The 144,179-nt window shown below is 42.8% G+C and overlaps 2 protein-coding genes and 1 pseudogene across 4 annotated transcripts in view; 1 reads left to right on the plus strand and 2 right to left on the minus strand.

Moving 5' to 3' along the window:
* Nucleotides 1–1,665: 1,665 nt before the first annotated feature.
* Nucleotides 1,666–33,414, minus strand: LOC133419753 (NLR family CARD domain-containing protein 3-like; annotated as a pseudogene).
* On the plus strand, nt 33,242–104,494 carry tmem94 (transmembrane protein 94). Of its 3 annotated transcripts, XM_061708615.1 has the most exons (31): nt 33,242–33,458; nt 45,236–45,349; nt 46,412–46,539; nt 46,680–46,816; nt 49,530–49,735; nt 52,795–52,946; nt 53,054–53,156; nt 54,206–54,292; nt 55,177–55,293; nt 56,646–56,702; nt 67,236–67,340; nt 69,690–69,890; nt 71,808–72,023; nt 73,700–74,012; nt 75,024–75,197; nt 78,145–78,247; nt 78,347–78,555; nt 83,976–84,157; nt 85,411–85,543; nt 87,023–87,138; nt 88,832–88,931; nt 89,130–89,238; nt 89,845–90,031; nt 90,103–90,180; nt 91,537–91,622; nt 91,703–91,784; nt 93,862–94,019; nt 95,630–95,724; nt 97,215–97,308; nt 98,376–98,546; nt 103,861–104,494. In XM_061708615.1, exons 1-31 carry the CDS (start codon nt 33,435–33,437, stop codon nt 103,931–103,933), a joined length of 4,110 nt encoding a protein of 1,369 aa, XP_061564599.1. In that variant the 5' UTR covers nt 33,242–33,434; the 3' UTR covers nt 103,934–104,494. The 3 variants fall into 3 exon arrangements, with proteins under 3 accessions (XP_061564599.1, XP_061564598.1, XP_061564600.1); XM_061708614.1 differs by lacking the exon at nt 33,242–33,458 and having other exon boundaries at nt 44,961–45,349; XM_061708616.1 differs by lacking the exons at nt 33,242–33,458; nt 56,646–56,702 and having other exon boundaries at nt 44,961–45,349.
* A 13,620-nt stretch (nt 104,495–118,114) lies between these two features.
* Nucleotides 118,115–144,179, minus strand: part of fasn (fatty acid synthase) — a 52,410-nt gene continuing 26,345 nt past the window's right edge. Inside the window, 21 exon segments of the mRNA XM_061708975.1 lie at nt 118,115–118,855; nt 121,427–121,678; nt 121,776–121,874; nt 123,771–123,982; nt 124,157–124,384; nt 124,467–124,658; nt 126,079–126,473; nt 127,473–127,564; nt 128,222–128,373; nt 129,597–129,798; nt 129,921–130,144; nt 131,016–131,138; nt 131,310–131,429; nt 131,805–131,983; nt 133,521–133,671; nt 133,762–133,965; nt 135,594–135,748; nt 135,865–135,983; nt 137,072–137,236; nt 139,507–139,914; nt 141,719–142,032. Coding sequence (XP_061564959.1) covers nt 118,730–118,855; nt 121,427–121,678; nt 121,776–121,874; nt 123,771–123,982; nt 124,157–124,384; nt 124,467–124,658; nt 126,079–126,473; nt 127,473–127,564; nt 128,222–128,373; nt 129,597–129,798; nt 129,921–130,144; nt 131,016–131,138; nt 131,310–131,429; nt 131,805–131,983; nt 133,521–133,671; nt 133,762–133,965; nt 135,594–135,748; nt 135,865–135,983; nt 137,072–137,236; nt 139,507–139,914; nt 141,719–142,032 — 4,112 coding nt within the window. The 3' untranslated portion in view covers nt 118,115–118,729.

The raw sequence follows: 144,179 nt of genomic DNA on the forward strand, positions 1-144,179 counted from the left end.
GTATGTCGTCACCCCCCCCCCCCCCCCCCCCCCCAAAAAAAAAAATAAATCACTGGGTTTGTATGTGTATACTTATGTATGTGTATGCATATGTATGCATATATATATGTATATATATTAAATATAGTAATAATGCACATATATATGGCTTTGTTTTCTACCGTCATGGTATCAATCATTAATATATGTGCAGACAAGGTAAAAAAAAAAAAAAGGTAACGGAACGCGGCTGACTGGCATGCTGCAGTTGTGGTCAGCAGCGCTCAAAAAGAGGTGAAAACACAAAAGTGGTTTCAGAAATTTCTAATGAAAGATAACTGCACAAAGAGATGTGTTATTTTGTTATTTAAGCTTTAAAATTGTACGATTATGATCTGTTAACTGCAGGTCTGGATCTGGACCCTTGTGGTCAACAGAAGAACTGCAGGTCTGGATCTGGACCCTAGCGGTCAACAGAAGGACTGCAGGTCTGGATCTGGCTGTTTCCAACATTTATTTGGTCATAAACATGTTCCAGTCAAGTTGTATGGAGGCCGACACCAGCACTTGTTCCCCTTTTGCATCTATGGACAGTAGTTGGCATCGATGTTGATGGTTGATTTTTACGTACAAGATGGCAGCAACCAGAATTACATTTATCTAAGTGGCTTAAAGACAAACCAACACTCATGTGATTACCTCATAAACACTTTAATATTGATCAGTAATCCACAAAACTACCTCCCTGAGCTGCAATCTGCACTCTAGATGCTGAAACAGCTTTTGATGGAGGAAAACAGCTGATTATATTTGGTATCAACAGAAATATAGATTTGGTAGAAATGTGATCCAGTGGACGATGGACCATAAAATCTGTGGTTGCAATAAAAACATCTTATTTCCAAACAGTTTTTCTCGACTCACTGAATCATTAGGTGATAATATGACAGCTGAAAACAACGTTACAGATGACATCATGGAGGGTTGTCCAGTTCATTTTCTACAGTCTAGGAACCATAGAAGCATATTATTGTTGTTGATTTCTCCTTCTACTGACAAATCATCGTAATGCATTTAAAATCAACAAGGCCGACCCCCGGGACCCTGAACATGAAGAAGCAGTTCTAAATAATTGATGGATCATCTTATTCATCTTGGTGAGAGCTCACACACAAACAAACACTTTACCATGACAGAAACCTGACAGTCCAGTAGTGATGTCATGGCTGGAACAGGAAGTGGTGTGAATAAAGACCAGGATGAACCCTGGCTGCACAGCAACCTTGTGCTCAGATCTGTCAGAAGGTTGTAACTTCATCGTGGCTGATTGCAGCTCAGTGATTCCTCTCTGACATCACAATTCGTCACATGTGCAGTAAACTACCTGCAGCTGACATGAAGTGAATGATCTCAGCTGAACTGAGCTGCAGAGAAACAACATGCTGCTCTTCACTGTGAAGCTCTGACTGGAAACAGACAGAAGAACAACATGTGGATCCTGGAATAACGGCAGCTTCCACCTTTAAAGGACTGGAAGAGGAAGAAGTTTCCAAGGAATCATTCAGAACAGTTTCAGCAACGTGTGATTCAGGTGTTCTGATGGAAACAGAGACAGACATGTACAGACTCAACTATCTGTCCAAGAGAGAGAGCTTCTCTGACAGGAGGATACTCTTGAGACTGAACTCAACACAGAGACACTGAACAACCGGAATCAGACCAGAACCAGAAACCAGGATAGAGAGGTTCAGTGAATGTGGTGTTGAAGGTGTGGAGGTGGATCAGTCCGTCAGAGGAGACGCTGTGGAAGGACAGAGTTCCAGCAGGAACATCCACATACACTGCTACTCTGTCAGAGACTGAGGAAGAGGAGGTAAATGTTTGTCTCTTATTGTGCCAGACAGAGTACCGACCACCATCAGAACAGTTCAGACTCCAGGAATGATCGTTCCATCCAAACCAACAGTCATCAGATCCTCCTTTCCTGTTGATTCTTCTGTAACTCACTGATACAGAAACTCCTCCTCTCCTCTGTACCTCCCAGTAACAGCGACCCGTCAGAACTTCTCTACACAGCAGCTGAGGCCTGTAATCAAACCTGTCTGGATGATCAGGATATGACTGATCCTCCTTCACAAACATCATCTTCCTGTTATTGTCAGACAGTTTGATGTTGTTGTGGACTGTGTTTGTGTCGATGGTGAGTTGACAGGAATCTGATGGAGAGAACAAACAACCCAGCTGCAGTTATTATTGATCTGTCATCGATCATTGATGGACTCTTGAAATTTGTCAGTGTGAAGATGGTTGAATGTGTGAATGAAATAAAAACACACTTACACTTCCATGGACCTGGTGTCAACCATCGTTGTCCAGCAGGCTCCACCCTGAAAGGAGGAGGGGGGTCAGACCAGCACAGTCTCTCTCAGCAAACATGGACATTACATGGCTCTGACACACTGATGAAGGAACAGTCCAACACTTGGACAGATGCACTTGAATGCAGCATCTCTGAAGTCCTGTCCTGTGCTCGTCACATTGCAGCACAGTTTCAACACATTCTTTTCATCTGATTTTGTCTTTGCTGAATCACCAGCAGGAGGAGACCATGTCATGGATGAGTGAAGGTACAGCTGTAATTGTGCTGTGACAGGCCTGAAAACCACACTGCTGTGGTTCTGGGATGTTGACTGGGTCAAGAACGGCTCAGAGTTGTGAAGTACATCTATCAGCTCTGCTGCAGCCCCAGATGAGCTGCAGCAGCTCCATCTGCTCAAAGATCTCTTTTCAAAGCCAGAGAGCCACAAAGATGATGTCCACAACACCATGAAGAGTCCACCACACTGATGTCCTTCTGTCTTCATACCTGAGAGTGTCCAGTCTCCAGCGGGGATCCTCCAGTCCAGCAGACAAAAGTTTCCCTGCCGACTTTCCTGGATGGTTGTAGCTCAGGTCCAGCTCTCTCAGGTGGGAGGGGTTGGAGCTCAGAGATGAGACCAGAGAAGCACAGCCTTCCTCTGAGATCAGACAGAGTGACAGCCTGCAGACACACAACACAACACACATGCAGAGACTCTGAGAGAACTGCTCAGAGACGAAAGCTGAATCTGTCCTCATGTTCACCTGATGATGGCGCTGAAGGAAAAGTCAGAGGATCAGCAGAAACACTGGAATTCACCCTGAATCCAACAAATGTTGCTGAGACATTTCAGCCTGAACTAAACTTGTGGATGAACATCAACATACAAAGAGTCCCACTGCTGCTGAGGCTGACAGCATCCAGATGTGGAGACAGACGTGTGAAGAGCACCATGTGACCTCAACATGTGACATCACACTCCATGACTGACGTGTCTGTCCTCAACACTTTAGTGAGTTTTACAACCAGATAAGTCAGCTGTGTTTAAAGATCACTTTAATGAGCTTCATTTGAGCTGAATAAACATTTGACTTTCTGACTCTTTTCTTAACCAAACAGCGTTCGTCTTTCCAGGGACGTCATTTGGTCTGAAATGTTCTGAAGTCTCAAGAAATTATTGATCAGTCCAGCACCTTGTGGACATCCAGACACAGACTGAGTCAAGGTTAGAAGAACAGACACTTCTGCTGCTGAGGTCATCACCATTTGACAGTTATTGGTGCTCCAGTTTGATCATTTTATGGAAACTAATTCAATATTAAATAGTATACATTTCAAAGTCTGACATAAAAGTTTTATTGGAGAACTTTGATTGAAAAAGAAAAGATCAGATTAGAGAGGGGAGTTTAGAGATGTTCATATGTGGACGAACTTGTTGATACTCTAATTAAAGGAAGAAATCACTGAATCACTGAAATAACCTGAAACTGACTAAACTACAAACAGCCCCTCTCCTCGTTCATCATCCTCACACAGTCCTGACTGACTGTCTGTAGCGCTTCAATCTGATCTGGACCCAGTTACAGTTATTAAAACTCTCATCAACAATCCTCCAATGTCAACCACAGTTCTAACGGTCAACAGTTGAACACTTGGATTCTGACCTGAGAGACTCCAGGTGACAGTGTGGACTCTCCAGTCCAGGACACAGCTTCTTCAGTCCTGAATCCTGCAGGTGGTTGTTACTCAGGTCCAGTTCTGTCAGACTGGAGGACTGAGAGCTGAGAACTGAGGACAGATCTGCACAGATGTCCTCTGAGAGGTTACAACCACTCAACCTGCAGAAGAGATAAAAGATTATTTGTTTCTTCTTAGTTTTAGGCTCTCTCAGGAGCAGTTGATCAGCTGATCTGAGAGAGTGACTAGGTGAATAAGGGTGTAGAAGCTCGGAGGGGTACGGCGGGGCAAGACAATTCAAGGATTTAAAAACAAATAAAAGAACTTTGAAATTAATCCTAGACCAGGGGTCGGCAACCCGCGGCGCTAGAGCTGCATGCAGCTCTTTAGCGCCGCCCTAATGGCTCCCTGGAGCTTTTTCAAAAATGTTTGACCTTTTTTTTTCTTTTTCTTTTTTCTTCCTTTTATTCTTCTTTTTTTCCTTTTTTCTTCCTTTTTGCTTTACATTTTTAATCTCGACATTTCGACTTTTGTCTCAACATTTTGACTTTTTTCTCGACTTTTCGACATTTCGACTTTTTTCTCGAAGTGCATAATGAAAAAAATAAATCTTCCCCCAGTTATAGCTAATATAGAAACATGCAGCATGTGTTGCCTTCTTTCTAAGTCTTATACAAGACTTTTCATTTTTTGCGGCTCCAGACATATTTGTTTTTTGTGTTTTTGGTCCAATATGGCTCTTTCAAGGAAATGTGCTCATATTTACGTGTGCCAGGCGGGCTGCAGCATTCTGAACCATCTGGAGACGGGAGCTGGAGGAAGCACTAACCCCTAAATAAAGGGTATTGCAATAGTCCAGCCGAGTGGTGACAAAGGCATGGATTACTATTTCGAGCTGTTGTTTTGAAAGAATTGGCTTTATTTTAGCCAGCTGCTGTAAATGATAAAAACTTGATTTGACAACCGCCCTCATCTGGCTGTCAAGCTTGAGAGCAGCATCCACTTTGACCCCTAGGTTTGTGATGGTTGGTTTTACATGCTGGGCCAAGGAGCCCAGATCTGGAAGGGGTGTTCCAGCGGCGCCACCATGCTTCCTAAGTATGGAGCCAAGCGGGAGCAAATACAAGGAGAACAAGAGAGGGCCGAGGACCGAGCCCTGCGGAACCCCACATGAGAGAGGGCGGAGGAGGACACAGAGTCGCCAAGGCTGACACAGAAAGTTCGGTCTGCCAAGTACGACCTGAAACATTCCAGTGCTACTCCCCTGATGCTCATCCACTGCTCCAAGCGAGAAATTAAAACTTTATGGTCCACTGTGTCGAATGCAGCAGTTAAGTCTAAAAGCACAAGAATAACACAGTCACCGGAATCTGTGGCTAAAAAGATATCATTAAAAACTCTTAAAAGGGCTGACTCGGTGCTCTGCAGATATTTAAAACCGGATTGGAATACCTCAAGAATATTGTAGTCTTTCAAAAAGGCCATTAATTGACTGTAAACTATCTTCTCGAGGATTTTTGAGATAAAAGGTAGTTTGGAGATCGGCCTGAAATTGGCAAGAGCTGTAGGATCTAGCCCAGATTTTTTTAATCAGGGGTTGTACAACTGCATGTTTAAAATGTACAGGGGCCACACCTGAGGACAGACTATTATTAATAACTGCAAGAACAGAGGTTTCATCATTGGGGAAACGTCTTTAAATAGTTGAGGAGGGACAGCATCATTTGGAGAGCCAGAGGACTTCAACTGACCAACAATCACCTGTAAACCGGACAGATTCACAAGCTCAAACCGGTGAAAGACAGCAGAGCAGGTGACAGAGATTGAGGGGTCATGAAGAGTGGGTGGGATGAGAGCCCTAGCAGAAGAGACCTTATCAATAATAAAGTGAAGACATTTTTCACAAGCAGCAGGGGAGGCCTCTATACTGACAGTCTGCTGAGCATTAAGAGCTGAATCAATGGTTTTAAACAAAACACGTGGTTTGTGACAGTTTGAAAGAATAATATCTTGGTCTTAGTGAGGACCCGGGTCTCTTGGTCTCAGTGAGGACTCGGGTCTCATGGTCTCAGTGAGAACTCGGGTCTCCTGGTCTCAGTGAGGAGTCGGGTCTCCTGGTCTCAGTGAGGACTCGGCAGCAGGGTTCTGGACTGACTGCAGGTCATGGGATGATCTCTGTTGTGAATGTCTTCATCACGTCACTGAGTCTCCTGTCATTTCAGATCCTGCCCCCCTCATCATCCAGGTAATTATCTCATTCCACTCACCTGAGATTCCCCCCATCTCCACCCCTGATTTTCATTGTCATCAGTCCTCCTTCAGATACCAGCCCAGATCCACATGTCTTCTGCCAGATTGTCTAGTGTTTTTGCCAAGCTCTCCAGCATTTCCCAGCCTACTGATACTGCCTGCTTGATATCAAGCCTGTTTGCCCGTTTTTGGACCAGAAAACTTTATTTAAATTCTTAAAGTCAGATTTTATTAACTATTCAAGCAACAACAACACAGAAAGATGTCGTTAGTTGCTACACCCATCTCACTCATGGTGCACCAGCAGCCAGAGAATCACCTAGGAAAACTGTCGCAACTGAGAGACCAAACAATAAAAAACTTTAAAAAACAGCAAAACCACACAAAACCAGTTAGTGAAGGAAACCTCCAAAGGAATATGGTATCCCATGAGTCCCTGCACCATTCCAGCTGACAGACACCTCCTTGGACAGCTGCCACTACAATAATATGTGGATTGTATCGGGAGTTGCACAATTAAAGCAGTTGAGATTAATAACCAAACATTTCTCATAGCAAACAAGGAGATTAAGTAGCCAAACATGTTAAATTAGATGTTAGATGATATCCTTGCTGGAAGCCATGTTGAACTGACTGAAATGCACATGCATATTGTGGCTTCAAAGGCTTACTGTGATTGGCTTATGAGTATATTGTCCCCCATGTGGGGTGCGTTCTTATGATTGGCTGAAACAAGGAAGATATCTGATTGGTTGCACCCATTGTGATTCTGATGAGACCCCAGAGAAACTGCTGTTACCGTAAAGGTCAGCAGCTAACAGGGATCTAACAAAACAACCAAACAAACAGTTCTAACGGTCAACAGTTGAACACTTGGTGGATTCTGACCTGAGAGACTCCAGGTGACAGTGTGGACTCTCCAGTCCAGGACACAGCTTCTTCAGTCCTGAATCCTGCAGGTCGTTGTTACTCAGGTCCAGTTCTGTCAGACTGGAGGACTGAGAGCTGAGAACTGAGGACAGATCTGTACAGATGTCCTCTGAGAGGTTACAACCACTCAACCTGCAGAGTAGATTAAAGAGAAATTATCATGTAATTTAAACATTGATTATTTAATTCAACAAATGAATGAATCATAGAATTTAAATGAATACTGATCAATTCAACTATTAATCAATAAGTGTTTCTGCACCACAGTCTTGATCAAAGCTACATTTCTTTTCTCTGCATGTAATGTTTCCTGAGATGAATCATTGAGAACTGGTCCCACATGAACCTGAACTTAGTTGAACAGTGAATTTAACTGGTTTCCTCTAAGAACACAACATGTGATTGTAACTCAAACAGATGTGTCCATGTTCGTCCTTACACAACTTTCTTGGAGGCTTTGACCACTGGCAGCAGCCTCCGTAGAACCTTATCTGAAGCTGAGTATTCCTTCAGGTCAAACACCTCCAGATCTTCTGATGACAGTAAGATGAAGACCAGAGCCGACCACTGAGCAGGAGACAGTTCACCTCTGGAGAGACGTCCTGACCTCAGGGACCGTTGGACCTCCTCCACCAGAGAACCATCGTTCAGTTCATTCAGACAGTGGAACAGGTTGATGCTTCTCTCTGCAGACAGATCCTCACTGATCTTCTTCTTGATGTATTTAACTGTTTCCTGATTGTTCTGTGAACTTCTTTGTTTTGGTTCCAGCAGACCTCGTAGGAGAGTCTGATTGGTCTCCAGTTTGAGACCTAGGAGGAAGCGGAGGAACAAGTCCAGGTGTCCGTTTGGACTCTGTAAGGCCTTGTCCACAGCACTCTGATAGAGGTCAGTCACTGCTCTTGTTTTAAACCACCAGAAGGTGTTTCTTTGTTCCTCCAGCAGGTTGACTCCGGACTTGATGAAGGTCAGATGGACATGAAGAGCAGCCAGAAACTCCTGGACACTCAGATGGATGAAGCAGAAGACCTGGTCCTGGTACAGGCTGCTCTCCTCTCTAAAGATCTGGGTGAACACTCCTGAGTACACTGAAGCCTCTCTGACATCGATGCCACACTCTCTCAGGTCTGGTTCATAGAAGATCAGGTTTCCTTTCTGCAGCTGCTCAAAAGCCAGTTTTCCCAGAGACTCCACCATCTTCCTGCTCTCTGGACTCCAGTGTGGATCCGTCTCAGCTCCTCCATCGTACTTGACCTTCTTCATTTTGGCCTGGACCACCAGGAAGTGGATGTACATCTCAGTCAGGGTCTTGGGCAGCTCCCCTCCCTCTCTGGATTCCAGGACTTTCTCCAGGACCGTAGCAGTGATCCAGCAGAAGACTGGGATGTGGCACATGATGTGGAGGCTCTGTGATGTCTTGATGTGGAAGATGATCCTGCTGGTCTGCTCCTCTTCTCTGAACCTCTTCCTGAAGTATTCCTCCTTCTGTGGGTTAGTGAACCCTCTGACCTCTGTCACCATGGAGACACACTCAGGGGGGATCTGATTGGCTGCTGCGGGTCGTGTGGTGATCCAGAGACGAGCAGAAGGAAGCAGGTTCCCCCTGATGAGGTTTGTCAGCAGCACATCCACTGAGGTGGACTCTGTAACATCAGTCAGGATCTCATTGTTGTGGAAGTCCAGAGGAAGTCGACTCTCATCCAGACCGTCAAAGATGAACACGACCTGGAACTCTTTAAAGTTGCACATTTCTCTGCTTTCAGTGAAGAAGTGATGAACAAATTCCACCAAGCTGAACTTTCTCTCTTTCAGCACATTCAGCTCTCTGAAGGTGAATGGAAGCAGTAACTGGATGTCCTGGTTGGTTCTGCCTTCAGCCCAGTCCAGAGTGAACTTCTGTGTTAGGACTGTTTTCCCGATGCCGGCCACTCCCTTCGTCATCACTGTTCTGATTGGTTCATCTCTTCCAGGTGGGAGTTTAAAGATGTCTTCCTGTCTGATGGTTGTTTCTGCTCCGTTTGGTTTCCTGGAAGCTGCTTCAATCTGTCTGACTTCATGTTCATCGTTGACCTCTCCAGTCCCTCCCTCTGTGATGTAGAGCTCTGTGTAGATCTGCTTCAGAAGGGTTGAGTTTCCTGCTTTAACAATCCCCTCAGACACACACTGGTACTTCTTCTTCAGCTTAGACCTCAGCCGCTTTTTACAAACTGCAGCAAAATTACCTTAATAAAAGTGGAAAAAAGAAACCAGTAGGTGTTTTATAAAGATCAACTTAATTCTCCTAAACAATCAGGATGTGAACTGACAACGCATTCTGGGTAATTTATCCAGCAACTTAAATGTTCAGAGAAATCCTCTTACTGTTCTGCAGACGCTCAGCCAGCTCCTCCTGCTTCATTCTCCTCAGGAAGTTCACTGTGATCTTCACAAACGCCTCTCTGCTGCTCCTCATCTGCTCTTCATCCTCACCCTGCAACAGATGCTCTAGGGATTCTGGGTAATCTGGACTCAGACCCCTCTGGATCTTCTGCAGCTCGTTCATCACAAATAGGACAATGTTGTCCTCCAGCAGCTGGAACAGAAGACCACATGTAGGACACAATCAGACTGAAACCACGGAGACAAACATCAGACCCATGTTGGACAGACTGACAGTCCACTGGTCTCCAGAGACCAGCATGGAGACAAACATCAGACCCATGTTGGACAGACTGACAGTCCACTGGTCTCCAGAGACCAGCATGGAGACAAACATCAGACCCATGTTGGACAGACTGACAGTCCACTGGTCTCCAGAGACCAGCATGGAGACAAACATCAACAGAACAGGTGGAGAAGCAGTTGTTGTTCATGTACAGACCAGAAATATGGAGTCCAGCTGTGTCTGATGATGCTGGACAGACGGACCGCTGGGAGGCTCTGAGCTCTGCTGGTCCACTCTGTGGAGGAACCAGGAAGAATTAGCTCACATCATGTCTGTCCTCACAGAGACAAACACCAGCTGAAGGTCCATGAAGTCCTGTTTGGATGAGGACAGTCCATCAGAGGACTGGCTGTGGTGCTGAAGGTTTACTAGTCCTGCTGATCCACTGAGAACGTACATGTGACCTCAGTGAAAAGTTACAACAAGATCAGGAACATGGACAATTGATGGAGACATGAAGCAGCTGATGAACTCTGGACCATCATCAGGATCAGTACTCTGGAAGGTGAGACCTCCAGATGTGTCAACCAGAGGAAAAAGCTCCTGACAGGAGATGCAGATCTATGAGGAGGAAGCTCAGATCACCATCAGGTGATGGAGGACCACAGGGGTCCAGGACTACATGATCTACCCAGGAAGAAACATGTGGACATTTCCCAACATGAGGACTGATTTTAATACATTTAATGTGTTTAAACACATCTTACCTCTCTGAAGAAGACTGTTGGTCTCCTTTAAAGTCAATAAACTCGTCCTTTGAGTTGTCGCTCTTCAAGGACAAACAGCTGGGTTCATGTTCAAGGGAGTCTCTTTTCTGAAGGATCCTGATAAAAGACAAAAGTTAAAATGTACATATTCTATTTATATGAAAAAAAAGAAGTTATACAGATAAAAAATAACTAGTCTATTTAAAAGACATTAAATGTCTATCATTGGCAGCGTTTGGATACACTCACCTCTTTACAGCAGAACGTTGGTCTCCTTTGAAGTTAATAAAATCGTCCTTTGACTGGTCGCTCTTCAAGGACGCACAGCTGGGTCCAGGTCCAGGTCCAGATCCAGATCCAGGTCCAGATCCAGGTCCACGTCCGGGTCCGGGTCCGGGTCCAGGTCCAGGTTTATTCCTGTAATAATGAGGTTTGGTGATGTGAGTCTTGGGCTCTGACATGCAGAAGAGTCAGGGACAGTTAGAGATGCTCATCTCACCTCTGAGCTTTGCTCCGACTCTCATGTTCCCCACACAGAGAGGGAGGGACTCCCTCCTCTCTGTCCTCACACTGGTCCATTCTGCTGAATTCACGTCAACATCAGCTCACACCTTCATCTGCAGAGAAACACACATCACTGGTGTTGGACAGAGATCAGCTGATCCTGCACTGGTTTGCTCCTCTCTTTAGTGTTTATGTCACTTGAATGCCGTCAGAAACCAGTGGGAGGTGGAGGAAGTCACTGATACAGCCGTATCTGCTGATCTGAGCCGCTCTGAAGATTTCTCTCATCGCCTTTTCTCATTTTCTCTGTCTAAGATTAAAAACATTAAATACTGTGACTAACAGAGTTTTACTGCAGAAACAGGAAGTTGAAAATCTTGAACAAGCAGAAAGAGACTCGGCCTCTACGTGAGTCTGGTTCCTGTAAATGTGAAGAAGCTCAGAGGTGAAACTGTCCTGCAGGGACACGTGTCCTCCTCCTTCAAGCAGCAAACAACTTCCTCCAGGAACCACGCTTTATTTTGAAAGGCTCCACAGGAAACAGCAGTCTGACTTTAATACTGCAGACGACAGCTTCATTCCAGGAAATAAAAACACCAAAGTTTGATCGATGAAGAAAACTAATCATCGGCTGATCATCACAGTGTTGCTGATCAATAATAAAATAAAAATGTTGTTAACAATCATGTAGACTTGTCTTCAGAAACAAGAATGATCAAATTCTGCAGGTAAATCAGAAGTGAGAACGAGTTCCTACCTTCACCTGTTTGAGCCAAAAGACAAAGTTCAGGAGTGACGGTTAGAGGCGGAGAGGGGGGTGGAGCGAAAACTCCTTTAACACGACAATACACAACAATATACAACAATATACAACAATATACAAGAAAGACAGAACTGGTAAAAACTATTCCTAAAAGTAAAACTAGAAAACTAATGTGGAGGAACTTTTTCATGTCTTATTCGGCTTTAGTGGGGTGTGATTTTATTAATTTTAACTTCAGTAATGTGTTACTTGAATTGTTTTATTCATCTTGTATTTTTATTTATTTATTTAATGTCCAAGGTTACAAGTAACTTTTGTTCTTTCTTAACGGACCAAAACACATTCCCACAGAGAACCACACCGAATGTCTGAAAAAAAGGTCTGGTGTAGAACTTGATCAAGGAAACACTCCTTAATTTAATTTCCCCCCTCAGCTGAAAACATTACCTTTGCCTTCCTCCTCACCTGCTGGGACCCACTTTATATTCAAAACATGTGCAATATCTGTCTACCTCATACACATCCTACCTGCTTTTTTGTACTGTTTTTCCTTTCTTTCCCGTACTGCACTACTTTTTATTTTTCATTTCAATGTATATACTGTTTATATTTCGTTATTATATATGCATGTGTGTGTTGAGTGTACTGCTGCTGCACAAATTGAATTTCCCCATTGAGGGAGAAATAAAAGGCAATCTTATCTTATCTTAAAACCTGTATAAGGAATAAACATCTTGTTTCCTGGTACAAAAGGGCAGCTCCCCCATAAAACCAGAGTCCTCATTCAGCAAATGATCGGATCCTTTTTTTCCACCACACTAATGACATTGTTCAAACAAAAATAACAGAAATATAAATGTGTTTTGAAAGTATGGAGTTGGACAGGAGGGATTCGTGGCCAGCCCTTCTTGGGACAAAATTGAAAAATGCAAAACAGCAGATTTGTTAATTGTGGCTAATTACTATGATGTTGAGGTGCCTTACAGTGCCCGGAAAGCAGAGCTAAGTCATACTTTGTGTGTGGACAAAGGTGTGCTACCCTCACTGGCGGTGTCTGCGGGTGAGGCGGAGGAAGGTGCACAGGTGGGGGAGGTGAAGGGTGTGGTGCTAATGGTGTGGATGAACCGGCCTTTGATCCCTCTATCAGTATGTCCACCCAGAAGCTCCATTTAGTCCTCTGGATAAAGGAGGTGGAAACGAAAAATAAAGAGCTTGAAGTGCAGGCGATGCATCATCGTCTCAGAGCTCTTGAGCTTGAGAGAGGAGCCCCTACTGCCTTCGCCCCAGTGTCAAAGCTGGGTCTATGCTTCTGCTGGGTTTGATATGAGTAAGCACATAGCATTAGTCCCTCCGTTTCAGGAGTGTGACGTCAACTCTTATTTCAGCGCTTTCGAGCGCATAGCTGCTGCGTTAAAATGGCCCATGGAGTTCTGGTCACTTTTTTTGCAGTGTAAACTTGTACGGAAAGCCCTAGAGGTTTGTGCAAGTTTGACGACCGAGCCGAGTCTGGACTACATGACTTTAAAAAAACTATTTCGAGCTCATGAACTTGTTCCTGAAGCTTATCTACAGAAATTTCAAAATAGTGATAAAACTGCCAACAAGACCTATGTGGAATTTGTGTCATACAAACCCCAGATCAGAAACGAAAATCTAGAGTATGTCATGTAAATATGCTCAAACGCTACTTTTCCCGGGAGAGTGCCCCTCTGACACCTCCTGCTGCGCCGGTGATATTCAATTCAATTCAATTCAATTTTATTTAGCGTCTAATACAACAGATGTTGTCTCTAGACGCTTTCCAGGCTTGATATCAGTGTGTTCCGCTCCTCCTCCATATCATCCCTCTCATAAGGGGTTAACAGAAAAAAAGTGGTTCAATGACCGTCGCTTGTTTGAGAAATTTAGAAGTTCTGACTGATTTGGAGTCTTTCTTGGCTCATTTGTCCGATTCTGCTCGTGCACATATCATGCATTTGATGGAGGATAACTTGTTACTGTTTTCTGATCATCCCCGTCAAACTTCTGTTTTGTTTCATGATATTGATGTGGAGGGCCATAAACCCATTAAGCAGCTTGCATATGGGGTTAATCCAACCAAAAGAACTGTGATGCAGCAAGAGGTGAACTATCTTATGGAACATGGGTTGGCCATTCCCAGTACCAGTGCGTGGAGTTCTCCATTTGTGTTGGTCCTAAAATCTGACAATACCCCACGTTTCTGTAATGAAAAAAATCAACTCTACCACAAAACCCAATTTTTTTCCTCTTCTTAGGATGGAGGACTCAGCCAAATTTGTAACCAAGCTGGACCTGTTAAAAGGTTACTGGCAAGTTCCCTTAAAGCAGCACAATGTAACTTTCAGCTTTTGTTGAGTTTGGCGGCTCCTTTGGACAAAAGCGGTATAGCTTTACCAGTAGCGTGGAAGGGTTCGTACCATCCACCTCGAAGTTACATAGTGCCAGTGAAGGCGATACAGACCCCCTCAGACCATGACAGAGGTGTCATTAAAGCTGTTGTAAGTTGATGTATCATCACAATGACTCTGGAAATATTATATTAAGGTGGAAAAGTTACATTGTGCTGCTTTAAAACCGCGGGCCTCAGAAATATCTGCTTTTGTTGCACCCAATACTTTCCTACAGTTAAGCCATTTGGTTTGCGCAACGCTCCCGCCACCTTCCAGCGCCTTATGCATAACATCCTAGCTGGAGTGAGAAATTGTGAAGCATATTTAGAGGATGTGGTTTCCTACTCCTCCACTTGGTCTGATCATTTAGAAACTCTGTCACTCATTTTCAGCCATCTCAGCGAAGCCTCCCTCACTTGAAACTTAGCAAAGTGTGAATTTGGTAAAGGCGCCGTAACCTATCTAGGTAAGCAGGTTCGGACATCAGCAGGTGTGTCCAGTAGCAGCAAAAGTGCAGGCAATTATTGATTTCCCAGCCCCAGAGTCAAAAAAGACATTACATCGTTTTCTCGGGATGTGCGTGATTCTGTAGAAATTTCTCTGATGTGGTTGCTCCCCTCACTGGACTTGTTAGTCCTTTAAGAAGTTTTGTTTGGTCCCCTGCTTGCCAAGCCGCCTTTGAATCCGCTAAAGCTTTGTTGTGTAGTACAGCCGTTTTAGCTGCGCCCAGCTTCACTCGCCCTTTCAAGCTAGAGGTAGATGCTAGCTCGTGTGGTGCAGGTGCCGTTCTTCTGCAGGAGGATGAGCAGGGCATTGATCATCCTATCTGCTACTTCTCCAAAAAGTTTAACCGGCACAATTAAACTATAATACTATGGAGAATGAAGCTCTTGCCCTGCTGCTCGCCCTGCAGAACTTTGAGGTATATATCGGGTCCAACTCACAACCTGTCCAAGTCTTTACTGACCACAACTCGAATACACAACTCTAGCCGGAGGCTCATGCGTTGGTCTCTCCTTCTACAGGATTTAAACCTGTAGATTTCTCATAAGAAAGGTGTAGAAAACGTAATTGCAGATGCTTTGTCAAGGAATTTGTAAATTTCACTTGAATTAAACATTATAGGGGGATGTTTAATTCTTGGGAAAGAGGGTGTTACGACTGTGGTCATATTTATGTTAATATGTTTGTGTTTTTCACAGCGGTCATCTGTAACAGGTGTGTCTATTCACTTTTGATTATATGTAAATATGTGTGTGCAAGGACCAGGAGGTGATTGGGGGATTGGCTTCCAGCTCGGCCGGTGATTGGCTTTTACACGGTTTATAAAGGGCCTGGATGACGTCACCCCGGGCAGAAGAGGCATTCCCATCTCCCTCCTCTCCCAACCGGCCACATTTCAGCTCCCGCTCGTAGTAGTAATCAGATTATCTTTCCTTAGAGCTAATTACCAAATAGCCAAACAAACTTCAACTTCATTTGGAGGGATAAACACCATTATATCAGGAAAGGAGACCCGGTTAAGCCCTTAGATGAAGGAGGTTTAAATGTAATTGATTATGAGGCTATGAACGGGATGATAAAACTAAAATGGTTACGGGGGGCGCATGAATTGCCAGTGATTGCCCGGCGGCGGCAACGTGGCGGGACACCTGGGGCGGACGGGGAGACCTGGGGCTCGCTCTCGAGAAGGAGACGAGACTCCCGGGGGAGCTGCACCGCAGAGGCGGGCCGGAAGACCGGAGGAACCGCCCGACTGAGCGGGAGCCGACGCGTCCCGGCGATCACGGAGGTCGGCTGCCGCTCGGTCGGCGGGCTCCGTCGTTTACTGCTGAAGGATTGTAGATGCGTGGGCTGTCGTGTCTGCTGGACTGGACTGTTGTTCGGGCTTTCGCAAAAGCATCGGAAAGTGACTCAGCTGCAGCGCGGCCAGAGAGCTGCGGGCTCGTGCCCGTCACAGCGCTGATCAGGTCTCCCGGTCTGATTGATCAGTTCTCCCGGTCAGTGGTGTAAAGTAACGAAGTACAAGTACTTCGTTATTGTACTTAAGTAAGATTTTTGAGAATTTGTACTTTTATTGATACTTTCATTTTTCTGTACTTTTACTTTTACTTCGTTACATTTTCAAGTAAAAAATCGTACTTTTAATCCGCTATATTTAAAATTGGACACGTCGTTACTCGCTACAAATTAAAGAACAGCACAGCGGGGTCTGATTTATGGTTCCGCGTTACACCGGCGCAGGGCTACGGCGTAGGGTACGCGGCGACGCACACCCTACGCCGTAGCCTACGGCGTAAGGTGTGCGTCGATTTAACACGGAACCATGAGGCGGACGGGAGGGAAGGGGGGCCAGTGAATATACCGAGAAGGAGCCGCAGCTCCCGGGAGAGTTGCGCTGCAGAGGCGGGCCGGAAGGCCGGAGGAACCGCCGTCGCGTCGAGTACCGAGGAGGACTGAAGCCTGAATTATGGTTCCGCGTTAAATCGACGCAGAGCCTCGCCGTAGGGTACGGGCCCTGCGTTGGTGTAACGCGTAACCATAAATCAGCCTTGAGCGGCAGCCGACGCGTGTCCATGCGCACCATTCTTTGATTCCACCCCTTCTAAGGTGGTTTTGGCATTTAAACATTCAAAAGTCTCATCCTTTATCAGCTGGGGTTGCTTAATGTTGTCACTGCATACTACAGGCTGGGGGTGGACCTGTCAGCGGGGCCAATGGGGTACAGCAGCAGTCAAGGGCGAAACTTTAGTTTCAGAGGTGGGGGGGACACAAGTAGGAATGGCAAATTTGTGCGTGTAGCTGTAGCGTGGATGTGCAGTGTGGCTTTGTAAGACTATGTGTGTGTGAATGCGAACAATCAAACAATTTGAATATGCATTTACTTTTTTAGACACTTTTTAACTTTTTTTTTGCCCATTTTGGGAAAATGCTGGATCTGCATTCTTGGCCAGGCTTGATTTTTCATTTTCAAAAGCTTGGGCACAGAAAAAACATAGGATTCCATTGACTCCTTGTTTATAATGGAGCCAAGGAAATTCACAGCACCACTTCTCTTGAAATCTTAAGGTTTTGTTGCTGAGATGCTGTTCTACAATCACTTTTGGGCTAACATGGTTGGGTTCCTGCCTGCCTGCACTTCTTCACTTGCGCCTGTCTCCACATATTTCTCCTATGAAATATGAAAATAGATCATGTTCATTCCTTCCTTTCCTTATAAACAAAGTGTGTCTTGATGATTCGCAATTACAGGCTGAGCCTACCGTTAGTTTTTAAACTGTAAAAAGTGGGGGGGACAAAAACATGATTTTGAAAAGTGGGGGGGACATGTCCCCCGTGTCCCCAGTGGAAATTGCGCCGATGGCAGCAGTGATGAGCAAAGGGAGAAATTAAAAAGGGGTAATGGAGACAAACGCTAAAGGGGTCAGAATAATATCACCATTATTCAGAGTTGTAAGCAAATTCTTGGATTCTTTGCAATCCTTTTGAAAATAATTTTGTACTTTGAATTTTGTACTTTGTACTTTGTACTTTGTACTTAAGTACATTTTACACCATGTACTTTTGGTACTTTATTATATTTAAGTTGAGGTACTTTTATACTTTTACTTAAGTAATGTTCTTAATGGGTACTTTTTACTTTTACTTAAGTAATTTTCAAGCAGAAAATTTGTACTTTTACTTAAGTACAATATTTTTGTACTTTTTCCACCTCTGCTCCCGGTCTCAGCAGATCAGGCTTGGATGAAGCCCGACACGCTGAGGTCTGACAACTGATTAATGTAATAGCTTAAATAAAGTACAATCAAACTAAGTTTTGCTCCCGCTCTATTTTTAAATATGCACACTTGTATGCTTGTCTGTGTGTGTGTTGACGGCGCCTTTTCAGTCGGTGCGCTGTGTATGTGTTTTAAATCCAAGGCCAAGGACACTTTGGTTTACACAGGAGAAACTAGGGTTTGAACTTATTATTATTATTATTATTATTATTATTATTATTATTATTATTATTAATGTGATTACAGACAGAAACATTTTTACTTTGAGTTTCAGCTGCTTCCCTCCAGATTTAGAAATTGTAAAATTAAACATTTTAAGAACCATTTTGCTCCAGCTGCTATTACACTCATGAACAAACCAACATCTGCACATTTATTTATTAAGCTTGTTTTATTATTATTTAAATTTGTATTTTAAATTGCTTTTTACTCACTACATTATTTGAATTTGCAGTACTTTTTTAACGTCTGTGTGCTTCCGTCACGTTAAAAAAATACTGAAAAATACAAATGTTACAACTTCTATATCTATATCTCTATATCTATAGAGATATTTTATGGTGAAACAACTGGCAGGATGTTCAGGTTGATATAAATATATATATATATATATATATATATATATATATATATATATATATATATATATATTTTATATACTAATTGGAGTTAGTTAGATTATTTACAGGAATTACATGGGATGAGAAAGGAGGAAGGAGAAAGACTCATGGCTAAGAAAAAAAGGAGCAGCAAAACAAAAACAATCATATTCTATGAAATAATAAATAGAAATGTTGTCTTTGATTCTTGCTTGATTTCCAAATGTTAGTGTTTGTGTGTGAATGGACCAATGACGGACATTAGCTCAAAACACTTCTAGAAGCTTTTGAAGGTCCATTTAATTAGTTTACTGGTAAATTTGCCACCTCCAATATGTCAATAAAATAGATAAATAAATAAACATATAAATATACATATTACATATAAACTAATTTACCACATCCAACATGGCTGACGCGGTGACGTATCACAGCAACGGCCTCCAGCTCAATGAGGCGTCTACGTTTATATGTCTATGGAGGTGAGGGTCCATTCTGCCATCTGGTGGTGAAATGTAGTAACTGCACAAAGTGTCAAGTTAGAAGAATTACACTACAAAATTACTTCCGGTTATTTCTTTCAAAATAAAAACAAAAACAAGATCACGACGTTAACGAGTCTTTTTCTAGAGGAATTAATGCAAAAACAATCTTCATCTTTCCCCGGACATTAATTAATGTAATTGTAGTCTGTAATCATTGAATACTTCTGTAATGAAGATGAATTACACACGATAATGTGGTTAAATGGAACAAACGTGTAGTTTCTAGTGTCACCACAAGAGGGCAGTCTGTTCTCATCATCACACCAGTCATCAAACTGTCTGTAGAAAAATAAATAAAAGCTACTAGATGGTTCCTGTTTTGTTTTATTTCATCTTATTTGTAATGTTATTATTACTGCTGCCTCGGTTTGAACAAGGTTGCAGAAAATATAACTGGATAACAGTCTACTAAGGGGCAGTGTGTATTATGGTTACTTTACTTTACTATTTTATTATGTTATTTTACTTATTTCATTATTGTTACTCAGTCCACTTATTAGCTGCACATAGACCTGAATCTGCTTTTCGTTTATCCTGTAAATGGGTGTAATGTCTCTCTGAGGCCATGGTCGAACGCTGCAAGATCAAACCAGAGGACCCTGTTGACTTTTTGGTCATTTTAACACAAACTCTCTAAAATAGGAATCACTTAGAACAGCAGATCTCTTTGTTTATTCTGTTTTGTTTTCACAGGCTGAATATATTTTACAGACCAACCAAGAAGAAGAATGAATCATAACGGAGCATGTGATTCAACCCACAAACTGTGTTTAAGATTATATGAGAACATGCTGTGATGAAAAAGACGTTTTATTTAGCAATAATTTAAGCAACTTTTGTTTTATCAAGTCACGGCAGACATTTGTTTAATATTCAAATTAGCAATACAGTCATCAGATGTAAATGTTACATCATTCACGCCAAAAAAAACATCTGTAAACAGAAATTATTATTTGTTTTTTAGAAATGTAAAGTGACCTTGAGTATTAAAAAAACATAGAAAAATTCTGCTGAACATTTAAAAAAAAAAAAAGAAAACTCTCTGTGCACAATGTGTAAATTATTATTAAATTTCTGTGGCCAGTGATCATGCTCTTTAAGAGGATGGTTGATGGTTCAAATCCACATGAACCAAGAACAGAGGAAGGCCGGTAGTAAAGAAAACAAGCAGAAGGATGGTGGGCAAAAATCCAAAAACTAGATCTAAACAGACACCAATAAACGGTAAAAGACGGTAAAAGTTATGACAAACTAAATTTAGAAGGAAAAAAAGCCCAAGGAATGAATGAAGAATGAATACATGAAGCTGACGGAATCACAAGCCATTTCACTTCAAAGTACAAAGTAAAGTAAAGGCAAAAGTGGATCCTGAAAACACTGCTTCTTGTATACAATGAGTCAAACTTATTGATTGGCAACACGAGCGGAAGAATACACTTTTATGTGGGTGAAAAAAAATCACATAATGACTTATTCTTTTTATTGACCACAATTTATAAACAAGAAAAACACATTTTATACAAGCTGCTTGTAGAGGAAATACAATATAAGAACATAGAACATTTTGGGAGGTATCATGAACAAGAGAAATATATAGAAGACTTATAATATACACAAAAAATAAGGTAGACAATTAAAAATTTAATTAAAAGTTAATAACAAAAAACAGTAAGGCATTTTAAAGCAAATAGCATCGACATTTCAGAAAGAGACTTAAAATAAAAGATACTTTGATATATTGGTTAATAATTTTTTTGCAGAGTTATTTGACTTACTATTTTATTTAAGCCGCTCCGCTGTTTTTCTCAAATTCAGAGAGCAAAGAAGAAAGCGTCCAACTACTGTGCAGTTTTGTTGGGTTTTGTTGGGTTCCTGCCCACATGGGTTTTGATGGCAATGAGAAAGCAGACAATATTGCTAAAAGAGCATTGAAATTGAGTAGTGAGGTAATTGTGGAAATTTAATTTGGTAAAGGTGAAGCAAAATCATGAATTAGAAAGGCAGTGAGGGATTCATGGCAGAAGGTGTGGGACAACGGTGTAAAAGGGAGACATTTTTATAACATACAGAAGTCAATTAACGTGAAGGTTTTCAAAGGAAAGTGTAGGAGAGAGGAAGTAATCATGTCTAGATTAAGATTAGGTCATACTAGTTTAAAATCAACTCTGTATTTTAGGCCTGTGTTGAAAAAATCGATTCTCCGATTTTAAATCGATTCTCATATTATTTCCTAAAAATGTATTCATATGTCTAAAGATCGATTTAAAAAATAAATAAATAAATAAATAAATGTTCATCACTACATTACAACTTTTGGTACTTTTTTGTTTATGCCCAAAAAAGGAATATTTTGTTGAACAGGAGAATAACTGGTGCCATGTTTTAGCCTTTAAATATGTTTAAAGGTATGAAAACATTAAAGTTTTCAGTTATAATTGCATAAATTGTCTATATTTCTTTGCTTATCTCTTGTCTTGGGGTTACATTTGTTAAAAACCAAATTCTCATAAATGGGGAAAAATTAAAACCGATTTCATGCGTCTCTGTTTCCTCCCTGGATCTGTTTGGTAATTCTGACCCACATGATGTTTCTGTTTCAGTTCTATCAGCATTCTGGGAGCTGATTGGTCCTTACAGCATCATTAGCTGCAATACTTGCTGTTTAATCTCAGTATAATACTAGTAGTAATATGTTGCATAACTAGACAGTCATATAATTCATGCAACAGCTGAAAAAACAGTTTTATTAACAGTAACCCAAATCAATATCGGATCGAATCGAATCGGATCGTGATAATCGATTCTGAATCTTAAGAATCGGAATCGAATCGATTCTTGATATTTGAATCGATCCCCAGCCCTACTTAATAGCAAAGTCCGTGTCTGATAAATGTGATGAGTGTGATGTCACAGAGAATGTAGAGCATGTGCTTCTTAAATGTGGCAAGTATGAGGTAGAAAGGAACGCTTTAAGAGACAGGATTACAAGCTGGGACGGGAATGGAGTTTAGTTGGTTATTAGGGAGGAGTGAGGTGATGAGGGATTGTTATAAGGAAATCCTTGTCTTTCTCAAAGATGCAGGGATAGACAATAGGATATAAATGTGGTTATCTTACTTTACTTAGTTATCCCCCCCCTCCTTAGTTATGTCACCATGAAATAATCCCCCAAACAGATTTCAATAAACAAAAATAAAATATTCAATTTTTCTGTAATTCATCACTGTATATTAATATCAAAGAAACAATCATCAAAAATGAACCTGTCAAAAATCATTTCTAACTATTGCATCCCTTACTCCACGTCCAGTCAGTCCCTCATTCTGACAGAACGCCAGAGGTTGGTCTGGTTCTTCACCAGCTCAGAGGTTGGTCTGGTTCTCCACCAGGTCAGAGGTTGGTCTGGTTCTCCACCAGCTCAGGTGTTGGTCTGGTTCTTCAACCGGCTCAGAGGTTGGTCTGGTTCTTCACCGGCTCAGGTGCATCACAAACGTCATCACAGAGAGGGACATTGCGCCTGCTAGCGATGTTGTGCAAGACAATACACTTAAAGTGACCCCATGTTGGCTCTTCTACCTGTTGTTCTTTACATAGCTGGTAGGCCACATTGTTATATGTTGTCCCATTTAGAGCACTGGTAATCTTGAAAACTGTGTATCTGGATCAGGGTGATCCAATCCAATGTTGCTTTGAAAAACCGGCATGAAACTAAGACGGATTACCTGATCCTGGATAGAATAAAATGGGATTTCCAAATCCGGATCACTTTGATCCAGATTACATTTTTTGAACAACTGGCCTGTGATGTAATAATTATCCTGATGTTACACACTCCATGACTCCATGACTCCATGACTTATTGTGTGGAGGTTTGGGGTAACACCTATAAAACAAAAATAAACCCTATTTTCCTGTTACAGAAAAGAGCGTTAAGGATAATTAATAGATCTGACTATTATAAACCAACAAATAATCTCTTTATTAAATATAATACTTTAAAATTCCATGATATAGTAGAGCAGAATTTAATTGCCTTTAAAGCCCAGCAGAAACTGCTTCCAAACTACATTCAGGATTTGTTCCAGATAAAAGAAACCAGCTATGATCTGAGGGGAAAACTCATGTTTGAGACGACGACAGCAAGAACTAATATTAAAAAGAGATGAACATCAATTAAGGCTAGATAAATTTGGAATAGTTGTAATAAGAACCTAAAAAAGTGTAGTTCTATCTTCAAGTTTAAGGAAATGTTTAAAGAAAATACTGTAAATAAATATAAAACACTATGAATATAGAGTACATACTATCGGGAACATTCTAGAATGTGAAATGTCAATTTTGTGTTTTGTCTTAGTTATTTTTGTCTTTTTATGTATTGTTTGTTTCAACGGAGTAAAGCTGATGTCTACGACAGAGTATTAGGGCCAAACTAAGACAAAAAAAAAATTGGAAATTACGAGAATAAAGTCGTAAAATTACGAGAATAAAGTCATAGCCTAATGTTGCGAGAATAAAGTCGTAATATTACGAGAATAAAGTCATAATATTACGAGAATAAAGTCGTAAAATTACAAGATTAAAGTCATATTGTTGTGAGAATAAAGTCGTAATATTACGACTTTATTCTCGTAACATTAGGCTATGACTTTATTCTCGTAATTTTACGACATTATTCTCGTAATTTCCAATTTTTTTGTCTTAGTTTGGCCTAATACTCCGTCGTAGATGTCTCATATTTAAGCTGATCATAAGAAAAAAGGGTAGGCACTATAAACTACGGCTTCAGCTACACCTTTTCGGCAAAAGAAATGTTTTTTTTTTTTTTACCTTTTCATCTTGTTTTGTAAAAAGTGTTTTTTTTTTAACAAACGTTATTCAACATTTCAAAAGTACAAAATTCCTTTGAGGAAACATTAGTTTGCAACTGAAACACAAGTTCACAACACACAAGCGAATATGTAAATCTATACATTTTTTTCCAAGATAATCTTCTAGATTAAATAGAAATAAAATAAATAAATAATCACAAAATAAAATAATCACAGGGGTTGACATTCCAACAAAAGTGTTTAAGTGTAGCAAAATTTGTAAATTAAAGAGCAAGAGACTTTAACATGGTTTCATATAAATCATGTAGAGACTGATTTTCTTTTGAAAGTACCTTTATAGATGTTATATAATTTTTTATTTCATTTTTAAAGCATACTATGGAGGGTTTGCTGTTTTTCCATTTATTTTTATGTATATGATATTTACCCAAAATGAGAATTATGTTCACCATCTTGGATTCCTTCTTTGGCAGACCATCATATAAATTATGACCTGAAACTTGCTGAACAAACAGTTGTTGATCCCAATCTTTAACTTTAATAAGTGTTCAATTGTTTCGCTTTCTGTTTTACAAAATACACAAGGATCTACATCAAAATTGAACCTTCTCCTTAGGGTTTCAGCAGCAGGATAAATATTGTTTATTATTTTAAACTGAATTTCTTTTGCTTTGGGTGAAATTGGCCATTGAAGATAACTGCTGTATGTCTTTGTTAACGTTACTTCATTATCTGTTACCTTCATTTTTGTTGATTTTTTGATATCATTGAATAGCTTTTCTTTAAACACATTTCCAAGTATTTTGTTATTACACTTTCTTTCACCAAATTTCAATTCACCGACTTTTAAATCAGGCAGTTTGACAATCACATTTGAGTATGTAAGAATATTTTCTATGTATTTCAAGGGAAGTGGAATAGTACGACGGAGTATTAGGGCCAAACTAAAACAAAAAAAAATTGGAAATTACAAGAATAAAGTCATAATATAATGAGAATAAAGTCGTAAAATTACGAGAATAAAGTCATAATGTTGCGAGAATAAAGTCGTAATAGAATAAAGTCGTAATATTATGAGAATAAAATCGTAATATTACGAGAATAAAGTCGTAACATTACGAGAATAAAGTCGTAATATTACGAGAATAAAGTCGTAACATTACGAGAATAAAATCGTAATACTACAAGAATAAAGTGGTAATCATTTATGAGAATAAAGTTGTAATATTACAAGAATAAAGTGGTAATTTATGATAACTCTAACAGGAAGAGTGTGTTAAAATGTTGAATATTGAGCATCTTGTGAAGTTATATTTATATATTTATAATAAATTTATTTTTTTTTTTAATTTTATTAATAATATTACGACTTTATTCTCGTAATATTACAACTTTATTCTCAAAATATTACGACTTTATTCTCAAAATATTACGACTTTATTCTTGCAACATTATGACTTTATTCTCGTAATTTTACGACTTTATTCTCATATTATTATGACTTTATTTTCGTAATTTCCTTTTTTTTTCTTAGTTTGGCCCTAATACTCCGTGGTAGAATAGCTCTACAGATTTGATTGAAAATTAAAAAGTGTGTACAAGCCGAAATAAAGATTCAAAACAAACAAACTCCGGTGCAGTACAGCAGGTGGCGGTATAACCTAGTAACGTCGGTTGTGATCCGCCGTTAAACCTAGAGAAGAAGAAGAAGACAGCGTCCAATCAGATTGTCCCTGTCAGTGAGGCCACGCCCCCAACATGGCTGCTGCTGGACCCTGAAGACGCGGGACCGTCAGGACCGAGAGCTGCTGCCCAAACACAGACCCCACACCCGGACCGGAGCTCGCGGCTTAGACGGAGGAACCGAGACCCGGACCGGGAAACCCGAGCCTGGAACCCGAGCCTGGAACCGGGACCTCGGCCCGAGCAGGAGAAGGTGAGGCTGATCCTGGTTCCTGTTCTCACCATTCTGCTGCTTTGACATGAAAATCCTCCTGATGTTTTTATACCTTAGTACAGCTACAGTTTCACTGTTTTACTCCCTAAACCACGTCCTTGTCTCTTACCAGGCCGTTATTGTAGATAAGAATGTTCTTAACGACCTGCCTGGTTAAATAAAGGCCAGTGACTGAATGAATATCAAATAAAGCCATAGAATTGTTGTTTTTTTTTCTCTTTATCGTATAATGTTCACAAAGTGTAATGCAATTCATGTCATGGGTAGTTTATTTTGAAGGAGCAAATACGCAACATCCCGTAGCGACCTGAAGCAGGTCATGATCGGTCCTAGGATTGTGATTATTTTGCAAATTGTAAGTATATTATAAATGTAATAGTAAATATATTCTAAATTACTGTAGGCTATGAGTGTATATATATAGTATACAGTGTTGGGGTAGTTACTCAAAAAAGTAATCCATTACATATTACTAGTTACTTTTAAAAAAAGTAATCCCTTACACTACTTAGTTACTGGTTGCTGAAAGTAACTAGTTACATTACCACTTACATTACTTTTGGATTACTCCGCAATATCACCTGAGCTACACCAATGAACAACACATACAGGACTGTCTCAGAATATTAGAATATTGTGATTTTCTGTAATGCAAATACAAAAACAAAAATGTCATACATTCTGGATTCATTACAAATCAACTGAAATATTGCAAGCCTTTTATTATTTTAATATTGCTGATTATGGTTTACAGTTTAAGAAAACTCAAATATCCTATCTCAAAAAATTAGAATATTCTGGGAATCTTAATCTTAAAATGTAAGCCGTAATGAGCTATATTAAAATAATAAAAGGCTTGCAATATTTCAGTTGATTTGTAATGAATCCAGAATGTAGGACAATTTTGTTTTTTTTAATTGCATAACAGAAAATAAAGAACTTTATCACAATATTCTAATTTTCTGAGACAGTCCTGTAGTTGGAACCTTATTACTGCAGTGCCCAGATCAGCACCAGAAGTCCCGTAAAATCCCGTAAGATCACGTTAAAGGCTGATTTATGGTTCTACGTTACACCAACGCAGAACTTACGGTGTAGGGTACGCGGCCACGTGCACCGTACGGTGTGCGTCGCCGCGTACCCTACGCCGTAGGCTCTGCGTCGATTTAACGCGGAACCATAAATCAGCCTTAAGTCAGACAAGTGTTGCGCAACGCGTGAAGACGCATGAAAGGCAAGTTTGATTTTCTTTTCTGTTCTCCCATTCTACATGTAGCTGAAAAGCTTAAAGTAACTAAAGTAACGTAATTTTTCTTTGTTTTAGAGTAACTATAACGGGATTACCCAAATTACAACTGTAACGCGTTACATTACTGCGTTACTGGCAAATGTAATCTCGTTACCCAACACTGAGTATAGTAGTATAGGTATTTTCTTGTATAGGTATATTAGGTTATATAGTATATTTATATTACTATAAATAGTGGTATAGGTATATTATAAATTATAAAGTCGTTGCAAACTATTTTTTTCAAAAGTGGATACAGATCTGGTGATAGTTGCAAATATTGTTACTTAAGATGTGGATGGTTTTTGGTTGGTTACTTAATCTTTTATTTTTGTTTCAATTTATTATTTCAGGAATTCTAGTGAATGTTTTTCACCCTTTTTGAGTTGTATTATTGCTCTTTTGTATGTCTGTGTGGAGTGCCGGGCCACTCTCCTCTTGGCCTCCATCTTCAGATCACACCACTTCTTATTTTTTTCTGCCACAGATCTGTCCGTGGCACTCACGGAGTTTAGCGCAGCAACGACGTGCTGCCACTCACTCGCTTTCTTTTTGTTAGTGATGCCACTACTGTGACCACCAAATAATGTGGTTTTCCTGCCTCCACCTCATCCACAACATCTCCATCTCGGTCTCCATGAAATTTAGTGGCACGGTGGCTCGACACGTCTCATTCATTCTGACGCGCAGCAGAAACAGACTGTAGGTGGCGCTGCACATGCTCAGCAGGCTCATATATATGCAAATACAGTCATCATGTAGTTTGCATGACCATTCAACGTAGAAAGTGGGCGTGTAGAGGGCGGGATATGAGGCGAATTCACGTGCGCAACCTTCCAGCTGGACTGTGATTTATAAAGAGAACATTGCGTGCAGATGTGCGTGCACACGTTTTTTTTGTGCGCACGCCATTTTCGGCTTTTGAGCACACGTACACTTTAGGTATGACTCCTACGCACTCTTTTATAAATGAGGCCCCAGGTCCAGACCACATCCAGGCAGTAATCATTAACTCTCCTAACAGAGAACTTGTCGAGTCATTTATTTACATTAAACACCTCCCAGATGACTGAACGATGACTCAGCACTGGCCCCGCTCTGACCCGGCTCCTCCCTCTCTTCTTCTGTCTTCCGCCTTATTTCTAACTAGTCTAACTAGTTCTACCTTAATGACTTTTATCAACAGTTAAGAGACTGTCTTATCTTTTTAAATCATAAAGAATGATACATAAAGTACTTTAAAGGTTCTAGATCACAAATTAAAATGATGGTGAGGAAAAATATCCCAGACAGGTTTTCATAGATTTAAAATCAGTTTTCAGAAATAAAAATTACGGTTACATGATGTTTTTTAATTCGGAATTAAACTATTTTCCTTCGAGTTTACATGGAAATAGTCATTCTGAATTGAGGTTTACATGGAAAACACGTTTGATGGTCTTTCTCCAATTCCTCTCCAGGTCTGGGGGTTGGGAAGGTTCTGATTGGATAGGGGGGGGACCGGAAGTTAAACTACCGGAAGAAAAACTAACTTAGCCGCTACAACTTTGAAAAGCTCACAATTTTGATGTTTCCTGTTTCCATCTGTTCTTTTAATTATTTCCAGATCCTCCAAGCTATTTATTAAATAAATGTTCTCTGCTCTTGACCAGCGTTTACTGCGTGCTGCCATCTTGAAACTTTGTTTGGAAAACCAGCCCAGCGCGGAATATAAGATCATGGAGACAGACGGGGGAGGGAACGAGCAGAAAGAAAGACCGGAATTAATTTAAAGTGGAATGAGTGTTTACATGATCGCGGAATTATTCTATTTGGATATAAAATCGGAATAAACCAGCCACTTAAGTTTAATTCGGAATGGCCATTTTTTAATTCGGAATTAAGTATTTACATGGTAATTTTTACTCATTTTAAATCAGATTTAGATCAGAGTTAGTCCGTAAACACTGAGAGACACAAACTCCTGATTCCAAGCTTTTAAGTTCTCCGGTGCCGATCGGTCCAAACTCTATGAGACATTTATGCAGAAAAACATAACTAATTGGATTTATATTTTTTTATTTGACATTCCAGTCAGATTTTCCAGGAATGTTTGGATATATAATATAACTTAGTTTTTACTAAAGTTATTCCTTATTAGGGCCCGAGCACCTTCAGTGCGAAGGCCCTATTGTATCTGTAGGAATTTTTTTTTTTTTTTTTTTTCTTTCGTTCTTCTGACGAAAGGAGGGCCTTTTTGCCCCCCTAAACGTGCCCAAAAAGTCACCAAATTTTGCATGCAAGTCAGGCCTGGCGAAAAATTTGATATTTAATGGTTTACATTAATGGGCGTGGCCTAACGGCTCAACAGCGCCCCCTAGAATACTTTTCTCTGCCATAACTTTTGAATGGTTTGACATAGGAAGTTGTGGGTGGTGTCATGGGACTCTGTAATGAGTCCTTAAGCTTAGTCGTGTCATTTTGGCGAAATTTATGCCATTCCTTCGAAAGTTAATTCAGCCCGAACCGTAACGTGCCCCCAAGTGTGTTATACATCAAAATGTGCGTCTCCATCCTGCGACAACACGCATTACTTTTCTCTTTCAAAAGCGTTACCGTGGCGGCGCTAGACGCCAAAAAGCGCACCCACCCTTCATCTGATTGGTTCGACAGAAAAAACTTTGTGCCTCAAGCCCCAGAATACGGTGTGACGTACATTAACGAAAATCGGTACACACCTGTATCATGTCGCAACTAAAAGAAAAGTCTCTTGGCGCCATGGCCGAAACCTAACAGGAAGTCGGCCATTTTGAACATTCTGAATTAATCGCGTAATTTTGGAGCAATATATGCCATTCCTTCGAGAATCAATTCAGCCCGAACCGTATCGTGAACCCAGATGTGTTATACATCAAAATGTGCGTCTCCATCCTTCGACTACACGCATTACTTTTCTCTTTCAAAAGTGTTACCGTGGCGACGCTAGACGCCAACAAGCGCACCCCCCCTTCATCTGATTGGTCCATATTTGATAGTTCCCCAAAAGGCACCAAATTTGGCATGCAAGCCAGGCCTGGCGATAAATTTGATATTTCATGGTTTGCATTAATGGGCGTGGCAAAATGGCTCAACAGCGCCCCCCGGAAAACTTTGTGCCTCAAGCCCCACAATACGGTTTGACGTACATGCACGAAAATCGCTACACACCTGTATCATGGCACAACTTAAAGAAAAGTCTCTTGGAGCCATGGCCGAAACCGAACAGGATGTCGGCCATTTTGAATAAATTGTGTCATTTTGGCGAAATTTATGCCATTCCTTCGGCAGTTAATTCAGCCCGAACCGTAACGTGCACCCAGGTGTGTTATACATCAAAATGTGCTTCTCCATCCTGCGACACCACGCATTACTTTTCTCTTTCAAAAGTGTTACCGTGGCGACGCTAGACGCCAAAAGGCGCGCCCCCCCTTCATGTGATTGGTCCATATTTGATAGTTCTCCAAATGTCACCAAATTTTGCATGCAAGACAGACTTGGCGATAAATTTGATATTTCATGGTTTGCATTAATGGGCGTGGCCTAACGGCTCAACAGCGCCCCCTAGAATACTTTTTTCTGCTATAACATTTTAATTGTTTGACATAGGAAGTCGTGGGTGGTGTCATGGGACTCTGTAATGAGTCCTTAAGCTTCGTTGGCCTTAATTAGCCCCGCCCCTTCTTCTGATTGGTTGTCCCTTTTTTCTGCTATAACTTTTGAATGGTTTGACATAGGAAGTCGTGGGTGGTGTCATTTCTGATATGCTTATGGGGGCGGTGGCCGTGAGTGCGAGGGCCCGTTCATCGCTGCTTGCAGCTTTAATTTGGTGTTAAAGTTTTAAAAAGAAATGTTTGATTTTGTACGGCCAACAACCAGTCGTGACTGGAAGGAGGAGGAGTGGTATCAGAACCTCTCCACCGGTTCCTAACGGCCCAGTTCCTGAGCCCGCTCCACTAAGACCAGGGCTGCGTCTGAAATCCCATACTTCCACCCATATGAGAACGGCCTTGACCCTCCTTATTTATCAGAGCTTTTAACGGTGCGTGAGCATGGCTGAGCTCTGAGATCTTCCAACCAACGGAAGTGCCCAGGTCAAAGCGGAAGCTCTGGGATGGCCCAGCCTTTTCAGTTGCTACACGTTCTGGAATAATGATCTCTGACCTGGGCCTTTTTAAATCTACACTGAAAACGTATTTATTCAGGGTGGCTTTTAATACCCAGTAGTGTGGCGACACTTTTTTATACTTTGGTCTTGATGTTTTATATGTTCTTTTATATGTTTTATTCTTGTTTTATTCTGCAAGCACTTTTTGTCTTGATTGTATGTTTATTCTGTAAAGCACTTTGGTTCACCTGTAGGTCAATGTAAGGTAGGGGTGTAACAATATATCGTGCCACGAAATTTCGCGATTCAAAAACATCATGATACGTGTCGTGGAGGTGACAAACTGTATCGCGATATTGGGTTATTAATATTAATCTATTTTGTTGACTAGTAACGCGCATCCGACCACGCCTCGACCCGCGGACCAAAATCTAACTCCGCTCAGAAGAAACTAGTACCGTTTTACGTCCCGATCACGGGGCTCCTGGGGGGTTTTGAGTTCTGAACTTTTACTTCTGTAAGGCTGGTGTAGAGTTAAGCCTTACCTTATTAAATTAAACCTTTTTGGGGTGGTGAGTAGGATAAACACGGGGAAACTTCTGCTGAGTTCCAGTGTACTTTAATGTCCCTCAACAGTGTAGGATTTTAGATCATCAACACAGCACCTAGTGCCGTACTGTGGCGTATCACTCCGCCCAATCTAAAACAGACTAATCACTACAGATAAACTGACTAGTGTCATTATAGTCCCTGATTTACATCAGAATAGAAAGAATAGATTTATAAAATAATGAACCCTGAATTACCAAAATAACCTTCTTAACAAAAATAAATCTCCTCTTACACTTTATTTATTTAATTTTAGTTAGGAAAAGAAAAAATTCAAATCATACATGAGAGAAACTATTCAGTTTGTGGCTAAATATTTGTACTTGTATGAAACTGAAGATGCATAATGCAAACCTGACAATTACTTTTAGTTCAGTTTGTGGAAAATGGTTGGCCTGGCTTTCTCTTTAAAACTTAAACAGTTATAAAGCATTACAAACTGTAACAATAGGGCAAACGTACAGTATTGTTTTGTATTTTGTGTCTTTCAAATAAAAGACCATTTTTTCCAAATGTTCCTCATTCAAGGTTGTTAAAAAAAATACTACTATAATATCGTATCGTATCGTTATCGTGACCTCAATATCGTGTATCGTACAGTTTCGTGAGATTAGTGTATCGTTACACCCCTAATGTATCGTAAGGTGCTATATAAATAAAGTACATTTACATTACATTTACATAATGGGTAACAAAAACAGTATGTGAGATTTTTTAGTGCGCCCGAAACATTAGTACGTACACAATAGTATGTACTATCCATACTCATTCTGGAGAAATGTATTAGTATGGATTGATGGACACTAGCTAAGCAGAAACTTCCCACAATGCAATGCAGCAGTGTTTGGTTGCTAAGTGCTGGGCAGATATGTATATGTCATAAGTATAATATTAAGTATAATATAATATTCGTATATAATAATAATACTGCTGCTGTGACAGGAGTTGTTACCATGGTAACCCCCTCCCAACGGCAGGAAGTGCGGTGTGTCTCTGAGTAGTACGTCCTAATAATGCACACTACTGATATTTACTCAAAAGTGGGCCGAACTAAAGTATACTTTCTGAGTATATACTGTTTAGAGTGGCATTTCGGACGCACCACAAGAGAATAGTGGGGATTGGGGGGGTTTGGGGCAGCAGACTGCTGACTCGGGAGTCCAGCGGGGGCTTTGTTCTCTAACCCTAACCCACTTGGCTGAATACAAACGCTGCTGTCCGCAGGCCCGTGAGGACCCCCCCTCCCTCCGGTCCCGGTACGGCCCCGGTGCGGTTCCACGCTGGCAGAGGGCTTTCCTGGACGGGGAGGATCCGCTGGACTCGCCGGTCTCGGGGCCTCGGCGGCGGAGCGACCGGACTGAGGCGGCGCTGGGCGGGTTGGGCCTGCGAGGACCGGAGCATGTGGACGGCCTCCGGTTGCCATGGAGACACTGGATAAGAAACAGGTGAGCCTGGTAGAGGGCAGTTTCCTCGTTTCCTGCGTGATTTACGGATGTTTCAGTGCAACGGAGGAAGTTTCACACAAACACTTCTGTTTTTTCTTTTTTTTGTTGCTTCTAATTTGTTTGATTTTGAAAAAAAACACTAAATATGTTTAGAAAGTATCTTTTGATTCTTTATTTTTCTGACCCTTCTCCTTTTTCCTGACTGTAGGTTGACTATTTATTTGACCTATAATGATTCCTATAATTAGAATTATAGGAATTATTATTATTATTATTATTATTATTATTATTATTATTACAGAGCGGCTGCGGGTCCTTAAAAAGTCTAAAAATCAATTTTAACTAAAATAAGGCCTTTAAATTTCTTAATGTGTCTTAAATCTCAATCCAAGGGTTTTAATTTTAGAGGGAATGTATCCAGTCATCATTAAAAAGTTTATTTCATCGTTTTGAGGAGAATCTCCTGCGGAGGTTCTAAATCTGTGTTGCTATGTTGGGCAAGTTTCAGCCTAAAGAAATATATATTTGGGCTACTTTTCCTGGTTTTTACTAAATATTTAAGATAAATTATTAATTAAAAAGTTTCCATTATGGCAGAGAAAAGTAGAAATAAACAATAAACTCAATGATATTTGATTTGCTTTAATCTACTCAATTCAATTGTAGTCTTTGTTTGGAGCCTGAACTTTTTTTGGCTATTTAGTGGTGTTGTGAAGCTTGAAATCTATTCAGCGTTTAATAATTGACGGGTTTAGCACAGAGAATGTATGATTTGGGTTGGTTTTTCATTATTTCGGCGGGTTTACCACCACGTCTGGGCTGGAACCTGTCAGATCTGGCAGTGACAAGATCTGACTTTTGGTCTTAAATTTGGTTTGAAAATGGTATTAAAAAGGCTTAAATTTACCTCGGTCAAACCTGTAGACACCCTGTAGTATTATTATTATTATTATTATTATAATGCCACTACTTGGCATGCCCATAATAAACATCACAGATACAATAGGGTCCTCGCACCTTTGATGCTCAGGCCCTAATAAAAATACTGGTATATAAAATAACAGACTGATATTTACAGACGGATATTTACCTATTGCACGTTGCAGTGAATGATATTGCACATTATATTCTAGTATGTATTAGGGCTGTTCGATTTTGCCCAAAAATAAAATCTCGATTTTTTTTTTTCTCTCAAAATCCGATTTTCGATTACGATTACGATTATTTTGTGAATTGACAAAAGGCAAAGAAATGATTTCAAATATGCTGTTTTTTTATTGAACATTTGCCCCATTGGGCTTTTTTTTTTTTTTTGTAACTTATTTTTTATTCAAATTTTCTTTCAACAATTACAGTGTCAGGGTAAATCAAACATGCATAGTTAAGCACTCATCCTTATATCAGTGTCCTTGTTCAGTAACAATGGTGGTGTCCTCTTCTCGTCTTCTGTAATCAGTCCATTTTTCACATTTATCCTCAAATTGTGCCTCTTGTAGTCTCAGTTTATGTGTAATTTTCTCCATTAAAAAAATCTCTTCCACAGTGCACATCTACTGCTCCTCAGTCGGAGGGTCCACTTTGTACCACATTCTGGTAATTGTTTTTTTACTAGCTGACAGCAATACTTTGACAAGGTACTCATCTTCTTTCTGTATCGTATCTTGTGTTAAGTTCCCCAAGTAAAGTAGCTTACATGATTTTGGTATCTCATACCCTATTATCTTTTGTAAACCCCTCCATATTTTGTCCCAGTATCCCTTCAACTTTTGACAGGACCAGAATATATGTGTATGATCAGCATCCATGTGCCCACATGCTCTCCAGCATGGCTGCTGAGTAGACACCACCCCTTTCCTAATCTTTGGGGTAATAAAAAATCTGGCCATATTCTTCCAGTTAAACTCTCTCCAGATCCTGGAGCTAGTGGACGTGCACTGTGTTTTACAGATATTAAACCACTCTTCCTCTGTTATTTGTTCTTCCAATTCCTTTTCCCATTTTTCTTTGATATAAAAGGAAGAATACTTTCTACATGACATCAAACTTTTATAAAGGGCTGAGATTACTCTGCATTTTTTACCTTCATAAGCTCTCTGAAATACCTCAACAACCTCACTTTCAGTGTCAGTTTTTATCTCTTTCTCATAATAATCCTTTATTTGCAGGTAGCGATATCGTTCATGTTCGTCTAGTCCAAATCTATCCTTCAACTTCTCAAAACTCTGCAGCTTACCCCGTTCAACCATTGTACATATTGCTGTGATCCCTCTGTTTGCCCATTGTTTGAACCCTTTATCATTTGTCCCAGGTATAAACCTATCATCAAATGCGAACCAACTCAATTTCTTTATCTCTTTCTCCAGTTTATACCTTTCAACGACGGTATTCCATATTTCAATTGTATTTTTAGTTATTACATTCAAATGGTTACCTATTTTCCCCAATAGGCCTTTATATGCTATCAAGTTTCGTACTTCAACGCCCGCCTGTTCTATCTCAATAGTTTTCCATCTTGAAAAATACTCATTGTTACACCAGTATATCAAAGGTCTGATTTGTGCGGCATAGAAATACTCCTGAAGGTTCGGTAGGGCCATTCCTCCCTTATCTTTAGGGAGCTGCAGAGTTTTGTACCTGGTCCTAGGTTTCTTTCCTCCCCATATAAACCTTGATATCCACCTGTCCCATTCAGTAAACTGCTTTGGTGGGATCTTTACTGGAAGAGATTGAAATAAGTATAAGAGTCTTGGTAGAACATTTATCTTAATTATTTCTATCCTCGAGCTGAAGTCTAGAAAAATAGCAGACCATCTCTCCAAGTCTCTCCGAATATCTTGATTTATTTTAGTGTAATTTGCTTCATATAGCTTGTCTATTCCTTTTGTAACACTTACTCCCAAGTATTTGATCGATTTGGCATTCCAATCGAGTTTATATGTATCCTTTATCTCTTGGGCCGGGGAATAGTTTATTGACAAGATCTGTGTCTTTGTTACATTAATTTTATAACCTGAATATTTTCCGTAATTCTCCAATAGCCTAATTAATTTTGGGAAACTTTCGTTAGGTTGCTTTAAAAAAATCCGCAAATAATCCTATCTTATGTTCCTCCCTTCCTATTTTCACCCCTTTGATTTCTTCCTCCTGTCTAATCATTTGGGCTAATGGTTCGATAAATAATGCAAATAGACTTGGAGAGAGGCTGCACCCCTGTCTTGTTCCCCTTTCCAAAGTGAAACGTTTTGTCAAACTGCCATTTATTCTGATCCTTGCCATAGGTTCCTGGTATAACGACTTAATACAATTCACAGATTCCTCATTAAATCCAAATTTTCCTAATACATTATATAAAAATACCCAACTCACACTATCAAAAGCCTTCTCGGCATCTATGCTTACCAAAACTGCACTTTCCCCCTTGCTCTGTATATATTCTATAACATGTAAACTTCTTCTTATGTTATCTTGTGTTTGCCTTTCTTTAACAAAACCAGTCTGGTCTTCATCAACCAAATCCTGCATAAATGTCTCTAATCTTTTGGCTATAATTGAGGTGTAAAGTTTATAATCCACATTTAGAAGCGATATGGGTCTGTAGTTACAGCAATATTCTTTGTCTTTGCCTTCCTTTGGAATAATGGAAATAATGGTTTCCTTCCATGAGGGGGGGATCCTGCCTGATCTGAGACTATAATTAAATGAGTCCTGGAGTAGTGGGATTAACTCTTCCTTGAATGTTTTGTAAAAGGAAGCTCCCATTCCATCAGCTCCTGGAGACTTCCCAGATTTTGCCCGGCTAATTGCCTCTTTAATCTCTTCTATTGTAATTTCTGAAGTCAATATTGCATTCTGGTTTGTGCCAATCGCTGGCAAATCCAAGTTGTCTAGCATCTCTGTCAGGTGTTCTTCATCTATAGAAGTGGGTTGTGAATATAAGTTACAATAATATTTCTCAAACACCTTTTCTATTTCTTCTGGTTCACATAGAGTTTTATTGGTCGCAGGATCTTTTATTTTATGTATATTAGTTATTGCTTGTTGTTTCCTAATGCGTCTAGCCATAACTTTTGTGGCTTTAGATCCTCCCTCATAGTAGGTTTGTTTCATAAACCTTGCTTTCCTTTCCACCTCTTCCAACAATATATCATCTATTTTTTTCCTCACATTTTTAATCTGATTCAGTATGTCTGAGTCTTTTGACCGTTTATGTTGCTGTTCCAGTTCTTTTAGTTTTTCAATTTGTTTCTGATATGTCCCCAGTTTAACCTTCTTTAAAAATGCTGTGTAAGAAATCAGCCTCCCTCTAATCACAGCCTTCAGGGCATCCCATAAGATTGTTGGGTCAACTTCCCCATTGTCGTTTTCCTCTCGGTATGTAATTATTTCCCCTCTTATTTCTTTGACTAGTCTTTTATTATTGAGTATGCCTTCGTTGAGTCTCCATATTGTATTTTTCCTCCTGTCTTCCATATGAATTTTCAGATAAACTGCACTGTGATCTGACACATCAGCCACTCCTATTTTACATTCCCTCACTTTGTGTATATCTCCTTTACCCATTAAAAAATAATCAATTCTGGAGTACATAGCGTGTGGAGCTGAATAATGGGTATAATCCCGATCAAGTGGATGAAGTTCTCTCCAAACATCCAGTATATCTGGCGCCCCCCCCCCCCCCCACCTCTGGTCATCCCGCTGCTGCTTCCACCTGCCTGCTGTGTGCTGTCGACGTCCCTGACTCCCCCAGTCTGGCCTTCGGCAGGAGGGTCCCCCCTTATGAGCCTGGTCCTGCTCAAGGTTTCTTCCCTCCTAAAGGGGAGTTTTTCCTTGCCCCTGTTTGGCTTAAGGCTTTTCTCCCACTAAGGGAGTTTTTACCTGCCATTGTTTATATAATAATTGCTCGGGGGTTTATGTTTATGTTTATGTTTATGTTTATGTTCATGTTCTGGATCTCTGGAAAGCGTCTAGAGACAACATCTGTTGTATTAGACGCTATATAAATAAAATTGAATTGAATTGAATTGAATATCCATTTCCGACATAATTGTACTCATGTACCTATTAATTTGTTGTTTGTTTCTCTTCGTACTTGTAGTGTCCAACCCATAATTCAATACCACATTGAAATCCCCACCACACACTAATGTCCCCTCTGTTTCTAAATTTATAAGATCAAAAACTTTTTCATAAAATACTTTCCCACTTTCTGGAGGAGCATACACATTGAGCAGTGTCACCAATTGATTCTCTAATTTCCCTTTGACCATAATATATCTTCCCTTGTCACTGATTTCTTTAATCAGTTCAAAGTTTACCATGTTGGAGATCAGTATCATCACACCCCTTTTGTGACTATGCCCAAAGGAACTGGAGAATGAATTCCTGTAACCCAATTTTTTAAACTTTACATGTTCCTCCTGCGATAGGTGAGTTTCTTGGAGGAAAATAACCTGCATTTTCTCTCTCCTAAATTTAGATAAAATTGTATTTCTTTTTTTGATATTGTTCAAGCCGTTAACGTTCAGTGACACCATCATTACATCATTATGTTGCATCGTTCGTTTCCCTTGAAATAGTGCCTAATCCCGCCACTGTATTGTTGTCAACCAACCTTTTTTCATGAACAAAGTATGAACGAACATAAAAACTGAACTCCCCCGCAAAAAAGGACCTCATTCCCCATGGGTCCTGTCTCCCTGTTGGTGGGAGTGGGGGGTAACTTTTCCTGAACAGAAGCCCCCCCCTAGTGGTTAGGGATGGACCTACAATAGGCCTTCCCATACTACCAGATAAGTCCAACAGTCACTAACTTGACAGCTCCCTTCGTCGATTCCCGTGTAAACTTAAACATTAGAGAAGTTTCATTTATTTGAGGAGGGAGGGTGGTCTTAAAAATCCCCATTTCAAGTCTTCCTTAATGGTACCCTTTCTATTGTAATAAAAATTAAAAAAAAAAAAAAAAACTCCAGTTTGCCCATCAGAACAGAAAAAGTAAAAAAAAAAGTAAAAAAAAAAAAACACAAGGGTGGATGGGGCACCGTTATCTGTACACTGTTTGGATTAATTTACTCACCCAGCCAGCGTGTGTTCTTCAACTTAAAAAAAAAACAAAAAACAAAAACAGGAGGCATTTAACTCGTCCGTGGTACCTGGAAACCCCCTCCCTCTCTCTCTCTATCCATTTTCATCATCCCCTCATCATCTTCTAAATCCTTGCAGCTTTCCTCTCGCTCTCTCCGCTGCGTCCTGACCGGCATCCTCGGGTGCGCCGGGTCCTTGGTTTGTCGCCTGCCTTTCTCCGACGCGTTGCCATGGCGAAGCTCTCTGGATCCGCTCCTCCAGCGAGGGCCCGCTGACGCGCTGCTCACCCGTCTCCAGCCCTCTTTTCCGCATATCCCGCGCTGCGTCTTCAGCGCTGTTGTAGATCTTGGGCCCGTCCGACCAGTGAATCCTTATCCTACTCAGAGGTGTCTGGAAGCGTATTTTTTTGTCTTTCAGAGTCTTTTTAATTTCGGAGTAGGATTTACGTTTTTTCAACACCTCGGTGGGGTAGTCGTGATCAAAAAATATCTGCCTCCCCTCAATTAATATTTTCTCTTTCCAGGCTTTAGTAAGAATGCTCTCTTTGGTCTCATATTTGAGAAAATTGACCACAATGGACCTCGGTGACGCGCCCGGTGGTGGCTTTTTTCCGAGACTCCTGTGCGCGCGTTGAATATGGAGCTCGGTCCCCGCCGGTAAGGCGAGCTCCCGGCGGAGGAGCTCCTCCACCAGTTCTTTCACAGACTTGTTGTCCCGTTCAGCCACATTATAAATCCTCAAATTACAGCGTCTGCCGTGTCCCTCCACTTCCGTCAACTTATCTTGAAGTTTTGTTTGCTGTTTCAATAAAGTGAGGATGGCTTCCTTCGCCTCGATGTTCCACTCCTCCAACTGCGCCACCCGCTCCTGCGCCGCAGTGATATCCTTCCTCTGCTCTTGTATTTCTGCGACATTTTGTGCCAATTTTCGGTTAGTTTCATCCTTAAATCCGGCAAACTCTCGCCTCACCTCCTCTTTAAATTCTTCTTTGAATTCCGAGAGGTCTTTTTTCATCTCCCTTTTTAAGTCACGTATCTCTCTCGTAATATCAGCAAGTCCCTCGAGTACCGTGTGGGCCTGTGGGTTGTCGTCATTTTCCCCGCTTGCCGCTTCGTCTTCACAATCGTGTCCTTGGTCTTCGGACAATGCTTTTTTCCTCAAACTTCTCTGTCCTCGTCCCCCGCTCATTGTGCATCAGTTTGTAATTCGTGTTCTCGATATTTTCGTAGTTTGGGGGAAATTATTGTCTAATCGACTCAGGAGCTCTGCTCTATGCTGCCATCTTGCTCCGCGCCCGGAAGTCCCTCTGCCCCATTGGGCTTTAAGTGCAAACTTTGCTCTTATTAATCCAAAAATGAATGAATAAAGTGCAAAACTCTGTAAAATAAGTTGAAAAAAAGTTTTAAAAAATATAAAGTTTTATCTCTGAAAAAAAAAATCAGCACTTGCAAACATACAGTAAGTTATATTTCCAACTAAATAAAACAAGACATTTTCTAATTAAACTAAACTGGGTCTTTGCATGCTAAATAATAATGCAACCCATGAAGGAGGTAGAGGTGTGTAATGTCAGTCATTATATTTGCTGTTCACATTTGCAAGTTTTTTGCAAGGAACACGAGCCGGTCTACCGGTGGCATGTTCCAACGCCCCCTCCTACACTAAAGAGCCTCTCCCATGGGGCACTTGTCGCAGGTATTGAGAGGTATTTCCATCAATCATTAATATGTGTGCAGACAAGGTTAAAAAAAAAAAAAAAAAAGGTGAAAAATCGATTTTGATTTTCACGTTTTAACATCGTTCTAATTACATAATCGCGATTACGATTTAAAATCGATTAATCGAACAGCCCTAGTATGTATATTTATTGTCAAGTTGTTATGTGGTCTACTGGGAGCAGTGCTGGTTGTGTAGTCTCACAGCTGCAGGGAGGAAGGACCTTCTGTAGCTCCTTCTCACATTTAGGTCTGTCGCTGAATGAGCTCCCCAGCGCTCTGATGGGGTGGGAGTCCTTCTCCATCATGGATGACAGCTTAGCCATCGTCCTCCTCTCTCCCACTTAACCCCCCCAAACTGGAGCAAACTGGACCTCGGTCCAGTAAATGGTCAAATGTTCCTAAATGGAGGTTTCTCCAGTGTTCTGGTTTTCTCTCATGAATCCAAACGGGTCTGAGCTCCAGAACAGGAGGTCATGGACTCTTTTTAAATAGTGAATGTTAGTTTTTAACAAGGCATATCAGATTGTTTGGAAAACTGGAAAGGTTTCCCAGAAGAATTCCCCGCAGGAGTTTCTGGGAAGGACCGGATGTTTCCGTCCCGGTTCAACCCGGATCACGTTCATCTCTGTGGTTTCTCCTTCACATTTCTGTCCTCCGTCAAGGTCGACACGTGCTCGTGTCTCGTAGTGCACGTGGAGACGTTTCCGTCGGTGATGGTTAACTCTGCAGAGAGGACAGGAAGTGGCGGCTCCAGGGGTCAGAGGTCACCGAGTGGTTTAATGTTTGTTTAGTTTGGGAAGAATGTGGATCAGAACCGTCAGTCGGGCTTCTGACGCCAGAGCAACGTACTGGTTGGACCAGATCCAGACCTGCAGGTCAGATCCAGTCCTGCAGGTCCTCTACAGACCACTAGGGTCCAGATCCAGACCTGCAGGTCCTCTACAGACCACTAGGGTCCAGATCCAGACCTGCAGGTCCTCTACAGACCACTAGGGTCCAGATCCAGACCTGCAGGTCCTCTACAGACCACTAGGGTCCAGATCCAGACCTGCAGGTCCAGATCCAGACCTGCAGGTCCAGATCCAGACCTGCAGGTCCTCTACAGACCACCAGGGTCCAGATCCAGACCTGCAGGTCCTTTTTTTCCTTTTTTTTCTTCTTTTTTCCACTTTTTTCCTTTTTGTCCTCTTTTTTCTATTTTTTTCCTCTTTTTTTCTATTTTTTTCCTCTTTTTTTCTATTTTCTTTCTCTTTTTTTCCTATTTTGTCCTCTTTTGTCCTTTTTTTCCTTTTTTCCTTTTTTTTCTTCTTTTTTTCCTCTTTTTTCTCTTTTTTTCCTCTTTTTTTCTATTTTTTTCCTCTTTTTCTCGACATTTCTACAGACCACTAGGGTCCAGATCCAGACCTGCAGGTCCTCTACAGACCACTTCCCATTTCCCCTTTTTTTTCTATTTTTTTTTCCTATTTTGTCCTCTTTTTTTCCTCTTTTTTCCTTTTTTCCCTTTTTTCCTCTTTTCTTCTCTTTTTTTTCTTTTTTCCTCTTTTTTTTCTTTTTTCCTCTTTTTTTTCTTTTTTTTCTTTTTTCCTCTTTTTTTTCTTTTTTCCTCTTTTTTTTCTTTTTTCCTCTTTTTTTTCTTTTTTCCTCTTTTTTTTCTTTTTTTTCCTCTTTTTTTCTATTTCTTTCCTCTTTTTTCCTTTTTTCCCCTTTTTTTCCTTATTTCTTCTCTTTTTTCCTCTTTTTTCTTTTTCTTTTTTTTCTCTTTTTTTCCTATTTTTTTCCTTCTTTTTTCCCATTTTTTTCCTCTTTTTTCCTTTTTTCCCTTTTTTTCCTCTTTTCTTCTCTTTTTTTTCTTTTTTCCTCTTTTTTTTCTTTTTTCCTCTTTTTTTTCTTTTTTCCTCTTTTTTTTCTTTTTTTTCTTTTTTCCTCTTTTTTTTCTTTTTTCCTCTTTTTTTTCTTTTTTCCTCTTTTTTTTCTTTTTTTTCCTCTTTTTTTCTATTTCTTTCCTCTTTTTTCCTTTTTTCCCCTTTTTTTCCTTATTTCTTCTCTTTTTTCCTCTTTTTTCTTTTTCTTTTTTTTCTCTTTTTTTCCTATTTTTTTCCTTCTTTTTTCCCATTTTTTTCCTCTTTTTTTCTCTTTTTTTTTCTCTTTTTTCCTTTTTTTTCTTCTTTCCAGATCCAGACCTGCAGGTCCTCTACAGACCACTAGGGTCCAGATCCAGACCTGCAGGTCCTCTACAGACCACTAGGGTCCAGATCCAGACCTGCAGGTCCTCTACAGACCACTAGGGTCCAGATCCAGACCTGCAGGTCCTCTACAGACCACTAGGGTCCAGATCCAGACCTGCAGGTCCTCTACAGACCACTAGGGTCCAGATCCAGACCTGCAGGTCCAGATCCAGACATGCAGGTCCTCTACAGACCACTAGGGTCCAGATCCAGACCTGCAGGTCCTCTACAGACCACTAGGGTCCAGATCCAGACCTGCAGGTCCTCTACAGACCACTAGGGTCCAGATCCAGACCTGCAGGTCCAGATCCAGACCTGCAGGTCCTCTACAGACCACCAGGGTCCAGATCCAGACCTGCAGGTCCTCTACAGACCACTAGGGTCCAGATCCAGACCTGCAGGTCCTTTACAGACCACCAGGATCCAGGATTCGGTCTTCTTTGTGGTTCTGGGTCTCTGAAAAAGCCCCAAGAGACCATTTGTTTAGTAACACACTTCCTCCCGGCCGGTTGTCTTGGTAACGGAGGATATTTATATCCGGAGAGCGGAGGACGGCAGTCCAGAAACCTCATATTTGGTCATGTTTCTGCGCGCTGGCGCTGGTGGGCGTGTCTTAGGGAGGACGGGGGCGGAGCTTGATGATTGACATGGGAGCGGACACTCCCGCATCCATCCCCACGTGAGGTCCAGTCCTCCGTGTCTCTGTTGCCATGGCGACGGGACTGGCAGCAACAGGTCCGGTTAAAACCTGTCTTTGGGTCAAGGGAGGGTGAAGGGAGAAAAGATGGAATGAAGGAAAAGATGGAAGGAAAGAAGTAATAAAGGAGAAAAGAAGGAAGGAAGTCGGAAAGGGAGGAAGGAAGGGAGAAAAGATGGAAGAAAGGAGAAAAGAAGGAAAGAAGGAAGGATGGGAGAAAAGATGGAAGGAAGGAAGGAAGGAAGGAAGGAAGGAAGGAAAGAAAGAAGTAAGAAAGGAGAAAAGAAGGAAGGAAGGAAGGAAGGAAGGGAGAAAAGATGGAATGAAGGAAAGAAGGAAGGAAAGAAAGAAGTAAGAAAGGAGAAAAGAAGGAAGGAAGGAAGGATGGGAGAAAAGATGGAAGGAAGGGAGAAAGGAAGGAAGTAGGAAAGGGAGTAAGGAAGGGAGACAAGATGGAAGGAAGGAAAGAAGGGAGAAAAGAAGGAGGGACGTAGGGAAGGGAGTAAGGAAGGGAGAAAAGATGGAAAGAAGGAAGTAAGGAGAAAAGAAGGAAAGATGGAAGGAAAGAAGTAAGTAAGGAAGAAAGGAGAAAAGAAGGAAGGAAGTAGGAAAGGGAGTAAGGAAGGGAGAAAAGATGAAAGGAAGGAAAGAAGGGAGGGAAGAGGGAAGGAATGGGGAAAATAAGGAAAGAAGGTAATAAAGGGACAAATGACGAAAGGGAGGTAGGAAGAAAAAGGAGTAAAGGAGGGTAAAAAGGAGGAAAAGAAGAAGAAGAGCAGCAGGAAAGAAGGATAGAAGAATTGGGTCATTTTGACCCAAAGACGGCACAAGGGTTAAGGTCGGTAACCAGTAACAGAGTGGGTGGACGGGGGGAGGACGAGGTCCACCGGTGTGCTCGCTGGGCCGTAGTGGACGGGGCCAACGGACAGGAACCAGGATGTGGACGTGGGGGCCGGGCCGGGCCGGGCCTCGGGAACCTGCTCAAGGGTCATGATGAAGTAGCTCTGCTGTGAGGCGGTGGACATGTTCCCCTCTGACGGCGGCGTGTCTGTGCAGGAGGACGACGGGGTGGGACTGACCACCGCCCAGGCGCTGCTGAAGCTCAGGGACCAGCTCGGCGTCCTGCTGGACCAGCACCAGAGGACTGCACGCCGCAAGGCCTCCGCACAGGTACCAGCACGGAAACACACCAGAGCTAGCACTGAAACCTCTGCAGAGAGAACCACAGGGCCGGCCCGGACCAGGAAAGACCGGGGTCCGCTCATCTTCAGCGTTTAAATGGTCAAACTTATGTCAATCAGTAATAGCCAAGGGTACCGGATCCAGATCAGTGACAACATTTTGCAATTTTGCAATTTAGCAATAACCCGGTTGTACACGGCCATGTAAACACCAATAACCCCTTTGAATAACCCGAATTTGCTCATATTCTGGTTTTTAAAAACCTGAATATGACCCCTGGGTTACTCCTTTTAAAACCTGAATATTGGGTCATGTAAACACCAAACGGAATATCCCCATCAAACGGAACAGGAATTAGTTTTCTGCACATGTTCTGTTCACAAGGAATCCTGGTCTTTTGAGTCCAGGAAGTTCTTCTAAACACGGAGAAACGCAAGACCAGGAGGAAATCCACGAAGTAGCAACCTTTTTTTTTTTTTTTTTTTTTTTTTTTTTTAACAATTATTATAGAAGGTTTCAAATTGCGGAGATCAGCAACGCCTCGCACGTCGCTCTGTAGCGTCTTTTTCTCCTAAAGCCCCCGGTGCAGGTGTGTTTTTTCGAGAGAAGAACATAGTTATGGGTCGTTGTTGTCGCTCTTTTTTCTTCTGGGCAAAAAGATTCTTAGAAACCGACATGCTACCATGGATTATATCTGAGAACTGTAATGAACAATTCATCAAAGGTCCCGTTCTTGAGCTGCTGCTGAAGCTCATTGGCCGTTCTCAGCTTGTTGCTAAGCGACCAACGTTATTGACACAGGAAGTGAAGAAGCGGGGAGACTGTTTAGCCAATCAGAATGCAGAACACGATGCACGATGCAAATCCATACAGTACCTGCTGAAATGAAGGCTAGAGGGGCAAAAAAAGTTACTTTTCATAGTAAAATTAATTACTTTTTTCTAAGTAACTGAGTTACTAACTGAGTTACTTTTTAATGAAGTAACTAGTTACTATTTTTCAGTAACTAGCACAACACTGTACACCTCTGACATCACTGTGTTTCAACAGGAGCGGTGGGCAAGCAGCTTCGTTCACCATGGCAACCGCCACTCCTGTCTCCACTGGCCGGGAGCCGCCCTCACGCTGCTGGTGGTGCTGGGACTCCTCTGTTGCCATGGCAGCCAGCCAGTGGGCAGGTAGGAGTACCCGGGTATCATGTCCGGAGAGCCGTTCCAGGAACCGTCGTGGGGATCGGTAGCTCAGGACGTTCAGGGTGACCGGTCCTCCCGGCGGTGGTGCGTCTCCTCTCACGTGGCGTCGGTGTTTCCCTCCACAGCTCGGGGATCGAGTTGTTGAACGCCGCCGCTCTGCTGCTCCTCTTCGTGCTCAACCTGCTGCTGGTCGGCCGGCAGGAGAGGCTGAAGAGGACGGAGATGGTGAGCCGCCTCCGAGGCATCATCACCCAGCTGAGCGGTGAGTGGCGTGCAGGACCTGCGACACCACAGGTGTCAAACTGAATCCCAGAAGAGCCGGTGTCTGCATGTTTTAGATGTTTCACTGCTTTAACACACCTGATTCTAATTAATCATCGTCACCAGTTTGTCATCAAAGTCTGGATAGTTCTGTTGATGACACAGTCACTTGTATCATGGTGCAATGAAGCAGGAAAACATCTAAAACCTGCAGGGACACCGGCCCTCGAGGACCAGGAGTCCGACACCCCTGTGCTCCACGGTGGCTTCCTACCAGGGCGGCCGATGGTTGACACCAACATCAGCTGATCTGGTCCCGAGGTGTCTGGGACCAAACCATAAACTCTGGTACCCTTTTCCACCAAACCGGTTCCAGTGCTGGAACCGGTTTGGTGGATAAAGGGGTATGTTTCATCAGAAGTTAAATGTTTGTAGAGCTTCAGGCTTTAGTGTCCTGAAGACTGAGGTTTGGTGAACTGCTCTGTTACACCTTCGTAGCATAGCAACAAACATTGATGCTGTGATTCTGGACGTTTCCTGAGGGTTGCATGCATGAACTGAGCAGGAGTGGCCCTAGCACTGAACCCTGCGGGACACCGTAGTGGAACCTCGTCCGGGAGGTGTGAACCATAACCCCCCCCCCCCCCCCCCCCCCCCCAGGGCTGGGCGATATGGACCAAAAGTCATATCTCGATATTTTCTAGCTAAATGGCGATACTCGATATATATCGATATTTTTTCTGTGCCATAATTGGGGTTTCCCCCAAAGCATTACAGCATAGCATCTCTGTTAGCATCTCTGTTAGCATCTCTGTTAGCATCTCTGTTAGCATCTCTGTTAGCTTCATTTTTTTATGAGGCAAACCCTTAAAAAAACTGTCAGTTTTAATACAAAGCCTCGTGCCAAATGTCACACAGGTTCCTTTATTAACAGAGGTCTGCACAATATCAAAATGTATAAAACAAATGAAATAAAAATAAACTGCCTGCATATATAGAATAAAAATGCTTTGAATAAAATAAAACAAATATCCCTTTCCTGCATAACAATTACATTAAAATACACTGTGCAATTAATACAATGTAGACAGTAACAGGCAGACTTTTCCACTGAGGTTGACAGTTGTGCAAATAACAAAACATTTGTGCAAATCTCAAATAAAACATTCAAGTCAATTTGTCACAAAATAAGCTATATCAAAATCATTAAAAAAAAAAATTGAAATCAATATAAACGATATTGTCTCGTACCATATCGCGTTTGAAAATATATCGATATATATTAAAATCTCGATATATCGCCCCCCCGCCAGATATTAACCAGGGGTGAATTACTTTGTTCCTTTTAGTAGAATCAATATTATTAATTGTTTAACACAGAAAAAAGCAGGTTTGCTGAAGATTTGCAAGAATAATAATTGTACATTTCTTACTTTTGTTTTTTTCTTGTGATCGTTGACCTCCAAAACTGAAATCACTACTAAAACACCATTGAGTGCACATATTCATTTTTACAGAAGCGTATTCCATTCACTTGGGGAAAAAAAGCTTTGTTTTTTACTATAATTTTTTGTTTTTCGCAGTATTAAATTTTTTTTGGCCCTGCTTCCTGTTTTTCAAGGTAATTTTTTCTCCCCATACGCCGCCGAGGGCTATTCCGTCTCCTCAGCTGCTCAACGTGCAGATCCAGTATCTTCAGCAGTCTCCTGTTCGTCTCTCGGCCACCACAAAGTCTGAATCCATTTCATCTGCATCGTCTTGTATCCATCCATCTATGAGGCGTAAAGACAGAATCTCAGAGTCTTAAACCAGACCAAAGTAAAACCTGATTAAACTAAACAAGTCAGTCATGCTTGCTTCCATTAAATCAAGATCTCAATAAAGGAATGAATGTGACACCGAAAAACTGGGTGGAGAAAATTACCCCAAAAAATATAAAATAATTATAGCGAAAAAGAGAGCTTTTTATTTTTTCCAAGTGTTGCAACACTTGCACTCTTCCGTACACTTTTCCCCCCGGTGGTCCTGGAAGCACTGACTGCGTTTCCATGCATCAATAACTCTTTTAAAACCCGAATATTGGCAATAACCCGAATTTGCACGGCCATGTAAACACCAATAACCCCTTTGAATAACCTGAATTTCCTCATATTTGCCCTGGGTTACTCCTTTTCTAACCTGAATATTGGGTCATGTAAACACCAAACAGAATATCCCCATCAAACGGAACAGGAATCTGTTTTCTGCACATGCTCTGTTCACAAGGAATCCTGGTCTTTTGAGTCCAGGAAGTTCTTCTAAACACGGAGAAACCAAGACCAGGAGGAGACTAATCACTTCATAAATGTAATGAAGGATATAAACATTTTGGCATTTGTAGACGGTAGAAAGTACCGGGTTAGCGAGAAGAAGATGGAAGGTGAACGAAAAGTTGCGCGAAGCAGCATTTGTTTTGAATTTGGATACAGGAAGGAGAAGCAGAAATGACGGGAATTGCGTCATGACGTTCTCCGTGCGTCGCTGGTTTGATCCAGATATCCCAAATGATTAATTACCATGTAAACAGAATATTCCGAATGTCTTAGTAACCGGAATATTAGCAATAACCCGAATTTTGACTGCATGTAAACGTAGTCAGTGACTTCCCTCTCCAGCGTCCTGAAACCCAAGGACGTAGTTACCTGACCCGGTGCCGTCTCTCCCCTCTGGTCCAGACTACCTGTCGGGCTGCGTGGACGAGGTGCCCTGGCCCCCGTCCCTCTACCCCGACCTGTACACCCCCGTGTCCCCGTCCTGGGCGCTGCACTGGACCTACCGGGACGGTCTGCTGGTCAACCTGCCCGTCAGCCTGCTGGTGGAGGGAGACATCATCGCGCTGAGACCGGGACAGGAGGCCTTCGTGTCCCTCAGGGGCATCAAGGTGAGAGGACGGGGTCCTGAGGTTAACGTTAGCTGGTTTCAGTAAACTCCTCATGTTAGTCTAGTTAACGTTAGCTGGTTTCAGTAAACGTCTTATGTTAGTCTAGTTAACGTTAGCTGGTTTCAGTAAACTCCTCATGTTAGTCTAGTTAACGTTAGCTGGTTTCAGTAAACGTCTTATGTTAGTCTAGTTAACGTTAGCTGGTTTCAGTAAACGTCTTATGTTAGCAAGTTAACGTTAGCTGGTTTCAGTAAACGTATAATGGTAGTCTAGTTAACGTTAGCTGGTTTCAGTAAACTCCTCATGTTAATCTAGTTAACGTTAGCTGGTTTCAGTAAACTCCTCATGTTAGTCTAGTTAACGTTAGCTGGTTTCAGTAAACGTCTTATGTTAGTCTAGTTAACGTTAGCTGGTTTCAGTAAACGTCTTATGTTAGCAAGTTAACGTTAGCTGGTTTCAGTAAACGTATAATGGTAGTCTAGTTAACGTTAGCTGGTTTCAGTAAACTCCTCATGTTAGTCTAGTTAACGTTAGTTGGTTTCAGTAAACGTCTTATGTTAGTCTAGTTAACGTTAGTTGGTTTCAGTAAACGTATAATGGTAGTCTAGTTAACGTTAGTTGGTTTCAGTAAACGTATAATGGTAGTCTAGTTAACGTTAGTATGTTTCAGTAAACGTATAATGTTAGTCTAGTTAACGTTAGTTGGTTTCAGTAAACGTATAATGGTAGTCTAGTTAACGTTAGTTGGTTTCAGTAAACGTCTTATGTTAGTCTAGTTAACGTTAGCTGGTTTCAGTAAACTCCTCATGTTAGTCTAGTTAACGTTAGCTGGTTTCAGTAAACGTCTTATGTTAGTCTAGTTAACGTTAGCTGGTTTCAGTAAACTCCTCATGTTAGTCTAGTTAACGTTAGCTGGTTTCAGTAAACGTCTTATGTTAGTCTAGTTAACGTTAGCTGGTTTCAGTAAACTCCTCATGTTAGTCTAGTTAACGTTAGCTGGTTTCAGTAAACGTCTTATGTTAGTCTAGTTAACGTTAGCTGGTTTCAGTAAACTCCTCATGTTAGTCTAGTTAACGTTAGCTGGTTTCAGTAAACGTATAATGGTAGTCTAGTTAACGTTAGCTGGTTTCAGTAAACGTATAATGGTAGTCTAGTTAACGTTAGCTGGTTTCAGTAAACGTCTTATGTTAGTCTAGTTAACGTTAGCCGGTTTCAGTAAACTCCTCATGTTAGTCTAGTTAACGTTAGCTGGTTTCAGTAAACGTATAATGGTAGTCTAGTTAACGTTAGTTGGTTTCAGTAAACGTCTTATGTTAGTCTAGTTAACGTTAGCTGGTTTCAGTAAACTCCTCATGTTAGTCTAGTTAACGTTAGCTGGTTTCAGTAAACTCCTCATGTTAGTCTGGTTAACGTTAGCTGGTTTCAGTAAACGTCTTATGTTAGTCTAGTTAACGTTAGCTGGTTTCAGTAAACGTATAATGGTAGTCTAGTTAACGTTAGCTGGTTTCAGTAAACTCCTCATGTTAGTCTAGTTAACGTTAGTTGGTTTCAGTAAACGTATAATGGTAGTCTAGTTAACGTTAGTATGTTTCAGTAAACGTATAATGTTAGTCTAGTTAACGTTAGTTGGTTTCAGTAAACGTATAATGGTAGTCTAGTTAACGTTAGTTGGTTTCAGTAAACGTCTTATGTTAGTTTAGTTAACGTTAGCTGGTTTCAGTAAACTCCTCATGTTAGTCTAGTTAACGTTAGCTGGTTTCAGTAAACGTCTTATGTTAGTCTAGTTAACGTTAGCTGGTTTCAGTAAACTCCTCATGTTAGTCTAGTTAACGTTAGCTGGTTTCAGTAAACGTCTTATGTTAGTCTAGTTAACGTTAGCTGGTTTCAGTAAACGTCTTATGTTAGTCTAGTTAACGTTAGCTGGTTTCAGTAAACGTCTTATGTTAGTCTAGTTAACGTTAGCTGGTTTCAGTAAACTCCTCATGTTAGTCTAGTTAACGTTAGCTGGTTTCAGTAAACGTATAATGGTAGTCTAGTTAACGTTAGTTGGTTTCAGTAAACGTCTTATGTTAGTCTAGTTAACGTTAGTTGGTTTCAGTAAACGTATAATGGTAGTCTAGTTAACGTTAGTTGGTTTCAGTAAACGTCTTATGTTAGTCTAGTTAACGTTAGCTGGTTTCAGTAAACTCCTCATGTTAGTCTAGTTAACGTTAGCTGGTTTCAGTAAACTCCTCATGTTAGTCTAGTTAACGTTAGCTGGTTTCAGTAAACTCCTCATGTTAATCTAGTTAACGTTAGCTGGTTTCAGTAAACGTCTTATGTTAGTCAATTTAAAGTTAGCTGGTGTTTTGGGAAAAATCTCACTTTAAGGTTCTAGAAGTGGTCGGCTGGACCAAAACGAATCACACACACACACTCGCTTTTGCTATAATGATATATGAACCTTTATTACCAGCCAGAAAAGCAAGCATTTGCATAGAAGACACACACACACAATTACTCTTTTTGTTAGGACAAGGTGTCAAGTTATCCCCCACAAATGGCAGAGCAATATTACGCACACACAATTACACAGGGCCAAGGCCTCATACTCTTACCTCGACACGAGACTGGAGAGCCGAACAGTCCTGGGAGAGTAGGCCAAAAAAACCCGCTGGGCGTCCGTGCACTAGACCCACAGCTGACTCTAACCCGGACTTCCGGCTGTCGCGTCTTTATACCTTTTTACTCAGCACCTTGCGGAGGGGGGGGGAAGGGCCCATTCAACTCCCCCCGCCCGCAAGTTCTCAAAATAAGTCTCTCCTCACATGGGAGCAAAATCCTGTGTGAACTAGCTCCTCTCTCACAGTTTACATTTGTTATAATAAACAGCAGGTGCAACGCTGATTAAAGCTGTGTTTTGGGAATCCAGGGCATTTCAGGACACAAAATGTATTTTTCTCCCTTCAGCTGTTTCAGTAAATGTCTAATGCTAGTCAAGTTAAAGTTAGCTGGTTTCAGTAAACGTCTTACAAGTTAAACCTCGTGTTGTCATGCTAACTCCATCCCTCCCTCCTCAGAGCGACGAGCACATCGTTTTGGAACCAGGAGACCTGTTCCCCCCGTTCTCCCCCCCTCCCTCCCCGCGGGCCAATGAGAAGAGAAGCCCCCAGAGCCCCCAGCAGCACCGGCTGTTCCGGGTGGTCCGGACCCCGGTGCTGGAGCCGGTCAGGTGGGCGGAGCTCCGACGCTGCCGTAGCCGCTGCCGTAGCCGCTGCCGTAGCCGCTGCCGTAGCCGCTGCCGTAGCCCCACGGATCACTGAGGTTTGTCTCCCACAGGAACAGTCTGGACCTGGCGCTGTCCCGGCCCGTCACCGTGCTGGATAACGAGCGCTTCCACGTGCAGTCGCTCATCACCAAGATGGTCTGCCCCGTCGTCGTGGTGAGTCCTGTCCCGGCCCCGGCGTTCTGTCCATCCATGCTACCCGTCCAGATCTGCTACTTTGTGCTTCTGCGCACAGTCGATTTTCAAAGTTTGATTGCCCATAATTTTATGCATCCCTTCAGTCCACGCTGCTGTTAACGGAGAGGAACATCCTCAAAATAAATAAGAAGATATATATTTATATATACAGGACTGTCTCAGAAAATTTTAATATTGTGATAAAGTTCTTTATTTTCTTACAGTTTAAGAAATCCTATTTCAAAAGAATTTTAATATTCTGGGAATCTTAATCTTAAACTGTAAGCCATAATCAGCAATATTAAAATAATAAAAGCCTTGCAATATTTCAGTTGATTTGTAATGAATCCAGAATGTATGACATTTTTGTTTTTGTAAGTGCATTACAGAAAATCACAATATTCTAATTTTCTGAGACAGTCCTGTATACAAGACAGCAGATATAATTTTAGATGCTTCCCGTGCCCTGAATGCATTAAGTGACGGGAACATTATTTGATAGGATGTTACTGGAGTATCAAATTATGCTACCCCTGAAATATTGATTTAAAATGGATAATATGGGATGTTGAGTATTTGTCCTTAAAATACACAACCCATGACATGAATTGCATTACACTTTTAATCTCGAAATTTCTACTTTTTTCTGGAAATTTCTACTTTTTTCTCGATATTTTGACTTTTTCCTCGACATTTCGACATTTGAACATTATACAATAAAGAGGGGAAAAAAAAACAATTCTATCGCTTTATTTGATATTCATTCAGTCATTGGCCCTTTATTTAACCAGGCAGGTCATTAAGAACATTCTTATTTACGGCCTGGCAAGAGACAAGGAAGTGGTTTAGGGAGTAAAACGGTAAAATTGTAGCTCTACAAAAGGTAGAAAACCATTAGGGAGAATTTTTCGATAGGGTAGCAAAAATCGATAGACGCTATCGGTTTATGCAGCGGTAGCATTTTTCGACGAAGCAGCAGAAATGGACAGGACACTGGTCCCGGCGCTGACTCGTGTCTCCTCCTGCAGGGGGCGTTCCTGCTGGTCAACACGGTCCGGTTCTGCTGTGACGCCCCGGGCCTGACGCCGGCCGTCTTCCACTTCTTCCAGCTGCAGGTACAGTACGATCCCGCCGGAAACACCCGGGTCGGGTCACCAGGGTCCACCAGAACTAGTGTTGTTTCTGTCAGCCTGTTTCAGTTTCAATGGACTAAAAGTCTGAGCATTTTAGTCTTATTTTAGTCAGAATTGTCCATTTTAGTCAAGATTGTATTTAGCGAAACCCATTTTACAATTCAAACAAGGTTTTATTATTATTATTATTATTATTATATTATTGTTACCTTATAGACTCAAGAATACATTCATTCAAGATACAGAAGACTCTAATTTGAGTTTACAACATTTATTTTTCCGCATTTCTCCTCGTCTTTTTCTTTTTCGACGACACATTGGGTTTTCTTTTCCACGTCTGACCTGTTTTTTCCTTTTTTTCTTCTTTTTCTTTCCTCTTTATTTTCCCTTTTTTTCTCTGTTTTTCCTTTTTTTCTTTTTTCTTCTTTTTTTCCTTTTTTTTCTCTTTTTTTTCCGTCGTCCGTTTCCTTTTTAATCTCGTCATTTCGACTTTTTTCTCGACATTTCGACTTTTTTATCAACATTTCGACTTTTTTCTCGAAATTGTACTTCAACATTAATCTCGACATTTCGACTTTTTTCTCGACATTTCGCCATTTGTCTTCATTCTAAGGCTGATACAAGACTTTTCATTTTTTGCGGCTCCAGACATATTTGTTTTTTGTGTTTTTGGTCCAATATGGCTCTAAAACATTTTGGGTTGCCGACCCCTGCTCTACAATATTGCATTATATATTTAATTACCGTTATCATCACATGACCAGCGTTTTCGTTGCGTCTCGTCTCGTTTTCCCTCAGGTTCGTTGACGATGATATTTAGTCATAATCTTGGTTTACCCAGCACCAACCCCTGTCTGTGATTCCAGGTGATGGGGGTCCTGCCCATCCTGCCCCTGCTCTTCCCCGTCATGTGGGTCCTGGTCAACGCCTTCGGGGAGGCCCGAGTCCTGGCCGAGTTCAGCCGAGCGTCGCCAGCTGGTCTGGTGAGGCGAACCCGCACACACGGACACGGAAACACGAGACACGGAAACACGAGACACGGAAACACGAGACACGGAAACACGAGACACGGAAACACGCACCGGTGGCGTGTGCTCGGTCAGGTAGTCGTAGATGTGGAGATGCAGTTCCTCTACCGACCACTAGGGTCTGGATCCAGACCTGCAGTTCCTTTAACAACCACTAGGGCAGGGGTGTCAAATGTGCGGCCCGAAGGAGATTTTCGTGCGGCCCGCGAGAAGTTTCCAACGCAAAAAACCGAAATGTTAATTTACTAAAAAGGAAGGGATAAATAATTGCCATGAATCGCAGCATATCCGATAATATATTTCTTCTACAAATCAGAATCAGAAAAGCTTTATTGCCAGGTCAGACATAAATCAGACGAGAGAACTTGACTCCGGTTTACACCGATTTTCCATCGTTATTCCACAAAGAGAGCAGTTTTCAACATTTTTTTCGTTTTCTAGAATGCATTTGCAGATTTTATTTCTTTGTAGACGGTCGTTTATTTTTATTAACTGACTACTATTATATATTTTTGCAGGAAAAATATCACTGCTAAAAAAGATGATGGAAGATATTTATTTGGAGAATTTCAGTTTTGAATACGAGTGACAAAGTAAAACAGTTAAAAAAGAAGTTCTGACTTTTTCGGCACACTGGCGTAAATATCCACGGCAATTTTTAAAAATAAATACACTTAATTGTACTGGAAAAATCTCTAAATCACAAAGAAACACTCTCGGATGTAATAAGAAATATTTAGCTTTTAATTAAATTTCCTATAAAAAAGCGAAATATAAAAAAAACATACTTGTTTCTGTTTATCTTTGTAAAATGTTATTAAAAGTATCTTACATAATTTAAAAAAAACGAGAAATTTCAAGAAAAGATCCTGAAGAAATATATTTTACATAATTAGAGTGTAAACAAAGTGCATATTTCCTTTAAAATTAACTAAACTGATATTGGATTAGATAACAATAGTAAAAAAAAAAAGAATTAGAAAACATTTTTTTCGCACCGTTTTTGTTATTTTGAGTGTGAAAAAAATTGGTCAAATCCGGCCCGCCAAGCAAAATGAGTTTGACACCCCACCCTCTGGATCCAGACCTGCAGTCCCTCTACTGACCACTAGTTAGCTGTGGCTAGCTCCTTCAGCTTAAAGGGGGCCGTTTCCATTGAACCATGTTTTCTGAATCACCGTAATTCTCATGGAACGTTCCCGTGTTTCTCGGACCCCCGTGTTCTTAGACAGGAGTGTTTTAGTCCAGGTCATGCAGAGACCCCGCCACCCCCCACCCCGTTTAACGCCGCTCTTCTGTCGCTCCAGCTTGCTAAGTTCTCTGAGGACACTCTCAGCAGCTACACAGAGGTGGTGTCCTCTCAGGTATTCCTCCCACTGTTCACCCCCCCCCCCACACCAGCTTCACCTGAACCTGCCTGGCTTCACCTGCTCACTGCCCCCCCACCCCCCTGTGGAGTGGACCCCCCATGAGGTGGGTTTCCATTAGCCCGGGTCTGAGGTAAATGAGGTAATGACCTGGGTCACCTTCATCATCATCATCATCAGAGCACAGAAAACTGCAAATATAGGTTGCAATTTAGTGATGCACCGAAATGAAAATTTGTGACCGAAACCGAAAATAATAATAAACACTTGTCCGAATACCGAACAATACCGAACATGGTTCTTCAGCAGTTTTTCATTTATTTTGCCAATTTTTTCACCATTGCATAAATCAAATAAATTTGATTCAAATAAATAAATGAAATAAATTTGATTTAGGCATGCTTTTCAAAGAAAAAAATCTTTTACAAAATTACAAGGTAGAAAATATTTATTGAACATAAAATAATGAACATTTTTTTAATTTCCCAGCATTATGTTGTTTTGGTTCCACCTCCTGGTGAATGTTGGTAAAATTCTTATTGGGTTAGTTTTTGGTTGGCCAACGATTTATGTAGTGCGCAACGTTACGGGACGGAGCGGCCAGTCTATTTCCTTATTTTACGACGCCGTTATTAATTGTTCGTTTTTTTTCCCCACTTATTCCACCGAACACCGAAAGTGTTTTTTTGCCATTTTCGGCCGAACAATTTCGGTTACCGAACAATCGGTGCATCATTATTGCAATTCAATTCAATTTACTTTATTTGTTGAACAGGGACCGTACATATTAATAAACACAAGCATAAATATGCACGGTTGTAGCCAGAGGCTAATTTCCACCATTCGTCCCTGCGGCAAATTAATGCCAGACACAGAATCGGACACCAACAGAAACGGAGACGAGACATGGCATCCATACCAACAAAACACAACATTTCAAAAAACAACTGAGCTAGATAAATATCATTAAGCAATAAAACATGTTTATAAACAAGTAATTAAGTGACCGTAATGTTAAAGTGCTGAGTGCTTTAGTGTTAGAGTTTGTAAAGTGCGCCCCATTGCACTTTTCTGGCACACACTGACATTCAGTTACGTCCGACAGAAAACCTACATTTGGAGATGTTGGATAAAGAAAACATTTAGAACTTTTTATTTTCATTTATGACTCGACATGTCTTCAGAATTCAGAAAATATCTTGGAGATGGGTTAACCATAAAACCTGGTAGGGTCCTGAAGGCAAGGCAAGTTTATTTATATAGCACAATTCAACACAAGGTGATTCAAAAGCGGCAAGACATAATTAGACAGTAAATAGCAAATAAAATGAAATAAAATGATGAGAAAAGAAGGTAAAATAATAAAAGCACAGTTTGCTAATTTAAGAGTACGCTTAAATAACGAATAAATGAAATGATAAGAAAATAAGTAAAATAATAAAAAGCACAAGCTGTTAAAAAAAATAAGGGCAGTAGAGTACAGCAGGTTTAATTTAAGAGTACACTTCAGTAAACAGTAATTAGTCAAGGGGCAACTTTATAAAAGAGCCTCCGTTAAGACTTTTGCTCACATGTCTGGGTAAAGTTTGACAACCTATTTTTTTTGTTTGAACAAATCTATAGAAGGAATTTTAGGGGTGTTGTCATCTTGAATGTTTTATCTGGTGACCACTAGAGGCGCTAGAATATTCAAGTTCTCAATTCAGGCATATGAGTTTGGGTCAACGTGTACAATTTATATGCATAATTGTCAAGATTAAAACATTGTATATCTAAGGAAATAGATAAAACAATACTAAAAAAGCCTTTATGAATCATATTGTAATATTTTAGCCAATATTGGATACAAAATATCACTTTTTTATAGACGTTTTTGACACAGGATTTCATAGAAAATGTGTTTCACTGCAAAAAAAAAAAAAGATTATTATGTGTGTGTTAAAAACGCCTATAAAAGTCATATTTTTTAACCAATATTGGACAAAATATAGCAATACAATTATAAAAAAAAAAAAAAAAAAAAAAAAAAAAAAATGTTTTTTAATTGATGTTTTATCCATTTCCCTAATAAAATCTTGAACATTGAAGATTTTGCATATAAACATTTTGACCATTATTGTGACCATATGCATGAATTGAGTATTTGAATGTTACAGCGCCTCCAGTGGTCATCAGCAAAACAATCCAAGATGACAACAGCCCTATTATTCCTCCTAGGGGTTCCTTCTAACAAAAAATAAGGTTGTCAAACTTTACCCAGAAGCGTGAGCAGAGTTACCAATCTTAGGGATTGCCCCCTGACTAAATGTTTTTAACCCTGATTTAAAGGATCTACAGTTGGAGCAGACCTCAGGTCTACAGGAAGTTTGTTCCACCGGTGAGGAGCAGAATAACTGAACGCTGCCTCACCTTGCTTGGTTCTGGTTCTTGGGAACCACAACAAACCAGATCCAGAAGACCTAAGGGGTCTGGGAGCTTCATAGGAACTAACAGATCAACCATGTATTTTGGTCCAAGACCATTTAGTAGAAGGGTTTATTAGAGGGGTCTAGGATCTGGTACGGTCCATAAGGGTTTGATAAAGAAGTGTAAAACCTGATAGGATGCTCTAGTCTTTGGTAGTCATTGGTACAAGTATGTTGCCTACATACCAATTCCTGCTGAGCTCATAGTATTTCAGGGACACTGAAGAACTGAACCCCAGCTAGTGAATTGTCTCAACAGTTCCTGAAAACCGTGAAAACGGACCCTGTAAAACGACCTCAGACCCGTCCTCTAATGGAAACCCGCCTACAAAGCTCTGATTGCCCCCCCTGCACTTCAGTCCCAATCACACTTTTGATTTCTGCATGATGGATCTCCATCGACCGCTGATTCCTGTGTGCACTCCTTCCTCCTGCAGTCAGTGTCTAGTTCTGGGTCAAGTTCGTGTTGTGTCTCCTGTGGTCTTCGGTGTCGGAGCATCTTTGGTCTCTGGTGTTGTGCCGGACCGGTCCAGCTGTGTTGAAGCAGACGGGAAGTCTCCTCCTTCACATCTGTTGACCTGTGGCCGGCTCATGCAGACTTACCAAAACCTGGACATGCCTTTACAGGCCGTCTCCGTTTATCTATTTATATATTTAAAATTCTCTCCGTATTCTTAGAGACCAAGGAGATTAAAGTAGATATTTATTCTGATGTAACTCCTTTAATAGTAATAACATTAATACTCTGTTGGGGTTTACTGGTCTAACTCAGAACTGGTCCATTCTGCATGGCTTTTTTTTACACACCAGTCACACCAGTAATCCCAGTTAGATCCCGCGGACTGTTAATACGACTACTAGGGGTTGTTTCACTAACTATTTTGTAATTGGCCCGAATATAAGACGGTGTTTGCATTGAAATAAGACTGAAAAAGTGGGGGTCGTCTTCCATTCGGGGTCTAGACGTTATACCCATTCACAACGCTAGATGGCGCCAGATATCTTTAAAGCGAATGCTGAACTTAATTCCCCAGGACAAAGTAAACCCCTGTCACGAAGAATAAAAATAAAAATAGCGGTAGCACAAAGAAGAAAAATAAAAAATAGCGGTAAGAAAGAAAAGAGAAGAAAATAAGAGAAGAGATAACAGAAAAAGGAGAAACGTAGCGACAATCTGGAGAAAAGTGGGTGGAAGATCGGCAGGTTAACCGGCAGCTGAGGAGAAGTTATGATGCAAACTTCAAGATGATGATTTGAATGAGGCAAAATAACATGCTTTTTCTCTCGAATATATTGTTATAATCATTTGTTTCAGATGTACTGTAATTATTTTCTGTATAAAAATTGAATTTGGTGTACAAAAAGTCTTTTTCTTAAACTTGAGTCTTGAAAAAAAGGGGGTCGTCTTATAATCAGGGTCGTCTTATATTCGGGCCAATACGGTACTACTGTTACTGAGTAAAGGGTTGCTAGTATGATCTGGCTGAAGATCTACGAGTAAATTTTACATTTAGATTCAGAAATGGGCCTAATTTCACTGGTGCATCTGTACCGCTTTTCCACCAAACCAGTTCCAGGGCTGGTTCTGGTTCTGGTTCTGGTTCTGGTTCTGGTTCTGGGCCAATGCTGAGTTTGGAACGGGGTTTTCTGTTTCCACTGACAAAGAACTGGTTTCGACCCATAAGAACCAGTTCCAAGGTAGCACCAACGCTTTGCTGGTCTAGAGGAAAGAACCACTTACGTAAGCGGAGGGGGTGGAGTTATTAAGACCAACGGCAATAGCAAGACTGGAGACGGAGACATTTTCAAATAAGAATGAATCTGGATGCAGCAAAGCATCATGGGAGGAGGAGGAGACAACCTGTCTTTTAGAGACGTGTCCACGGAGGAGCTACGAGGACCAAGTCCTGTTAGAGCAAATACCTGGTTGTTGCTGCAACTTTCACGCAAACGCAGAGACGTAACTGACGCTTGCAGAGACGTAACTGACGTTAGCAGAGACGTAACTGACGCTTGCAGAGACGTAACTGACGTTTGCAGAGACGTAACTGACGTTTGCAGAGACGTAACTGACGTTAGCAGAGACGTAACTGACGTTAGCAGAGACGTAACTGACGTTAGCAGAGACGTAACTGACGTTGGCAGAGACGTAACTGACGTTAGCAGAGACGTAACTGACGTTAGCAGAGACGTAACTGACGTTTGCAGCGACGTAACTGACGTTAGCAGAGACGTAACTGACGTTTGCATCGACGTAACTGACGTTTGCAGCGACGTAACTGACGTTAGCAGGGACGTAACTGACGTTAGCAGGGACGTAACTGACGTTAGCAGAGACGTAACTGACGTTAGCAGAGACGTAACTGACGTTTGCAGGGACGTAACTGACGTTAGCAGAGACGTAACTGACGTTTGCAGAGACGTAACTGACGTTTGCAGGGACGTAACTGACGTTAGCGGAGACGTAACTGACGTTAGCAGCGGCGTAACTGACGTTAGCAGAGACGTAACTGACGTTAGCAGAGACGTAACTGACGTTAGCAGAGACGTAACTGATGTTAGCAGAGACGTAACTGATGTTAGCAGAGACGTAACTGATGTTAGCAGAGACGTAACTGACGTTGGCAGAGACGTAACTGATGTTAGCAGAGACGTAACTGACGTTAGCAGAGACGTAACTGACGTTAGCAGAGACGTAACTGACGTTAGCAGAGACGTAACTGACGTTAGCAGAGACGTAACTGACGTTAGCAGAGACGTAACTGACGTTAGCAGAGACGTAACTGACGTTAGCAGAGACGTAACTGACGTTAGCAGAGACGTAACTGACGTTAGCAGAGACGTAACTGACGTTAGCAGAGACGTAACTGACGTAACTGACGTTTGCAGAGACGTAACTGACGTTTGCAGAGACGTAACTGATGTTAGCAGAGACGTAACTGACGTTTGCAAAGACGTAACTGACGTTAGCAGAGACGTAACTGACGTTAGCAGAGACGTAACTGACGTTAGCAGAGACGTAACTGACGTTAGCAGAGACGTAACTGACGTTTGCAGAGACGTAACTGACGTTAGCAGAGACGTAACTGACGTTTGCAGAGACGTAACTGACATTTGCAAAGACGTAACTGACGTTTGCAGAGACGTAACTGACGTTTGCAAAGACGTAACTGACGTTTGCAGAGACGTAACTGACGTTAGCAGAGACGTAACTGACGTTAGCAGAGACGTAACTGACGTAACTGACGTTTGCAGAGACGTAACTGACGTTTGCAGAGACGTAACTGACGTTTGCAGAGACGTAACTGACGTTTGCAGAGACGTAACTGACGTTTGCAGAGACGTAACTGACGTTAGCAGAGACGTAACTGACGTTAGCAGAGACGTAACTGACGTTTGCAGAGGCGTAACTGACGTTTGCAGAGACGTAACTGCAAACGTCAGTTACGTTTCCGCAAACGCCAGAGGCGTAACTGACGTTTGCACAGACGTAACTGACATTTGCAGCGACGTAACTGACGTTTGCAGCGACGTAACTGACGTTTGCAAAGACTTAATGACGTGGCTCCCCTTAGCACCAGAGCTGTGGAAAAAACAAACCGGTTCACAAGTTGAAAGAGTTGTGAACCAGAACCAGCCCTGGAACCGGTTTGGTGGTAAAGGGGGTACTAATGTGTGCTGGGTAGTTTTACACGGCAGCTCGTCCACACGGTGATGTCAGGAGATAAGTACGTGATCAGAACTTGTATGATTGATAAACCCTTCTCAGCTGACGTTAGGACAGTGTTTCTCAATCCTGGTCCTCGTGGACCCCTGTCCTGCATGACTAAGGGCCAGTCCCAATCCCCCCCTAGTCCTACTTTTCAGCACTACCCCTTGATGATAGTGGTGTCCCAATTCCTCTTTTCATCTAGGGGTAGTGGGGAAAACGAGGGCTAGGGGGTATGAATCTAGCCCTTCACAGCAAGGGATTTCAGATGCACCCTAGTTGACCGAGGGCTAGAAAAATTTCCCAGAATGCTTTACGTCATCATTTGCAGACTGAATAAAAAAAAAACAAGGCTGACATTTCTTATTTTTTAGTGAATAAAATCAATATTTTGAGTTAGTTTCTGCATAAAAATGCGTTTTGATTACATTTCTAGTGAGAAATATATATTTTACTTTCATAATATTCACTCAGTGAATGTACATAATCACTCGTTTGCCCGTTGTTCGCAAAGATCTCGCCAGAATAAAGGCTGATTTATGGTTCCGCGTTACACCAACGCAGCGCCTACGGCGTAGGTTACGCGGCGATGCGCCCCGTACACCCTACGCCGTAGGCTCTGCGTCGATTTAACGCGGAACCATAAATCAGCTCCCGAGCCAGCAGGTTCTTCTCATCCCGAAAACGTCGGAGCAAATTTCTTAACAGACGTTATTTGGATAAACTGAGCCCAGGTTGGGGATCTTAACGGTTACTTTTACGCCTGAAAAAATATTAAAACTTAATAAAGTGGCATATTAACAGCGCTACAGCGGAAATTAAAACAGCTTTTATCTCTGGGCTTCCTGATATGGTGTGACGTTTGTGCAAACGTAACTACGCAGTCGCTTACGTACCCGAACGTAAACCACGCAGTGACGTAGCAAGTGGTGTCCCAATCCCTAGGGAACATTACAAGGACCCTACGGTTTGTGGCTTCATTTTTAGGGCTAGTGGTAGAAAGTAGGGGGTGTATTGGGATTGGCCGCTTAGATGCTACCCTGCTTCTAAAACATGCAGGACAGGGGCCCACGAGGACCAGGATTGAGAAACACTGTTAGGAGGACAGAAAGATCCATCCTGAACGAGTACCGCCCTCTGGCGCCCTCTGGAGGACACCAAGTGTCCCGTTAGAATCTGATAACTCCCGGAAACGAGAGCAGAGCAGAGGCTGCTGGGAAATGCAGTAGTCTTGCTCAGATAGCAAAGCGATCGTTTTTAGTGTCACCTTTTACCTCACGGCCAGCGTCTCTGATCACCGACTGAGATGAAGGTGGACCTGAACCCACAGTAGACCTGGGGGCGTCTCCTAAGCCAGTTCTAGGTGACCCCTGACTAGGGCTGGGGATCGATTCAAATATCAAGATTCGATTCGATTCCGATTCTTAAGATTCAGAATCGATTATCAAGATTTGATTCGATTCGATTCCGATATTGATTTGTGTTACTGTTAATAAAACAGTTTTTTCAGCTGTTGCATGAATTATATGACTGTAGTTCTGCAACATATTACTACTAGTATTATATTGAGATTCAACAGCAAGTATTGCAGCTAATGATGCTGTAAGGACCAATCAGCTCCCAGAATGCTGATAGAACTGAAACAGAAACATCGTGTTGCAGAATTACCAAACAGATCCAGGGAGGAAACGGAGGACGAAAGAAATCGCTTTTATTTTTTCCCCAAAAACATGGCACCAGTTATTCTCGTGTCCAACAAAATATTCCTTTTTTTGGGCATAAACAAAAAAGTACCAAAAGTTGTAATGTAATGATGAATTTTTTTTTTTTTTAAATCGATCTTTAGACATTAGAATCGATTTTTAGGAATTAATATGGGAATCGATTTAAAATCTGAGAATGGATCTTTTCAACACAGACCTACCCCTGACTGACACGTGCATCATGCTTGGCTACCTATTGGGACGTTTCAGGACGTGCACGATTTGCTCCTGAAAAGCTGTCATGTCGGAGGGAGAATCTGCATGGATATGTGCTGCCACCTGCTCGCTTCACCTTCACCTGCAGTTTAGAGGCTTCGGTACGAGAGAAGATCCACTCAGAACATTTGTCCGTATCTTGCTCGATGTTGCGGAAAAAACGATAATTACGAATTCAAAAAGCCTCCTACCCACATCGTTACATACGCGTGCACGAGTCGCCTGATACACACACACACACACACACACACATGGTTTTGAGACTCTTTTCTCCAAGAAGTCACACAGATTCGTTTGTACATGGTGCGTTTAAGGACTGGTGGAAAGCTGGGTCATCTGAGCTTTTATGTGAGTCCAGCGTTATTTCCCTCAATACTTAGTTTCCTCTAAACTTGTGACGAACTGTGAATAATTGTGGGCCTGTGTAAGAGAGAATATCTCCCCGTGGTTGTAACACCTTTACTTTGTAATAGTCTATAATTCCTTATATGGACGGATGTGCATTTATGAGCCGTACAAAAGTAATTAGATGTTTTAAAGCAACGGCCGCTAGGTGGAAACACTGACGGTCAAACCGGGAGGCAAGAAGACGATAGGTGGCATCACGGTGGTCTGAAGTAGGTTTACCTACTTAGGGGAGGTAACGAATAACGCTGGACTCGGATGGAAACTCAGATGACCCAGCTTTCCACCAGTCCTTAAACGCACCGTGTACGGACGAATTTGTGAGGCTTCTTGGAGGAAAAGTGTCTCAAAACCACCGAATCTACAGCTTTGTGCGATTCGTGCACGCGTATTTAACCGTGTGTGTGTAGGAGGCTTTTTGAATTATTAATTATTAATTGACCCTTTTGTCAAGCCACGCCCCCGTTGCCAGGTCGGACAAAACCGTCATCTCTCGTGTCAGCTTCCATTGTAAAAACAGGGTTTTACATCACTTTATTTGTAATTATTGTACCAAAGAAAATCAACAGCAACTATATATGAATAAAAAGTACTTCAGGTACCGTGGAGTGAGTTTAAAAACCTGATGTTTTCGGTGAAAACAAGATCTTTTGATTAATTTAGCTCAGGGGTCGGCAACCCGCGGCTCTAGAGCAGCATGCGGCTCTTTAGCGCCGCCCTAGTGGCTCCTGGAGCTTTTTTCAAAAATGTTTGACCTTTTTTTTTTTTCTTCTTTTTTCTTCTTTTTCTTTTTTTTTCTTTTTTCTTTTTTTTCCTTTTTCTCTTTTTTTCTATCTTTTTCCTTTTTTAATCTCGACATTTCGACTTTTTTCTTGAAATTTTGACTTTTTTCTCAACATTTCGACTCGAAATTTTTACTTTTTTCTCGACATTTCGACTTTTTTCTCAACATTTCAACTTTTTTCTCGACATTTCGACTTTTCTCGAAATTTTCACTTCTCGAAATTTCGACATTTTTCTCGACATTTTGACTTTTTTTCTCAACATTTTTACTTTTTTCTCAACATTTTTACTTTTTTCTCAACATTTTTACTTTTTTCTCAACATTTCAACTTTTTTCTCAACATTTTTACTTTTTTCTCAACATTTTTACTTTTTTCTCGACATTTCAACTTTTTTCTCGAAGTGCATAATGAAAAAAAAAATCTTCCCCCAGTTCTAACTAATATAGAAACATGCCGCATGTGTTGCCTTCATTCTAAGGCTGATACAAGACTTTTCATTTTTTGTGGCTCCAGACATATTTGTTTTTTGTGTTTTTGGTCCAATATGGCTCTAAAACATTTTGGGTTGCCGACCTCTGATATAGCTGATAACATGGTGGAAGGTGCGACAACATAGTTTTATCGTAGTTTACCGTTTGGTTTTGAGAGGAAATGTATTTCTGGGATTCTCTCTTCTACCAGAGCCCCAAACACACCGGATAACCATTTTAAGATAAATAAATAAAACGCTTCGGCGGTTGTAGCTATGGGTTGTAGCTGCTGTCATGCCGACTTTGTTTTGGAAGTACGGATCAGATTTCTGCCAGTTTGGGGATAAAAATACGCTGCACCCTCACAACACTGCAAGTGTCCTTTTACTAAAATGAAGATTTAAAAAAAATAATCCAGTGATTTAAATTTCGATACAAGTAAAAACTCAAACTTTTTCGATGTGAAGGGGAGAGAGACGGCTGTTTGGTCCAACCGGATAACCGGATGTTTGGTCCCTGGCCGACCAATCAGAAGGCTGAGAAAGGGGTCAATTGGCCGTAACTTGGAGCAAGTTACGCACACACAAATGTTTTGAGTGGATTTTCTCCCCGTACTTCGTCCCTTTTCTCAGAACCTGATTGAACGTTTGATCAGTAATCCGTACAGGGTTCAGGCTCCGTCCCACACAGATGTGTAACCAGCTGTTTCCATCCCAGGACATGCTGCGCTGCGTCTGGAGGCACCTGGTGGGAATCCTGAAGGGGGAATCCCCCACGCTGTGTTACACGTCCAGCCTGCTGCACACGCTGGGATCCGTCACCGTGAGTACCGCGGCGTTACCGCGGCGTTACCGCGGCGTTACAGCGTCTTTCTGAGGGCTTTCCTACCGACGACTCACTTTTAACCTCATTTCAAGGAATATTCGGTCATTTCTGAGTTTAAGTTAGTTTAGTCTTCAACCGGGGGTCCACGACCCCAAAAGAAAGGACCAAAAGAAATAAAGGCAATTTTAACCAAAATCATTTGTGAGAGTTAAAAAAATATATATATTAGGGCTGGGCGATATGGACCAAAAGTCATATCTCGATATTTTCTAGCTAAATGGCGATTCTCGATATATATCGATATTTTTTCTGTGCCATAATTGGGGTTTTCCCCAAAGCATTATAGCATAGCATCTCTGTTAGCATCTCTGTTAGCATCTCTGTTAGCTTCATTTTTTTCTGAGGCAAACCCTTAAAAAAACAGTCAGTTTTAATACAAAGCCTCGTTCCAAATGTCACACAGGTTCCTTTATTAACAGAGGTCTGCACAATATCAACATGTATAAAACAAATGAAATAAAAATAAACTACCTGCATATATAGAATAAAAATGCTTCTTGAATAAAATAAAACAAATATCCCTTTCCTGCATAACAATTACATTAATACACTGTGCAATTAATACAATGTAGACAGTAACAGGCAGACTTTTCCACTGAGGTTGACAGTTGTGCAAATAACAAAACATTTGTGCAAATCTCAAATAAAACATTCAATTCAATTTGTCACGAAATAAGCTATATTAAAATCATAATAAAAAAAAAATAAAAATTTAATAATCAATATAAACGATATTGTCTCGTACTATATCGCGTTTAAAAATATATCGATATATATTAAAATCTCGCAGGCCATAATCTACTTTTGACAATAACTATTTAGTCTACAACTCTACATAAATGTTTCCCCTGACGTGAGTCATGTGACTAATGTCAACTTTAGAGCGGAAAAACGAGCTAGCTAGCTAGCTGTTTAAGAAAAGAAAATTCGTCGCAAAATTGACTTGGCTATTTCATATTTAACCCAATTAGACCTGAAGGATAAATTAGTGACAATAACGAAGCCTAAAGCTGGAGATTGTAACGTTCCAGCTCGGCCTAACGTTACTCCTTCCACGTCTGACGAGGTGAAAGTTTTATCAACCGTAAACACGTGTAGCTAATAACCCAGTCAGGAATTTGTTAATAAGGTGATATAAGCAGAATAAAATAGTGATGCACCGAAATGAAAATTTGTGACCTAAACCGAAAATAATAATAAACACTTGGCCGAATACCGAACAATACCGAACATGGTTCTCCGCAGTTTTTCATTTATTTTCCCAATTTTTTCACCATTGCATAAATCAAATAAATTTGATTTAGGCATGCTTTAAAAAGAAAAAAATCTTTTACAAAATTACAAGGTAGAAAACATTTGTTGAACATAAAAAACTGAAAAAATTTTAATTTCCCAGCATTTCTTAAATATTCCAGCAGACATTATACCAGCGAAGAATAATAACTTAAAATAAATAAATTAGCAAAATACATTTTTTGTCCATCTTTGAGCTTACGTTAGGCTTAACTGACTAAACATTGTAACATAGGCCTTAAAACAATAAAAATGCATTAAAGCGCTCAGGGTTTTTTATCATTTCAAATGATAAATCAAACTTGTAGTGCTGAAAGACTTTGCAGATGTGCCCCCTCTAGATATTTGAGCAGAACATTCATGTCAAACAGCCATTCTTGTATTATTCTTTGCCACTCTAAAATACTTCCACACTGCTGACATGTTTGCACCACTTCACTCCACGCTCTTCCACGTTTGATTTCCTCATCTAAACGCACCTGGAATAGATTGATTTATGTTGTTTTGGTTCCACCTGCTGGTGAATGTTAGGTAAAATTCTTATGTGATTACTTTTTGGTTGGCCAACGATTTATGTTTGTGGTGCAACAGTTACGGAGCGGCCAGTCTATTTATTTTACAACGCCGTTATTAATTGTTCGGTTTTTTTTCCCACTTATTCCACCGAACACCGAAAGTGTTTTTTTGCCATTTTCGGCCGAACAATTTTGGTTACCGAACAATCAGTGCATCACTAGAATAAAACACATTCAAAGATTATTATAAGCCAGGCTTAAAACTTTAAAACACTTTAAAAAAAGAGGGAAAAATAAGAATTACAAGCGGGGGTCCCTGCTCTGTTTTTCTCTCATCCAAGGGTTTGAAGACCCCTGATTTAGACTGTTGTCGTCTTCATGGCACAGTTTCACTGGTGGAAAAGGACTTTGGGCCGGTTAAACAGGACCTTTTGGTGGAAATGCATGATGTACAACAACCGTGTGTGTGTGTGTGCAGGTCCTGTGTTGTGTGGATAAGCAGGGGATCTTGTCGTGGCCGAACCCGAGCCCAGAGACGGTTCTGTTCTTCAGCGGCCGGGTGGAGCCCCCCCACAGCAGCGAGGACGACCTCCGCGACGACCTGTCCGTCAACTCGTACTGCCGGCTGGAGGCTGACGAGGACCGGGAGGAGGTGTGCGTGTTCCACAGCCAGGCTCAGGTGGGTGGTACCGGCCGGGGGTCCGGTCTAGGGCTGCAACTAACCACTATTTTAGTAGTCGACTAGTCACCGACTATTGAAACGATTAGTCGACTAATTGGATAATTAGTAATTCACTGTTATTGTAACCTCTACACAGCATCATGAATAGCTGGATTGATGATGTTAGACAGTCCTCCCATAACTAATGAAGGTATCTTAAATTAATGCTGATATTAATTTATAAATAATGATTTGTTTGAGCGATAAGCAGGGAAGAATAGGGAGTATATGATTAAACACTGTAATATAGCATACGTTACGTGTGCTGGCGTTAGCAAGCTAGCAGCGCGACATTTAATCATTATGGAAAGGCTACGTGATTAAAAAAAAAAACAACAACACCTGTTTATGTTTTGTTTTATTTTAGGTATCCAAGAATATTTTATTGATCGCCTGGCGTCCGATGACCAAAAAAAACGCAATTACAGGTCTCTAATTGAAGGGCAGAACTATCTCAGCAACGGATGATACAGAATACATACATACATAACCCCAATCTGCAGATAAAACTAGTTTGTTGAGGAAAAGATATTAACTCTATTTGTAGCTGCAGAGGAAAAAAATAATCTCACGAGGAAAACTAAAATATTCCTCACGCCTCGGAGCCTCTTCAGCATAATATAGCAGTCAAAAAAAAGATAAGTAAGAGTGATACAAAACATGTACTGTATGTTGTACTATTATACTAATTAATTGAAACACATGGCGAGTCAAACATTTACCAAAGCAGCTGCCAAACACTCCTAAACAAGGTAGCTGAAGACGTGGGTTCTGCAGAACTGCGGCAGTAATCCCTTATAAAGAGTGCAGCTCCGACGAAGAGCTCCATTCTTTAGTAGGATTTCATATGGATCCAGACCGTTAATAATCATTATTTTCTCCATATACCGCTCCCTGGCTTCCTTGTTTAAGGTATCCCGGTAAATTCCAGTTCCTTTCCAGCAGTTTAACATCTTTTTTTTTGCGTTCCGTCTGTTCACTTGGTGAAACAGAAAAGTAGTTTTGAAAATCCGTCCCGTCTTTATTCGTTATCAAAACAAATGCACGCGACGGGGCAGGACTTTTCCGATGATAAAAATACATTAAGAGAGCCTGGCAGGGACCGGAGGAGCAGAGCCGCCACCGCAGTAATGGCGGCCGCTTGACTTCCGGATTTTGCTGGATTCGTGTATAGCGGGACTGTTTTCTACATCCTGCTCCCACCCGCATCCGCAAAACTCTGAGAATTCATGCCTGCACGGCGCACAATAATAGAGATGCATTGATTTAGTGTTTTCTCCCGTCCCGGAAGAGAAATGTCCAGACAAATCTGATTTAATGTTAACATGATCATTGTGGAGCTGGATGGATAATTAACAGTTCATAGGAAACCTGACTGAAAGATGCAAATCCATCATTGTCATCATCACAAGCTTTTTCACCTTTCGCGCTGCATTAATTATGATTGAGGTTATAGCAACGAGAGCAGCTGTGAGTGGCTCAAATAATAAAATAAATAACATGAAATTAACAAAGTAAATGAATTAATTTAACAAATGAAAATAGGCTTAATATCTTACTGAGGCAAGTCCGTTTCGTTCATCACTCCGACGTGCTTTCTCTTCAAATGCATTACCGACTTTTGAAGTTTTATTACCCGCAGCTGCTGAGACGCTATCGTGCATGTGCGACTCTCGGCAGAGATTGTATTGAAGTGAGACGCCTCACTCCGTTGGAAAAACACGTCTGGCAACAATTGTCCACAATGGAATTCATTGTCGACAATTTTGATTATCGATTTTTGTCGACAATGTCGACGAATCGTTGCAGCCTTAGTCCGGTCCGGCTTGGATCTGACCGGGTCCAGGTCTGAACTGGGTTCTGGGTTCTCCACAGGCCCAGGAGGCCGAGGCTCTGCTCCAGCTGGCTGCAGACCCCCCCACCCAGCAGGGGGCGCCGCCGGAGCCCGGAGACCTTCTGCAGGACACCACTCGCTCCCTGGAGACGCCGCGGGCCCGGCAGCCCGTTCTGCCCCCGCACCACCGCACCAAACACCACTCCGGCTCCAACGTCAGCTTCAGCCACGACACGGAGGGAGGAGAGGAGGACCAGGTAGGTCCAGAACTCCAGACTAAGACTAAGGCTGTATCCGAAATCGCATACTAACGTACTACATGCTACATACTGCATCAGTATGTACTGTATACTGCATACTAAATGATTCAGTAGCCGCTCCAGCAGACCGTTCACACAGCAGTAGCAGCCAAGTATCCCAGAATGCATTTTGCACCAAAACGACAGCGAAAGCCGAGAGCTAAAAGCTGTTTTAATTTCCGCTGTAGCGCTGTTAATATGCCACTTTATTAAGTTTTAATATTTTTTCAGGCGTAAAAGTAACCGTTAAGATCTCCAACCTGGGCTCAGTTTATCCAAATAAACCTGTTAAGAGATTTGCTGGGTCAACCTGCGGTGTCGTCCCGGGGGAGAAACCTGCAGCTCTGTGGAGAATTACCTCTGGCTGAAATAAATCATTTAGGAAGATAAATGTTGGTTTAATAGATGAAATCTAACAGTTGTAGCCGCCACATTAGTTTGTCTGAATATAAAGTGAAGCTTTTTTTTTTTACTGGAGCCACAGAAGCAGCTGCTGCTGCTCTGTCTGAACATCAGAGCCGTCGCAATTTTAATAAATGTATTAAAATGAACATATCAGTTTATTGAATTTCATTTTATTTTATTAAGCTACATATGTTTGGGTTTTTATTTAGTGCACCTCTACGTACTTGGTATACAAAATTATATATATTATTCATTTCATTTCTTTCAGGTATATTATTAAATTATATACAAAATTGTGCTGTCCGGTCGCCGCTGTTTTGTATTGCACTTGTGTTTTCTCAATAAAGCTTGTAAAAAAAAAAAAAAAAAAAAAAAAAAAAAAAAGGGTCATGGGCGCATTGCATTCTGGGATATAGTAGGTGAGGTACACTGGTCTGGTGCATGCTGTGGATTTTTTCCAAATTAGTATGACATCCGGGTATTTTTCGCACACTGCAGATTTTGCTTTTGGTCGCATACTGCATACTACTTACTACATTTTGGCAAAATCAGTACGTACTAGTAGTACAGTATTCAATTTCGGAAACGGCCTAAGTTTCAGTCCACACTAATGGTGGTCCAGATGTGTCCACACTAGGGCTGGGCGATATATCGAGATTTTAATATATATCGATATATTTTCAAACGCGATATGGTACGAGACAATATCGTTTATATCGATTTAAAAAAAAAAAAATGTTGTTATTTGCACAACTGTCAACCTCAGTGGAAAAGTCTGCCTGTTACTGTCTACATTGTATTAATTGCACAGTGTATTTTAATTTAATTGTTATGCAGGAAAGGGATATTTGTTTTATTTTATTCAAGAAGCATATTTATTCTATATATGCAGGCAGTTTATTTTTATTTCATTTGTTTTATACATTTTGATATTGTGCAGACCTCTGTTAATAAAGGAACCTGTGTGACATTTGGCACGACTTTGTATTAAAACTGACTGTTTTTTTAAGGGTTTGCCTCCGAAAAAAATGAAGCTAACAGAGATGCTAACAGAGATGCTATGCTATAATGTTTTGGGGGAAACACCAATTATGGCAAAGAAAAAATATCGATATATATGAAGTATCGCCATTCAGCTAGAAAATATTGAGATATGACTTTTGGTCCATATCGTCCAGCCCTAGTCCACACCCCCCTCTGACCCGTGCTGTTTCCCGGTGCGTCTCCAGAACTCGGCCCTGGGCTGCCCGGAGGCGGAGGCCGACGACTTTGTGTGCGACTACCACCTGGAGATGCTGAGCCTGTCCCAGGACCAGCAGAACCCCACCAGCATCCAGTTTGACGAGCAGAGCTGGCAGGGCCACCTGCCGTCGCTGAAGCCGCTGGGCCTCAACATCATGCTGAACCTGTGCAACGCCAGCGTCACGCAGCAGCTGTGCCGCTTCTCCGACCACCTGTCCCACCTGGCCCTGCAGGAGAGCCACGGCACCGTGCTGCCCGTGCACGTGCCCTGGGGGCTCTGCGAGCTCTCCAGGCTCATCGGTGAGTCGGCTCTGCCCGGGTCCACTACTGGCCTCGGGGCTCCGGTTCCACTACCGGCCTCGGGGTTCCTGGCCGTGTCAAAGAGCGCTGACATCCGATGCCGTTTCAGGGTTCACGCCTGGGGCTCTTACTTCCTCCGACTTCCTGACTTTTTTCCGACTTCCTCCGACTTTCTGACTTCCTCTAACTTTCTCTGGCTTCCTCTGACTTTCACCGACTTCCTGACTTCCGCTAACTTTCTCTGGCTTCCTCCGACTTCCTGACTTTCTTCGACTTCCTCCAACTTCCTCCAACTTTCTGACTTCCTCTGACTTTCTCAGGCTTCCTCCGACTTCCTCTTACTTCCTCTGACTTCCTGACTTCCTCTAACTTTCTCTGGCTTCCTCCGACTTCCTGACTTTCTCCGACTTCCTCTAACTTTCTCTGGCTTCCTCCGACTTCCTGACTTTCTCCGACTTCCTCCGACTTCCTGACTTCCTCTAACTTTCTCTGGCGACTTCCTCTAGCTCTCTCCGACTTCTTGACTTCCTCCAACTTCCTCTGACTTCCTGACTTCCTCTGGCTTCCTCCGACTTCCTCCGGCTTCCTCCGACTTCCTCCGACTTCCTCTTACTTCCTCTTACTTCCTCTGACTTCCTGACTTCCTCTAACTTTCTCTGGCTTCCTCCGACTTCCTGACTTTCTCCGACTTCCTCTAACTTTCTCTGGCTTCCTCCGACTTCCTGACTTTCTCCGACTTCCTCCGACTTCCTGACTTCCTCTAACTTTCTCTGGCGACTTCCTCTAGCTCTCTCCGACTTCTTGACTTCCTCCAACTTCCTCTGACTTCCTGACTTCCTCTGGCTTCCTCCGACTTCCTCTGGCTTTCTCCGACTTCCTCCAACTTCCTCCGACTTCCTCTGGCTTTCTCCGACTTCCTCCAACTTCCTCTGACTTCCTCTAGCTCTCTCCGACTTCCTGAATTCCTCCGACTTCCTCTAACTTCCCCTGACTTCCTCCGATCCGTTTCAGGGTTCACGCCGGGGGCCCGGGAGCTGTTCCGACAGGAGAACCACCTGGTTCTGTACCAGCTTCCCTCCGGGGAGAAGACCAAGGAGTTCACCTCCCGCCACCTCCTCTACTCCATCAAGCGCCAGCCGACCATCTCCCACCTCATCTCGCTGTTCGTACGAGACTCCTCCTCCAGTGAGTAACGTTTTGTTGGGTCCAAATCAACATTACATAAATACATAACGAGGAAAGACACAGAGACTACCTTGGAATGGGTTTTTAGCGCACTCCTGCAGGAGGGGGAGAGCAGAGGAGTGCAGGGAAACTTGGCCCTCATTGAGAACTCCTGAGCTTCCCCAACTTCCTCCTCCCAGAAGATGCTTTTATTAAGAAACTTTGACAGGAAATGACCATATAAGGACAATGAACAGTAAACAATGGGTAGTGGACAATGGGTGGAAGTGATAAAGTGTGATTGAGTCAATCACTTAGTGATTGATTCCTGACATTACAGTGGTCAGATGTCACCAGGACAGTTCAAAACCTGAGTAGATCAGGAAGTGGCTGCCGTGACTTCTGTTAGCCAAGCATGCAACAGTTTCATAATGACAAAACAAGTTCAAAGGTTGATTAACCTCACACGTTTGTTCTCGTTCTCTTTAAGATGTTTAAATCTCTGGGGTCCATCAGTCCACAAACCTCCCAACGCAGAGTCCTCAATTACCCCTTTTCCACCAAACCGGTTCCTAAGCATTCGAAGAAAACAATTAGTAATAAGGAAAACGGATAAAAAAAGATAATACAACAATAAAAAACAAACAAACAAAAAAAAAAAGGACAAAATAAAACAAAGGCCAAACATAATAATATCAAAAACTGGACAGGGATAGCTGCAACAAGGTAGTCTATATACATTTTAAATATATCTTTCAAGTTTGGCTTTAATTTGATTTGCTGCCATATACCAAAATAAAATATTGTGTTATTTTGCGTTACAGATTTAGGCTGTAGATATTTCCAGATAGATAATATCAAGAAAAGTAAAATACCAATGGGAGATGTTAAGCGTGTGCAGTAGTTTCCATCTTACAGCAAGCAAAATTTGTTTGACATAGTGAAGCATTAATTGTGGATGAATTATTTAAAATAAGTGTTTGAGGGTTTACTGGAATATTCTGTACTGTTATGGAGGATAATGCAGTTAGGATAATTCCCAGACCTGCATGAAGGTTCCTGGTTTATTCTGAGAGCATCATGTACATAAAGAGCTAACCAGGATCTTCATATGGTAAAGCTTGTAAAGTGTTAAATAACTTCTCTGTACAAATTGATCATGAATAAGATGATGATCTGGGTTTCTGGAAGATGATATTATATTGGTCCATACTAGAGGTGGGTGCAATTCATCGATGTGTCGATGCATCGCGATGCGTCACGTGACGATTTGGAATCAATTAATTTTTTTTTTTTTTTTTTTTTTTTTTTTTTTTTTAAATTAAGTTATGCTATCCAGATTCCAGAATGAATAAGCTGCTGAATCATTTCATTTACAAGAATGCACATTTCTTATTGTTCACTTGAAATATGGCAGATATGTTTACACTAAATAAATTTGATGGAAGTACATATCTAGTTTACTTGAATTAATGAACTCATTAAATCCAGGGCTTGACCGTTTTCAGTGTTTTCCACCAATAGAGGGCGCTCTCATGCAAGTGCAGCTTTCCCTGGTCAAAGTTAAGTCAAAGAGCAAATGTTTACATAGTCATAAAATACATTATTTTGTGTCTTTGAAAAATACATGTCAAATGTTCAAAAAACCTTGTTATTTACTTAATGAGTGTTGTTAGAGGAACTGAGTTAATTGATTGGCTATTTATTTACAAATGTAGCCACAGATGAAGACAAAATCAATCTTGTATGGAAAAAAGCATTAAAAATCACAATAATCGAAGAATCGAAGCTCCAATAATCGAAATTGAATCGAATCGAGAGGTACCCTTGTTTGCACACCTCTAATTTGATATCAAGACTTAGGTCAGATATTGGTGAAAGAAATTAGCTCAATGAAAGTAGAATATAATATTAATGTATAATATGTTTTATAGTTTCTTTATGAAATGCACATTTTTTGCGCAAAAGGGGTCAAAGTGTAACAATTATTCTAACTGTCCCGGAGGGTTAACTAAACAAAAAATATGTTTTATCCGATTACTCGATTACATTTTCAGTAGAATACTGGATTACTAAAATATTCAATAGTTGCAGACCTGCTCCAGAGTACAGACCTGGGGCCGGATTCACAAAACATTCTTAAAAAAAAAAATCTTAAGTGTCATTTTTTTCTTAAGTTAAGAAGAAAAAGAAGTCATATTCTCCAAAAAAGTTCTTAAGTATTTTCTCAACTTTCTTCTTAAGTTTCCTCTTAAGAAAAAACGTAAGAATAAATGCTATTCTTGAAATAAAAGTTCTCAAAATTGTTCTTAACTTTAAGACAACCTTGACATGTCTTAAAATTTCTTCTGTGAAAAGGTATTATTATTATTATTATTATTATTATTATTATTGATGATGATGATGATGAGGATAATAATAAGCCTCTAATATCACCTTTTTCAGCACATTTTAGACAAGTTTAGACTAGTAGGTCATAGTTTGAGGATATACTTTGTAATTAATTACACAAAGAGTCTGTTAACTGTTTGTTAGCATGTTAGTTAGCGTTAGTTAGTGGTAGTTAATTATTATTAATTTTCTCCAATAGTATTTTTTTTTCACCCATTAATCTCATCCACCATAACCTTGAAAAGTTCCTGCATCTCTTTTTCTCCTTCTCCATGTTTAGTGACTGACAGTTAAGACCAAACTACCTATAAATGTTGTTTGTTGGCGCGTGCAATGCAATGACATAATTTAAGAAGTTCTTAAGTAGGAAAAATAAGAAATTCGTAAGAAATGACAGTTCTTAAGACGGTTATTAAGAAAATATTGAGGGATTTCACTTAAGAACTTTCTTATGAAGTTCTTAATTTTAGATTTTAAGACATTTCTTAAGATCGTTCTTAAGAACATATTGTTGAATCCGGCCCCTGCTCCAGTCAGACCTTCTGTTGGTGTTTAACCCGGTTCTCGTCTCGTGCAGACCACGTCCAGATGTTGTCTCACGGGTCAGCTGACCTCATCCTGGAGGCGTGCACAGACTTCTGGGACGGCACCGACATCTACCCGCTCTCCGGCTCGGACAGGTCCGCCCCCGACCCCGTGACCCCCGACCCCTGACTCAGGTGCGTTCCCCGCCCCCGGGCCGTGCCGGCGCTGACGGGCCGGTGCTGTGTGCGTTGCAGGAAGAAGGTGCTGGACTTCTACCAGCGGGCCTGCCTGTCCGGCTACTGCTCGGCCTTCGCCTACAAGCCCATGCACGTGTCGGTGTCGGGCCAGCTGAACGGGAAGTGCGTGGAGCTGGCGCCGGGCCCGCTGCTGTTCTCGGGGCTGGACCTCCCCGCCACCACGCCCATCAAGGCCGGGTCCTGCAGGAACAGCTGGAGTTCTGACGGTACGGACTTCCTCCAATTTCCTCTCACTTCCTCCGGCTTCCTCCGACTTCCTCTGTCTTCCTCCGACTTCCTCCGACTTCCTCTGTCTTCCTCCGACTTCCTCTGTCTTCCTCCGACTTCCTCTGACTTCCTCTGTCTTCCTCCGACTTCCTCCGACTTCCTCTGTCTTCCTCCGACTTCCTCTGTCTTCCTCTGTCTTCCTCTGACTTCCTCTGTCTTCCTCCGACTTCCTCCGACTTCCTCCGACTTCCTCTGTCTTCCTCCGACTTCCTCCGACTTCCTCCGACTTCCTCCGTCTTCCCACGACTTCCTCTGACTTCCTCCAATTTCTTCCGACTTCCTCTGTCTTCCTCTGACTTCCTCTGTCTTCCTCTGTCTTCCTCCGACTTCCTCCGTCTTCCTCTGTCTTCAGCCGCGTTTATACTTGCAGTTCAGAACGCGTACGCGAGACGCAGGATACGCGTGACGTCACGTCTCGCGTATCCTGCGTATCCTGCGTACATTTGACGCGTCGACGTGCACGTTCTCAAAAAGACACTGAACGCGTACGCGACCTGCAGTTCTCGCTCTGTCTGCTAGTATCGCTGTTCCCGGTCTGATCCCGGCTGGCACGATTATGCTGCTCTCCCCTGGAGAAAGTTCCCCGTGCATATATTTATGCAATATTTAACTTCCCCCCAGGGTTTCCGTTGTCCGGTAAAATATGCCGAAGTCCGGTATTTTATAATCTCTCCGGTCAAAATACTCACTGGTGCTGCGGGACTAGAGTCCCCGGGAGTACCGCGGATGGCGAGCCCCGGCCGCCGAGCCCCGGCGACCGAGCCCCGGCGACCGAGCCCCGGCGACCGACCCCCGGCGACCGACCCCCGGCGGAGGTACGCGCCGAGCCTCGGTGCCTCCCGGAGCCGGGAGGAAGCGGAGCCGGGAGCCAGGAGTCAATTGACGGGACTTATTTTATTTTAAATACTCTGTTTTTCAATAAAAATACTATTGAATGACTTGGAATCATATTAGGAACAATACATTTTTTGACCATGTTAATCTTTCTTATATATTGACATCTACTTCTCCATATGAACCTAAAATAACTGGATTTATTGTTTCGTCATTCTTGTTGAGATGGGTGAGGAGAATGCTGGATAAATTAGTCTGGAAAGACTATCCACTTTTGATAATAAGCAATAATAATAAGATAAGATAAAATAGTCCTTTATTATTACTCCCTCAACGGGGAAACTCACGTAGCAGAAGTACACACACACACACACACACACAGGGAAGGGGGTAAAACAGTAATATAAATAAGTAATACACATTAAAAAAAGAGTAATAATAATAATAATAATGTTATGGTTTTCTTTAGCTTCCTTCTAGGCACCCAGAGCTTTACAGAGATCATTATTCATTCACACACATTCTCCCCGGTGTTAGCTCCGTTTGTAGCCGCAGCTCAGCTGCCCTGCAGACTGACGGGAGCGTGGCTGCCATATCGCGCCAAACGGCCCCTCCGACCACCACAAACATTCATACACACTCATACACATTCACACGATGTTATAATCTCCTACATCATCCAATATTGTCCTGTAAAAGTGTTCGTTTTTCTAATCTGCTACCGCTGCTGCTGCTACTACTTCTGCTACTTAATATAAGTAGCTTTTCCAACTGTTGCTCTGCTTACTGCCCCCTATCGGTCACCATCGGTATGACAGGCTCTACTCGGGTGTTACGCGACGTACGCAGTGGAGCATGAACAGACACAAAGCAGGCTACGCAGGCTACGCAGGTTACGTGCGTAGAGTATATCTCCGGCTTTCCTCTGTCTTCCTCCGTCTTCCTCCGACTTCCTCCGACTTCCTCTGTCTTCCTCCGACTTCCTCCGTCTTCCTCTGTCTTCCTCTGTCTTCCTCCGTCTTCCTCCGTCTTCCTCCGACTTCCTCCGTCTTCCTCTGTCTTCCTCTGTCTTCCTCCGACTTCCTCTGTCTTCCTCTGTCTTCCTCTGACTTCCTCTGTCTTCCTCCGACTTCCTCCGACTTCCTCCGACTTCCTCTGTCTTCCTCCGACTTCCTCTGTCTTCCTCCGACTTCCTCTGTCTTCCTCCGACTTCCTCCGTCTTCCTCCGTCTTCCTCCGACTTCCTCTGTCTTCCTCTGACTTCCTCCGTCTTCCTCCGACTTCCTCTGTCTTCCTCCGACTTCCTCTGTCTTCCTCTGTCTTCCTCCGACTTCCTCCGTCTTCCTCTGTCTTCCTCCGTCTTCCTCCGTCTTCCTCCGTCTTCCTCCGTCTTCCTCCGACTTCCTCTGTCTTCCTCCGACTTCCTCTGTCTTCCTCTGACTTCCTCTGTCTTCCTCTGTCTTCCTCCGACTTCCTCCGTCTTCCTCTGTCTTCCTCCGTCTTCCTCCGTCTTCCTCCGTCTTCCTCCGTCTTCCTCCGACTTCCTCTGTCTTCCTCCGACTTCCTCTGTCTTCCTCCGACTTCCTCTGTCTTCCTCCGACTTCCTCCGTCTTCCTCCGTCTTCCTCCGACTTCCTCTGTCTTCCTCTGACTTCCTCCGTCTTCCTCCGACTTCCTCTGTCTTCCTCCGACTTCCTCTGTCTTCCTCTGTCTTCCTCCGACTTCCTCCGTCTTCCTCCGACTTCCTCTGTCTTCCTCTGTCTTCCTCTGTCTTCCTCTGTCTTCCTCCGACTTCCTCTGTCTTCCTCTGACTTCCTGACTTCCTCCGACTTCCTCCGACTTCATCTGTCTTTCTCCGACTTCCTCTGGCTTCCTCAGACTTCCTCTGACTTCCTCTCGCTTTCTCCGACTTCCTCCGTCTTCCTCTGTCTTCCTGACTTCCTCCGACTTCCTCCGGCTTTCTCTGACTTCCTCCAATTTCTTCTAACTTTCTCAGACTTTCTCTGACTTCCTCTCGCTTTCTCCGACTTCCTCCGTCTTCCTCTGTCTTCCTGACTTCCTCCGACTTCCTCCGACTTCATCTGTCTTTCTCCGACTTCCTACTTCTTCCTCCGACTTCCTCAGACTTCCTCTCGCTTTCTCCGACTTCCTCTGACTTCCTCTCGCTTTCTCCGACTTCCTCTCGCTTCCTCCGTCTTCCTCTGTCTTCCTTTGACATCCTCCGACTTCCTCCGGCTTTCTCTGACTTCCTCCAATTTCTTCTAACTTTCTCAGACTTTCTCTGACTTCCTCTCTCTCTCTGACTTCCTTCGACTTCCTCTTCCTCTGTCTTCTTCCGACTTCCTCTGTCTTCCTTTGACGTCCTCCGACTTCCTCCGGCTTTCTCTGACTTCCTCTTCCTCTGACTTCCTCCAATTTCTTCTAACTTTCGCTGGCTTCCTCCTACTACGTTTTGAAAAATACCATAATTTACACGACCCCGCATAAATATCTGTTAAGGTGCTATGAGCAGCCAGACCTGCAGGGGGCAGTGTAACGAGAAGATAAAGTCATGCTAGCCAATCAGAATCCTGGAAAAAACATCAACAAATGACACGAGTAACTTCCAGTTACTTCCAAGATGAAACTAGTCTTTGGTTTGGAGTGACAGAGAAGTGGAGTTACTTTTAAGTGTGACTTTAGAATATAAAACAGGTCAAATACAAGAAAATATTGATGGAGGCTAAACAAATTGTAAACACAGGTCGCACACATGAAGCTGGTGACGTTTCTGTTGCATAATGTGACGTTCTGAAGCCTACATGTCCGTTTCTCTCCGTTTACAAGCAAACGTGAAGACGGAGTTTTTGCAAATCTCCACTTTGGCCGGAGTTTTCAGAAATGATGGTTTTTGGAGACTTTGAGCTTCGTTTTCGTGTAAACGAACGACCAAAACGCATGAAAACACCACCGTTTTTGCTACGTGGAAACGAGGCCTTACTCTGACTTCCTCCAATTTCTTCCTCTTTAGAGTTTAGAGTTTATTAATTTAGCACAATTAGATGCATGAAGCACTGCGCAAGGAGGGAACGAAGTACAAGGTTCCACCCCTGTCAAAAAAAACAAAACAAAGGACAAGCAGACAGCATGCATGAGCTAAACAACAACAAAAGACAAAGATCAATAGCAACAGGAATTCAAGTACTTGAAATAACTAATAGTAAAAAACACAAAGAAAGAACAAAAAATGTGACAAAAGCAGAACAATGAGAAAGAATATAAAATTAAAGGTCGATAAAATGAAAGGTCGAGTAGAGAAAGTAAATTAGGTTCCTGTGGAAAGTAAAAATTCCTTTAGGTTTTTTTTGAAAATGCATTGGGAGGAGGTGGACCTCAGTGAAGAGTTTAAGTCAGACCAGAGCTTGGGGCCTCTATAAATAATGTTGAATTGGTGACTTGAGGTTCGGGAGGACGGTATAGATAAGCTATTGTTACTAAACCTTGTTTGATATGAGTGAAAGTCTGTTGTCAGAATAAAGAAATTGTGAAAAGTAATTGGCAGATCTTGTTTCCTGTATATAAACTTATGAATAAAAAGGCATGTTTGATAGGCATTCACCTTATCAATAGGTAAGAGTCGATACCTCAGAAAAAGAGGCGCTGATGGCGCATATCTAGAGGAGTGGGAGATCAATCTCAGAAACCTCTTCTGCAATAAGAGTAGTTTTCTTAGATGAGTCGGATAATTAGCTGCCCAAACAATGTTACAATAATTTAAATGAGGGAACAAGAAACTATAATATAGGGTTAAGTAAGCTGAGGAATGAATTAAAGGGAGAACTTTCCTCAAAATGCCTAGCATCTTCATGGATCTTTTGGAGACGAGATCAATATGATTACACCAGTTGAGGTGTTCATCTAGAATAACCCCCAGAAATTTGGTTGAATTGACTTGAAGGATTTCATTACCATTTATTAGAATTTTGGCTAACTCCTTGGGATAGAACTTATTAATGTTACAAAAGACCATGAAGTTGCATTTATTGACATTGAGGGTCAGTTTGTTAAGTTGGAACCAGTGGGCAATTGAAGAAAGTTCATCATTGGCACATTTAATCAGCTCATAATGTGACGTTCTGAAGAATAAATGTCCGTTTCCCTCCGTTTACAAGCAAACGTGAAGACGGAGTTTTTGAAAATCTCCAACTTTGGCCGGAGTTTTCAGAAATGATGGTTTTTGGAGACTTTGAGCTTCGTTTTCGTGTAAACGAACGGCTAAAACGCATGAAAACACCACCGTTTTTGCTACTTGGAAACGGGGCCTTACTCTGACTTCCTCCAATTTCTTCCTATTCCTCCGACTTCCTCTTTCTCACTGGCTTCCTCTGAACAACATTTCTCCGGTTCTGACCCGTGTCCTGTGGTTCTGACCCGTGTCCTGTGGTTCTGACCCGTGTCCTGTGGTTCTGACCCGTGTCCCGTGGTTCTGACCCGTGTCCTGTGGTTCTGACCCGTGTCCTGTGGTTCTGACCCGTGTCCCGTCCCCAGAGGGCATCGGCGAGGCGGTGGAGCGGGACGACTGCGTGCAGGCGCTGAGCGGCCAGATCTTCATGGGGATGGTGTCGTCCCAGTTCCAGGCCCGGCTGGACACGGTCCGGCTGATCGACGCGCTGGTCAACGCCTGCATCCGCTTCGTGTACTTCTCCAGGGAGGACGAGCTCCGCAGCAAGGTGAGGTTTCCCCCGGCCCGGGTCCGAGCCGCCGGCCCGGCCCAGTCCGGTCTAGGGCTGCAACTAACGACTATTTTAATAGTCGACTAGTCACCGACTATTGAAACGATTAGTCGACTAATCGGATAATTAGTAATTTTTTCTTAAATTTAGTATGACGCTTTAATTATGTGGCAAATGATAATAAACACAAGAAAGATGGAACTTCAATGAAAAATACAGGACTGTCTCAGAAAATCTGAATATTGTGATAAAGTCCTTTATTTTCTGTAATGCAACAATGTCATACATTCTGGATTCATTACAAATCAACTGAAATATTGCAAGTCTTTTATTATTTTAATATTGCTGATCATGGCTTACAGCTTAAGAAAACTCAAATATCCTATCTCAAAAAAATATAATATTCTGGGAATCTTAATCTTAAACTGTAAACCATAATCAGCAATATTAAAATAATAAAAGGCTTGCAATATTTCAGTTGATTTGTAATGAATCCAGAATGTATGACATTTCTGTTTTTTTAATTGCATTACAGAAAATAAAGAACTTTGTCACAATATTCTAATTTTCTGAGACAGTCCTGTAGATATTTTATTCAACTTTGCTGCTGTTCATACAAAAAGTTAATAAAATGTCCTATCTAAAACCAAGGACAGGCAGTGATCAGTCAGACATAAATCCATGAATAAATAAACCTCTGTCCATTATTTTTCATTTTTTAAGAACAGGCAAATGTGTTGTATAAAAAACGAAATAAAACGTCTCATATTTTTTCTGTATCAAGTGGGTGAAATGGGTTCTGGATGGCAGGACGTGCTCTGGGTTGAACTGGTGTATCATTTGTTGAAACTCGTCACCCAGACCCGACGTGCTTTCTCTCCAAATGCTTGTGCATTACCAACGTGCCCCCGTGATAAGCAAGGTCGGCTTTGCAAACCTTGCAAGTCATCTTTTTATTTAGGCTAAAAGGCTCCAAAACTTTAGAAGTTTTGTTACATGCAGCTGCTACAGGACGGGACGCCGTCATTTCTGTTTACCCGCTACCGCTCGGCAGAGACGCTATCGCGCATGCGCGACTCTCGGCAGAGAACGTATTGAAGTGAGACGCCTCACTCCATTGGAAAAACACGTCTGGCGACAATTGTCGACAATGGAATTCATTGTTGACAATTTTGATTATCGATTTTTGTCGACAACGTTGACGAATCGTTGCAGCCCTAGTTCTGACCACGCCTCCTGTGTGTCCCCAGGTGTTTGCAGAGAAGATGGGTCTGGAGACGGGCTGGAACTGTCACATCTCTCTCACCCCCAACGGAGACGGGCCCTACGGTGGAGCCCCGTCCAGCCCGGGCCAGGGCTCGCTGCCGGACGAGCTGCACCAGGGTACCCACTTAGACCGACTTAGACCGCCTTAGACTTAGACTTCCCATCACAGCTTGCTGTCGGCTTCCTCTGTCTTCCTCCGGCTTCTTCTGACTTCCTCTCTCTTCCTCCGACTTCCTCTCTCTTCCTCCGACTTCCTCTCTCTTCCTCCGACTTCCTCTCTCTTCCTCCGACTTCCTCTCTCTTCCTCCGACTTCCTCTCTCTTCCTCTGACTTCCTCTCTCTTCCTCCGACTTCCTCTGTCTTCCTCCGACTTTCTCTGTCTTCCTCTAGCTCTCTTCGACTCGGCTTCCTCTGAACAACATTTCTCCAAAGTCCCAACCAAAGCGTTCACTGCTCAGGAAAACTTTGTGAACAGTAATTGTTGGAACCTCTTAACATCTTTATAGAAACGGCAAACCTCTGCTGATCAGTCAGCATTGACCCTTAACCCTTGTGCTGTCATCGGGTCAAGGAAGGAAGGAAAGAAGGGAGAAAACAAGGAAGGAAAGACGGGAGAAAACAAGGAAGGAAAGACGGGAGAAAACAAGGAAGGAAAGAAGGGAGAAAACAAGGAAGGAAAGACGGGAGAAAACAAGGAAGGAAAGAAGGAAGGAAGGGAGAAAACAAGGAAAGAAGGAAGGGAGAAAACAAGGAAGGAAAGAAGGAAGGAAGGGAGAAAACAAGGAAGGAAGGAAACAAGGAAGAAAACAAGGAAGGAAACAAGGAAGAAAACAAGGAAGGAAACAAGGGAGAAAACAAGGAAAGAAGGAAGGAAGGAAGGGAGAAAACAAGGAAAGAAGGAAGGAAGAGAGAAAACAAGGAAAGAAGGAAGGAAGGAAGGAAGAAAACAAGGAAAGAAAGAAGGAAGGAAGGGAAAAAACAAGGAAAGAAGGAAGGAAGAGAGAAAACAAGGAAAGAAGGAAGGAAGGAAGGAAGAAAACAAGGAAAGAAAGAAGGAAGGAAGGGAAAAAACAAGGAAAGAAGGAAGGAAGGGAGAAAACAAGGAAAGAAGGAAGGAAGGGAGAAAACAAGGAAAGAAGGAAGGAAGAGAGAAAACAAAGAAAGAAGGAAGGAAGAGAGAAAACAAGGAAGGAAGGAAGGAAGGAAGGAAGGAAGGAAGGAAGGAAGGAAATAAGGAAGGAAGGAAGGAAATAAGGAAGGAAGGAAGGAAATAAGAAAAGAGGAAGGGAAGAAGGAAGTTAGGGAAAAAAGAAGGAAGGAAGGAGGAAGGGAAGAAGGAAGGAACGGGAGAATTAGGTCATTTTGACCCAAAGACGGTACAAGGGTTAAATCTGAGGTGTCGTGTTTGTTGTAAGTAAAGCTCGACTCCAGCAGATCTGGGACCCCGTCCAGGTCCTCCGGTTCTCCGGTCCTCAGGAATGAGGGCGTGGTCCCTGATGTGGGCGTGGTCCCGGACGGGGGCCGCAGCGCCGCCAGAAACCCTGAACACATGTGAAAAGCGTGACATGTCCTTGTTTTTCTGTTCCACTGACGTAGATTCCCGGGACGAGGCGGAGGGGCCGCTGCTGCCCGAGGAGGAAGCTCACTCAGACCTGGCCAGCTTCCAGCCCACCGACAGTGACGTGCCCAGCTTCCTGGAGGACTGCAACAGAGTAATGACACCCCCGACCCCTTCTGGTTACCTAATGCCCCAAATGTGGCTTCACGGCTCTCTTAAACATCACTGTAGCAGGTTCAGGAGCATTTATTTATCCTCCCAGCCCCAAATCAACTGATAGCAAATGAACCCCCCAAAATATCAGATTACCTAGGAGAAACGCCCAGATGTGGGTGTCCTGTTGTTAGGGGTGTAACGATACACTAATCTCACGATAACGATACGATATCATAGCAGTATTTTTTTAACAACCTTGAATGAGGAACATAGATCTGGAAAAAATTGTCTTTTATTTGAAAGACACAAAATACAAAACAATACTGTACGTTTGCCCTATTGTTCCAGTTTGTAATGATTTATAACTGTTTAAGTTTTAAAGAGAAAGCCAGGCCAACCATTTTCCACAAACTGAACTAAAAGTAAATGTCAGGTTTGCATTATGCATCTTCAGTTTCATCTTCAGTAAAAGTATTTTGCCACAAACTGAATAGTTTCTCTCATGTATGACTTGACTTTTTTCATTTACAGAAATTTAACAACTAAAATGAATTAAATAAATAAAAGTAAATAAATAAACTATGAAAAGTCCCAAACTCCAAATGCAACATGACTGTTATTTATCTTCTGCCAGAGCTCAGAGCTTCACCTGCTCCAGCCTGAGGCCGTAAGGTGAACCCCGGTATCGTTTCATCCTCCACCTTTGGGGACGACACAATCTTTACATCATAAAAAAGATTGATTCATGCTCACTTAAGAAGTAAAAGTTCGGAGTTCAAAACGCCCAAGAGTCCTGTGATTGGGAACGCAAAACGGTACTAGTTTCTTCTGAGAGTAGTCAGATTTTGGTCCGCGGGTCGAGGCGCTGCACCAATAGGATGCGCGTTACTAGTAAACACAATATATGAATATTAATAACACAATATCTCGCTATAGTTTGTCACCTCCACAACGTTTTTGTATCGTGAAATTTCGTGACACGATATATTATTACACCCCTACCTGCTGTACAGTGTTGGATCCTTAAATCAACATAACATAAATTCGTAACTAGGAAAGACACAGAGACTGTTAGAATGATTTTTAAGGCTTTCTGCAGAAATGTGGAGAGGAGAGCAGAGGAGTGCAGGACCCGCAGGCCCTCACAGAGAACTCCCAAGCTCTTCTCTCAAGATGCTCTTTCTGCAAGACGCTTTTATTGAGAATGGGACACAGGAAATGACCATATACGGACTGTCAGTGTATAGATAATGGACAATTGGAAGAAAACAGGAAACAGACGGAGGTAACAGACATCGAGGTTTAAAAAGGTCACACATGTGACATTTCAGTTAAAGATGAACTAATCTGTGGTATGCAGAAACAAACAGACATCTTCCTCACATAGGTCAAATGTCTTCCTGGACAAAAACAGCAACTTCATGGGGGTCTTTAACAGATGGTTCAACTGACAATGGTTCAGCTGTTCCCAGGACAGTCGACCCCCCTGACAAAACTCAGGAAGGGCTGCCCTGTCATCTGTTAACATGTGATAGTTTCATGAGGACTAACTAGTTCAGAAGTTTGATTAACTTCACAACAGTATTACCCAGAAGTCCCCTAGACGACACAGGTGTGTTCAGAACACTCCTCCATGTCCCGGTCTTCAGGCTCGGCTCTGGTCCTCCTAACACCGTCCTGCTCTTCCTCAGGCCAAGCTGCCTCGCGGGATCCACCAGGTCCGTCCGCACCTGAAGAACATCGACAACGTGCCTCTCCTGGTGCCGCTCTTCACCGACTGCACCCCCGACAGTGAGTCCCGGTCCCGGTGGACCTCTGGTCTTCCTCCGTCTCCTACATCACACCCCGCTCATGTCTGGTGGACCTCTGGTCTTCCTCCGTCTCCTCCATCACACCCCGCTCATGTCCGGTGGACCTCTGGTCTTCCTCCGTCTCATTCCTCCGTCTCCTCCATCACACCCCGCTCACGTCCTCTCTCCTCTCCTACAGCCATGTGTGAGATGATGAAGATCATGCAGGAGAACAGGGAGGTGACCTGCTGTCTGGGGAGTTCAGCAAACTTCCGCAACAGCCGTCTGTTCCTGCAGAGTGACCTGAGGTAACTATTCAAGATAACTACAGGCTTTACACTAACAGTTGCTGATCATGGCTTACAGCTTAAGAAAACTCAAATATCCTATCTCAAAAAAATAGAATATTCTGGGAATCTTAATCTTAATCTGTAAACCATAATCAGCAATATTAAAATAATAAAAGGCTTGCAATATTTCAGTTGATTTGTAATGAATCCAGAATGTATGACATTTTTGTTTTTTTAATTGCATTACAGAAAATAAAGGACTTTATCACAATATTCTAATTTTCTGAGACAGTCCTGTACACAATGAATGGAGTTGTGTCGGTTGCTGTGTCGATTATGTTCCCACTCCAAATAAAAAAAACGCACCGCTCCAGGTCTGGAATGGAAGCGAGCCGAGAACCTAACCCTAACCTCTCCTAGGAGATCTCGGCTCGCTTGTTTTGTCCCGCATCCAAGCGCAATTGCTGTGTTCACATGTACCAAACAAACCGATCTTTAGGAGGAAACGCTCCCTGTTTCGGAACAACTGCTCCAAACGGGACAGGTGTGAAAGCACCCTTAGTCTGGTTCCTGGTCTGGTGTTTCTGTTGGTTGTGGTTCTAACTCCCTGCCGTCGTGTTGCAGCCTTGCGCTGGACCCCCTGTACCCGTCCCAGTGCTCGTGGGAGACGTTCGGCTACGCCAGCAGAGGGCTGGACGGGGACATGGAGGGCCTGTCCCCCACCCGGCTGTCGGGGCAGCTCAACAGCCTGGGCTGCTCCGTGTCCTTCCACCAGGGGGACAGCGTCAGCATCGTGAAGCTCATCGAGCAGGTCAGCCTCTCCTCTCTCCACCTTCTCTCTAGTCTGGTTCACGCCGGGCTCTGACCACCGCTGTCTTGCAGGCGCGCCACACCACCTCCGGCATCCGGAAGTGCTTCCTGTTCCTGCTGCAGTGCCAGCTCAGCCTGGTCATCGTTCAGGTGAGGCCGAGGCCGTCCCGGTTCTGGGGCGCCCCAGGTAACGATTGGGGACGTGTATCAGTGAGTGCGTTTACATGGGAAGTTTAATTCCTCTTTAATTCAGAATTAAAATTAAAAATGAGTAAAAATTACCATGTAAACATCTAATTCCGCATGAAAATGGCCATTCCGAATTAAACTTAACTCCCAAGTAAGTGGCTGGTTTATTCCGATTTTAAATCCGAATAGAATAGTTGTATCTTACGGAAGAGTATTAGGGCCAGGCAGGAGAAAAAATTAAAATAATATTTTACAAAAGAAAAAAAAAAATTTTCATTATGCACTTTGAGAAACAAGTCAATGTCGAGAAAAAAGTCGAAATGTTGAGAAAAAAGTCAAAATTTTGACTTTATTCTTGAAATTGTATTTCAACATTAATCTCGACATTTCGACTTTTTTCTTCAAGTGCACAATGAAAAAAAATTTTCCCCTCTCAAATATTTTTTCTTCTGCATGGGCCCTAATACTCTTCCGTAGTATCATGTTTACACTCATTCCACTTTAAATTAATTCCGGTCTTTCTTTCTGCTCGTTCCCTCGCCCGTCTGTCTCCATGACGCTTTTATTCCTGCTGGGCTGGTTTTCCAAACAAAGTTTCAAGATGCAGCAGCAGTAAACGCTGGTCAAGAGCAGAGAATATTTATTTAATAAATAGCTTGGAGGACCTGGAAATACAGGACTGTCTCAGAAAATTAGGATATTGTGATAAAGTTCTTTATTTTCTGTAATGCAATTAAAAAAACAAGAATGTCATACATTCTGGATTCATTACAAATCAACTGAAATAATACAAGCCTTTTATTATTTTAATATTGCTGATTATGGCTTACAGTTTAAGATTAAGATTCTCAGAATATTCTAATTTTTTTAGATATGTTATGTTAGCCAGAAAGAAAGAAAGAAAGAAAGAAAGAAAGAGAAAGAAAGAAAGAAAGAAAGAAAGAAAGAAAGAAAGAAAGAAAGAAAGAAAGAAAGAAAGAAAGAAAGAAAGAAAGAAAGAAAGAAAGAAAGAAAGAAAGAAAGAAAGAAAGAAAGAAAGAAAGAAAGAAAGAAAGAAAGAAAGAAAGAAAGAAAGGTGTAACTCATTTAATTGGTTTTTATTAATTCAATTTAATTGGTGTAGTTTAGTATTTATTATCTTTTAGAGCAGTGATTTGGCTCCAAAGACTGAATGTGGTGATAGATTTATAGTTACAAAGATGGAGTTGAATTGGTATTTTTTTATCGTTATCTGGATAAATGCCAGAAATGATCGTGATAAATTTTTTAGTCCAGCCCTACTGCTTCCTAACCGACTGGTGTGGGTTGTTTGTCCAGTTCCTGGCCTGCGCGGCTCAGCTGCCGCCCCCCCTGAACACCACCGACATCCTGTGGGTGTCCTGCTTCAGCTGCCCGCTGCTCAGGTACAAACTCACCTCAAACACCGATGACTCGGGGGTTTGGGAGGTCGTGACCCTCATTGTGATGTCCGGGTTGTTTTCAGCGTGTCTCTGCTGGGGAAACCTCCGGACAGCTCCGTCATGACGGTGGCCACGGGGAAGAACCTGGACTCCATCCCAAAGAAAGTACGGCCCCCGTCACTCACCTGCAGTGTTGGCTGTAACGAGATTACATTCGCCAGTAACGCAGTAATGTACCGCGTTACAGTTGTAATTTGGGTAATCCCGTTATAGTTACTCTAAGACAGGGGTGTCAAACTCATTTTTCTTGGCGGGCCGGATTTGACCAATTTTTTTCTTGCGGGCCGCACGCTCAAAATAACAAAAACGGTGCGAAAAAAAATGTTTTCTAATTCTTTTTTTTTTTACTATTGTTATCTAATCCAATATCAGTTTAGTTAATTTTAGAGGAAATATGCACTTTGTTTACACTCTAATTATGTAAAATGTATTTCTTCAGGATCTTTTCTTGAAATTTCTCGTTTTTTTCAAATTATGTAACATACTTTTAATATCATTTTACAAAGATAAACAGAAACAAGTATGTTTTTTTAATATTTCGCTTTTTTATAGGAAATTTAATTAAAAGCAAAATCTTTCTTATTACATCCGAGAGTGTTTCTTTGTGATTTAGAGATTTTTCCAGTACAATTAAGTGTATTTATTTTTAAAAATTGGCGCAGATATTTACACCAGTGTGCCGAAAAAGTCAGCACTTCTCTTTTAACTGTTTTACTTTGTCACTATCCTCGTATTCAAAACTGAAATTCTCCGAATAAATATCTTCTTTCATCTTTTTTAGCAGTGATATTTTTCCTGCAAAAGTATATAATAGTAGTCATTTAATAAAAATAAACGACCGTCTACAAAGAAATAATCTCTTTGTGGAATAACGATGGATTTGTAGAAGAAATATATTATCGGAAATGCTGCGATTCATGGCAATTATTTATGCCTTCCTTTTTAGTAAATTAACATTTCGTTTTTTTACGTTGGAAACTTCTCGCGGGCCGCACGAAAATCTCCTTCGGGCCGCACATTTGACACCCCTGCTCTAAGACAAAAAAACATTACGTTACTTTAGTTACTTTAAGCTTTTCAGCTACATGTAGAACGGGAGAAGAGAAAAGAAAATCAAACTTGCCTTTCATGCGTCTTCACGGGTTGAGCAACACTTGTCTGACTTAAGGCTGATTTATGGTTCCGCGTTAAATCAACGCAGAGCCTACGGCATAAGGTACGCGGCGACACACACCGTACGGTGCGCGTCGCCGCGTAACCTACGCCGCAAGTTCTGCGTTTGTGTAACGCGGAACCATAAATCAGCCTTTGATGGGATTTTACGGGATTTGACGGGACTTTACGAATACACATTTGTGCTGATCGGGGCACTGCAGTAATAAGGTTCCAACTACAGGACTGTCTCAGAAAATTAGAATATTGTGATAAAGTTCTTTATTTTCTGTAATGCAATTTAAAAAAAAAAAAAAAAAAAAAAATGCCATTCATTCTGGATTCATTACAAATCAACTGAAATATTGCAAGCCTTTTATTATTTTAATATTGCTGATCATGGTTTACAGCTTAAGAAAATGTACAATATTCTGTGAATCTTAATCTTAAACTGTACGCCATAATCAGCAATATTAAAATAATAAAAGGCTTGCAATATTTCAGTTGATTTGTAATGAATCCAGAATGTATGACATTTTTGTTTTTTTTAGTTACATTACAGAAAATAAAGGACTTTATTACTAGTAGAGCTGAAACCATCATGAAGTGAGAAGCTGTGACTCCAGGAACAGGGAGGTCTGCACTGATAACCTGCTGCTGTTAACTTTACTGATGACTGGAGGTGTTGGTCTCGGGTCCAGGTCCAGCTTTGAGCCTGCTGATCTAGTTGTATCTTCTTCCTCCTCATTTCCACACGTATGTAAACTGAATGATCTCTGTGACAACGTGACCTGAACCGCTGCTCCACAGCGCCCCCTGCAGCCGAGCTCCAACCACCGCTACGCGTGGCTTTAGTCCTGCGGCTGACCGGCTCCCTGTCGTCTCTGTGAACAGACTCAGAACTACTTCCTGTCGTCTCTGTGAACAGACTCAGAACTACTTCCTGTCGTCTCTGTGAACAGACTCAGAACTACTTCCTGTCGTCTCTGTGAACAGACTCAGAACTACTTCCTGTCGTCTCTGTGAACAGACTCAGAACTACTTCCTGGGCTGTTTCCTGCTGAAGTTCGGCCTGACGCTCTGTGCCTTCCTGCTGGCCTTCGGCTTCACCCTGCAGGCCGTCTGCTCCGCCAGCAAGAACGCCACCATCGCCGAGAACGTCACCTGCAGCTCCCTGTTCATAGCCAGGTAACCCCCCCCCCCTGCTGTCAGGAGAATATAGACATTTATACTTAAGACGCCCCATGGAGCTGCTGTGATACGTCAACGTCGCCGCCATATTGGATGTTCAAGACTGCGCTGTAAACTAATACAAGTAAATGGACTTATTTTCATAAAGCGTCTTTCTACAAAGAAATGTACGTTTTACGTCTCATTTATTCATTCACACACGCACTAATATACTTGGGAAACAGTTAGGCACCAAATATAATATATTTAATTTTCTCAGATGGCAAAAATAAGAACTTTGTTGATCCCACATAGGAGTAATTCATGTTATATCAGCTATAGAGAACAAGGTAGTGCCGAAAAACAATATATATCCCCCTCACAAAAATAAGAAAAATAGAGAAACATATTTTCTCATTAACAAAACATATTTAAAATTTTCAAATAACAAAATAACATTTGAACAATTTTTCAGACAATTAAATAACTGAAAAGATCTGAAAAATGGTTCAAATATGTTATTTTGTTACTTGAACATTTTTAAATATGTTTATGTAAAATATGCTTTGTTGATGAGAAAATATGTTTCTCTATTTTTCTTATTTTTGTGATTTTTCTTTATTTTTTTGTGAGCTGATACAACATGAATTACTCCTATGTGGGATCAATAAAGTTCTTATTTTTGCCATGTGAGAAAATTAAATATATTATATTTGGTGCCTAACTGTTTCCCAAGTATATTAGTGCGTGTGTGAATGAATAAATGAGACGTAAAACATACATTTCTTTGTAGAAAGATGCTTTATGAAAATAAGGAAAAAATAGGAACAAAGAGTAAAAAAAAGATGAAAAAAAGAAAAAAAAGAGGGAAAAAATAAAAAAGGAGAAAAACAGGAAAAAATGAAAAAAGAGAAAAGAGGAAAAAATGAAAAAAGAGGAACAAAGAAAAAAAAAGGAAAAAAAGAGGAAAAGAGGTAAAAAATGAGGAAAAAATAGGTAAAAAGGAGGAAAAAAGAGAAAAAAAGAGGAACAAAGGAAAAAAAAAGGAGGAAAAAAGAGGAAAAAGTGCATGTGTGTGAATGAATAAATGAGACTTAAAACGTACAAACGAAAGACGCTTTTTGAAAATAGGGAAAAACGAGGAACAAAGAGTAAATAAAGAGGAAAAAAGAGGAAAAAAAGGAGAAAAACAGGAAAAAATTGGAAAAAAATAGAAAAAAAGAGGGAAAAAATATGAAAAAAGAAGAAAAAATGAAAAAGAGGAACAAAGAAAAAAAAGAGGAACAAATAAGAAAAAAAAAGAAAAGAAATAGGTAAAAAAGGAAGAAAAAATAGGTAAAAAAGAGGAACAAAGAAAAAATAGGAAAAAAGTGCGTGTGTGTGAATGAATAAATGAGATGTAAACGTAAATTTCTTTGTAGAAAGATGCTTTATGAAAATAAGTCCATTTACTTGTATTAGTTTACAGCGCAGTCTTGAACATCCAATATGGCGGCGACGTTGACGTATCGCAGCAGCGGACAAAAACACTGGATGGGGCGTCTACGTATATAATGTCTATGGTCAGGATGACCTGGGTCCAGACCTGAGCTCTGACCTCTGACCTGACCTCTTCTCCTGTCCCTCAGCTCGTCCTCCGAGGCTCCTCAGTGGTTCCTGGAACTCTCCAACGGCCTGCTGCTCACGCAGAAACTCATGGCCGGCTTCCTGGTGTTACACACGGGTACGGACTCGCTCATGCACACGCACACTAGAGGTGTAACGATACACTAATGTCACGATAATGATACAATACAATATTATAGCAGTATTTTTTATTTGAAAGACACAAAATACAAAACAATGCTGTGCGTTTGCCCTATTGTTCCAGTTTGTAATGCTTTATAACTGTTTAAGTTTTAAAGAGAAAGCCAGGCCAACCATTTTCCACAAACTGAACTAAAAGTAAATGTCAGGTTTGCATTATGATCTTCACTTTCATACAAGTACAAATATTTAGCCATAAACTGAATAGTTTCTCTCATGTATGACTTCACTTTTTTCTTTTACAGAAATTTAACAACTAAAATTAAATAAATAAATAAAAGTAAATAAATAAACTATGAAGAGTCCCAAACTCAAAATGCAACATGACTGTTTTTTCTCGAAATTTCGACTTTTTTCTCGACATTTCGACTTTTTTCTCGACATTTTGACTTTTTTCCCAACATTTTGACTTTTTTCTCGAAATCTCGACATTTCGACTTTTTTCTCGAAATTTTGACTTTTTTCTCAATATTTTGACTTTTTTCTCAACAATTTGACTTTTTTTCAACATTTCGACTTTTTTCTTTAAATTATACTTCAACATTAATCTCGACATTTCGATTTTTTTCTCGAAATTTCGACTTTTTTCTCAACATTTTGACTTTTTTCTCAACATTTTGACTTTTTTCTCGACATTTCGACTTTTTTCTCGACATTTTGACTTTTTTTCTCGACATTTTGACTTTTTTCTCGACATTTAGACTTTTTTTCTCGACATTTTGACTTTTTTCTCGACATTTAGACTTTTTTTCTCAACATTTCAACTTTTTCCTTGAAATTGTACTTCAACATTAATCTCGACATTTTTACTTTTTTCTCAACATTTTGACTCTTTTCTCGACATTTCGAATTTTTTCTTTTCCAGAAATGTAACAACTAAAATTAAATAAGTAGATAAAAGTAAATAAATAAACTATGAAAAGTCCCAAACTCCAAATCCAACATGACGGTTATTTATCTTGTTCCAGAGCTCAGAGCTTCACCTGCTCCAGCCTGAGGCCGTAAGGTGAACCCCGGTATCGTTTCATCCTCCACCTTTGGGGACGACACAATCTTTACATCATAAAACAGATTGATTCATGCTCACCTTATAGGTAAAAGTTCGGAGCTCAAAACCCCCAAGAGTCCTGTGATCGGGGCCGCAAAACGGTACTAGTTTCTTCTGAGCGTAGTCAGATTTTGATCCGCGGGTCGAGGTCGTCACGTGATCCCGCTGCACCAACATGATGTTACTAGTAAACACAATATATTCATATTAATAACCCAATATCAGCTACAGTTTGTCACCTCCACGACACGTATCGTGACGTTTTTGTATCGCCAGATTTCGTGGCCAGATCTATAGTTCCACCCCTAGTGCACACGTGGGTGTGAGCTCTGCTAACCTGTCCTGTCCTGGTGTTGCAGTGGTGATCTCTCTCAGCTACGTCCACCGCTCTCAGCCTCTGTGGAGGAAGAGTCCCTTCAGCAACACCTGGTGGTGCCTCACGGTGCCGGCCGTGTAAGTTACCGCCTCCCACCCGGTCCACACGCTCTGCTCTGTTCCTGGTAACTGTAATGGTTATTATTATTGTTTTATTATTATTATTATTATTATTATTATTATTGTTATTATTATTATTATTATTATTATTATTATTATTATTATTATTATTAATATTATATATAATAATATATATATATATTATTTTATTAATATATATATATCCTATATATTTTAATATATCATATATTTAATTTATTAATATATATTTATATAGACATATATTATTTACTTTTTTATTTCTTTTGTATACATTTATATATATATATATATATATATATATATATATATATATATATATATATATCAATATATATATATATCAATAAATAAATAAATAATATATATATATATATATATATATATATATATATCCAATTATAAATTATATATATATATAAAAATAAATATGTATAAATATATATATAAAAATAAATATATATATATATATATATATATATATATATATATATATATATATATATATATATATAAAATAAATATATATATATATCCAATTATAAATTATATATATATATATATATATATATATATATATATATATATATATATATATATATATAAAAATAAATATGTATAAATATATATATATAAAAATAAATATATATATATATATATATATATATAATTGGATAACGCCAATCAAACGTGTTTTCCATGTAAACCTCAATTCAGAATTACTATTTCCATGTAAACTCGAGGGAAAATAGTTTAATTCTGAATTATTTAATACGGAATAATTAAAATTATTATAAAATTAAAAAAACATCACGTAACCGTGGCCACTGAAGCACACAGCCTCCATCTCCTCTGGTTGTGAACATAAACAAGAGCGTCATCTGCATATAAACTGAGTGGGATAATGACAGCTACTCTTGTGCTGCTCCTCTTTATCGTAGCGGTTTCCGTGGTAACCCTTTGTGGTTCTGTAAGCTGTGGCTGAATCAGAGATCACCAGAGCTTAGCCTGGTCTTTGTCCTCTTTTACACCTCCTCCTCTTCCAGACTCCTGGGCCAGGTCGTCCAGGCGACCGTGGACTACCAGCTGTGGAGAGACGGCAGCAACCCGCTGAGCTTCAGCCTGAAGCAGGTCCCGCTGGAGTGCTGGCTGCTCGCCTCGCTGTCCCCCCTGCTGGTGGTGCTGGTGAACGAGGTGGTGAAGATCCACGAGATACGGTACGGGTGGTGGTGAACGAGGTGGTGAAGATCCACGACATACGGTACGGGTGGTGGTGAACGAGGTGGTGAAGATCCACGACATACGGTACGGGTGGTGGTGAACGAGGTGGGGAAGATCCACGAGATACGGTACGGGTGGTGGTGAACGAGGTGGTGAAGATCCACGACATACGGTACGGGTGGTGGTGAACGAGGTGGTGAAGATCCACGACATACGGTACGGGTGGTGGTGAACGAGGTGGGGAAGATCCACGAGATACGGTACGGGTGGTGGTGGTACGAGGTGGTGAAGATCCACGAGATACGGTACGGGTGGTGGTGAACGAGGTGGTGAAGATCCACGAGATACGGTACGGGTGGTGGTGCTGGTGGAGCGGTACGGGTGGTGGTGAACGAGGGGGTGAAGATCCACGAGATACGGTACGGGTGGTGGTGCTGGTGGAGCGGTACGGGTGGTGGTGAACGAGGGGGTGAAGATCCACGAGATACGGTACGGGTGGTGGTGCTGGTGAACGAGGTGGTGAAGATCCACGAGATACGGTACGGGTGGTGGTGCTGGTGAACGAGGTGGTGAAGATCCACGAGATACGGTACGGGTGGTGGTGAACGAGGGGGTGAAGATCCACGAGATACGGTACGGGTGGAGCGGTACGGGTGGTGGTGCTGGTGAACGAGGGGGTGAAGATCCACGAGATACGGTACGGGTGGTGGTGAACGAGGGGGTGAAGATCCACGAGATACGGTACGGGTGGTGGTGAACGAGGTGGTGAAGATCCACGAGATACGGTACGGGTGGTGGTCAACGAGGTGGTGAAGATCCACGAGATACGGTACGGGTGGTGGTGAACGAGGTGGTGAAGATCCACGAGATACGGTACGGGTGGTGGTCAACGAGGTGGTGAAGATCCACGAGATACGGTACGGGTGGTGGTGCTGGTGGAGTACGGGCGGAGCGGTACGGGGGGAGTACAGTACGGGTGGAGCGAGAGGGTGGAGTACGGTTCCTCCTCTTCCTTCAGGATGGTCGTGTTTCTGGAGAAGTAGGAAAGGGAGTAAGGAAGGGTGGAAAGATGGAAGGAAGGGAGAAAAAGAAAGAAAGAAGGAAGGAAGGGAGAAAAGATGGAAGGGAGGGAGAAAGGAGAAAAGAAGGAAGGAAGTAGGAAAGGGAGTAAGGAAGGGAGAAAAGATGGAAGGAAGGGAGAAAGGAGAAGAAGAAAGGAGAAAAAGAAGGAAGGAAGTAGGAAAGGGAGGAAAGATGGAAGGAAGGAAAGAAGGGAGAAAAGATGGAAGGAAGTAGGAAAGGGAGAAAGGAGAAAAAGAAGGAAGAAATGAGAAAAAGAAGGAAGAAAGGAGAAAAAGAAGGAAGTAGGAAAGGAAGGAAAGAAGGGAGAAAAGATGGAAGAAAGGGAGAAAAGATGGAAGGAAGGAAGGAAGTAGGAAAGGGAGTAAGGAAGGGAGAAAAGATGGAAGTAAGGAAAGAAAGAAGGGAGAAAGGGAGAAAAGATGGAAGGAATGGAGAAAGGAAGGAAGTAGGAAAGGGAGAAAAGGAAAAAAGGGAGGGAGGGAGGAATGGAGAAAAGGAAAGAAAGAAATGAGCGAAGAAGGAAGGAAGCGGTACTAGGGGAGTACGGTCCGGGTGGAGTACGGTACGGGTGGAGTACGGTACGGGTGGAGTACGGGTGGAGTACGGTGCGGGTGGAGTACGGTCCGGGTGGAGTACGGTACGGGTGGAGTACGGTCCGGGTGGAGTACGGTACGGGTGGAGTACGGGTGGAGTACGGTCCGGGTGGAGTACGGTCCGGGTGGAGTACGGTCCGGGTGGAGTACGGGTGGAGTACGGTACGGGTGGAGTACGGTCCGGGTGGAGTACGGTGCGGGTGGAGTACGGTCCGGGTGGAGTACGGGTGGAGTACGGTCCGGGTGGAGTACGGTCCGGGTGGAGTACGGTCCGGGTGGAGTGCGGTCCGGGTGGAGTACGGTGCGGGTGGAGTACGGTCCGGGTGGAGTACGGTCCGGGTGGAGTACGGTCCGGGTGGAGTACGGTCCGGGTGGAGTACGGTCCGGGTGGAGTACGGTGCGGGTGGAGTACGGTACGGGTGGAGTACGGGTGGAGTACGGTGCGGGTGGAGTACGGTCCGGGTGGAGTACGGGTGGAGTACGGTACGGGTGGAGTACGGTCCGGGTGGAGTACGGTGCGGGTGGAGTACGGTCCGGGTGGAGTACGGGTGGAGTACGGTCCGGGTGGAGTACGGTCCGGGTGGAGTACGGTGCGGGTGGAGTACGGTACGGGTGGAGTACGGGTGGAGTACGGTGCGGGTGGAGTACGGTCCGGGTGGAGTACGGGTGGAGTACGGTACGGGTGGAGTACGGTCCGGGTGGAGTACGGTGCGGGTGGAGTACGGTCCGGGTGGAGCAGTACGGGTGGAGTACGGTGCGGGTGGAGTACGGTCCGGGTGGAGTACGGGTGGAGTACGGTACGGGTGGAGTACGGTGCGGGTGGAGTACGGTCCGGGTGGAGTACGGTCCGGGTGGAGTACGGTGCGGGTGGAGTACGGTGCGGGTGGAGTACGGTCCGGGTGGAGTACGGTACGGGTGGAGTACGGTCCGGGTGGAGTACGGGTGGAGCACGGTCCGGGTGGAGTACGGTGCGGGTGGAGTACGGTCCGGGTGGAGTACGGGTGGAGCACGGTCCGGGTGGAGTACGGGTGGAGTACGGTCCGGGTGGAGTACGGGTGGAGTACGGTCCGGGTGGAGTACGGTGCGGGTGGAGTACGGTCCGGGTGGAGTGCGGTCCGGGTGGAGTACGGTGCGGGTGGAGCACGGTACGGGTGGAGTACGGTCCGGGTGGAGTACGGTACGGGTGGAGTACGGTCCGGGTGGAGTACGGTCCGGGTGGAGTACGGTGCGGGTGGAGTACGGTGCGGGTGGAGCACGGTCCGGGTGGAGCACGGTACGGTCCGGGTGGAGCAGTACGGGTGGAGCGCGGTCCGGGTGGAGAAGGAAAGGAAGTAAGGAAGGGAGGAAAGATAGAAGGAAGGAAAGAAGGGAGAAAAGGAAAAAAAGGGAGGGAAGAAGGAAGGAACGGATAAAATAAGGAAAGAAGGAAGGAAAAGCAAAGAAGGTAATAAAGGAACGAATGACGAAAGGGAGGTAGGAAGAAAAAGGAGTAAAGGAGGGTAAAAAAGGAGGAAAGGAAGAAGGAAGGAGAGAGCAGGAGGAAAGAAGGAAAGAAGAATTGGGTCATTTTGACCCAAAGACAGTACAAGGTTAAAAACCCTGAATTTACACCAGTCGACCAAACTCACTGATTCACTCAAAAAACTAAGGATCTTACCAAGAAATGTTCTTATTTCTAACCTAAAAATTACACCTGATAACACACATCACTTAAAAGGTAAGGGGTTTTTCCCACGTGTTTCAATTGGACTTTCATTTGTGTCAAGCACATTTTAAGTTCTAGTTAAGTTTTAAGTTAGTCTTGATAAGATTTTGAGTTTTGGCAGTGTTCAAAATAAAATGAGCCCTGCTGTATTGGAGCTCATTAGGCACCATAACCAGGAACTAGGAACTAAAAAAAGGAACCAGGAACTAGGAACTAAAAAAAGGAACCAGGAACTAGGAACTAAAAAAAGGAACCAGGAACCATGACCAGGAACTAGGAACTAAAAAAAGGAACCATGACTAGGAACTAAAAAAAAAGGAACGAGGAACTAGAACCATGACCTAGGAACTAGAACCAGGAACTAGAACCATGACCTAGGAACTAGAACCATGACCTAGGAACTAGAACCATGACCTAGGAACTAGAACCAGGAACTAGGAACTAGAACCAGGAACTAGAACCATGACCTAGGAAACTAGAACCAGGAACTAGAACCATGACCTAGGAACTAGAACCAGGAACTAGAACCATGACCTAGGAACTAGAACCATGACCTAGGAACTAGAACCATGACCTAGGAACTAGAACCAGGAACTAGAACCATGACCTAGGAACTAGAACCAGGAACTAGAACCATGACCTAGGAACTAGAACCATGACCTAGGAACTAGAACCAGGAACTAGGAACTAGAACCAGGAACTAGAACCATGACCTAGGAAACTAGAACCAGGAACTAGAACCATGACCTAGGAACTAGATCCATGACCTAGGAACTAGAACCATGAACTAGAACCATGACCTAGGGAACTAGAACCATGACCTAGGAACTAGAACCATGAACTAGAACCATGACCTAGGAACTAGAACCAGGAACTAGAACCAGGAACCATGACCTAGGAACTAGAACCATGACCTAGGAACTAGAACCATGACCTAGGAACTAGAACCATGACCTAGGAACTAGAACCATGACCTAGGAACTAGAACCATGACCTAGGAACTAGAACCAGGAACTAGAACCATGACCTAGGAACTAGAACCAGGAACTAGAACCATGACCTAGGAACTAGAACCATGACCTAGGAACTAGAACCATGACCTAGGAACTAGAACCATGACCTAGGAAACTAGAACCAGGAACTAGAACCATGACCTAGGAACTAGAACCATGACCTAGGAACTAGAACCATGACCTAGGAACTAGAACCATGAACTAGGAACTAGAACCATGAACTAGGAACTAGAACCATGACCTAGGAACTAGAACCATGAACTAGAACCATGACCTAGGAACTAGAACCATGACCTAGGAACTAGAACCATGAACTAGGAACTAGAACCATGACCTAGGAACTAGAACCATGAACTAGAACCATGACCTAGGAACTAGAACCAGGAACTAGAACCATGACCTAGGAACTAGAACCAGGAACTAGGAACTAGAACCAGGAACTAGAACCATGACCTAGGAACTAGATCCAGGAACTAGAACCATGACCTAGGAACTAGAACCAGGAACTAGAACCATGACCTAGGAACTAGAACCATGACCTAGGAACTAGAACCATGACCTAGGAACTAGAACCAGGAACTAGAACCATGACCTAGAAACCAGGAACTAAAAAAAGGAACGAGAAACTAGAACCATGATGACCAGGATCTAGGAACTAAAAAAAGGAACCAGGAACCATGACCAGGAACTAGGAACTAGAACTAGGAACTAAAAAAAAAAATGAGCCACTGGGTGTTTTATCCATCAATGACTACAGAGCTATAATTGACCCAGTTAGTTTTATTAGGTTTTATTTTCCCCCTCATCTCTCTCCAGCTCTGTGTTTTTACAGATTAAAAGCTTGAGGTCGGTGTGTCTTCAGTCGTATCTGGGTCTCTGATCCGTCTCTTCTCTCCGTCTCTTCTCTCCGTCTCAGGGTCCGGGTCCGGTACCAGAAACGGCAGAAGCTGCAGTTTGAAACCAAGCTGGGGATGAACTCTCCGTTCTGACGCCGTCCCGGCGGGAACCGCGTGTTTTTACCGGGGACTGGACTTTGGGGAGAGGCCGGAGTACCGAGTACCGCTGCTCGTCTTTTCTCTCCAGGACTGATCACAGGAAGTGAGCAGAGCAGCTACTTCCTGTCTTGTTTTTCACTGTTCCAGCATGTTCACCCGTGAGCTGGTCTGTCAACACATCGGCACGTTTCCCCCTCCGACCGGAGCAGAACCTTCTACCCACCGGGTCGCTCAGCAGCTAAACATGAGACGTGACGGAGGGGGAGGAGTCACTCTCGTCCAATCACAGCCCGGCTCTGCCTCGTCCCGACAGGACGAGCCCACGCCGAACTTTTCACTCTCAGACGACTCAAAACTCACTGGACTTGATGAGGTTGATGTTTACGGGTGACAGGAAGTCCCGAGTTCTCCCGGTTCTGCTTCATCCGGACTTCTCTCAGCACTGAAACACCTGAATGTTCTTGAATCACTTTCTTTGATGTACGAGATTTTTCTGAACCTTAAATGATCACTTCTTCCCCTTATTAAGATGCTTAATGAAGGTAAAGGGTCCGTGGACTTTGGGCCATCCGTTTTTTGTTTTAAATTGACAAAATAAAAATAGAGAAATAATCCAAAATAATCCGTTTCCCGTTTTTTGTTTTGATAATAAAAAACGGAAAACGGATCATTATCCGTTTTCCGATTTCATTGATGTGTTTGAAAATCGAAATTGGGAATTAAAACAGTGAGTGGAAAAAACTCTTTTCTCTATTTCCTATTTGTTTCCAGTATTTTAGAGTTCAGTTTATGTTATTGATTATTGATTATTGATTGGACGCTGCTTTTTTTTTTTAAACTGGGGTCGGCAACCCACGACTCCAGAGCGGCTCTTTAGAGTCTGAAGTTTTTTCAAAAATGTTTGAGCTTTTTTTTCCTTTTTTTCTTTTTTCCTTTTTTTCTATTTTTTGTCTTTTTTCCTTTTTTTTTCTTTTTCTTGTCTTTTTTCCTTTTTTCCTTTTTTCTCGACATTTCGACTTTTTTCTCGACATTTCTACTTTTGTCTCAAGATTGTACTTCAACATTAATCTTGACATTTTGATTTTTTTCTCGACATTGACTTTTTTTCTCAAAGTGCATAATGTAAAAAAAAAATCTTCCCACAGTTCTAACTAATATAGAAACATGCAGCATGTGTTTCTTCATTCTAAGGCTGATACAAGACTTTTCATTTTTTGCGGCTCCAGACATATTTGTTTTTTGTGTTTTTGGTCCAATATGGATCTAAAACATTTTGGGTTGCCGACCCCTGCCGCAGCTGAACGGACTGTCACAACATCACTGCAGTTTCATGACGGAGTGAAGACAGATTACAGATTAAACTCATGTTTCACTCCCAGGTTTCATATTTGATTTATTTTCTGTTTCAACATTAAAAAAAATCTAAAACTGTTCATTTTCAATCTGATGAACAAAAGAACCAGAAACAACTTTCTTCATTCATTACTGCACATGTGCAATCCCCCCATTTGTCCAATCCTTGTTTTCAGTATCCTTGGAAACGAATAGGAAATAGAGAAAAGAGTTTTCCACTCGCTGTTTTAATTCACAATTTCCATTTTCAAACACATCAATGAAATCGGATAACGATCCGTTTTCCATTTTTTATTATCAAAACAAAAGATGGGAAACGGATTATTTTGGATTATTTCTCTATTTTTATTTTGTAATTTCAAAACAAAAACCAAACCGGTTCTCTGAGTTCTGTGGTCGGATCGCCGGCTCACAAGACGCAAACATGGATGTTTTTATTCCTCGAGTCTGTTCTGTTTTGATTCTGTGAATAAATGTGCTGTTTTTATTTATGAGACTTGTTGGAGTTCTTTTTTATTTATTTTATTAACATACAGTACAACATCGAGTTACAATGATATATATCTATTCAATTCAATTCAATTTTATTTATATAGCGTCTAATACAACAAAAGTTGTGTCTAGACACTTTCCAGAGACCCAGAACATAAACCCCGAGCAGTTATTACATAAACATCTAGGTGTGTGTGTGTGTGTGTAATATAATGAAAGTAGATAAATAAATTAAGAATATTAATTTGAAAATAAACAATTATCATATAGAGTGATATAATATAGCACGATATAATATAAATATATGTAATACTATAATAGCATATAATATCCTAATATAACAACTTTTATATTCTAACATAACAAAATTATATCACCATACTATAATATATAACAATATAATACTATAGTTTAACATCCCATGAGATCTCATAACATAATATACAGGACTGTCTCAGAAAATTAGAATATTGTGATAAAGTTCTTTATTTTCTGTAATGCAATTAGAAAAAACAAAAATGTTATACATTCTGGATTATTACAAATCAACTGAAATATTGCAAGTCTTTTATTATTTTAATATTGCTGATTATGGCTTACAGTTTAAGATTAAGATTCCCAGAATATTCAAATTTTTTTAGATAGGATATTTGAGTTTTCTTAATCTGTAAACCATGATCAGCAATATTAAAATAAAAGGCTTGCAATATTTCAGTTGATTTGTAATGAATCCAGAATGTTTGACATTTTTAGGGCCTGAGCACTTACAGTGCGAAGGTCCTATTGTATCTGTAGGAATCATTTTTTTTCTTCTTTCTTCTCTTTTTTTCTTTTCTTTCTTCTTTCTTCTTTCTTCTGACGAAATGAGGGCCTTTTTTCCCCCTAAACGTGCCCAAAAAGTCACCAAATTTTGCACCAAGCCAGGCCTGGCGAAAAATGTGATATTTAATGGTTTGCATTAATGGGCGTGGCAAAATGGCTCAACAGCGCCCCCTTGAAAACTTTGTGCCTCAAGCCCCACAATACGGTTTGACGTACATGCACGAAAATCGGTACACACCTGTATCATGTCACAACTTAAAGAAAAGTCTCTTGGTGCCATGGCCCAAACAAACAGGAAGTCGGCCATTTTGAATTAATCGTGTAATTTTGGCGAAATTTATGCCATTCCTTCGGCAGTTAATACGGCCCGAACCGTAACGTGCACCCAGGTGTGTTATACATCAAAATGTGCATCTCCATCCTGCCACTACACGCATTACTTTTCTCAGTCTGGACATGTTAATCTTGTGGCACATAGTTGGTTTGATGGGTTGCTGTAAAGCTCAGGAGGTAGAGAATGTGTTTGAGATGTTGCAGGACTGAGTTCAATTCTATGCAAAACTATCAGAAAATTACGCCAAGGAATGCTCTGTCAAATATTAAATGTGAAAACTAGTCAGTTTTTTTTATTTAAATAGGAGTACCTGCTTGTGTTGAGGTTCAGTGCCCTCTTCAACATGTTCTTTAACATGTTGAACATTTTGAAAGCTTGAAACAAAGGACAAAAGATAAAAAGTTTTCAGTGCAGTTAAACTTGTGTCCTGGTGTAGCTCATCTTGGAACAAAGAGGCTTTTAATGCAGAGGTTATTGGACCAAACCTTATACCTGGACCACTTTTAAAATGACGTCCTTCTACTGACGATTGAAAACTGGCCAGGAAGCCTGGGAAAGAGGCAAGAATGTGGCGCCTCATGGTAAAGAGCTGTACATTGTTAAAGAGACTGAGAGTTCAATTCCCGCCAGAGTTCTTCAGCCCGTTGACTTTAAGTAGCACAAAATCCACTTTTAGAATTCAACACTAAAAATGAAAAGATAAATGCACTAAGAGAGTTGTCTTCCCCCCAAGGATACTGGTGGTGTAGAGGGTTTGCTCAGGGCTTTAAGGTGCCAATGAAATGGTGGTCCATGCTGGTTCAAACCCGCAGCATCTGTAGAGGTAGAGGCATCAGACCTTATACCTGGACCACTTTTAAAATGACGTCCTTCTACTGACGATTGAAAACTGGCCAGGAAGCCTGGGAAAGAGGCAATAATGTGGGGCCTCATGGTAAAGAGCTGTACATTGCTAAAGAGACTGTGAGTTCAATTCCCGCCAGAGGTCTTCAGTCCGTTGACTTTAAGTAGCACAAATCCACTTTTAGAGTTCAACGCTAAAAATGAAAAGATAAATGCACTAAGAGAGATGTCTTCCCCCAAGGATACTGGTGGTGTGGAGGATTTGCTCAGGGCTCTAAGGTGCCAATGAAAGGGTGGTGCATGCTGGTTCAAACCCTCCCCATCCTCAGTATCTGGAGAGGTAGAGGGGTCAGGGAGGATGAGAGGTTAGGAGTGCCTGGGGGATGAGGTGGGATGAGGTGGGCTAGGGGGGTCAGGTAGGACGAGGAAGGGTCAGGTAGGACGAGGAAGGGGTCAGGTAGGACGAGGAGGGGGTCAGGTAGGACGAGGAGGGGGTCAGGTAGGACGAGGAGGGGGTCAGGTAGGACGAGGAAGGGTCAGGTAGGACGAGGAGGGGGTCAGGAGGACTAAAAGGAGAAAGGCAAGGGGGATCAGGGTGTAAGAGGTGGGCTAGGGACATGAGGAAAGACAGCTTGAGGGGGTCAGGAAGGTTGAGGTAGGAGCACCCAGGGGATCAGGTAGGAGGTAAGAAATTAATTACCCTTTTCAAAGCTTTGATTTGTAAAAGGTCCTATCACCTGATCCACCTAGCCCTCTTACCTGATCCTCCGAGCACTCCTACCCAGCCTGCCTCCCTTCTTGCCTCATGCCCCCTCTTACACCTCATCCTCCCTTGCCCTTCTCCTACCTAACCCCCCAAGCCCTTCTCAACCTTCCTGATGCCACCAAGCCCTCCTCGTCCTACCTCATACCTCATACCCCTGGCCCTTCAGCTGTCCTCTTACTCCCTAGCCCTCCTCATAGCCCCTAGCCCTCATGCCCTCTCCTCCTACCTGACCCCCCCTAACCTTCTCATCCTACCTCATCCCCCAGGTGCTCCTGCCTTCTCATCCTCCCTGATCCCTCTACCCCTCCAGATACTGAGGATGGGGAGGGTTTGAACCAGCATGCACCACCCTTTCATTGGCACCTTATAGCCCTGAGCAAACCCTCCGCACCACCAGTATCCTTGGGGGGAAGACATCTCTCTTAGTGCATTTATCTTTTCATTTTTAGCGTTGAACTCTAAAAGTGGATTTTGTGCTACTTAAAGACAACTGGATGAAGAACTTTGGCAGGAATTGAACTCACAGTCTGTTTAACAATGTACAGCTCTTTACCATGAGGCCCCACATTCTTGCCTCTTTCACAGGCTTCCTGGCCCGTTTTCAATCGTCAGTAGAAGGACGTAATTTTAAAAGTGGTCCAGGTGTAAGGTCTGATGCCTCTACCTCACAAGATTGTGAGGATGGGGAGGGTTTGAACCAGCATGCACCACCCTTTCATTGGCACCTTAGAGCCCTGAGCAATCCCTCCACACCACCAGTATCCTTGGGGGAAGACATCTCTCTTAGTGCATTTATCTTTTCATTTTGAGTGTTGAACTCTAAAAGTGGATTTTGATCTACTTAAAGAACTCTGGCGGGAATTGAACTCACAGTCTGTTTAACAATGTGCGGCACTCTTCCATGGTGCACAACCAGAGGTGTCAAGTAACGAAGTACAAATACTTCGTTACCTTACTTAAGTAGAAATGTTGGTTATCTATACTTCACTGGAGTAATTATTTTTCAGACGACTTTTTACTTTTACTCCTTACATTTTCACGCAATTATCTGTACTTTTTACTCGTTACATTTTAAAAGCAGCCTATTTCATTTTGGCCTTTAAAAAAAACTATCCAGTTAAATTGCTCCATCCGGATAGAGTGAATTTGGTTGTGGTTGTTTCAGATGTTCTTGTCCAGTTTTGTTCTTACATCCGTTCCCTCAGATTCCTGCAACTAACCTTGGATGTACATTCCAGTAAAGGTTAGGATAAATGATAACATGCATTAGATTATGTGCTACTTAAAGTCAACGGGCTGAAGAGCTCTGGCGGGAATTGAACTCACAGTGTCTTTAACAATGTGCAGCTCTTTACCATGATGCACCACATACAGTACTCACCTCTTTCACAGGCTTCCTGGCCAGTTTTCAATCCTCAGTAGGACATGTTTTAAAAGTGGCTCAGGTATAGGGTTTGCTCCAATAACCTCTGCATTTGAAACCCTCTTTGTTCCAAGATGAGCTACACCAGGACACAAGTTCAGCTGCACTGGAAATTGCAATCCCTCCAAACCACCAAATAACCTCTTCAGTCATGTCTCATAGCGCATTTAACTTTTCATTTTGAATGTTGAACTTTAAAATTGACAGGTTTGGTGCTTTTTAAAGGTATTGTGACATCATTTTTAACATGCTTTTAACACTATTAAAAGTCTTGGCCAACATCCCTCAAATGTGTCTAAAAGAGTGTAACAAGAAAAACTTCACTCTAGTACTCTTTTCCTGGCTTTTTATTACAGTGTTTTTTTGCGCCGTGAAAAATGCTTCCTTTCCCCCCTTTCCTGTCAATCATTGCGCCGCTCCTCCTCCAAACCTCCTCCTCCTCCAGCCATACGCTCACAGCGGCGTCGGAGAGTTGGGAGCGACAGGCGAAGCATGCACGGAAAAGCAGGAGGGCGAACCACAGCAAACAATCATAAAAATAAAGGCATGCAAGCAGCACTGTCCCCTTATCTTAAGTCCAGTCAGTGGCCGCGGGTCTTCTTAGCAGTTTTCCTCCGGTGATTAGAACACAAGAGGCTCTAAACAGCTCCGTGTTAAGCCTCATTTATGGTTCTGCGTTAAATCGACGCAGAGCCTACGCCGTAGGGTTCAGCGTATGGGGCGCGTCGCCGCGTAACCCTACGCCGTAGGCTCTGCGTCGGTGTAACGCGGAACCATAAATCAGCCTTTATGGTGCGCTGGAGAGGAGCGTAGGCAGGGAGCTGGGTGGAGGGGGCGGTGATTTAGCGGATCGTTACGTAACGATCCGCCACCAAACCACATGCGCCGTTTTTGCATAGTTATGCGGAAAATCCCAGAAAGCACACAATACACTGAATGTTAAAAGTTCGTTGTTTTTTGGGTGTAATTGATGTCAAGACACCCAACAAAACACAAAAAAATCAAGAAAAATTTGTTTTTCATGTCACAATCCCTTTAAAGACAACAGGGTGAAGAACTCTAGAAGGAATTGATCCTTAAGTCTTCTTTAGACCATGCACCTCCATAACATCTTGTGCCATAGCCTTAGCGGCATGTGACTCCGCTAAGGCTTCCTAGTGAGTGTTTAGTCCTCAGTAGAAGGAAATCGCTTTAAAAGTGGTCCCGGGATAAGGTTTGAACACAAGCTCTGCAGTGGAAAGCCTCTTTGCATCCAGTTGAGCTACTGAAGAGTACTTTGATATGAGGTTTCAAAATAGTCACAAAATATCACAGGGCTCTTCAAGTCCGGTCCTGGAGGGATCAGGTAGGATGAGAGGGCAGGAGGGGTAGAGGGATCAGAAGGGTCCTGCATGGTTTAGGTGTTATCTTGCATCAACACACCTGATTCTAATCAATGGTCATCACCAGAAGTGTCAAGTAACGAAGTACAAATACTTCATTACCTTACTTAAGTAGAAATTTTCGGTTATCTATACTTCACTGGAGTAATTATTTTCAGACGACTTTTTACTTTTACTCCTTACATTTTAACACAATTATCTGTACTTTTTACTCCTTACATTTTAAAAACAGCCTTGTTACTCTATTTCATTTCGGCGTTTAATAAAAACTATCCAGTTAAATTGCTCCATCCGGATAGAGTGAATTTGGTTGTGGTTGTTTCAGATGTTCTTGTCCAGTTTTGTTCTTACATCCGTTCCCTCAGATTCCTGCAACTAAACTTGGATGTACATTCCAATAAAGGTTAGGATAAATGATAACATGCCTCTGAAGTTTGACTTTTTGCACCATTAAAATACTTATAGGCAACTAGTCATCATATCTGCTGCTCTCTGAAACACATGTTAATGCTCAATAGTACACATATATGCTTCTTTAATATATTTGTATTATACTAAGATGCATTCATTTTCAATGGCTTTTGTCCTTAATGGCTTTTTTCCCCCTTACATTACTTTTACTTTTATACTTTAAGTAGTTTTGAAACCAGTACTTTTATACTTTTCCTTGAGTAAAAAACTTGAGTTGATACTTCAACTTCTACAGGAGTATTTTTAAACTCTAGTATCTATACTTCTACCTGAGTAATGAAGGTGAATACTGAAGACACCTCTGGTCATCGAGGTCTACACAACTCCATTAGTGACAGTTTACAGCCAGTGGAGGCTCCAACTGTTGAACTTGTCTTTGCTGCCGGTAAAACTATGGCCACAAAATAACGTTTATGCATGTGCAATCAGAATCTATGACTCTGTTTCTGGAATTCACGCCTTTTGAAAAAAAAATGTGTTTCCATACCTGTGACCCAAATGAGAATAAGTATGTATGGATGGATACACATGGGGCCCGATTTACTAAGATCCTAAATAAAGAGTACTAAATTGCGTGTGCACTGAAAAAGTTTGCACGTGCTGTTGTTGTGTGTTTTGCGGGTGATCAACTAAGATTGCATGCGCAATTGATAACAGGTGCAAACCTCAGTATTTAAATGAGGTGTTGCGTGTCTTATGGTTTGCGACGCAAAATGAAATTTGAGTTGGAGTTATAGAGATATTAGTGGAAGAGGCAAATTGTTGTGCCGTATTCAGCACCCCTGCCGTACCAATATATTTATATATACACACTCACACAAACACATACTTAGGAGTTTATATTATATATATTTACAAATATTATGGAAGACAACACAGTAAGCAGGCTATTAATTAATGACATCAATAACCATTTACCCGATTTTTGTTATCTGTGACTGTGATTGTGGGAAAGTATGACTATTGTGGAATCCATGAGCGCATTTAAACATGAATCATTAACACAAAACTGGACGCTAAACAGAACATGACACGGAATGAGAATATCATTTTTGTCAGACGAGGGGGTGCTTTTCACGGCAGGGGTGCTGAATACGACACAACACCGGGGTATGACAACTGCAGAACAAGTATAGGTGCACAATAAGAAACACTTTTTTCTCCATGTAAACACGTGATTTATTTATTATCACAAATAAAAAAATTAATGTGCCTCCTGTGGCAACCTTTTGCTGAATAATACTCGATTTAACATTCAAATAAAATATTTCTCCTTTTGCATGTGGAGAATCCTCACCACAAGTTGAGCCATCCCCACCCCAGTCCTCAAATCAGGCACCAACAAGCATCCCTGCGTAATGCTGGGCAGATTAGCACCTTCCTTTCGAACGTATTAAATACAGACGCAATCACAATCCCCGCAAAACCTTTCAGGCTTGGTAAATCTCATTGCGTGTGGTAAATGAACATATTTGCATTTTCCCCTCCCAGTATTTAGCGCTTTCTGGCGGGTACGCCCCATATTGATTATTCATCAGGGCAAAAGTACTAAATGAACAGCGTGTGCTATTTTGCGCATTTGAGAGGCGCAGTCCTCTTTGCACGCTGTTAGTAGATCAGCTGGCACTTTGGTTTGTGGGTGCTGTCAAGTTTGCACACGTTTTTACGCACGCAAACCTTTAGTAAATCAGGCCCAAAGAGTCGTGGGTGGTGTGATCTGACTCGGTATTGAGTCCTTGACCTTGACCTTCATTGGCCTGAATTAGCCCCGCCCCTTCTTCTGATTGGTTGATATCTGATAGTTCCTACTTTCTGCCATAACTTTTGAATGGTTTGATATACTGTAGAGAGTCATGGCTAGTGTCATCCGCTAAATGTCCAGGGGCCTCATCTATAAAGCTTGCTTGCGCAGAAAAAGTGCCTGAAAGTTGCGGAAGCCGCCATCTACGCAAAGCCTCGGATCTAAAAAGAAAAAACGAACCGAAAAATCTGCGATTCCTACGGCAACCCTCACCCTCTGCATGTAAACATAGTCAATGTCATCACATATCAGACTTACAGATCCATTTACACCCAAGCCGGCACCATCATAGACCCATGTGTTCCACGAGTAAGCCATTACGCAGGCATTTGCAGGACGTACATATATCATACTCCCATCCTCAAATGAGTGGTTAATAGCAGCGGTCTAATCATCTAATGATCAATCGTGACAAGGTGTGTGACAATCAGTCTAATTGCTTAGAATATAAAATGCACGGTGACAGCCGTGCATAATGCTGCACAATGTGTGCACTGGCACTACTCGAGGACCACGGAAATGGTTGGATCAGGATGGAGAGACAATTCAGAGATCATGCAGATTTCCTGGCCCATGATGAGGACTGGCTATAAATCAGCCCTGAGCAGCTTTGAGGGGAGGAGGGGGAGCGGGTCCCGTCCCGTCTTCGCATCGCTTTCGCACAGACAGTCTTGAGGATTTGCAATCACAGGCTGAGCCTACTGTTAGTTTTTAAACTGTAAAGTGGGGGGGACAAATACATGATTTTGAAAAGTGGGGGGGGGGGGGGGGGGGGCATGTCCCCCCTGTCCCCAGTGGTAATTGCGTCGTGGCACTAACAGGCAGCAACGGCGTGCTGCCACTCACTCGCTTTATTTTATTGTATACTATTTATATTCTTATTCTAACAATTACTGTGACCACCAAATAATGTGGTTTTCCTGTCCTCCACATCATCTACAACATCTAGATCTAGGTCTCCGTGAAAGTCAGTGTCATGGTGGCTCGACACGTCTCATTCATTCTGACGCCAAACAGGCTGCAGGAGCATGCTCAGAGGCTCATCCATATGCATTTATGGTAGAAAGTGGGCATGTAGAGGGCGGGATACGAGGCGGATTCAGCTGCGCAACCTTCCAGCCGGACTGTGATATATAAAGCAAACATTGCGTGCAAGTTTGCGTGCACACGGTTTTATTGATCCGGATTTTTTTTTGTGCTCGGCATTTTCGGCTTTTGGGTGTACGTGCACTTTTAGTATGACTCCTACGCAGTCCATTTTAAATGAGGCCCCAGGTCTGAAGAATCTACATGCAAGTCATACAAGCTTCCACTGCAGCCTGAACGTGCACAAGGGTGCGAGGGCCCGTTCATCGCTGTTTGCAGCTTTAATTCTAGTTTGGTATGGTACCTGCCTTTGTTACCTCCAATACCCAATTGTGAGTCACCTCAGAGTGTAATGTGAATTAAAATGTACATGTTCTGCACTGTTTGGATAATTGTGTTCATAAATATCCTACAATTTATAACCGAGTTGTTTCAATTACTTCAATTACATAAGTTATCTGTCCAATCCAATCAATTCAGCATCTTCTAAAACTTCTAAACTGACTGAAACTTCATCAAAATCGGCCCACCAGGAGTTGAAATATGACCACTTCTGGTTTAAACGGCCATTTTGAATTTTGAAAATGTCAGAAATGGATTCAGCATCCTCAATAACCCCCAGAACCACTCCAATATTGTCCAAATTGGCCAAGCAATTGCTGAAATATTGTCCATATATGTGAGTATGCTAATTGATGCTAATTATGCTAATTGCCCAACATATGTAAGTTAGCATCCGGCAGTTTCTAAATGCTGGGGACCTATACTGTACATTTCTAACATAAAACTTTGGGGTACTCAACATTTCCGGGTTCACATTGCTGGCATGTAGACTACTATGCTAGTTTTTAATAACGTGTCGGACGGCTCTAAATCCATTTTAGTAGTCACTTTAAATTATCATCACCCTCAGCAACATGTATTGTCTGTTTTTATTTTAAGATCGTGATAAAATCAAAATCGGGATTTTATTTTTAAAAAATCATGATATTTTTGCCATTTCGCCTCCTCTAAGTCAGCTTTATTTACGTGATACACTGTTTTTTTCTGAAATACTTTTGCGTTTAGGCCTGAACTCGTCTCTGTGGACGGGTAGAGGGGGTTCTGGTTCCAGGGGGGAGAACCCTGGACCCGAAGGTTCTACCAACTGCACCACAAAACTCGTCTCTCAGACGAGTTTTTCGGCTTGGAGAACTGGAACTGAGCTCATGAAGAGCTTAGAGAAGAAGTTTAACTTCTGTTCTAAATGATGAAGAGAAGCCAAACTGAAGAAATATGATCTCTCTTGCTGGTTCCCTGGTTTTTTTTACTTTTTTGTAGGTGCGCCGTCACCTTAATGTTTTTAGCTGCATTTTCATCTGGGTTTCTGTTGCACTGCCACCTGTTTAGACGTGTTTTCATTCGTTTCTGGGTGCGCCATCACCTTTAATGTTTAGTTGTGTTTTCATGTGTTTCTGATGCGCTGACACCATGTTTGCATCTGTGTGGAGGTGCGCATAATAATGTCACCATGTGTAGTGCGCCGTGCGCACTTTATCCAATTTGTCACTGCAAAGTTTTGTTTGAGGAAAAAAGATCTTTGAAATACTTATTGAACACTGAATAGCCAACCAACCTATCCTCTCCCTAATGGATAGTGTAATATTCAGGCCGAGTGAGACTCTGAAATAGAGCAGTGGACGGACTGTTTCTGTGCCTATTACGAAATTGAATCCTGGCGGCGCCACTGTCCTAATGATTTATAAAGGGACAGCGGTGGATGCTAATAATCTCCAAAATTATTGATATTGGAATACGTTTTATCACATAATAGCTTAAAGTGAACAGCTGCTGACAAAAACACGAGCTCTTGACAGCAAACGCTCTCCTCCTCTGTTTGCATTGAGACGCAGTTGCTGGGATTTTGTCCCACTCTCGCCTCATCCCGTCTTTTTTGGTCTTCATTTGGCTCGTTTTGAGATATGTTTTCAGTGTTGTCTTCCTCATTGACCTTGTGCTCGGGTTCAAATTGAAATGGCTGAACAGATGACATGTTTATCCTCTGGATTATCTCGTTGAACAGTCAAAACAGTGTACGGGGGCCAGCAGGTGCCACCGTGTGACGTCACTACCCAGAATGCATTGCGGTGTAAACAACAATGGCGACCTACGAGTTAAATTATATTTTCAAATTTTATAAAAACGAAGACATCAGAAAGGTTTTTTATATCACATTGTTATAATTGATACCAACATATATCTTTTAAGACCTACATGTCTTAATACGCAGGGTTCCCTTTTACCCACTTAGGAGAAGGGGATATTTTTTGAGCCTTTTATTTTCCTCCATATGAGAGACATAATTACAGGGAAAATTTAACTGACCAATGCACTTCTTGTACAATGTTTGTGATGCATATGGTTCATTGTTTTACATTGAGCTGCTTAAAACAGGAATCTTAAGTTAGTCTTTCCAAGTGTAAAGTTGGGACTACATTGTGTTTGTATTTATGAAGGAATGTTACATTCAGGTCAAAAGATTTTTTTGTGGAAATTGAATAAACATTGGCATAAAGCAGTTTATTTGCCCTTTCTCAGGTTGTTAACAGTATTAAAAACATAAAAAAAATACCTTGAGGTAATTTAGAACAGCACAAAATGTGTGAATAAATATGAAATAAATATGCGATTAATCGCAGTTAATTACAGAAATCATGGATTAATTAAGATTAAAAATTTTAATCGTTGGCCAGCACCAAAAAGTACAATTTCCGCCTAAACTAAAGTTATGATTACATACCCCCCCCCCCCCCCCCCCCCAGTACTCCCAGCAGAACCAAACAGAACTTTCCCGGCCAAGTCGGACTCTTGAATGAAGACAAGTGAGTCGTCGGCGTGGTGAGTGAGGCTTTTATTAGTCAGAACATCAGAACTAGAACCGGCAGAGGAACAAACGCCTTCACTTCCTGCTCACTGCAGTCACCTGACCCATCACTGACCTCAGGGGAGGTCTCCGGGCCGGGCCTGGATCAGCCTCGTCACCGGTACCGGTAAAGGGGCGTGGCCTACAACACCTGAGCTGTTGATTGACACCTCGGCACCACGGCGGTGACGCCGAGCACGGAACCGGGTCGGCCCGGGTTGAGCGACGTCCCGAGAGGAACGTTCTCGGACCTCCATCTACAGAAGAGCCTCGTCGCCGTGGAAACGCTGCTCCTCCTCCTCCTCGTCTCCATGGAGACGCCGCTCCTCCATCAGAGATCTCAGAACAAAAGCTGTCAAAATCTTACTAGGAATATTTGTCTTATTTCTAGTTAAAATGTCTAATTTTTAGTCAAAAAATCTCATTCCACTTAGAAACAAGAGTCATTCCCAGAAAAATAACCCGTTATTTGACAATTTTCACCTGTTTCAAGTAAATTTTCGCTTGAAAAAAGTAGAAAAATCTGCCAGTGGAACAAGATTTATCTTCTCATTACAAGCAAAAAAATCTTTCAGCAGATTTTTCTACTTATTTCAAGTGAAAATTTACTTGAAACAGGTGAAAATTGTTGTTTTTTTCCAGTGATGTCTTGTTTTAAGTGTAATGAGATTTTTTTTAACTAAAAATGAGACATTTTAACTAGAAATAAGACAAATATTCCTGGTAAGATTTTGAGTTTTTGCAGTGGGGTTGGCTTCTAGGAGAAGTGGGTCAAAATAAAGCAGAACTGGTTCTGGTTCTGGTTTTAATGAAAGCAGGTTTGAGCGTTGGAGAGAGGAGGAAGCAGGAGAACCAGAACCGGGACCGGGCGTGTCAGCAACAGCTCAGGCGGGTTGGGATCAGAACCTCAAACGTGTTAGTCCTAACAAACTCACAGTTCACGGAGCAGCGGGAGCAGAAATCAGTAACAGTCCTAACAATAAAAAAGGGGGCGGGGCTTAAGGGGGTGCAGATGTGGGAGCAGCAGGACCGACATCTGGACTGGTCCAACACCTCCTCCTGGAGGAGGCGGAGCCACGGAGGAATGTGGGTGGGGCCACGGCGAGGGGCGGGGCTTAGCCCGTCCTGGGCGTGGCCAGCGAGCTGGTGATGATGCTGCCGATGGAGTCGGCGCCGCCGCCTTCCAGGAGAGTCCGGTGGTCGCCGTCGATGACGTGCACGGACACGGCGCCGTCGCACACCTGGATACACACACAATTAAATGCGATTTAAAATTAGTAAAAATTACCATGGAAACACCTCATTCCGAATGAAAATGGCCATTCGTTGTCACTAAAACTCTTCCCCCCACCTTCTACCAAGCATCTATATCAGTTTTACTGAAGGATGGTAAGGATCCTAGGGAACCGGGTTCATACCGGCCCATTAGCCTCTTGAACGTGGACACTAAAATGCTCGCCAGCCGTTTGGAAATAATTCTCCCATTAATCATATCACCAGATCAGACCGGGTTTATTAAAAACCGTTTCTTATTTTCAAACCTCCGCCGACTCTATAATATTTTATACTCCCCTGGCACGTCCCCTCAGCATCCAGAGGTTCTTCTCTCTCTGGATGCTGAGAAGGCCTTTGACCGTGTCGAGTGGGACTTTCTTTTTGCTGTTCTTGGAAAAGTTTGGCTGGAAATAATTAAAAGAACAGATGGAAACAGGAAACATCAAAATTGTGAGCTTTTCAAAGTTGTAGCGGCTAAGTTGTTTTTCTTCCGGTAGATGTAACTTCCGGTCCGCCCCCCTATCCAATAAGAACCTTCTCAACCCCCAGATCTGGAGAGGAATTGGATAAAGCCGATCAAACGTGGTTTCCATGTAAACCTCAATTCAGAATTATTATTTCCATTTAAACTCGAAGGAAAATAGTTGAATTCTGAATAATTAATTCCGAATTAAAAAACATCATGTAACCGTGGCCATTTCAACTTTATTCATGAAATGTGACTTTTTTCTTGACATTTCGACTTTTTTTCTCGACATTGACTTTTTTTTCCTCGACATTTCGACCTTTTTTCCTCGACATTTCGACTTTTTTTTCTTGACATTTTGACTTTTTTTCTCGACATTTTGACTTTTTTCTCTCGACATTTTGACTTTTTTTTCTCAATATTTTGACTTTTCTCGACATTTTAACTTTTTTTTTCTCGACATTTTGACTTTTTCTCGACATTTGGACTTTTTTCTCAACAATTCAACTTTTTTCCGCCCCCCTATCCAATCAGCACCTTCCCAACCCCCAGACCTGTAGAGGAATTGGATAAAGCCGATCAAACGTGTTTTCCATGTAAACCTCCATTCAGAACTACTATTTCCATGTAAACTCCAAGGAAAATAGTTTAATTCGGAATTATTTAATTCGGAATAATTAATCTGAATTAAAAAACATCATGCAACCGTGGCCATTCTTCCTAAAATCACGGCTAGCGTTGTCCAACATTATGGGATGGTGGGTTCACCTCACTTCTGCTCCCTAAACTGAGGACAGGTCGGTGTCATCTGCATATAGAATTACTTTTATCAACACCAGGCTGTGCTGAGTGGAGGTAAAGCAGCATAAGTTCTCATAAAGAGCCCTGGGGTTCTCCCCCCTGTATTATAGTGTGGACAGGGGTTTCCATGGTAACCTGTGTTCAGTTGCTGAGGAATGACAGTTCTTGATGAAGGAAAAATGTATGCATATCAACAAAAGAAAGGAACTTGGCGGAATTGGATAAAGCCGATCAAACGTGTTTTCCATGTAAACCTTAATTCGGAATTACCGTATTGTCCCGAATATAAGACTTTTTTTTGCATTGAAATAAGACTGAAAAAGTGGGGGTCGTCTTACATTCGGGGTCTAGATCAGGGGTCGGCAACCCAAAACGTTTAAGAGCCATATTGGACCAAAAACACAAAAAACTGAAATGTCTGGAGCCGCAAAAAATGAAAAGTCTTGTATAAGTCTTATAATGAAGGCAAATGGCAAAAAGTGAAATGTCGAGAAAAAAGTCGAAATGTCGAGGAAAAAGTCAAAATTTCGAGATAAATGTTGAAATGTCGAGAAAAAAGTTGAAATGTCGAGATTAAAAAGGAAAAGAAAAAGGAAGAAAAAAAGGAAAAAAGAATAAAAAAAGAAAAAAGAAGAGAAAAAAAGGAGAAAAAAAAAGGAAAAAAAAAAGGTCAAACATTTGTGAAAAAGCTCAAGTAGCCACTAGGGCGGCGCTAAAGAGCCGCATGCGGCTCTAGAGCCGCGGGTTGCCGACCCCTGGTCTAGACGTTATACCCATTCACAACACTAGATGGCGCCAGATATCTTTAAATGCTGAACTTAACTCTCCAGGCCAAAGCGAACCCCTGTCACGAAGAAGAAAAATAAAAAAAATAGTGGTAAGAAAGAAAAAAGAAGAGATAACAGAAAAAGGAGAAACGTAGCGACAATCTGGAGAAAAGTGGGTGGAAGATCGGCAGGTTAACCGGCAGCTGAGGAGAAGTTATGATGCAAACTTCAAGATAATGATTTGAATGAGGCAAAATAACAGGCTTTTTCTCTCGAATATATTGTTACTGTAATTATGTCCTGTATAAAAACTGAATTTGGTGTTCAAAAAGTATTTTTTCAAACTTGAGTTTGACAATGAGGCGGTCGTCTTATAATCAGGGTCGTCTTATATTCAGGCCGATACGGTACTATTTCCAAGTTAAACTCAAAGGAAAATAGTTTAATTTGGAATTATTTAATTCGGAATAATAAATTCCGAAATAGAAAACGTGGGCCGGTACCTCGCTGAGCTTGTAGTCCGCTCCCAGGTTCTGCTCGTACTCCCCGCCGGTGCCGGCCCGCAGCAGCACCACGTTGCCGCGGTAACGGCCCTCCGGCTGGTAGCCGTCGGCCGCCTTCAGCTTGCGGTAAAAGCTGGAGGCGGCGAAGTGCAGCCACTGGCGGTTCACGCTCTGGTGCCGTGACACGATGTGCTCCACGGCCGCGTCCACGCGGGCCCTCAGGTCCGGCAGTGGCAGCAGCGTCTCCAGGAGCTGCAGGAGGAGAACGGGCCATGGTCGTCACGGCGATCGTTAGGTGTCGTACCGGTAGCGGTTGCCGTGACGACCTGGCGTGTGCGTGTGTGTTTACCTTGTTGTACTCGGTGCCGGTGAACTGCTGGATGAAGGCGCACAAGGCCTCGGTCTCGGCCTCAGACTCGTTCCCCGGCGTCAGCTTGGCCCGGTAGCTCTGCAGAAACACAATCATTCAATCAGCCGTCACTTCAACCCGGTTCCGTACAGCAGTGATCTCCAACCCCCGGGCCGCACAGAGAGAAAAAATTATTTCTGTAGAATCCCCGACTGATGATGGTTGACTCTCAAACTGATGGTTCACAATGTTTTTATTCCTTGGATGTAAATACACTGCAAACACACCGTAAGAGCTATAAAGGAATAAGATAAAATAGAGTTAGTCTTTCTACATTCATATAAGTTTCGTTTAACTTAAATTGCAAGACCTGATAGTGCCTTATGTTCCTGGCAGAGCTCTCCGCTCTCAGAGTGCAGGTTTACTCGTAGTTCCTAGAGTATCCAAATGTAGATTTGGAGGGCGGGCGTTCTGCTATCAGACACCACTACTATGGAACCAACTTCCAATCTGGGTTAAGGAGGCTGACACCACCTCCACCTTTAAAACTAAACTTAAAACATTTCTGTTTAGTAAAGCCTATAGTTAGTGTTTAGTAAACCTCTAGCTGGTGTTGGTAAATCTCTAGGTAGTGTAAACTCTAGTGTGTTAGAGTCGCTCCTGTAGTTTCTTGTGCTGGCCCCCTTTTTCTCCTCTTTTTTCTCTTTTGTCCATGTTGCAGCATCCTCTGCCGGTGGTGAAGAGCATCTCTGAATGCACAACACCGGAACCTGCAGCGTGGGAGTGAGAGGGGCAGGGTAACGGCCCGGTCAGGCGGGGGAGAGATTTGTCTGTCAAGACTCCTCTCCTTGGCCCTGCCCCTTCTCAACCTTTCCCCGACCCTGAACCCCAACCTGGGACTTGGTGATTGGGCCGGAGCTTCGGGAGCTGCGTGCTGGCCTGCGGTCCCCACCCCTGGTCGTTGCTGCTTCCACCTGCCTGCTGTGCTGTTGCCGTCCCTGACCCACCAGTCTGGCCTTCGGCAGGAGGGTCCCCCCTTATGAGCCTGGTCCTGGTCCAGGTTTCTTCCTCCTAAAGGGGAGTTTTTCTTGCCACTGTTTGGCTTAAGGTTTTTCTCCCACTAGGGGAGTTTTTACCTGCCATTGTTTATGTAATAATTGCTCGGGGGTTTATGTTCTGGGTCTCTGGAAAGCGTCTAGAGACAACTTTTGTTGTATTAGACGATATATAAATAAAATTGAAAAAAATAAATAAATACAGACCAACGCAGCTACTCGCTCGGTCAGTAATAACAGCTACCGCTCACCACAACATGAGTAACCGTGGCAACCAAGCTGCAATCAAGCTGGACATAAATACGGCTTAAAATTTGCAAAGAAAACAAATCCTTATCAGCAGGTGCTTTTTGTGTCAGTTAGGCACAACTTTAGCATTCCAGACACTCGTTTAGTTTTTCAGACACACTTTCTACTGCCGTTAAACTTTTACCGTTAAAGTCCGAAGCGCCGGATGTAAGCCATAATCAGCAATATTAAAATAATAAAAGGCTTGCAATATTTCAGTTGATTTGTAATGAATCCAGAATGTATGACATTTTTGTTTTGTTGTTTTTTTTTTTTTTTTAAATTGCATTACAGAAAATAAAGAACTTTATCACAATATTCTAATTTTCTGAGACAGTCCTGTATAACAAATAAAATAAAAACCTGGCTTTAAATAACGTTAATGAGAAAACAAACATAAAAACACATTTATATAAATACTCATGTTAAAAGGTAATTTACAATTTCCATTATTTTATTAAATTTTTTCGAAAATTATGTTTTATTATTATTATTATTATTATTATTATTATTATTATTATAGAGAAAATACCACAGTTTTTAACGCCGATTTTGTCATTTTATTTAGTTTTTATCAGCTACACCTTTAGATTGGGCCGTGAAAAGCCGGGTGACCGAGTGGCGGGTGCGAGTGTGAGTTCCGGTCTCCTACCTGGGTGTAGGCCGCCACGTAGGAGTGCGACCCGTCCAGCAGGAACAGCCAGTCCACGGCCTGATTCTGGTTCTGGAGCTGGCAGCACATCTCGAAGGCCACGCAGGCCCCGAAGGAGTAGCCGGCGACCCGGTACGGCCCGTCCCTCTGGACCCGCCTCATGCAGCCCACGTAGTAGCAGGCCAGAGCCTGGATGCTGTCCAGGGGGGCGGCTGGGGGGACAGGGGGGAGTCAAAAACGGTCCAAATCATCCCCCCCAGAAATAAAAACGGTCCAAATCATCCCCCCAGGAAATAAAAACGGTCCAAATCATCCCCCCCTGAAATAAAAACGGTCCAAATCATCCCCCCCTGAAATAAAAACGGTCCAAATGGATCTCGGCTCACCTTGTGTGCACTGCAGGCCGTGGCAGGGCACGGCCAGCTTGCCGGCCAGCGTGCTGAAAGCGGCCGTGGAGCCTTCGATGGGGTGGACCAGGAACAGCGGCCTCTCCTGGCTCTGGACGGCGTTGAGCGGCACCGCCGTGGGCCCGGCGGGGTCCACCAGCAGCTTGGTGACGTCGTACTCCAGCACGGAGCGGACGGCGTCTCTCTGGGCCGCGGCGTGATCTCCGTCTGGACCAGAACAGTCGTGGTTACTGACCCGAGGTCCGTCGTCACCCCCCACACCCCCGACGACCAGGGAAACTCCTCCTACCTGGCGACCGCTCCGGTTTGCTCTTGGCCAGGTCCCGCAGCTTGTTGATGGTGAGCTGGCGGATCTCCCTCATCGCCATGACGATGTCGTAGTCCCGCTCCAGAGTCTGACGAACCTCCACGCCCATCAGGGAATCCAGGCCCAGGTCGGCCAATGAGGCGTCAGCGTTCAGGCTGCTCACGTCCCGCACGCCTGCAGGATCAGAACAACACGGGGCTGTTAAACTACCGTATTTTCGCGACCATTAGGCGCACATCCTCATTTATGTGGTGCTTGCCTGCCACGCTGATGGACAGAAACTGTATGGTGATTTTTAAAAGAAAAACTTTGTCTAAAGAGACTTTTCCAGCCGGAGTCATTATAAAGGCGAATGAAAAGGGCTGGATGGATGAAGAGATGATCGAGTGGCTGAGGCAGGTCTATGTGCGGCGACCCGGTGGTTTTTTTCACACATCATGCGTGGGCTAACGTGTCTGCTGGGACTGTTGTTCGGGCTTTTGCAAAAGCCGGCATCATTTCCGAGGCGCCGCACGGCACAGAAAGTGACTCGGACAGCGAGGAAATTGGGACTGGCACAGCTGAATTAGCGGAGCTCTTTAATGCAGAAACAGAGGATGAGGACTTTGATGGGTTTGATTAATGTAAAAACTGAAATAAAATACAATTAAACTAAGTTTTGCTCCCGCTCTATTTTTAAATAAGCACTCTTGTGTGCTTGTGTGTGTGTGTTCTGCAGCGTGCGTGTGTTTTGCGGCGCGTGTGTGTTTTGCGGTGCGCGTGTTTGTTTTGCGGTGCGCGTGTGTGTGTGTTTTGCGGCGCGTGTGTGTGTTTTGCGGTGCGCGTGTGTGTGTGTTTTGCGGCGCGCGTGTGTGTTTTGCGGTGCGCGTGCATGTTTTGCGGTGCGCGTGTGTGTTTTGCGGTGCGCGTGTGTGTGTGTTTTGCGGCGCGCGTATGTGCGCGCTCCGTGTCTGTAGACGGCGCCTTTTCAGTCGGTGCGCCGTATGTGTGTTTTAAATCCAAAAATTACACACAAAACTGAGGGTGCGCCTTTCCACACGGTGGGCCGAATGGTCGCGAAAATACGGTAGTCACCTGGTCACCTGGTCAACTAATTACCTGGCCAACAAGACATCTGTTCAACTAGTTACCTTTTCACTTGGTCAACTAGACACCTAGTCACCTGGTCAGCTAGTTACCAGGGGCCGGATTCACAAAACATTCTTAAGAAAAAAAATCTTCTTAAGTGTTCTTAAGAAAATATTGAGGAATTTCACTTAAGAACTTTCTTATGAACTTCTTAATTTTAGATCTTAAGACATTTCTTAAGATCGTTCTTAAGAACATATTGGTGAATCCGGCCCATGGTCAACTAGTCACTTGGTCAGGTTCACCACAAATAAGATATGAACAAAGTCCCTTTTTACCAAGAACATAAACCCCTAATTGTCTCCAATCCAAGATACCAAATCTACTTTAATCACTGGTTCTACTGGTTTTGCTGGTTCTACTGGGCCTCCATGTTTTTCCATCTACAACCTCATGGTAAAAATTCCACGTCACAAAGCTGCAACACTAACACAAAGAACACGGCCCATTTCAGGTGCGGTCTTACCCAGGATGTGGGCGACGGCCTCCACCAGGTCCCGCTGGCCGCCCCCGTCGCTCTGCACTACCGTCCTCTCGGCCAGAACAAAGCTGGACATGACGGGCTGCTGCTGGCAGAGGAACCGGTCCATCACCTCCATGCAGGAGGAGATCCGCTGGGGCAGGGTGCCCCCGATCACCGTGTCGTTGCCGCCCATCGTCTCCAGCACCACGCCCACGTCTCCGATGGCGCCCCACTGGACGGCCAACCCCGGGAGGCCGTCGTGGTGCCGCTTCTCACACACCCGCTCCATGGCCGAGTTGGCGTAACCGTAGTTACTCTGGCCGGCGTTTCCACGGCCGCAGCTGACGGAGGAGAAGACCACGAAGTGACGGAGGTCCGGACACAGCTTCCTGGTGACTCTGGAGAGGGAACGAGGAACAGGGGGGAGTCAGCAGATAGGAATGGGTGATATTTTACCGTTCACGATAAACCGCCAAAAAAATTCCCCACGGTAAGAATTTGTATCTCACGGTAAAAACGATAAATTCCTGTTGATGACTTTTTTGTGTAAAACTGATTTATAGTTCTGTGTTAAATCCACACACAACGTACGTGAAGGAAGGAAGGAAGGAAGGAAGGAAGGAAGGAAGGAAGGAAGGAAGGAAGGAAGGAAGGAAGGAAGGAAGGAAGGAAGGAAGGAAGGGAAAAAAGAAGGAAGGAAGGAAGGAAGGGAAAAAAGAAGGAAGGAAGGAAGGAAGGAAGGAAGGAAGGAAGGAAAGGAAGGATGGAAGGAAGGAAGGAAGGAAGGAAGGAAGGAAGGAAGGAAGGAAGGGGGAGAAGGAAGGAAGGGAGAAAAAAAAGAAGGAAGGAAAGAAGGAAGGAAGGAAGGAAGGAAGGAAGGAAGGAAAAAAAGAAGTAAGGAAGGAAGGAAGGAAGGAAGGAAGGAAGGAAGAAAAGAAGGTAAGGAGGAAGAAAGGAAGGAAGGGAGGGAGAAAAGAAGGAAAGGAGGAAGGAAGGAAGGCAGGAAGGAAGTAAGGAAGGAAGGAAGGCAGGAAGGAAGTAAGGAAGGAAGGAGGGGAGAAAACAAGGAAAGAAAGAAAGAAAGAAAGAAAGAAAGAAAGAAAGAAAGAAAGAAAGAAAGAAAGAAAGAAAGAAAGAAAGAAAGAAAGAAAGAAAGAAAGAAAGAAAGAGAAAAATTCCCGTTGATGACGTTTTTGTGTAACAAACATGGCAGATCTGAGAGCGAGATAGATTTATATTTGAAAAGGTGGAGTTGAATTGGTATTTTTTTATCATCATTTTTATCGTTATCGGGATAAATGCCAGAAATTATCGTGATACATTTTTGAGTCCATACCACCCATCCCTATCAGCAGAGCTTCTCTTTCCAGCAGCAGCAGGAGCAGCAAACATCTCACCTGTCCAGGTGCACGGTGCCGTCAAATTTGGGTTTGATGACGTCAACAAAGAGGTCGGGGGTCAAGTTCTCCAACATCCCGTCTCTCAGCACCTGACGACACAACGGACACGAGAAGGTTACAGACGAAAGGGTGGAGGCCACAACGACTTCTCCGCCTAGCTCACGCCAACTAGCTCACGCCAACTAGCTCACGCCGCCTAGCTCACGCCGCCTAGCTCACGCCACCTAGCTCACGCCACCTAGCTCACGCCACCTAGCTCACGCCGACTAGCTCACGCCGACTAGCTCACGCCACCTAGCTCACGCCACCTAGCTCACACCACCTAGCTCACGCCACCTAGCTCACGCCACCTAGCTCACGCCACCTAGCTCACACTTCTTTACCTAGCTCATTCCAACTTCTCCATCTTGCTCGCACCGACTAGATCACGCGGCCTAGCTCACGCCACCTAGCTCACGCCACCTAGCTCACGCCACCTAGCTCACGCCGCCTAGCTCACGCCGCCTAGCTCACGCCGCCTAGCTCACACTGCCTTCTTTACCTAGCTCATTCCGACCTCTCCACCTTGCTTGTATTGCCTTCCCCGCCTAACTTGCTCCAACTTCTCCACCTAGCTCGCACCGCCTAGTTTTCAGGATAGGTTATTTCAGGGTTTTCTCTCCGAGGTTCAAAGAAGAAATCTCCAGTTGACGACTCGCGAGCGTGAGGGACTACACGGACAGAGAGTGAAGCTGGTGGCTTGTTACCATGGCGAGATGGAAGACTCCTCCCACTGGACCCAGCGTACAGGCCTCAGCGACCAGCTGCTCGGTTCCCTTCAGCGTGCTGACGTCACTGGTCGACACCAACACCTGGACTCCTTGATTCCGCCACTCGCGCACCTTCTTGGCCTGGTAACCTAGGAACAGACCGGAAATCCAGTTAGAGTCGGGACCAAGGTGGTCCTTCCTGCCGGGGACGGAGACGAGGCTGAGGATATCTGCCATACAAGACAAATTTATGTTGGCAGGTGGTGGGCCATGGCTCCTATGAGGTCATCAGTGCCTCACACATCACCAACTACATCTGCATGTTTCAATAAGAAAACTGTGAGATTAATCAAACTTTTGAATTAGTCTTATCCTCATGAAACTATCACATGCTCTGTTAACAGCTGTCCCATTGTCCTTTAGGGTTAACTAAAGGTTAGCCTGGACCATCTGTTCAAGACCCCCATGAAGTTCCTGTTTTAGTCCGGAAGGCATTTGATTTATGGTTCCGCGTCACACCAACGCAGAACCAACGCGTAGGGTACGCAGCGACGCACACCGCACCGCACCATAATTCAGGCGAAGCTGCAGTATGTGCGCTGATACTGACACACCGGGTCGGAGCGGATATGGTCATGATGTTTAACCTGTGTTTTGTGATTAATAAGCACGGGTTTTAATTATTTTTCGTTGGATCAATGTAGCAAATAAAGTCGTTGGGACCATCCAGCTCCTCACCCATCAGTTACGTGTTTCACATGATCAGTTCAGGTAAAAACGGCAGTCAAACCAGCAAAATGTAATTTTGCTGGATGAAATATATTAATTCCTGATAAAATAAGTTTGTTAGTGCACAGCTCTGCTCCTGTACGCATGTGAATGAGTGTACGTTTGTGTGTACATGAAAGTACAATCTGCATTGAGAGTTCTCGCTTCGGGAATCCCGGTGTGTGATTGGACGACGCCTCGGCGTCGCCGCTGCTCATTTGCATAAAGTTCAGATTTTTCAACTTTCAAATTGACGCGCCGCGCCCGCCGGTCCAGCCGCCGCCTCTCGACGCCCGTTTTTCCATAGACAATGAATGGCAGCCAGACGCCTATGACGCCCGTGACGCTTTCAGTGTGAACGCAGGGTTAATATGGTAATTTTCCTGTCAAATTCTCAATAAAAAGCTCATGCAGAAGAGGAACCAGTGAAGCATTTCGTTGAGAGCATCCATAGAGAGCCATGTTGCTCTGCAAAGCTCTGACTTTGCTTCCCTTTCTGCAGAAAGCGCCTTAAAAATCATTTCTAACAGTCTCTGTGTTTTTCCTTGTTATGAATTTATGTAATGTTGATTTAGGGACCCAACAAAAACCCTCTGCTCCTTACCATTCCTGATGCCTGATCTGGATGTCAGCACCAGTTTCCGGGCTCCTCTCTCCATCAACCAATGAGCCAGCTCCATACCGAACCCTCCCAGTCCACCAGTGATGACGTAGGAGTGGGATGGGAGGCAGAAGGTGCGGCAGATGGCCGGCAGAGACAAAGGAGAAGCCTTCTTCACAGCTTTATCCTTTTCCTCCTGACGAACCTGAAAAGGGAGAGGAAACACAGATACCTGTGAAGTACCGTCGTGTTCGGTCACAGAGACCCAACAACCACTAATCCTCCTCCCACCATCGCCAAACTCCAACGGTCAGAGAGGACACCCACCTGCAGGAGGACTTTGCCAATGTGCTTGCCCTGGGCCATGAATCTGAAGGCCTGCTCCACTTGGTCTCTCTGAAAGACTGTGGTTCGTAGAGGCTGAACTACACCTCCCTTGATGCCCTCCTTCAGCAGCTGGGACACTTCCTCCCACTCCCTGTTGCCTTCTTCAAAGAGAGCATCCAGCAGGATACCGTGGAAGGCCACATTCTTGAGGAACAGAGCCATACCTGAGGAGGCCACATGAGCATGTGTAAGTGACTGCTAGGGAGCAACAACCTTGAGACGAGGGAGTGACCAACGCGAGGGAGTGAGTACAGCGAGGGAGCAACAACCTCGAGAGGAGGGAGTGACCAACGTGAGGGAGCAACAACCTCGAGAGGAGGGAGTGACCAACGTGAGGGAGCGACTACCACGAGGCAGCGACTACCGCGAGATGAGGGAGTGACTACCTGGAGGGAGTACACAACCGCAAGGCAGTGACTACCGCGAGGGAGCGACTACCACGAGACGAGGGAGTGAACAACATGAGGGAGTCACTACCGCAAGGGAGCAACCAACACGAGAGAGCGACCAATACGAGGGAGCGACTACCTGGAGGGAGCGACTACCCCAACGGAGCAACTACCGCGACAGAGTGAACAACACGGGAAAGTGACTACCGCGAGGGATCGACAACATCGAGATGAGGGAGCGACCATCTGGAGGCAGTGACAACCGCGAGGGGGCAACTACCTGGAGGGAGCGACCAACCTCGAGACGAGGGAGCGACTACCTGGAGGGAGTACACAACCGCGAGGCAGCAAATACCACGAGGCAGCGACTACCACGAGGCAGCGACTACCACGAGGGAGCGACTACCACGAGGGAGCGACTACCACGAGGGAGCGACTACCACGAGGGAGCGACTACCACGAGGGAGCGACTACCACGAGGGAGCGACTACCACGAGGGAGCGACTACAGCGAGGGAGCGACTACCGCGAGAGAGTGAACAACACAGAGAAGTGACTACCGCGAGGGAGCAACATCATCGAGACGAGGGAGCGACTACCGCGAGGCAGTGACTACCGCGGGGGAGCAACCAAAGGTCCCTACTTACCCAGAGGGGAATTGTTGGAAAGGTCATATTTGCCGATCTCCAGGAATCGTCCATGTCTGGCTAAGCAGCGAATGCTGGCCTGCAGCTTCTCCTCAGCCAGAGAGTTCAGCACCAGGTCCACGCCTGCACACACGCCAAAACAAGTGCACAGTTGAAGTGGAGGCTACATGTTCAGCAGCTTTTCAACAAACATGTTCAAGGACCAGTCGTCTCAGGTTCTACTGGTCCACTGGTTCTGAGTCGGTCTGGAGAGACGGACCGGGAACGGTTCTAGTGTCTGGACCAGGATCTGACCTTTTCCCTTGGTGTGCAGCAGAACGTGCTGCTCGAACGAGGTGTCTCTGGAGTTGGAGAACGACTCTTCCGACAGCTGAGGGAACCGGTCCTGCAGGTAGGCCCTCTTCTCCGCCGAGCCTGCTCGTCCAGGACACAAACGCTTTCATCAGTACAGCCTCACATCCAGAGGTGGGTAGTAACGAGTTACATTTACTCCGTTACATTCACTTGAGTAAATTTTGGGAAATGTAATTTTAGGAGTAGTTTTGAATCACTATACTTTTTACTTTTACTTGAGTAGATTTGTGAAGAAGAAACTGTTCCTCTTACTCCGCTACATTAGGCTACGTTGAGCTGTTACTTTTCTTTTATCCCTTTTATCCACGTACGCGTCAATCTCATGACATCACTGGGTGATTCTTTGGGAAAAATTTTTGTTTTTGCATGTTTGGACGGGTCTGGACGGGTCTGGACCGGTCCGTAACCGGTAACCGGTAGTTGTTCTGCACTCACCGACGGTGGTGAAGACTCTGCACCTCATGCTGAGGGCGATGGCGATGGCGGCCTGGCCCACTCCACCGGAGCCCGAGTGGATCAGCACCGTCTCTCCGGGGCGGAGCCGGCCTCGCACCACCAGGGAGTAGTAGGCGGTGGCGTAGACCACCGGCACCGAGGCCGCCTGCTCCAGGGTCCTAAAGGAACACACACGGCTGCATCAGGGCCGGGACAAGCAGCTCCCGGAGGGGCAACGCTCCGCCAGGTTGTGAAGAGAACTCTGACAAGTAAAGTACCCAGGATGCACCTGCATCCATCCTTCCATAATAATCCATCCATCCATCCATCCATATCCATCATCATTCATCTGTCCTCATTCATCAATCTATCCATAATAGTCCATCCACCATCCATCCTCAATAATCCATCTATTCATCCATATTAATCCATCCATCCATCTATCATCCATCCACAATAATCAGTCATCCATCCATCCAAAAGTCATCCATCCATCTTTCCATCCATCCATCCATCCATATTAATACATCAATAATCCATCTATTCATTCATCCATCCATCCTCATCAATCCAATCTCATCTATCCATCTTTCCATCATCATCTATCATCCTCATCCACCCATCATTAATCCATCCATCTGTCTTTTTTATCACCCATACATTCTCAATAATCCATCCATCCATCCATCCATCCATCCATCCTCAATAATCCATCCATTCTTCCATCCATCCTCATTAATCCGTCATCCAAAAGTCACCCATCTATCCCTCCATAATAGTCCATCCATCCATCCATCTATCAATCACCATCGTTCCATCTTTCCATCCTCATCCATCCATCCATAATCATACATCTTTCCATCTATCCATCATCTTTCCATCATCCATCCTCATTAATCCATAATCTATTGAAGGGAGAAAAAATATGTTTTGTGTCCTGAAGATGTCCTGAATTCCCAAAACACAGTCAGCACCTGCTGTTTAGTATTATTGTAACTGAGAGAGAGGCGCTTGTTCACACGGGACAGCTCCCGTGTGACCCAAGACTTAGCGTGAGAGCTTGCGGGGGGGGGGGTTGAAGGGGCCCTTTCGACCCCCTCCGTGAGATGTCGTATAAAGACAGAGATAGCCGGAGGTTCGGGTCAGAGTCAGCTACGGGTCTAGTGCACGACGCCCAGCGGGTTTTTGGCTACTCTGCCAGGACTGTCTGGCTCTCCAGTCCTTCTGTGTTGAGGTAAGAGTTATCAAGGCCTAGCCCCGGTGTAATTGTCTGTTGCTTTGCCATTTGCGGGGGATAACTTGACACAGAGTTATCCTAGCAAAGAGCAATGGTGTGTGAGTCTTTCTATGTCCACTGCTGGCTAATAAATGTATTCATATATATTATAGCTAAAGCGAGTGTGTGTGTGATTCATTTTTGCGCAGCCGACCACTCCCGAGCCTCTTTAAGTGATTTTCTCCCAAAACATCTATCCATCCATAATAATACATCCATCATCATCCTTCCTCTAATAATCCGTCATCCATCCATCTATTCATCCATCTATTCATCCATCCATCATCATCCATCCATCCATCCATCCATCCATCCATCCATCATCCATCCATCCCTCCATCCATCATCATCCATCCTTCCTTCCATCCATCCTCATTAATCCATCCATAATAATAATCCATCCATCCATCCCTCCATCCATCCATCCATCATCCACTCACCAGTCCCCAGGAATGTCCCACAGGAATCGTTTGTCTGCGTCTACGGTCGTGGCCAGGCCTTTAGCCGGCAGCAGCCCCATCACACGTCCACCGGCGGGGCTTCGCCCGGAAAACTCCATACCCAGCATGCATTGCTGCAGAGCTTGGTCTCCTACGGAGCACAGAGACCATACAGTTGTTTCCTTCAACACTGCTCCCCGCTCACTCTGCTGCAGCTGCAGCTGCCTAACCGGTCACGCACCTGGAATGGCGTCGGGCGGCAGCTTCCCCGTGGCCAGCATGATGTCCCGGAAGTTGAGTGAGCTGAAGTAGACGCTGCAGAGCTGCACGTCGGGGTTGTCGGTGCGGAAGTGGCGCAGCGGCGAGGCGATCCAGCGCAGGGAGGACAGGTCCCCCCGGGTCAGCACGTTGACGTAGGCGGCGTCGGTCGGCTCCTCCCTCAGATCTGGAGACAGAGCAGTGTTGTTCTCGTCAACGATGACGAAATTGATGCACCTTTTTTCATGACGATAACGAGACGGTGACAAGCTTTATATGGCTCTTTGATGAGTAAAACATGACGGGTTTTCGTTGACGAGACGAAAATGTTAGTGGGTCAGTCGTTAATACAGGACTGTGTCAGAAAATTAGAATGTTGTGATAAAGTTCTTTATTTTCTGTAATGCAATGAAAAAAACTAAAATGTCATACATTCTGGATTCATTACAAATCAACTGAAATATTGCAAGCCTTTTATTATTTTAATATTGCTGATCATGGTTTACAGTTTAAGATTAAGATTCCCAGAATATTCTACTTTTTTGAGATAGGATATTTGAGTTTTCTTAAGCTGTGGCCGTGGCCACGCATTAATTATCTCGTGGCCACGCATTAATAACTCGTGGCCAGGCATTAATAACTCGTGGCCACGCATTAATAACTCGTGGCCACGCATTAATAACTCGTGGCCACGCATTAATAACTCGTGGCCACGCGTTGATTATCTCGTGGCCACGCATTAATAACTCGTGGCCACGCATTAATAACTCGTGGTCACGCATTAATAACTCGTGGCCACGCATTAATAACTCGTGGCCACGCATTAATAACTTGTGGCCACGCATTAATAACTCGTGGCCACGCATTAATTACTCATGGCCACGCATTAATTATCTCGTGGCCACGCATTAATAACTCGTGGCCACGCATTAATAACTCGTGGCCACGCATTAATAACTCGTGGCCACGCATTGATTATCTCGTGGCCACGCATTAATAACTCATGGCCACGCATTAATTATCTTGTGGCCACGCATTAATAACTCGTGGCCACGCATTAATAACTCGTGGCCACGCATTAATAACTCGTGGCCACGCATTGATTATCTCGTGGCCACGCATTAATAACTCATGGCCACGCATTAATTATCTTGTGGCCACGCATTAATAACTCGTGGCCACGCATTAATAACTCGTGGCCACGCATTAATAACTCGTGGCCACGCATTAATAACTCGTGGCCACGCATTAATAACTCGTGGCCACGCATTAATAACTCGTGGCCACGCATTAATAACTCGTGGCCACGCATTAATAACTCGTGGCCACGCATTAATAACTCATGGCCACGCATTAATTATCTTGTGGCCACGCATTAATAACTCGTGGCCACGCATTAATAACTCGTGGCCACGCATTAATAACTCGTGGCCACGCGTTGATTATCTCGTGGCCACGCATTAATAACTCGTGGCCACGCATTAATAACTCGTGGCCACGCATTATTTTATTTTTTTCAAATGTCACCAGAGGGGCTCCGTAGAGTGCTGCTACTGCTACAGGAGTTGTTACCATGGTAACAACTCCCCCTCCCAATGGCAGGAAGTGCCGTGTGGCTCTGAGTAGTACGTCCCAATTAATGCACACTACTGATATTTACTCAAAAGTGTGCCGAACTTAAGTATACTTTTTGAGTATATACTGTTTAGTATGGCATTTCGGACGCACCGTAAGACTAAGACTAAATCTAAATCTAAAATGGCTGCCAAAAGAAACCCTGGTGGGGGATTGTGGGTAACGGCGGGGCGTCGGTACCGTGAGGGACCAGCTGGTGTCTGAAGGAGCCCCAGCGTCCGTCCCGGAACACGTTCATCACCAGGTCGCCCGCGCTGACGGGCTGCAGGGGCCCGGGGCCCGGCTGGAGGCTCGGCGCCGCCGACGACTCCTGCAGGTTGGACACGAAGACGCAGCTGCGGACACAAACACAGGTGGTCATGTGACACGGTGGTCATGTGACAGACTGTGGTCATGTGACTCGGTCATGTGACTTGTTCGTCCCCCCCAAACACCAGGAGACGGTTCTCACCGGATCCGGTCTCCGCCGGGCTCCTGCCGCAGACAGTTCACCATACCCACAATCCCGCTGGAGGGCTGGGAGGACGTCAGCCACACGGGCCGCGGGTCCGACGACTCGGCCATCAGAACCTGCAGACACAACCAGAACCAGAACAGGATTAGAACCAGCTGCCGAGCAGAGGGTCCCATCAGAACTGCAAAAACTCAGGAATATTTGTCTTATTTCTAGTTAAAATGTCTCATTTTTAGTCAAAAAATCTCATTAAACTTAAAACAAGATTCATCACCAGAAAAATAACTTTTCACCTGTTTCAAGTAGATTTTCACTTGAAATAAGTAGAAAAATCTGCCAGTGGGACAAGATTTATCTTCTTATTACAAACAAAAAAATCTTGTTCCACTGACAGATTTTTCTACTTATTTCAAGTGAAAATCTACTTGAAACAGGTGAAAATTGTTGTTTTTTCCAGTAATGAGTCTAGTTAAAATGTAATGACATTTTTTAACTAGAAATAAGACAAATATTCTTGTTAAGATTTTGAGTTTTTCCGGATCAGAACCAGAGGGCTCTCCGGTTTGTAAACATCTTAATTCTGATCTCAAAATCTGAAATAAAGGTTTTAATCCTTTGTGAGAGTACCGTATTGACCCGAATATAAGACGACCCTGATTGTAAGACGACCCCCTCTTTTTCAAGACTCAAATTTGAAAAAAGACTTTTTTTTAACACCACTTTAAATTTTTATACAGAAAATAATTACAGTACATCTGAAACAAATGATTATAACAATATATTCGAGAGAAAAAGCATGTTATTTTGCCTCATTCAAATCATGATCTTGAAGTTTGCATCATAACTTCTTCCACCCACTTTTCTCCAGATTGTCGCTACGTTTCACCATTTTCTGTTATCTCTTCTCTTATTTTCTTCTCTTTTCTTTCTTACCGCTATTTCTTCGTGACAGGGGTTCGCTTTGGCCTGTTCAGCATTCGCTTTAAAGATATTGTGAATGGGTATAACGTCTAGACCCCGAATGTAAGACGACCCCCACTTTTTCAGTCTGATTTTAATGCAAAAAACTCTGTCTTATATTCAGGCCAATACGGTATTTGGTCGCCATGGCGACAGCCGTGAGGTTAAGACCCGGGTCCCGGGACCCCACATATGATAATGAAGAGGGTGATGAAGAGCAGCGTCTCCAGAACCGTGAACCCACCTTGAGAGTCTCCACCCACTTGCAGTCGGCGGCGTCCACCGGTACCAGGACCGGCGCTGGGACCTGAGGCCGGCGGCGACACAGGAAGAGGGCGGAGCCGAAGAACGACCTCTTGACGGCCACCGGGGTCAGCGACGCCTCGGAGAACAGCTGCTCCCACTCGGCCTGCCATGGGAGAAACCCGGGAAACATGTTCAAGGGGCGGTTCAGACACACGACAACTCTGGGGGGGAGTCGTCAAACGAGGACTGGGGAGTTGTCAACCGGGGAGTCGTCAACCGGGGAGTCGTCAACCGGGGAGTCGTCAACCAAAGAGTCGTTAGTGGTTCTGGACCGGTACCAGTACGTTAGTTTTCGACTTTTTTCTCAAAATTTCGACTTTTTCTCAAAATGTTGACATTTTTCTCAAAATGTCGATGTTTTTCCTCAACTTTTTCTCAAAATTTCGACTTTTTTCTCAACTTTTTCTCAAAATTCCGACTTTTTTTTTCAAAATTCCGACTTTTTTTTCAAAATTTTGACTTTTTTTTCAAAATTTTGACTTTTTTCTCGACTTTTTCTCAAAATTCCAACTTTTTTCTCAAAACTCGCTACAGAGCAAACATTCAGGTATCCCGCTCGAAAGAACGAACGCACGAAAAAACACACGCTCGCACGCACGAAAGAACGAACGCATGAAAAAACGCACGCAAAACGCACGCAAAACGCACGCTCTAACGAAAAAAACGCACGCTCGCACGAAAAAACGCACGCTCGCACGCACGAAAGAATGAACGCATGAAAAAACGCACGCAAAACGCACGCAAAACGCACGCAAAACGCACGCAAAACGTACGCTCTAACGAAAAAAACGCACGCTCGCACGAAAAAACGCACGCTCGCACGCACGAAAGAATGAACGCATGAAAAAACGCACGCTCGCACGAAAAAACGCACGCTCGCACGCACGAAAGAATGAACGCATGAAAAAACGCACGCTCGCACGCAAAACGTACGCTCTAACGGAAAAAATGCACGCTCGCACGAAAAAACTCACGCTCGCATGCAAAACGCACGCAAAACTCACCCAAAACGCACGCTCTAACGAAAAAAACGCACACTCGCACGAAAAAACGCACGCTTGCATGCACGAAAGAACGAACGCATGAAAAAACGCACGCTCGCACGCAAAACGCACGCTCTAACGAAAAAAACGTACGCTCGCACGAAAAAACGCACGCTCGCACGCACGAAAGAACGAACGCATGAAAAAACGCACGCTTGCACGCAAAACGCACGCAAAACGCACGCTCTAACGAAAAAAACGCACGCTCGCACGAAAAAACGCACGCTCGCACGAAAAAACGCACGCTCGCATGCACGAAAGAACGAACGCATGAAAAAACGCACGCTCGCACGCAAAACTCACGCTCTAACGAAAAAAACGCACGCTCGCACGAAAAAACGAACGCTCGCACGCAAAACGCACGCAAAACGCACACAAAACTCACGCTCTAACGAAAAAAAACGTACGCTCGCACGAAAAAACGCACGCTCGCACGCACGAAAGAACGAATGCATGAAAAAACGCACGCTCGCACGAAAAAACGCACGCTTGCATGCACGAAAGAACGAACGCATGAAAAAACGCACGCTCGCACGCAAAACGCACGCAAAACGCACGCTCTAACGGAAAAAACGTACGCTTGCACGAAAAAACGCACGCTCGCACGCACGAAAGAACGAACGCATGAAAAAACGCACGCTTGCACGCAAAACGCACGCAAAACGCACGCTCTAACGAAAAAAACGCACGCTCGCACGAAAAAACGCACGCTCGCATGCACGAAAGAACGAACGCATGAAAAAACGCACGCTCGCACGCAAAACTCACGCTCTAACGAAAAAAACGCACGCTCGCACGAAAAAACGCATGCTCGCACGCAAAACGCACGCAAAACGCACACAAAACTCACGCAAAACGCACGCTCTAACGAAAAAAAACGTACGCTCGCACGAAAAAACGCACGCTCGCACGCACGAAAGAACGAACGCATGAAAAAACGCACGCTCGCACGCAAAACTCACGCAAAACGCACGCTCTAACGAAAAAAACGCACGCTCGCACGAAAAAACGCACGCTCGCACGCAAAACGCACACGCCCGCACGAAAGAACGAACGCACGAAAAAACGCACGCTCGCACGCAAAAAAACAAAAACCAAATGGATGAAGGACCTTGACCTTGGAGTTCACCTTGAATCTCTTTGACACTTTAGTTTAAAACGTCACTGAACTGGTTTTTAATGAACCGGTTACTGGTCTTCACCAGAGTCCAGGTAGCTTCAGGTCCACAGATGTGGTGTAAGGTACCAGAGGGGGGTACCGTTGGCGGTACCAGAGGGCGGTACCAGAGGGCGGTACCAGAGGGCGGTACCGTTGGCGGTTGGGACTCACCTGCGTCAGCAGCCCCCCCTTGCTCCCGTCCTGGACGCAGCTGCTCAGGAAGGCCACCACGTCCCCCAGGGTGTCCCCCTTCAGGAGTGTGTGCAGCAGGACGAAGCCCCGCGGCCCGGCGGCCCCCGCCAGGCCGGCCACCAGCCGGGCCGGGTCCTGCCGGCCGGGGGCCCAGGTGTGGTTGCACAGCACCAGGTCGGCCCCCGTCCCCCCCTCGGGTCCGGACCCCGGGGGGCCGTTCAGGGGGTCCCAGCGGGCCGGTGTCACCGCCAGCTCCTCCAGGACGGTCTGGTGGGGGGCCAGCAGGTCCAGGCTGGGGGCCGAGGCCCGGTAGTCCACCTGCAGCATGGGCTGGATGTTGAGGAGGGGGACCACGTGAGAGAAGAGCTGGCCTTCGTCCGAGAGAGCCTGGGGGGTCAGAGAGACCAGAAATGTTTTAGAGCCATATTGGACCAAAAACATAAAAAAACAAATATGTCTGGAGCCGCAAAACATGAAAAGTCTTGTATCAGCCTTAGAATGAAGAAACACATGCTGCATGTTTCTATATTAGTTAGAACTGGGACAACGTCTCGCTACAGAGCAAACATTCAGGTAATGAATGCAAGAGTATTAGGGCCATTTATTTTGCACTTCGAGAAAAAAGTCGAAATGTCGAGAAAAAAGTCGAAATAAAGTCGAAATATCGAGAACAAAAAAGTTGAAATTAACATTTCGACATTATTCACGAAAATGTGACTTTTTTCAACATTTCGACTTTTTCTCGAAATTGTATTTCAACATTAATCTCAAAATTTCTAACTTTTTTCTCGACATTTCAACTTTTTTCTCGACATTTCAACTTTTTCCTCGACTTTTTTGGAAAAATAGAAGGGAAAGATCCAGGCACTCGAGAGGAGGTGGATTAAAAGATAAAAAAAAAAAAGAAAAAAAAAGCCTTTATTAGAAGAGGGCTGCCACTCTTCTAATGTTGAAATGTAATATTTATTCTACACATTTTTACAGCATTGTAAAAACGTTCAGAATGTTTCTCCTCCTACAGAAACCATGTTAAAACTAAAAATGTATTTCCCTCCCCCATCGGTTTCCATTTTCAAACATTTTTTAAGAAGCTCCAGGAGCCACTAGGGCGCTAGGGAGCCGCATGTCAGAGAGACCAGGAAGACCCTACAGGACCACCGGGCCCGTAAATAGGGCTGGGATATATTTTCAAACGTGATATGGTACGAGACAATGTCGTTTATATCGATTTTAAAAAAAAATTTAAATTTTATGATTTTGATATAGCTTATTTTGTGACAAATTGATTGAATGTTTTATTTGAGATTTGCACAAATGTTTTGTTATTTGCACAACTGTCAACCTCAGTGGAAAAGTCTGCCTGTTACTGTCTACATTGTATTAATTGTACAGTGTATTTTAATTTAATTGTTATGCAGGAAAGGGATATTTGTTTTATTTTATTCAAGAAGCATTTTTATTCTATATATGCAGGCAGTTTATTTTTATTTCCTTTGTTTTATACATTTTGATATTGTGCAGACTAGGGATGGGCGGTATGGACTAAATAATTTATCACGATAATTTCTGGCATTTATCCCGATAACGATAAAAAAAATACCAATTCAACTCCACCTTTGTAACTATAAATCTATTACATCCGCCATGTTTGTTACACAAAAAACTCATCAACCGGAATTTTTCTTTCTTTCTTTTTCTCTTTCTTTCTTTCTTTCTAGCTCATTTCTATTTTTTTGGCTCATTTCTATCTTTCACGTACGTTGTGCGTGGATTTAACACAGAACCATAAATCAGCTTTACACAAAAACTTCATCAACTGGAATTTATCGTTTTTACCGCGAGATGACAAATTCCTACCGTGGGGAATTTTTTTGATGGTTTATCGTGAACGGTAAAATATCACCCATTCCTAGTGCAGACCTCTGTTAATAAAGGAACCTGTGTGACATTTGGCACGAGGCTTTGTATTAAAACTGACTGTTTTTTTAAGGGTTTGCCTCAGAAAAAAATGAAGCTAACAGAGATGCTAACAGAGATGCTATGCTATAATGCTTTGGGGGAAACCCCAATTATGGCACAGAAAAAATATCGATATATATCGAGTATCGCCATTCAGCTAGAAAATATCGAGATATGACTTTTGGTCCATATCGCCCAGCCCTACCCCTAAACCAGACTCTGGGGGTCTCACCTCCAGCACGCTGACGCGGCCGGGGCTGCAGTTCTCCAGAACCGTGTCCAGGCAGTGGCGCAGCGCGCCGTCGTGCAGCAGCGCCTGCAGCAGGCCGTCCTGCCGCAGACACGCCTCCTCCGTCTGCACCGCCTGCTGCAGCTCCGACTGCAGGTTCCCGTTCAGCTCCAGCCCGCAGAGCAGGCCCAGCAGCCGCGGCAGGCCCGGCCCGGTGGCCTCGGGGCCAGGACCGGTGATCCGCTGGTCCTGGAGACCTGGGACCGACAGCTGGACCCCGTGAGGAGCCAACTTCTGCTGCAGCCGGCGGATCAGACCTGGGGGAGGAAGCAGAGGTGTCAAAAGGTAGAAGTATAGATACTAAAGTTTAAAATACTCCTGTAGAAGTTGAAGAATCAACTCAAGTTTTTTACTCAAGTAAAAGTATAAAAGTACTGGTTTCAAACTAGGGATGGGCGGTATGGACTAAAAAATGTATCACGATCATTTCTGATATTTATCCCGATAACGATAAAAATGACGATAAAAAAATACCAATTCAACTCCACGTTTGTAACTATAAATCTATCTCGCTCTCAGATCCGCCATGTTTGTTACACAAAAACGTCATCAACGGGCATTTATCCTTCCTTCCTTCCTTCCTTCCTTCCTTCCTTCCTTCCTTCCTTCCTTCCTTCCTTCCTTCCTTCCTTCCTTCCTTCCTTCCTTCCTTCCTTCCTTCCTTCCTTCCTTCCTTCCTTCCTTCCTTCCTTCCTTCCTTCCTTCCTTCCTTCCTTCCTTCCTTCCTTCCTTCCTTCCTTAAATTAGTTGCAAATAAAAACAAACGCTGCAAATAAAAACAAACGCTGCTACAAATAAAAGAAAAGCTGCAAATAAAAACAAACGACGCTGCAAATAAAAGAAATGCTGCAAATAAAAGAAACGCTGCAAATAAAAACAAATGCCGCTGCAAATAAAAGAAACGCTGCAAATAAAAGAAACGCTGCAAATAAAAACAAACGCCGCTGCAAATAAAAGAAACGCTGCAAATAAAAACAAATGCCGCTGCAAATAAAAACAAATGCCGCTGCAAATAAAAGAAATGCTGCAAATAAAAACAAATGCCGCTGCAAATAAAAACAAACGCCGTTGCAAATAAAAGAAACGCTGCAAATAAAAACAAATGCCGCTGCAAATAAAAACAAATGCCGCTGCAAATAAAAGAAATGCTGCAAATAAAAACAAATGCCGCTGCAAATAAAAACAAACGCCGTTGCAAATAAAAGAAACGCTGCAAATAAAAACAAACGCCACTGCAAATAAAAGAAACGCTGCAAATAAAAGAAACGCTGCAAATAAAAACAAACGCTGCTGCAAATAAAAGAAACGCTGCAAATAAAAGAAACGCTGCAAATAAAAACAAATGCCGCTGCAAATAAAAGAAATGCTGCAAATAAAAACAAATGCCGCTGCAAATAAAAACAAACGCCGTTGCAAATAAAAGAAACGCTGCAAATAAAAACAAACGCCACTGCAAATAAAAGAAACGCTGCAAATAAAAGAAACGCTGCAAATAAAAACAAACGCTGCTGCAAATAAAAGAAACGCTGCAAATAAAAGAAATGCTGCAAATAAAAACAAACAACGCTGCAAATAAAAGAAACGCCACAAATAAAAACAAACGCCGCTGCAAATAAAAGAAACGCTACAAATAAAAACAAACGCCGCTGCAAATAAAAGAAACGCTGCAAATAAAAACAGACGCTGCTGCAAATAAAAGAAACGCTACAAATAAAAACAAACGCCGCTGCAAATAAAACAAACGCTGCAAATAAAAAGAAACGCTGCAAATAAAAACAAACGCCGCTGCAAATAAAAGAAACGCTGCAAATAAAAACAAACGCCGCTGCAAATAAAACACTGCAAATAAAAGAAACGCTGCAAATAAAAACAAATGCTGCAAATAAAAACAAACGCCGCTGCAAATAAAAGAAACGCTGCAAATAAAAGAAACGCTGCAAATAAAAACAAACGCTGCTGCAAATAAAAGAAACGCTGCAAATAAAAGAAACGCTGCAAATAAAAACAAACGCCGCTGCAAATAAAACACTGCAAATAAAAGAAACGCTGCAAATAAAAACAAACGCTGCTGCAAATAAAAACAAACGCCGCTGCAAATAAAAGAAACGCTGCAAATAAAAGAAACGCTGCAAATAAAAACAAACGCTGCTGCAAATAAAAGAAACGCTGCAAATAAAAGAAACCCTGCAAATAAAAGAAACGCTGCAAATAAAAGAAACGCTGCAAATAAAAACAAACGCCGCTGCAAATAAAAAAACAACGCAAATAAAAAAGCCACAACGGAAGTGAATTACCGGTGGACTATTTTTGCCGATGCACCGGTGTTTTTTACGTGAGAGGAGAAGAAGACGAAGAGGACGTAAGTGAAAAGGAAGAAATAAGAAGAACGAGGAATAAGAAGAAC

The sequence above is a fragment of the Cololabis saira genome, chromosome 19 (assembly GCF_033807715.1).
Source record: "Cololabis saira isolate AMF1-May2022 chromosome 19, fColSai1.1, whole genome shotgun sequence".
NCBI classification, from domain to species: Eukaryota; Metazoa; Chordata; class Actinopteri; order Beloniformes; family Belonidae; genus Cololabis; species Cololabis saira.

Bases quoted from the DNA above. Each gene is read 5' to 3' on its own strand.
- tmem94 (XM_061708614.1), top strand. From the start codon at position 45,203: ATGTTCCCCTCTGACGGCGGCGTGTCTGTGCAGGAGGACGACGGGGTG. The intron at 55,294-56,645 runs GTGAGGCGAACC...CTGTCGCTCCAG, and splicing joins GAGCGTCGCCAGCTGGTCTG to CTTGCTAAGTTCTCTGAGGA. The intron at 90,032-90,102 runs GTCAGCCTCTCC...GCTGTCTTGCAG, and splicing joins TCGTGAAGCTCATCGAGCAG to GCGCGCCACACCACCTCCGG.